The sequence below is a fragment of the Mesoplodon mirus genome (genome assembly GCF_964341445.2).
Source record: "Mesoplodon mirus genome assembly, chromosome: X".
Classification (NCBI taxonomy): Eukaryota; Metazoa; Chordata; class Mammalia; order Artiodactyla; family Ziphiidae; genus Mesoplodon; species Mesoplodon mirus.
In genome coordinates, this window is record NC_138981.1 from 98427870 (window position 1) to 98572048 (window position 144179).

General features: G+C 36.9%; 1 pseudogene across 1 annotated transcript; it reads right to left on the reverse strand.

Moving 5' to 3' along the window:
• Nucleotides 1–78685: 78685 nt before the first annotated feature.
• LOC309796978 (small ribosomal subunit protein uS5-like) lies at nt 78686–79214 on the reverse strand (annotated as a pseudogene). Its single transcript has one exon. The product of its transcript is annotated as a small ribosomal subunit protein uS5-like (transcript).
• Nucleotides 79215–144179: the final 64965 nt, after the last annotated feature.

Sequence of the window (144179 nt, forward strand, 5' to 3'; positions counted from 1 at the left end):
TCAGAAGGGAAAAATCAAGGCTGGAAGAACAACTGAAAATTTGCAGGGGCCAAAGTACTTTTGAGAAAGAAAAATGGAGCTGGAGGTATCAGGCTGACTTCAGGCTATACTACAAAGCTACAGTCATCAAAACAGTGTGGTACTGAAAGAAAAAAGTATATAGATAGATGGAACAGGATAGAAAGCCCACAAATAAACCCTATGGTCAATGCACCTATGGTCAATTAATCTACAATAAAGGAGAAAAGACTATACAATGGAAAAAAGACAGTCTCTTCAATAAGTGGTGCTGGGAAAACTGGACAGCTACATGTAAAAGAATGAAAATAGAACATTCTCTAATACCATACACAAAATAAACTCAAAATGGATTAAAGACCTAAATGTAACACCAGATACTATAAAACTCTTAGAGGAAAACAGAAGCAGAACACTCTGACATAAATTGCAACAATATCTTTTTGGATCCATCTCCTAGAGTAATGGAAATAAAAAGAAAAATTTAAAAATGGGACCTAATTAAACTTAAAAGCCTTTTCACAGCAAAGCAAACTATAAACAAAACAAAAAGACAACCTGTAGAACAGGAGAAAATATTTGCAAACAATGTAACCAACAAGGGATTAATCTCCAAAATATACAAACCTCTCATATAGCTCAATATCAAAGAACCCCAAACAACCTAATCAAAAAATGGGCAGAAGATCTAAATAGACACTTCTCCAAAGAAGACATATATATGGCCGAAAACACATGAAAATATGCTCAACATCGCTATTTATTAGAGAAATGCAATTCAAAACTACACTGAGGTACCACCTCACACCAATCAGGATGGCCATCATCAAAAATTCTACAAATATTAAATGCTGGAGAGGGTATGGAGAAAAAGGAACCCTCCTACACTGTTCATGGGACTGTAAGTTGGTGCAGCCACTATGGAGAACAGAATGGAGTTCCTTAAAAAACTGAAAGTAGAGCCACAATATGATCCAGCAATCCCACTCCTGGGCATATATCCACAATACTTAAAAACTCTAATTTGAAAAGGTACATGCACTCCAATATTCATAGCAGCACTATTTACAATAGCCAAGATATGCAAGCAGCTTAAGTGTCCATTGACAGATGAATGGATAAGGAGATGTGGTATGTGTGTGTGTATGTGTACGTGTTTATATATATATATAAACACGTATACACACACACACACACAATGGAATATTGCTCAGACATTAAAAAAATGAAATAATGCCATTTGAAGCAACATGGGTAGACCTAGAAATTATCATACTAAGTGCAGTAAGCCAGACAGAGAAAGACAAATATCATATGACATCGCTTATGTGTGGTATCTAAAAAAATGATACAAATGAACTTATATGCAAAACAGAAATATATCCACAGACATAGAAAACAAACTTATGGTTACCATAGGGAAAGGTGGGGGAGGTTTAAATTAGGAGTTTGGGGTTAACATATACACATTACTATATGTATAATAGATAACCAGTAAGAACCTACTGTATAGCACATGGAACTATAATCAATCTTTTATAATAACCTATAAAGGAAAAGTATCTGAAAAAAGTAGATATATATGTATATGTATATGTGTATATATAACTGAATCACTGTGCTCTACCTGGAACTAACATAGTATTGTAAATCCACTGCACTTCAATTTTTAACAAAATATATATATTTCAGGAAAATAAATTTGATGAATTGTTGATACAAAAATTCTCCTCCAGGGCTTTCCTGGTGGCGTGTTGGTTGAGAGTCCGCCTGCCGATGCAGGGGACACGGGTTCGTGCCCCAGTCCGGGAAGATCCCACATGCCACAGAGCGGCTGGGCCCATGAGCCATGGCCGCTGAGCCTGCGCATCCAGAGCCTGTGCTCCGCAACAGGAGAGACCACAACAGTGAGAGGCCTGTGTACCGCAAAAAAAAAAAAAAAATTCTCCTCCAATATCAAGTCTTTTGGATGGATTTAAAGGCATGTCTCCAGAGCTCATTTTGGTCTGTTTCTATTATGTTATTTCTGCTGACTTTCATTCAAGTAGCCTTTTCTTTTTTTGCATCCAATTACTTTTTCTTTCATTAGCCATTGTTCTTGGACACCTGTTTAAAGAAACAATCTTCCACCAGGAAGGATTTACTTTTGCTTCTGCTGGATGCCTACTGGCACTAGCAATTTGAGGTCACCTCAATCCAATTTTAAAAAAATAAGATGGCTTGCCTACATGTCTGTGGGAGCTAGACTCAAAACCTTATCTCTCTTCCCCTGAAAGTTATTCAAAAGTGGTACTTAGAAAAAGTTAGGGGGAGACCTTAAAGATGGTGGAGGAGTAAGACGTGGAGATCACCTTCCTCCCCACAAATACCTCAAAAATACATGTACATGGAACAACTACAGAACACCTACTGAATGCTGGCAAAAGACCACAGACTTCCAAAAAGGCAAGAAAATTCCCACGTACCTGAGTAGAGCAAAAGAAAAAAGAAAAAACAAAGACAAAAGAATAGGAATGGGACCTGTGCCTCTGAGAGGGAGCTGTGAAGGAGGAAAAGTTTCCACACACTAGGAAGCCCCCTCACTGGTGGGTACAGTGGGGAGAGCTTCAGGAGTCACAGAGGAGAGCGCAGCAACAGGGGTGCAGAGAGCAAAGTGGAGAGATTCCTGCACAGAGGATTGGTGCTGGTCTCACCAGCCTGAGATAATTGTCTACTCACCTGCCCGGGTGGGTGGGTGCTGGGAGCTGAGGCTCAGGCTTTAGAGGTCAGACCACAGGGAGAGGACTGGGGTTGGCTGTGTGAAGACAGCTTGAAGGGGGCTGGTGCATCACAGCTAGCTGGGAGGGAGTATGGGAAAAAGTCTGGACCTTCCAGAGAGGCAAGAGACCACTGTCTCGGGGTGCACGAGGAGAGGGGCTTCCTGTTCCGTGTGCCCACAGATGACAGAGAACTGTGTAAGTGAGCTCCAGAGATGAGCATGCACTACAGCTATCATCTTGGACCCCACAGGCCGGCACGGACCGCTACTGCTGCTACTGCCACCAAGGATCCTGTGTGCAAGTGCAGTTCACTACCCACACCCTCCTGGGAGCCTGTGCAGCATGCCACTGCCAGGGTCCCATGATCCAGGGCCAACTTCCCCGGGAGAACACACGGCATGCCACAGGCTGTTGCAATGTCACGCTGGGCTCTGCCACTGCAGGTATTCCCTGCATTCCAACTGTGACTACCGTACCCTTTCTCCCTGGTCTGAGTGAGCAAGAGAGCCCTAATCAGCCACTGCTTTATCCCCCTCCTGTCTGGGTGGGGAACAGATGCCTGAAGGTGGCCTATATGCAGAGGCGGGGCTAAAACCAAAAGTGAACCCCAGGAACCATGGAAACAAAGAAGAGAAAGGGAAATTTCTCCGTGTAGTCTCAGAAGCAGCAGACTAAATCCCTGCAATCAGCTTGGTAAACCCAGAATTAGTGGAATACTGGAATAGACAATGAGTGCTGCCAAAATTGAGGCAGTGGACTTTGGTGGCAACTGTGGACTTGGGGTTTGCTTTCTGCATTTTATTTGTTTTTGGTTTTATGTTTATCTTAGTTTAGTTTTTAGTGATTGTTTTTATTTGTGGGTTTGTTTATTGGTTTGGTTGCTCCCTTCATTTTTCTTCCTCTTTTTGTGAGTATGTGTGTGTATGTTTCTTTGTGTGATTTTGTCTGCTTAGTTTTGCTTTTACCATTTGTCTTGGGGTACTGTCCTTTTTTTTCTTTCTTTCTTTTTGTGAATGTGTGTGTATGTTTCTTTGTGTGATTTTCTCTGTTTAGTTCTGCTTTTACCATTTGTTTTGGGGTTCTGTCAGTATATTTTTATTTCTCCTTTTTCTTCTGAGGCATGTGGCTGGCAGGGCCTTGGGGCTCCAGCCTGGTGTTGGGCCCTGAGCTTCTGAGGAGGGAGAGCCGAGTCCAGTACATTGGACCAACAGAGACCTCCCAGCCTCATGTAATATTAATTGGTGACAACTCTGTTGAGATCTCGTCTCAACACTAAGACCCAGTTCCACCCAATGGCCAGCAACCTCCAGTGCTGGACTCCCCATGCCAAACAACTAGCAAGACAGGAACACAACCCACCCATTAGCAGAGAGGCTGCCTAAAGTCATACCAAGTTCACAGAAACCCCAAAACAAACCACTGGACGCAGCTCTGCCCACCACAGGGACAAGATCCTGCCCCACCCACCAGAACACAGGCATCAGTTTCCCCACCAGGAAGCCTACACAACCCACTGAACCAACCACACCCACTGGGGGCAGACACCAGAAATAAGAGGAACTACAAACCTGCAGCTGGCAAAAAGGAGACCCCAAACACAATAAGTTAAACAAAATGAGAAGACAGAGAAATATGCATAAGATGAACAAACAAGGTAAAAACCCACCAGACCAAACAAGGTAATTGATAATTACCTTAAATGTAAATGGAGTAATTGCTCCAACCAAAAAACACAGGCTAAATGGATACAAAAATAAGGCCCATATATATGCTATCCACAAGAGACCCACTTCAGACCTAGGGATGCATACAGACTGAAAGAGAGGGTATGGAAAAAGATATTCCATGCAAATGGAAATCAAAAGAAAGCTGGAGTAGCAATACTCATATCAGACAAAAAAGAATTTAAAATAAAGACTAATATAAGAGACAAAGAAGGACACTACATAATGATCAAGGGATCAATCCAAGAAGATATAAACATTTTTAATATTTATGCACCCAACATAGGAGCACCTCAATGTATAAGGCAAAAGCTAACAGCTATAAAAGGGGAAATTGACAGTAACACAATAATAGTAAGGGGCTTTAACACCCTACTTTCACCAATGGACAGATCATCCAAAATCAAAATAAATAAAACACAAGCTTTAAATGACATATTATAAAATATCAACTTAATTGATATTTATAGGATATTCCATCCAAAAACAATACAATACACTTGCTTCTCAAGTGCACATTGAACATTCTCCAATAGATCATATCTTGAACCAACCACCCTTGGTAAATTTAAGAAAACTGAAATAATATCAAGTACCTTTTCTGTCCACAACACAATGAGACCAGATACCAATTACAGGAAAAAATACTGCAAAAAATACAAACACAAGGAGGCTAAACAATACGCTACTAAATAACCAAGGGATCCTTTAAGAAACCAAAGAGGAAATCATAAAATACCTAGAAACAAATGAGAATGAAAACACAATGATGCAAAACTTATGGGATTCAGAAAAAGCAGTTCTAAGAGGGAAGTTTATAGCAATACAATCCTATCGCAAGAAACAAGAAAAGTATCAAATTAACAACCTAAACTTACACCTAAAGCAATTAGAGAAAGACGAACAAAAAAAACTCAAAGTTAGCAGAAGGAAAGAAATCATAAAGATCAGATCAGAAATAAATGAAAAAGAAATGAAGGAAATGATAGCAAAGATCAATAAAACTAAAAAGCTCATTCTTTGAGAAAATAAACAAAATTGATAACCATTAGCCAGGCTCATCAGGAAGAAAAGGGAGAAGACTCAGATCAACAGAATTAGAAATGAAAAAGGAGAAGTAAAAACTGATACTTCAGAAATACAAAGGATCATGAGAGATTACTACAAGCAACTATATGCCAATAAAATGGACAAAACCTAGAAAAAATGGACAAATTCTTAGGGAAGTACAACCCTCCAAGAATGAACCAGGAAGAAATAGAAAATATGAACAGACCAAACACCAGCACTGAAATTGAAACTGTCATTTAAAATCTTCCAACAAACAAAAGTCTAAGACCAGATGGCTTCACAGGTGAATTCTATCAAACATTTAGAGAAGAGCTAACACCTATCTTCCTCAAACTCTTCCAAAACACAGCAGAGGGAGGAACACTCCCAAACTCATTCTACGAGGTAATCATCACCCTGATACCAAAACCAAACAAAGAAATCACACAAAAAAGAAAATTACAGGCCAATATCACTGATGAACATAGATGCAAAACTCCTCAACAAAATACTAACAAACAAATCCAACAGAACAGTAAAAGGATCATACACCATGATCAAGTGTGGTTTATACCAGGAATGCAAGGATTCTTCAATATATGCAAATAAATCAGTGTGATACACCAGATTAACTAATTGAAGGATTAAAAACCATATGATAATCCAATAGATGCAAAAAAGCTTTTCACAAAATCCATACCAATTTATGATACGACTCCCCAGAAGGTGGTCATAGAGGAACATACCTCAACATCATAAAAGCCATATATGACAAACCCACAGCCAACATCATTCTCAGTGATGAAAAACTGAAACCATTTCCTCTAAGATCAGGAACAAGACAAGGCTGCCCACTCTCACCACTATTATTCAACATATTTTGGAAGTTTTAGCCATGGCAATCAGAGAAGTAATGGAAATAAAAGGAATCCAAATTGGAAAAGAAGAAGTAAAACTGTCACTGTTTGCAGATGACATGATACTGTACACCAAAAATCCTAAAGATGCCACCAGTAAACTACTAGAGTTAATCAATGAATTCGGCAAAGTAGCAAGATACAAACTTAAGGCACATAAATCTCTTTCATTCCTGTACACTATCAACAAAATATCTGAAAGTGAAATTAAGGAAACACTCCCATTTACCATTGCAACGAAAAGAATAAAATACCTAGGAGTAAACCTACCTAAGGAGACAAAAGACCTGTATGCAGAAAACTGTAAGACATTGATGAAAGAAATCAAAGATGATTCAAACAGATGGAGAGATATATCATGTCTTTGGATTGGAAGAATCAACATTGTGAAAATGACTATACTACCCAAAGCAATCTACAGATTCAATGCAATCCCAACCAAACTACCAAGGGCATTTTTCACAGAACTACAACAAAAATTTTTTAAATTTGTATGGAAACACAAAAGACCCTGAATAGCCAAAACAATCTTGAGAAACAAAAACAGAGCTGGAGGAATCAGGCTCCCCATCTTCAGACTATACTACGAAGCTACAGTAATCTAGACAGTATGGTACTGGCACAAAAACAGAAAGAGAGATCAATGGAACAGGATAGAAAATGATAAACCCACACATGCACTGTCACCTTTTCTTTGACAAAGGAGGCAAAAATATACAATGGAGAAAAGAGAGCATCTTAAATAAGTGATGCTGGGAAAACTGGACAGCTACATGGAAAAAAAAATGAAATTAGAACACTTCCTAACACCATACACAAAAATAAGCTCAAAATGGATTTAAGACCTAAATGTAAGGCCAGACACTATAAAACTCTTAGAGGAAAACATAGGCAGAACACTCTATGACATAAATCACAGCAAGATCCTTTTTGACCCACTTCCTAGAGAAATGAAAATAAAAACAAAAATAAAGAAATGGAGCCTATTGAAACTTAAAAACTTTTGCATAGCAAAGGAAACCATAAACAAGATGAAATGACATCCCTCAGAATGCAAGGAAATATTTGCAAATGAAGCACCTTAAAAAGAATTAATCTCCAAAATTTACAAGCAGCTCATGCAGCTCAATATCAAAAACGCAAACAACCCAATCCAAAAATGGGCAGAAGACCTAAATAGACATTTTTCCAAAGAAGATATACACATTGCCAACAAACACATGAAAGAATGCTCAACATCATTAATCATTAGAGAAATGCAAATCAAAACCACAATGAAGTATCACCTCACACCAGTCAGAATGGCCATCATCAAAAAATCTACAAACATGGAGAAAAGGGAACACTCTTGCACTGCTGGTAGGAATGTAAATTGATACAGCCACTAGGGAGAACAGCATGGAGGTTCCTTAAAAAACTACAAATAGAACTACCATATGACCCAGCAATCCCACTACTGGGCATATACCCTGAGAAAACCATAATTCAAAAAGAGTCATGTACCAAAATGTTCATTGCAGCTCTATTTACAATAGCCAGGAGATGGAAACAACCTAAGTGTCCATCAACAGATGAATGGATAAAGAAGATGTGGCACATATATACAATGGAATATTACTCAGCAATAAAAAGAAATGAAATTGAGTTATTTGTAGTGAGGTGGGTGGACCTAGAGTCTGTCATACAGAGTGAAGTAAGTCATAAAGAGAAAAACAAATACCGTATGCTAACACATATATATATATGGAATCTAAGAAACAAAAAGGTCATGAAGTACCTAGGGGTAAGATGGGAATAAAGACACAGTCCTACTAGAGCATGGACTTGAGGATATGGGGAGGGGTAAGTGTAAGCTGTGATAAAGTGAGAGAGTCGCACAGACATATATACACTACCAAATGTAAAATGGATAGCTAGGGGCTTCCCTGGTGGCACAGTGGTTGGGAGTCCGCCTGCTAATGCAGGGGACATGGGTTCGAGCCCTGGTCCGGGAGGATCCCACATGCCGCGAGGCAACTAAGCCCATGAGCCACAACTACTGATTCTGTGTGTCTGGAGCCTGTGCTCCACAACAAGAGAGGCCGCGAGAGTGAGAGGCCCGCGTACCGCGATGATGAGTGGCCCCCGCTCGCCGCAACTAGAGAAAGCCCTCGCACAGAAACGAAGACCCAACACAGCCAAAAATCAATAAAAAAACAAACAAAAAAAAGTGCACGGATTGGACTTTACCTTTAAAAAACAAAATGGATAGCTAGTGGGAAGCAGCCACATAGCACAGGGAGATCAGCTGGGCGGTTTGTGACCACCTAGAGGGGTGGGATGGGGAGGGTGGGAGGGAGGGAGGGAGATGCAAGAGGGAAGAGATATGGGAACATATGTGTATTTATAGCTGATTCACTTTGTTATAAAGCAGAAACTAACACACCATTGTAAAGCAGTTATACTCCAATAAAGATGTTAAAAAAAATCTACAAACAATAAATGCCAGAGAGGGTGTGGAGAAAAGGGAACCCTCGTGCACTCTTGGTGGGAATGTAAATTGATAAAGCAACTATGGAGAACAATATGGAGATTCTTTAAAAAATTAAAAATAGAGCTACCATACGACCCAGCAATCCCACTACTGGGCATATGCCCTGATAAAACCATAATTCAAAAAGGGTCATGTACCACAATGTTCATTGCAGCTCTATTTACAATAGCCAGGACATGGAAGCAACCTAAGTGTCCATCGACAGATGAATGGATAAAGAAGATGTGGCACATACATACAATTGAATATTAGCCATAAAAGAAACAAAATTGAGTTATTTGTAGTGAGGTGGATGGACCTAGAATCTGTCATACAGAGTGAAGTAAGTCAGAAAGAGAAAAAAAATACCATATGCTAACATATATATATATATATATATATGGAATCTAAAAAAGATGTTTTTGATGAAGCTAGGATCAGGACAGGAATAAAGACGCAGACGTAGAGAATGAATTTGCAGACACAGGGAGGGCGAAGAGGAAGCTGGGACAAAGTGAGAGAGTAGCACTGACATATATACACTACCAAATGTAAAACAGATACCTAATGGAAAGCAGCAGTATAGCACATGGAGATCAGCTCAGTATTTTGTGACCACCTAGAGGGGGTGGGATGGGGAGTGGGAGGGAGACTCAAGAGGGAGAGGATTTGGGATGTATGTATACATATAGCTGACTCACTTTGTTATACAGCAGAAACTAACACATCATTGTAAAGCAATTTTACTCCAATAAATATGTAAAAAAATTAAGTTCTAGTTAGCCTCTCAGGCTCTCAGCTGCTTCTTCTGGAATCACCCAATACCCTAATGATCAATTAGTAAGTATTTGAAGCTTTGCAGGGATAAGTTCTCTGTCGTGCCTACTTAATTCTACTTAATTCTGCTGTTGTACCTACTTAATTCAGCAGAATTAAGTAACCATAGACAGTACATAAATAAATGTATGTCTAAGTAACCATAGACAATACATAAATAAATGTATACGTTCCAATAAAGCCTTATGTACATAACAGAAGGTGGGCTGCATACAGAGTATAGGTCATAGTTTGCCAATCCTGCCATTTAAAAAAATGACTCCATATGTTCATCCACCTCCAAAGCTTCCATGCTATTGTAAATTCTAGCACACTAATACTCTGTTATCCTGTTAACTAACAAGCACCTCAAAGCAAAGAATTTTTACACTTTAGTTACCCTTATTGTCCTCAGTGAGAGAATTAGTCCAAAGTACCTCTCTGCATTTTTCTCTTAATACTGCTTGAACCTAAAATTGGTCTAAAAAGTAAGTCTTTTAGAAAATAAAAAAATAAATACAAATTTAAAATTCTTTGAATAAAATAACCTCTAAGAGGATATTTTCCCCCTGGGTTACTTATCAAAGGACTGGAGGGAGATTTGAGAAGATGGCGGAAGAGTAAGACACGGAGATAACCTTCCTCCCCACAGATACATCAGAAATACATCTACACATGGAAATGCTCCTATAGAACACCCACTGAACGCTGGCAGAAGACCTCAGACCTCCCAAAAGGCAAGAAACTCCCCACGTACCTCGGTACGGCAAAGGAAAAAAGAAAAAACAGAGAAAAAAGAATAGGGACGGGACCTGCACCAGTGTGAGGGAACTGTGAAGGAGGAGAGGTTTCCACACACTAGGAAGCCCCTTCGTGGGCGGAGATGAGGGTGGCGGAGGGGGGAAGCTTCAGAGCCACGGAGGAGAGCTCAGCAACAGGGGTGCAGAGGGCAAAGCAGAGAGATTCCCGCACAGAGGATCGGTGCCGACCGGCACTCACCAGCCCGAGAGGCTTGTCTGCTCACCGGCCGGGGCGGGCGGGGGCTGGGAGCTGAGGCTCGGGCTTCACTCGGATCCCAGGGAGAGGACTGGGGTTGGCGGCGTGAACACAGCCTGAAGGGGTTAGTGTGCCACGGTTAGCCGGGAGGAAGACCGGGGAAAAGTCTGGACCTGCCGAAGAGGCAAGAGACTTTTTCTTCCCTCTTTGTTTCCTGGTGCGCGAGGAGAGGGGATTAAGAGCGCTGCTTAAAGGAGCTCCAGAGACAGGCACGAGCCGCGGCTAACAGCACGGACCCCAGAGACGGGCCTGGCACGCTAAGGCTGCTGCTGCAGCCATCAAGAAGCCTGTTTGCAAGCACAGGTCACTATTCACACCTGCCCTCCCGGGAGCCTGTGCAGCCTGCCACTGCCAGGGTCCTGTGATCCAGGGACAACTTCCCCGGGAGAACGCACAGTGTGCCTCAGGCTGGTGCAACGTCACACCGGCCTCTGCCACCACAGGCTCACCCCACATCCGAACCCCTCCTGCTGCCCGGCCTGAGTGAGCCAGAGCCCCCAAATCAGCTGCTCCTTTAACCCCGTCCTGTCTGAGTGAAGAACAGATGCCCTCAGGCGACCTAAATGCAGAGGCGGGGCCAAATCCAAAGCTGAACCCGGGGAGCTGTGCGAACAAAGAAGAGAAAGGGAACTTTCTCCCAGCAGCCTGAGAAGCAGCGGATTAAATCTCCACAATCACCTTGATGTACCCTGCATCTGTGGAATACCTGAATAGACAACGAATCATCCTAAATTGAGGAGGTTGACGTCGGAAGCAAGATAGATTATTTTTTCCCCTTTTCCTCTTTTTGTGAGTGTGTATGTGTATGCTTTTGTGTAAGATTTTGTCTGTATACCTTTGCTTTCACCATTTGTCCCAGGTTTCTATCCGTCCTTTTTGGGTTTTTTTGTTTTTACTTTTTAAAATTTTTTTCTTAATAATTTCTGATTTTAATTATTTTATTTTTTCTATCTTTTCTTTCTTTCTTCCTTCCTTCTTTCTCTTTCTTTCTTTCTCTCTCTCTCTTTCTCTCTTTCTCTTTCTCTCTTTCTCTCTTCCTCTCTTACTTTCTCTTTTTTCTCCATTTTATCCTGAGCCATGTGGATGAAAGGCTCTTGGTGCTCCAGCCAGGAGTCAGTGCTGTGCCTCTGAGGTGGGAGAGCCAACTTCAGGACACTGGTCCACAAGAGACCTCCCAGCTCCACTTAATATCAAACAGCGAACATCTCACAGAGATCTCCATCTCAACACCAACACCCAGCTTCACTCAACAACCAGCAAGCTACAGTGCTGGACACCCTATGCCAAACAACTAGCAAAACAGGAACACAGCCCACTCCATTAGCAAAGAGGCTGCCTAGAATCATAATAAGGCCATAGACACCCCATAACACACCACAAAATGTGGACCCACCCACCAGAAAGACAAGATCCAGCCTCATCCACCACAACACAGGCACTAGTCCCATCCACCAGGAAACCTATACAACCCACTGAACCAACCTTACACGCTGGGGACAGACACCAAAAACAATGGGAACTACAAACTGGCAGCCTGCGAAAAGGAGACCACAAACACAGTAAGATAAGCAAAGTGGAAAGACAGAAAAACACACAGCAAATGAAGGAGCAAGGTAAAAACCCACCAGACTAAAAAATGAAGAGGAAATAGGCAGTCTACCTGAAAAAGAATTCAGAATAATGATAGTAAAGATGACCCAAAATCTTGGAAATAGAATAGAGAAAATGCAAGAAATATTTAACAAGGACCTAGAAGAACTAAAGAGGAAACAAGCAATGATGAACAACACAATAATTGAAATTAAAAATACTCTAGAAGGGATCAATAGCAGAATAACTGAGGCAGAAGAACGGATAAGTGACCTGGAAGATAAAATAGTGGAAATAACTACTGCAGAGCAGAAAAAAGAATGAAAAGAACTAAGGACAGTCTCAGAGACTTCTGGGACAACATTAAACGCACCAACATTTGAATTATAGGGGTTTCAGAAGAAGAAGAGAAAAAGAAAGGGACTGAGAAAATATTTGAAGAGATTATAGTTGAAAACTTCCCTAATATGGGAAAGGAAAGAGTTAATCAGGTCCAGGAGGCACAGAGAGTCCCATACAGGATAAATCCAAGGAGAAACACGTCAAGACACATATTAATCAAACTATCAAAAATTAAATACAAAGAACACATATTAAAAGCAGCAAGGGAAAAACAACAAATAACACACAACGGAATCCCCATAAGGTGAACAGCTGATGTTTCAGCAGAAACTCTGCAAGCCAGAAGGGAGTGGCAGGACATATTTAAAGTGATGAAGGAGAAAAACCTACAACCAAGATTACTCTACCCAGCAAGAATCTCATTCAGATTTGATGGAGAAATTAAAACCTTTACAGACAAGCAAAAGCTGAGAGAGATCAGCACAACCAAAGCAGCTTTACAACAAATGCTAAAGGAACTTCTCTAGGCAAGAAACACAACAGAAGGAAAAGACCTACAATAACAAACCCAAAACAATTAAGAAAATGGGAATAGGAACATACATATCGATAATTACCTTAAATGTAAATGGATTAAATGCTCCCACCAAAAGACACAGACTGGCTGAATGGATACAAAAACAAGACCCGTATATATGCTGTCTACAAGAGGCCCACTTCAGACCTAAAAGTGAGGGGACTGAAAGTGAGGGAATGGAAAAAGATATTCCATGCAAATGGAAATTAGAAGAAAGCTGGAGTAGCAATTCTCATATCAGAGAAAATAGACTTTAAAATAAAGACTATTACAAGAGACAAGGAAGGACACTACAAAATGATCAAGGGATCGATCCAAGAAAAAGGTATAACAATTGTAAATATTTATGCACCCAACATAGGAGCACCTCAATACATAAGGCAAATACTAACAGTGATAAAAGGGGAAATCAACAGTAACACATAGTACGGGACTTTAACACCCCACTTTCACCAATGGACAGATCATCCAAGATGAAAATAAATAAGGAAACACAAGCTTTAAATGATACATTAAACAAGATGGACTTAATTGATATTCATAGGACATTCCATCCAAATACAACAGAATACACATTTTTCTCAAGTGCTCATGGAACATTCTCCAGGATAGATCATATCTTGGGTCACAAATCTACCCTTGGTAAATTTAAGAAAATTGAAATTGTATCAAGTGTCTTTTCTGACCACAACGCTATGAGACTAGATATCAATTACAGAAAAAGATCTGTTAAAAATACAAACACATGGAGGCTAAACAATACACTACTTAATAATGAAGTGATAGCTGAAGAAATAATAGGGGAAATAAAAAAATACCTAGAAACAAATGACAATGGAGACTCGATGACCCAAAACCTATGGGATGCAGCAAAGCAATTCTAAGAGGGAAGTTTATAGCAATACAATCCGACCTTAAGAAACAGGAAACATCTCGAATAAACAACCTAAACTTGCACCTAAAGCAATTAGAGAAAGAAGAACAAAAAAAAAAACCCCAGTGTTAGCAGAAGGAAAGAAATCATAAAGATCAGATCAGAAATAAATGAAAAAGAAATGAAGGAAATGATAGCAAAGAACAATAAAACTAAAAGCTCGTTCTTTGAGAAGATAAACAAAATTGATAAACTATTAGCAAGACTCATCAAGAAAAAAAGGGAGAAGACTCAAATCAATTGAATTAGAAATGAAAAAGGAGAAGTAACAACTGACACTTCAGAAATACAAAGGATCATGAGAAATTACTACAAGCAACGCTATGCCAATAAAATGCACAACCTGGAAGAAATGGACAAATTCTTAGAAATGCACAACCTGCCGAGACTGAACCAAGAAGAAATAGAAAATATGAACAGACCAACCACAAGCACTGAAATTGAAAATGTGATTAAAAATCTTCCAACAAACAAAAGCCCAGGACCACATAGCTTCACAGGCAAATTCTATCAAACATTCAGAGGAGAGCTAACACCTATCCTTCTCAAACTCTTCCAAAATATGGCAGAGGGAGGAACACTCCCAAACTCATTCTACGAGGCCACCATCACTCTGATACCAAAACCATACAAAGATGTCACAAAGAAAGAAAATTACAGGCCAATGTCACAGATGAACATAGATGCAAATATCCTCAACAAAATACTAGCAAACAGAATCCAACAGCACATTAAAAGGATCATACACCATGATCAAGTGGGGTTTATTCCAGGAATGCAAGGATTCTTCAATATATGCAAAGCAATCAACATGATACCCCATATTAACAAATTGAAGGAAAAAAACCATATGATCATCTCAATAGATGCAGAGAAAGCTTTCGACAAAATTCAACACCGATTTATGATAAAAACCAGCCAGAAAGTAGGCATAGAGGGAACTTCCCTCAACATAATAAAGGCCATATATGACAAACCCACAGCCAACATCATCCTCAATGGTGAAAAACTGAAACCATCTCCACTAAGATCAGGAACAAGACAAGGTTGCCCACTCTCACCACTCTTATTCAACATAGTTTTGGAAGCTTTAGCCACAGCAATCAGAGAAGAAAAAGAAATAAAAGAGTCCAAATCGGAAAAGAAGAAGTAAAGCTGTCACTGTTTGCAGATGACATGATACTGTACTTAGAGAATCCTAAAGGTGCTACCAGAAAACTACTAGAGCTAATCAATGAATTTGGTAAAGTAGCAGGATACAAAATTAATGTACAGAAATCTCTGGCATTCCTATACACTAATGATGAAAAATCTAAAAGTGAAATTAAGAAAAAACTCCCATTTACCACTGCAACAAAAAGAATAAAATATCTAGGAATAAACCTACCTAAGGAGACAAAAGACCTGTATGCAGAAAATTATAAGACACTCATGAAAGTAATTAAAGATGATACAAATAGATGGAGAGATATACCATGTTCTTGGATTGGAAGAACCAACATTGTGTAAATGACTCTACTACCCAAAGCAATCTACAGATTCAATGCAATCCTTATCAAACTACCATGGGCATTTTCCACAGAACTAGAACAAAAATTTTCACAATTTGTATGGAAACACAAAAGACCCCGAATAGCCAAAGCAATCTTGAGGACAAAAAATGAAGCTGGAGGAATCAGGCTCCCTGACTTCAGGCTATACTACAAAGCTACAGTAATCAAGACAGTATGGTACTGGCACAAAAACAGAAATATAGATCAATGGAACAGGATAGAAAGCCCAGAGGTAAACCCACGCACATATGTTCATCTTATCTTTGATAAAGGAGGCAAGAATATACAGTGGAGAAAAGATAGCCTCTTCAGTAAGTGGTGCTGGGCACACTGGACAGGTACATGTAAAAGTATGAAATTAGAACACTCCCTAACACCATACACAAAAATAAACTCAAAATGGTTTAAAGCCCTAAATGTAAGGAGACACACTGTCAAACTCTTAGAGGAAAACATAGGCAGAACACTCTATGACATAAATCACAGCAAGATCCTTTTTGACCCACCTCCTACAGAAATGGAAATAAAAACAAAAATAAACAAATGGGACCTAATGACAGTTAAAAGCTTTTGCACAGCAAAGGAAACCATAAACAACACCAAAAAACAGCCCTCAGAATGGGCGAAAATATTTGCAAATGAAGCAACTGAGAAAGGACGAATCTACAAAATTTATAAGCAGCTCATGCAGCTCAATAACAAAAAAACAAACAACCCAATCCAAAAATAGGCAGAAAACCTAAATAGACATTTCTCCGAAGAATATATACAGATTTCCAACAAACACATGAAAGAATGCTCAACATCATTAATCATTAGAGAAATGCAAATCAAAACTACAATGAGATATCATCTCACACCAGTCAGAATGGCCATCATCAAAAAATCTAGAAACAATAAATGCTGGAGAGGGTGTGGAGAAAAGGGAACCCTCTTGCACTGTTGGTGGGAATGTAAATTGATACAACCACTATGGAGAACAGTATGGAGGTTCCTTAAGAAACTACAAACAGAACTACCATACGACCCAACAGTCCCACTACTGGGCATATACCCTGAGAAAACCATAACTCAAAAAGAGTCATGTACCAAAATGTTCATTGCAGCTCTATTTACAATAGCCAGGACATTTAAGCAACCTAAGTGCCCAATGACAGATGAATGGCTAAAGAAGATGTGGCACATATATACAATGGAATATTACGCATCCATCACAGAAACAAAATCGAGTTATTTGTAGTGAGGTGGATGGTCCTAGAGTCTGTCATACAGAGTGAAGTCAGAAAGTGAAAAATAAATACCGTATGCTAACACATATATATGGAATCTAAGTAAAAAAAAAAAAAGGTCATGAATAACCTAGGGTTAAGATGGGAATAAAGACACAGACATACTAGAGCATGGACTTGAGGATATGGGGAGGGGGAAGGGTAAGCTGTGACAAAGTGAGAGAGTGGCATGGACATATATGCACTACCAAACGTAAAATAGCTAGTGGGAAGTAGCCACATAGCACAGGGAAATCAGCTTTGCGGTTTGTGACCACCTAGAGGGGTGGGTTAGGGAGGGTGGGAGGGAGGGAGATGCAAGAGGGAAGAGATATGAGAACATATGTGTATGTATAACTGATTCACTTTGTTATAAAGCAGAAACTAACATACCATTGTAAAGCAGTTATACTCCAATAGTGTTAAAAAAATTAATAAATAAATAAAAATCACCAGAGATGCATGGAAAACTGGATGCCCAATGATGCACATGAAAATGCTTTAAAAAAAAAGATTGGAAATTGTCTCCTATATCCATGCACATGAAATATTAAATATTTATTGAGAAATGTTATATATTTTCTATTTGATTACTCCCAAAGCTACATACTTGAATTATCCTCATTTCATTAACCAAAGCAAGACATAACAGTGATGATCCTGCTCTCTAGGAAAGGCCTCCCAATGCATTTTTCTTTACTGTCACTGGTTACACTCTACAGAATTTGCCACATATGAATTGAGTAGCATGATATATACACTGCTTCAGGACAGAGCAGATTTTTCAACCAACTTATTCTCTATGCTGGGAATTCAAGGTTCCTTTTAAATCTTAATAGTCATAGCAGCATTCTTCAACTGGCAACACAACTGTCTCAAAAACTTAAGTCTCCTTATCTATTTCATTACAGTCGATTTCTTATGTCAAAAACCTTAACAACAATTATGTCCAAGATGTAGTTTCCAGAAATATTGTATTTATTGGTTTTTAACGCTTCCATTTTTATATCACAATTTAATGGCCAGTTACCTGAGCCCATGGGGCTTTATAATAAGTGTCACTCTCTTAGACTCTTTTCCCTGAGCCATTACTTCTAATGTAAAGATTCACTGTGCATAACACTCTTAATTTGACCTTTGTTTTGAACTATATCTATTTGGAGAGTTTAACAATAGGTGTGGAGGTTTGTCATTAATTGGTCTCTGCTTCAAGGATCACTTTTACCTGGACTTAGTCTTTCAAAGTCTCTCAATTTTGTCCCTTATTATTTATCTTCTAAGAAGCAGTAACATTTTCCAGACTTGTAATGTCCCCACCTCTAATTCTCTTCTTTTTCTTTTTTTTTCTGAGCTCATTTTTTTCTTGTCAAGCATTGCCAAAAGCAACTAGCTCCTGCTACTAACATTCTGCTTTCCAATCTCTTCTTTTCTGAAGACATAAGTTCATTAGGTATATGAACTACCTTCCAACATATAACAGAAGACCTGCTTGACAAATGTTTTGTTAATACATCCACATCATTCTAGCCTCACTCAAGTAGTAGTTGTCTCTTCTAAGCATTACTGGGCTTTAAAGCTAATACTGTTTATCATAGGGGATTTTTATTGTTGTTATGGCAGTACTCTACTTCTAGTACCATTTGTATCAGTCAGGAAAAGCTGGGTTATGGTATGAAGAGCAAAGAGCCACCAACTCTCAGTGGCTTAAAAAGAAAAAGTTTCATTTCTTGCTCCCACTACTTGTCCATTTTGTATTCACAATGGTCTTTTCTTCATGTCATTTCTACTCAAGGGTCCAGGGTGATGGAGACTCCACCATCTTTAATGTTACTGATAGTCACAAGGAGGGGGAGGGAAAACACAGAGAAGCGACCACAAGCTCAACCCTGAAGTGGGTTAAATGTTCCAACCCAGAAGTGACACATATCACTTCTACCCATATTTCATTGGCCAACGCAAATGACTAACTTTAAGAAAGTAAGGAAGTGCTCTTGTGAACCCCGAAAGCAGGAGACTCAGACATATAGTGAGCATCACTAGTACCTGCCACAGGGGAAAGGTCCTTAGAGATCATCTAGTTGAATTTCATCATTTGACACTCAAAATAACTGAGACACATATAAGAAGAAATGCCTTTTCACAGGCTATACTTGTTAGATCCTGCACTATAGACAACCTCCTGAATCCTATTCCCATGTTTCTACTATGTGTTTTTGTTTCATCTGGTTGTTACCAGTCTCTCATATGATGCTATAACTTAGGACCTTGATACTTCAGTTTTCATGTGCAACTATCATATGAAAATGAGTTAAAACTAATGAATAGCACAGAAAGTTAAAAAATTTATACATCACTGACAAAATTGAATTATATGACTCTATATTAATGACATTAAATTAGTCATACAACATAATAGTGGTTGAAAGTTCATTTTTTATCAATAGCCAATGATATACCCATAATAAAATCTTTATAAGAGCAGCTTATCATATTAAAGACTTTGTTATTTAGAAAAAATAATGCTGAACCAAATTAATGTTTCAAATTTATGAAGAGCTAAAATGTCTATATATTACCTATATGCAAAATATCATAAACGATTTTTTATTTAAAGACTTCTGTTCATATATCTCCAACTACTTTTTCTTTTTAATATATTTAACACCTTTATTGGAATATAATTTCTTTACAATGTTGTGTTAGTTTCTGCTGTATAACAAAGTGAATCAGTTATATGTATACATATATTCCCATATCCCCTCCCTCTTGTGTCTCCCTCCCACCCTCCCTATCCCACCCCTCTAGGTAGTCACAAAGCACCAAGCTGATCTCCCTGTGCTATGCGGCTGCTTCCCACTAGCTATCTATTTTACATTTGGTAGTGTATGTATGTCCATGCCACTATCTCATTTTGTCCCAGCTTACCCTTCCCCCTCCCTGTTTCCTCAATTCCATTCTCTATGTCTGCGTCTTTATTCCTGTCCTGCCCCTAGGTTCTTCAGACCATTTTTAATTTTTTAGATTCTATATATATGTGTTAGCATACAGTATATGTTTTTTTCTTTCTGACTTACTTCACTCTGTATGACAGACTCTAGGTCCATTCACCTCACTACAAATAACTCAATTTGGTTTCTTTTTATGGCCATTGTATATATGTGCCACATCTTCTTTTTCCATTCATCTGTCGATGGACACTTAGGTTGCTTCCATGTCCTGGCTATTGTAAATAGTGCTGCAGGGAATACTGTGGTACATGACTCTTTTTGAATTATGGTTTTCTCAGGGTATATGGCCAGTAGTGGGATTGCTGGGTCATATAGTAGTTCTATTTTTAGTTTTTTAAGGAATCTCCATACTGTTCTCCGTAGTGGTTGCATCAATTTACATTCTCACCTACAGTGCAAGAGGTCTCCAACTACTTTCAATGGTATATTTCTACAGCACAGTAGTACAGACCAATAGAGTATATTAGATTAGAGGGAAAAGGAAAAATTCATAACCTTCACTTGATCTAAAATAAATTGACATATACTGGAGGTTCCAAGATGGCAGAGAATAAGGGGGTGAGCTACCTCTTCTTACATAAACACCAAAATCACAAATAACTGCTGAACAACCATTGACAAAAAAAATCTGGAACCTACCCAAAAAGATACCCTATATTGAAAGACAAAGAAGCCACAACAAGATGGTAGGAGGGGAGCAATCGTGATAAAACCAAATCCCATAGCCACAGAGTGGGCAATCCACAAAGTAGAAAATAATTATACCAAATAAGTTCTCCCACAGGAGTGAAAGTCTTGAGCCCCATGACAGGCTTCCCAGCCTGGGGTCTGCCAATGGGAGGAGGAGCTCCTAGAGAAACTGGCTTCGAAGGCAAGTGTGGTTTGATTGCAGCAATTCCACAGGACTGGGAGAAACAGAAACTCCACTCTTGGAGGGCACACACAAAGTCTCATGCACATCAGGACTCTGGGAATAAAAGCAATGACCTCATAAGAGCCTGGGCCAGACCTACCTGCTGGTATTGGAGGGTCTCCTGTGGAGGCACAGGGCAGCTGTGGCTCACTGTGGGGAGAAACACACTGGCAGTGACAGTTTTGGTGAGTACTCATTGACATGAGACCTCCTGAAGGTCACCATTTCCTCCCCAAGACCTGGCCCCACCAAACAGCCTGTGGGCTCCAGTGCTGGTACACCTCGGGGCAAGCAACCAACAGGGCAGGAACACAGCCCCACCCATCAGCAGACAGGCGGCTTAAAGTCTTCCTGAGCAGGGCCCTGACTACCAGAGGGACAAGACCAAGCTCCACCAACCAGTGGGCAGGAACCACTCACTCCCACCAGGAAGCCTGCACAAGCCTCTTAGACAGCCTCATCCACCAGAGGGCAGAGAGCAGAAGCAAGAACAACTACAATCCTGCAGCCTGCAGAACAGAAACCACAATCACACAAAGTTAGAAAACATGAGATGGCAGAGGACTATGTCCTTGATGAAAGAACAAGATAAAACCCCAGAAGAACAACTAAGTGAAGTGGAGATAGGAAATCTAACCAAAAATGAATTCAGAGTAATGATAGTAAAGATGATCCAAGATCTCAGAAAAAGAATGGAGGTACAGATCGAGAAGATATAAAAAAAGTTTAACAAAAACTTAGAATATCTAAAGCACAAACACACAGAGATGAGCAATATAATAACTGAAATGAGAAGTACACCAGAAGGAATCAATAACAGAATAACTGAGGCAGAAGAACGGATAAGTGAGCTGGAAGACAGAATGGTGGAAATCACTGCTGTGGAACAGAACAAAGAAAAAAGAATGAAAAAGAATGAGGACAGTCTAAGAGACTTCTGGGACAACATTAAATGCACCAACGTTCACAATATAGGGGTCCCAGAAGGAGAAGAGAGAAAGGACCTTAGAAAATATTTGAAGTGATAGTAGCTGAAAAATTCCCTGACATGGGAAAGAAAACAGTCACCGAAATCCAGGAAGCTCAGAGAGGCTCAGGCAGGATAAACACAAGGAGGAACATGCCAAAACACATAGTAATCATACTGACAAAAATTAAAGCCACAGAAAAAAATATTAAAAGCAACAAGAGAAAAGCAACAAATTACATACAAGGGAATTCCCATAAGGTTATCACTTGATTTTTCAGCAGAAACTCTGCAGGCCAGAAGGAAGTGGCATGATATGTTTAAAGTGATGAAAGGGAAGAACTTACAACCAAGAATACTATACCCAGCAAGACTTTCATTAAGATTCAACAGAGAAATGAAAAGCTTTACAAACAGGCAAAAGTTAAGAGAATTCAGCACCACCAGACCAGACTTGAAACAAATGCTAAAGGAATTTCTCTAAGCAGAAAAGATAAGGGCAGTACTAGAACCAAGAAAATTATGAATGGAAAAGCTCACCGGTAAAGTCAAACATACAGTAAAGGTAGGAAATCATCCACACACAAATATGATATCAAAACCAGCAATTCTGAGAAGAACAGAGTACAAATGCTGGATATTGGAAATGCATTTGAAATTAAAAGACCAGTAACTTAAAACAATCTAATTTATATATAGTGTGGTATACCAGAACCTCATGGTAACTGCAAACCAAAAATCTACAATAGATACACACACAAAAAAGAAAAAGGAGTCCAAACACAAAACTAAAGTTAGTCATCAAATCACAAGAGAACAAAAGAGGAAGGTAAGAAAAAAGACCTACAAAGACAAATCTAAAACAATTAAGAAAGTGGCAATAGGAATATACAAATAGATAATTACCTTACAATTAAATTGATTAAATGCACCAACCAAAAGACATAGACTGGCTGAATGGATACAAAAACAAGACCCATATATATGTTGTCTACAAGAGACCCACTTCAGATCCAGGGACCCATAGAGACTGAAAGTGAGGGGATGGAAATTGGTATTCCATGCAAATGGAAATCAAAAGAAAGCTGGAGTAGCAGTACTCATATCAGAAAAAAAGACTTTAAAATAAAGACTGTTATAAGAGACAACGAAGGACACTACATAATGATCAAGGGATCAATCCAAGAATATATAAAAATTATAAATATATATCCACCTAACACAGAAGCACCCCAATATATAAGGCAAATACTAACAGCCATAAAAGGAGAAATGGACAGTAAGACAATAATAGTGGAGGATGTTAACACTCCACTTTCATCAATGGACAGATCATCCAGACAGGAGATCAATAAGGAAACACTAGCCTTAAATGGCACATTGGACCAGATGGACTTAACTGACATATATAGAGCATTCCATCCAAAAGCAGCAGAATACACATTTTTCTCAAGTGCACATGGAACATTCTCCAGGACTGATCACGTGCTGGCCACAAAGCGAGACTCAGTAAATTTAAGAACACTGAAATCATATCAAGCATCTTTTCTGACCACAATGCTAAGAGATTAGAAAGCAATTACAAGAAGAAAAAATGTAAAAAACACAAACAAGTGGAGCCTAAACAATATGCAACTAAACAACTGATGGATCACTGAAGAAATCAAAGGGGAAATCAAAAAATCCCTAGAGACAAATGAAAATTAAAGCATGATGATCCAAAGCCTATGGGATGTGGCAAAAACAGTTCTAAGATGGAAGATTATAGCAATACAATCTTATCTCAGGAAAAAAGAAAAGTCACAAATAAACAACCTAACCTTACACCTAAAGCAACTAGAGAAAGAACAAAATGCAAAGCAAGTAGAAGGAAAGAAGTCATAAATTTCAGAACAGAAATAAATGAAATAGAAATGAAGAAAACAATAGAAATGATCAATGAAACTAAAAGCTGGTTCTTTTAGTTATGAACAAAATTCATAATCCTTTAGCCAGACTCATCAAGAAAAAAAGGGAGAGGGCTCAAATCAATAAAATTAGAAATGTAAAATGATAAGGTACAATGGACACCACAGAAATACTAAGGATAATAAGAGACTACTACAAGCAACTATATGCCAATAAAATGGACAACCTGGAAGAAATGGACAAATTCTTTGAAAGGTACAATCTCCCAAGACTGAACCAGGAAGAAATAGAAAATATGAACAGAACAATCACAAGTACTGAAATTGAAACTGTGATTTTATAACTCCCAACAACAACAACAACAAAAAGTCCAGGACCAGATGGTTTCACAGGTGAATCCTATCAAACATTTAGAGAAGACAACACCTATCCTTCTGAAACTGTTCAAAAAATTGCAGAGGAAGGAATACTCCTAAATTCATTCTATGAGGCTACCATCACCCTGATACCAAAACCAGACAAAGATAACACACAAAAAAGAAAATTACAGGCCAATATCAATGATGAACATAGACACAAAAATCCTCAACAAAATACAAGCAAACTGAATCCAATAATACATTAAAAGGATCATTCATCATAATCAAGTGGGACTTATCCCAGGGATGTAAGGACTCCTCAATACCCACGAATCATGAACAAACTGAATAAAAGCCATATTATTATCTCAATAGATGCAGAAAAGGCTTTTGACAAAATTCAACACCCCTTTATTATAAAAACCCTCCAGAAAGTTGGCAGAGAGGGAACTTACTTCAAAATAATAAAGGCCATATAGACAAACCTACAGCTAACACCATACTCAACGTTGGAAAGCTGAAAGGATTTCCTTTAAGATCAGGAACAAAACAAAGATGCCCACTCTCACCACTTGTATTCAACATAGTTTTGGAAGTCCTAGCTACAGCAATCAGAGAAGAAAAAGAAATGAAAGGAACCCAAAGTGGTGAAGAAGAAGTTAAACTGTCACTGTTTGCAGAGAGCATGATACTATACATAAAAAATCCTAAAGATGCTACCAGAAAACTACTAGAGCTGATCAATGAATTTGGTAAAGTTACGGGTTAAAAATTAATACACAGAAATCTGTTACATTTCCTTTTTTAAATTTATTTGTTTTATTTATTTATTTTGGCTGCATTGGATCTTCATTGCTGCATGTGGGCTTTCTCTAGATGTGGTGAGCAGGGCTACTCTTCGTTGTGGTGTGTGGGCTTCTCATTGTTGTGGTTTGTCTTGTTGTAGAGCATGGGCTCTAGGTGCATGGGCTTCAGTAGTTGTGGCACACTGGCTCAGTAGTTGTGGCTTGCAGGCTATAGAGCACAGGCTCAGTAGCTGTGGTGCACAGGCTTAGTTTCTCTGTGGCATGTGGAATCTTCCCTGACCAGGGATCGAAGCCGTGTCCCCTGAGTTGGCAGGCAGATTCTTAACCACTGTGCCACCAAGGAAGCCCAAATCTGTTGCATTTCTATATACTAACAATGAAGGATCAGAAAGAGAAAATCAAGAAACAATCCCATTTACCACTGCATCAAAAAGAATAAAATACCTAGGAATAAACCTACCTAAGGAGACAGAAAACCTATACTCTGAAATCTATAAGATGCTGATGAAAGAAATCAAAGACGACACAAAAAGATGAAGAGATATACCATGTTCTCCATTTGGAAGAATCAATATTATCAAAATGAGTATACTACCCAAGGTAATCTACAGATTCAGTGCACTCCCTATCAAATTACCAATGGCATTTTTCATAGAACACTAGAACAAAAAATCTTAAAATTTGTATGGAGACACAAAAGACCCCAAATAGCCAAAGCAATCTTGAGAAAGAAAAACAGAGCTGGAGGAATCAGGATTCTTGACTTCAGACTATACTACAAAGCTATAATCATGAAAACAGTATGGTACTGGCAAAAAATTAGAAATATAGATCAATGGAAGAGTATAGAAAGCCCAGAAATAAACCCACGCACCTATGGTCAATTAATCTACAACAAAGGAGCCAAGACTATACAATTGAGGAAAGATAGTCTCTTCAATAAATGGTGCTGGGAAAACTGGACAGCCACATGTAAAAAAATGAAATTAGGACAGTCTTTAACACCATACACAAAAATAAATGCAGAATGGATTAAAGACCTAAATGTGAGACCAGACACTCTAAAAATCTTCGAGGAAAACATAGGCAGAACACTCTCTGATATAAATTGCAGCAATATCTTTTTCAATTAGTCTCCCAGAATAATGGAAATAAAACCAAAAATAAACAAATGGGACCAAATTAAACTCAAAAGCTTCCACACAGCAAAGGAAACCATAAATGAAACGAAAAGACAACCCACAGAATGGGAGAAAATATTTGCAAATGATGTGACCAGCCAGGGATTAGTCTCAAAAATTTACAAACATCTCATGAGGCTCAATATTATCAAAATAAACAACCCAATCAAAAAATGGGCAGAAGACCTAAATAGACATTTCTCCAAAGAAGACATACAGATGCCCAAGAGGCATATGAAAAGATGTTCAACATCACTAATCATTAGAGAAATGCAAATCAAAACTACAATGAGATATCACTTCACACCAGTCAAAATGTCCATCATCAAAAAATCCACAAACAGTAAATGCTGGAGAGGGTGTGGAGAGAAGGAAAACCTCCTACACTATTGGTGGGCATGTAAATTAGTACAACCACTATGGAAAACACTATGAAGTTTCCTTAAGAATCTATAAATAAAGCTACCATATGATCCTGCAATACCACTCCTGGGCATATACCCAGAGAAAAACATGGTCCAAAAGGATACATGCACCCCAATATTCATTGCAGCACTGTTTACGATAGCCAAGACATGGAAGCAACATAAATGTCCGCTGACAGAATGGATAAAGAAGATGTAGTACATATATACAATGGAATATTACTCAGCCACTAAAAAGAATGAAATAATGCCATTTGCACCAACATGAATGGACCTAGAGACTGTCATACTGAGTGAAGTCAGACAGAGAAATATCGTATGATATTGCTTATATGCAGAACCTAAAACAAATGATACAAATGAACTTATTTACAGAATAGAAACAAATTCACAGACTTAAGAGAATGAATCTATGGTTACCAGTGGGGAATAGTGGTGGGGGGAGGGATAGTTAGGGAGTTTGGGATTGACATGTACACTGCTATATATCAATATAAAATGGATAACCAACAAGGATCTACTGTATAGCACAGGGAACTCTGCTCAATATTATGTAACAACCTAATCGGGAAAAGAATTTGAAAAAGAATAGACACATGTATATGTATAACTGAATCACTTTGTTGTACACCTGAAACTAACACAACATTGTTAATCAGCTATACTCCAATATAAAATAAAATGCTTAAAAAAAGAAAATACATATTAAGCATTTTATATATGTGTAAATTCATGATCACTTAATTATTAACTGTTATTTTTGACATAATAGTTTTTGGCACAGAGAAGAGGTTAAACATATGGATTATCTAATAAAAATTGTATTTGTATGATGATACATACAGGTATATTATATATGATATTATATATTTTATTATAAACAATGCTGTGCCAGTTTTGTCTTTAGCTTGGAGATGAGGAACATTTTAAAAGATCTTTCAAAGAGACAGGAGAAACAGCTCCCACACTGGCCAAAATAGGGGATGGTGTCCAGGTATGAATGCTCTAAGATTTCTTAATAAGTATAATTTTTTACAGTTATTACAAAGTCACAATTGTTGAGAATTAAGTAACCCCTTTAATTCATACAAATATGTACACATGACATTTTACTCCAAGAAGATAATCTTAGAAGGTATGAGACATGATACAGCTAATTTAATCATCTATATTAAAGAGCTGGTTTAGGGTAGGGGGTAGAAAAGTAGATTAAATCAAGTAGCTAGTGCATGCCCAGTTACTAACCATTTGTTCTTCAATAACGAGTAGCTTGACTGAAGTCTATGGCTCTATTCTGTTTTCAAACTGACTTGGATTTACATAAACATGGTTCAGTTCAGCCCAGTATTCCATATGAAAAACTCAAAACAATTTGATACATTAATTTATCAATGTAGAGAATAACCAAACTAACTCCTTAGAAGAAGATAAGAAATGAAGACATTTCTCCCTCAGCATAGAGAGAGAATATTACTCAGCCATAAAAAAGCATGAAATAATGCCATTTGCAGCAACATGGCTGGACCTAGAGATTACCATACTAAGTGAAGTAAGTCAGAGAAGGACAACTATCATATGATATCGCTTATATGTGGAATCTAAAAAAAAATGATACAAATGAACTTATTTACAAAACAGAAACAGACTCACAGACTTAGAAAACAAATTAATGGTTACCAAAGGGGAAAGATGGGGGGGGTGAGGGATAAATTAGGGGTTTGGGATTAACATATACACACTACTATATATAAAATAGATAACCAACAAGGACCTACTGTATAGCACAGGGAACTCTACTCAATACTCTGTAATGACCTATATGGGAAAATAATCTAAAAAAGAGTGGATATATGTATAACTGATTCACTTTGCTGCACAGCAGAAACTAACACAACACTGTAAATCAAATATAATCCAAAAAAACTTAAAAAAATAAACGTGAGCACAGCCACTTACTATTTTAAAAAACTGTAGTAAGCATAAGCAGTGTAATGGAATCAGGCACTCAAGAAAAGAAGTTCAAGAGTATGATAAGAGGATGCTGGCTACAAACTCCAGCACCTAAATTTGGGCTCCATTTTAAGTGCTAAAAACAGATCCTGGGGACCTAGTTCATCTCGTCAAAATGCTTCCAGACATGATTAACTTAAAATATAGTTCATTCAAGAAAATAATAATGAGTACTTGATATTTCTCTTTATTGCTCTGTTTTCAAAGATGGTACAGATGGAGTAAACACACCACAGATCATGCTTTTGTAAACTAGGCTTTAACAGCCTCAAAGAATTTTATAATCTTACTTAATAGGGCTTTGTTTTGGTTTTACTTTTTGCACTTTTAAGTAACCTCCAGCAGTAGGAAATTATCATAATGAATGTCTGAAACCATATGGTTATATATTTGTGTATGTACATGTATTAAAATGTTATTGTATTAATTGCCTTGCTTTTATTTTCACAATTTAAAGAGCTTTCTATGCAAGCATATAGAACCCTGCTTTGCTCTTTTTAATGGTGGCATACTATTCTATTGCACTGATGAATTTTATTTTACCTTTAATTAGTTTAACAAAACCATCATTGATGAATAATTTACAGTCTCTCGCTATTTCAAACAATGTCCAGTGAAAATACTGACAACCATATCTTGTCATACTTTTGTGAGTATCATCAAGGAGTAAATTCTAAGCAATAGATTTGTTGAATCAAAAGATATATGTTTTTTGTTTTCATTTTGAAGTATACTTAGTAGTTCCTTGCCGAATGAATAAACGTATGGATGAATGATTTTGAAATACATATAACAAAAGATTTTGTGGTGAGGATATGAGGACTTCTGCATTTGCCCACTTTAGGTATGTGTTTTTTTCATAGTTTGTAATTTTATGTAAATGGCATGTGTAACTGGCTACACCCATAAATGGTTCACGCTCAGTATCGCTTGATAAATCTGTTATTGAAATATTTCACTACCTCTAACTTAACCCACATTTTAACACATTACTGACTGGGGTATTTTTGCAGAAACTAACGCCTGTGGCAGTCATACTTCTCCGGTCAAAAATGTGTTAATACTTTCTTCATCCTTCCTGAGTCCTGCATGTCTGAAGACAAAAGAAAATTCCAGACATATTTGAATATCAGTTGAGCTCTTAGCATTTTTCACAATTTATCTTTGAAAGAATGCCCCTCTACCCACCCACTTCAACCCTTTATTTATTTTACTTCACCTACCTCCTTACCTTTATTTACTTTATTAATCCTCCCAAATCTAAGCATTTCACTGTATTGAATATATATTTAGAGAGATTCTCATATAATTTGCATGGCCCACGTTCTCAGAATTATGTCATCCTACTAGGCTGGGATAATTTGAAAAAAGTTAAAGAGCAGAGAGAAAGTTACCAGATACATCTAATTCTAAGGAACAGTAAGTCCAGAAAAACGTTCTTTTTTTAGCCACATGTTCTACTTGACTAGAAATTAACTAAGACTACAAAGAGGGAGAAAGGAAGAAACTTTTTAAGAGGGTAAATAAAAGATGTGGGCTCATCTTAAAACAATCAGCTAGTAAATACTCGGTAGCCAAAGCAAAGTAAGTGAGGTACCCTTCCTTCCACCCATACATAACACCATAATACCCTTGATGATTTGTTTTACACTTCAAAGCCACCTTTAATAACCCTTTGAACCTGATTTCACTGAAAAGAGTGTGAGCTTGGGGATAGGGATGATGAGATAGCGTTTGCTGGGGAAAAGCTCTATATGATATTCTCTGAGCCTTACTTCCTTTTAGGGTAGGCTCTTCTCCTAACTGAATATAGGTAAACCCTATAAAGCAATCATACCCATCCCTATTGAGTATTATTGATTGACAGCTTGTGCTTTTTACCACTATGGATTTCTTGTGGAAAAACAGGCTCAAATTATCTTCTTCCTCCAACTGAAGAGGGTGTAAGTCTGCAATTTCCCACTTTAGCCACTAGATGGCAAATGTGTAACAGTAAGCCAAAATGCCACTGTTTTCAGAACCCCCCAGGGGGAATTCAAACAGATTGAGAATTCGTACTAGTCTCTTATGATCCTTTGTATTTCAAAAGTGAAATACAGCTGTTTTAAGACATAATGTAATAACTGTATCAGTGAAATAAGCAGTAAATTGAAACTACTAAATGCAAACTTGATAAAGACATCTCTCTGGCAATTTGCTAGCACATTCTTAAAGACAAGCGTTCAGATTCTTCCATTGCTTAACAAAAACTACCACAATTTCAAAGTCAAAGGGTATAATTAGTAGTTCAGAAGAATGCCATATACTGTAAGTGGATAATGGAGTTCCTCTTGGATATGTTTCCAGGTTCATGTTATGAAATACTTGTTGGGATTTAAAATGACCTCATAGGACTAGATATCTATCAGATTCCCTAGCTTCATGGAAAGATTTATCTTCATTCCATTTGACCCAGTAATTTCACACCTGGGAGACTAAGCAAACAATGCCAAGAATAGAAAAAATATTTACAAAATGTTCTTTAAAGCATTATAATATATGAACAACAGAAACAACTAAAATGTCTAATAGGGAGAAATTAAGAATTTTTTGATATTTCCATGTGATAATATATTATGTTTTTGTTTAAAATTATGTTTATTAAAACTTTGTAAAAATACACAACATATTTATAGTATAAGGGTTAGAAGACAAGTTTGTTTTTTTTTTTTTTTTTTGCGGTATGCGGGCCTCTCACTGTTGTGGCCTCTCCCATTGTGGAGCACAGGCTCCAGACGCGCAGGCTCAGCGGCCATGGCCCATGGGCCTAGCCGCTCCTCAGCATGTGGGATCTTCCCGGACTGGGGCACGAACCCGTGTCCCCTTCATCGGCAGGCGGACTCTCAACCACTGAACCACCAGGGAAGCCCCCAGAAGACACGATTTTAAATGTCTATATGGTATATTTAAAACTACTGTGCTTAGAAGAATGACTAGAGGAAAATATACCAAAATATTATGAATTGTTGAGGAGTGAAACTGGATTATTTTTCCTTCTTCCTATTTTTCCTTATTTTCCAAATGGTCTATAATTTTTCTGAATAATCTGTCATGAACACGTATTGTTTTATAATCTGAAAAATAAAGCAAGTATTTAAAAAGGGAAAAAGTATATTAGTAGACTAAGGCAGTTCAACAAATTGAGGACAGAACCAAAATATGACAGAAGTTGATGTTTTAGTTTTTCTCTAATGATCTACTTTTAGGAGTGATGAGTGGGGAGAAAGGACATAAGATAAGGGCATCTTGAGATAAATAACTTCCACCTGTTCAAGCAAAGCTAACTTCTTCCTCTTTGCAAGGGAAGTATGTAGTCACCCTCTCTAGATAAATGAGCATATTTCTAGAAAAATCTGAATTGGGATAGAGTGAGAAATAAATTAATAATACCCTTTGTATTATCGTTTTCAACCTGTACTTTTATGCAGATAAAGATGAACAATTAATATTTCTTTCCCTGTATTGTCTTCTCCTTATGATATCTTTTCATTCATGAATATGAATGAAATAATTGTCAAGCACTTACAGCCAGTCAGACATTGTTCTAGGTACTGGAGATAGAGTACCTAGAATTAAATAACTCTTAAGGGACAACAATAATAAACAAATACCCAAACAAATACCCAAATAAATATATAATTTGGGATGAAAGGAAAGTTATTATGTATCTTTACAAAAACTCATGTTAAATGTGTCCCAAATAAGAAAAAATATTTTATGCAATTTCAGACTTCTAAGCAAACACTGAACATAATTCCATATTCATATTGATTAGGTAGGGTTGTGAAGTTTAAGGAAGTTATTTAAAATTGTCAGCCTGGTATATATAATTTGCCTTTATAATTTTTTAAACATCTTTATTGGAGTATAATTGCTTTACAATGGTGTGTTAATTTCTGCTTTATAACAAAGTGACTCAGTTATACATATACATGTAACCCACATCTCTTCCCTCTTGTGTCTCCCTCCCTCCCACCCTCCATTTCCCATCCCTCTAGGTGGTCACAAAGCACCAAGCTGATCTCCCTGTGCTATGCGGCTGCTTCCCACGAGCTATCGGTTTTACACTTGGTACTGTATATTTGTCCATGCCACTCTCTCACTTTGTCCCAGCTTACCCTTCTCCCGCCACGTATCCTCAAGTTTATTCTCTACTAGGTCTACATCTTTACTTCCATCTTGCCCCTAGGTTCCTCATGACCATTTTTTTGTTTTGTTTTTTAGATTCCATATATATGTGTTAGCATACGGTATTTGTCTTTCTCTTTCTGACTTACTTCACTCTGTATGAGTCTCTAGGTCCATCCACCTCACTACAAATGACTCAATTTCGTTTCTTTTTATGGCTGAGTAATATTCCATTGTATATATGTGCCAAATCTTCTTTATCCATTCATCTGTCGATGGACACTTAGGTTGCTTCCATGTCCTGGCTATTGTAAATGGAGCTGCAATGAACATTGGGGTGCATGTGTCTTTTTGAAATATGGTTTTCTCAGGGTATATGTCCAGTAGTGGGACTGCTGGGTCATATGGAAGTTCTACTTCTACTTTTTAAAGGAATGACCATACTGCTCTCCGTAGTGGCTGTATCAATTAACATTCACACCAACAGTCTACACCCACTCCAGCATTTACTGTTTGTAGATTTTTTGATGATAGCCATTATGACTGGTGGGAGGTGATACCTCATTGTAGTTTTAATTTGCATTTCTCTAATGATAAGTGATGTTGAGCATCCTTTAATGTGTTTGATGGAAATCTGTATATCTTCTTTGGAGAAATGTCTATTTAGGTCTTCTGCACATTTTTGGATTGGGTTGTTTGTTTTCTTGCTATTGAGCTGCATGAGCTGCTCGTAAATTTTGGAGATTAATCCTTTGTCAGTTGCTTCATTTGCAAATATTTTCTCCCATTCTGAGGGTTGTCTTTTGGTCTTGTTTATGGTTTCCTTTGCTGTGCAAAAGCTTTTAAGTTTCACTAGGTCCCATTTGTTTTTGTTTTTATTTCCATTTCTCTAGGAGGTGGGTCAAAAAGGATCTTGCTGTGATTTATGTCATACAGTGTTCTGCCTATGTTTTCCTCTAAGAGTTTGATAGTATCTGGCCTTACATTTAGGTCTTTAATCCATTTTGAGTTTATTTTTGTGTATGGTGTTAGGAAGTATTCTAATTTCAGTCTTTTACATGTAGCTGTCCAGTTTTCCCAGCACCACTTATTTAAGAGGCTGTCTTTTCTCCATTGTATACTCTTGCCTCCTTTATCAAAGATAAGGTGACCATATGTGCATGGGTTTATCTCTGGGCTTTCTATCCTGTTCCATTGATCTATATTTCTGTTTTTGTTCCAGTACCATACTGTCTTGATTACTGTAGCTTTATAGTATAGTCTGAAGTCAGGAAGCCCGATTCCTCCAGCTCCATTTTTCTTTCTCAAGATTGCTTTGGCTATTTGGGGTCTTTTGTGTTTCCATACAAATTGTGATATTTTTTGTTCTAGTTCTGTGGAGAATGCCAGTGGTAGTTTGATAGGGATTGCATTGAATTTGTAGATTGCTTTAGGTAGTATAGTCATTTTCACAATGTTGATTCTTCCAATCCAAGAACATGGTATATCTCTCCATCTACTGGTATCATCTTTAATTTCTTTCAGCATTGTCTTATAATTTTCTGCATTCAGATCTTTTGTCTCCTTAGGTAGGTTTATTCCTAGATATTTTATTCTTTTTTTTGCAATGGTAAATGGGAGTATTTTCTTAATTTCACTTTCAGAGTTTTCATCATTAGTGTATAGGAATGCAAGAGATTTTTGTGCATTAATTTTGTATCCTGCTACTTTACCTAATTCATTGATTAGCTCTAGTAGTTTTCTGGTAGCATCTTTAGGATTCGCTATGTATAGTATCATGTCATCTGCAAACAGTGACAGTTTTACGAGTTCCTTTCTGATTTGGATTCCTTAAATTTCTTTTTCTTCTCTGATTTCTGTGGCTAAAACTTCCAAAACTATGTTGAATAAGAGTGGTGAGAGTGGGCAACCTTGTCTTGTTCCTGATCTTAGTGGAAATGGTTTCAGTTTTTCTCCACTGAGAACGATGTTGGCTGTGTGTTTGTCATATATGGCCTTAATTATGTTGAGGTAAGTTCCCTCTATACCTACTTTCTGGAGGGTTTTTATCATAAATGGATGTTGAATTTTGTCAAAAGCTTTCTCTGCATCTATTGAGATGATCATATGGGTTTTCTCCTTCAATTTGTTAATATGGGGTATCACATTGATTGATTTGCATATATTGAAGAATCCTTGCATTCCTGGAATAAACCCCACTTGATCATGGTGTATGATCCTTTTAATGTGCTGTTGGATTCTGTTTGCTAGTATTTTGTTGAGGATTTTTGCATCTATGTTCATCAGTGATACTGGCCTGTAGTTTTCTTTCTTTGTGACATCTTTGTCTGGTTTTGATATCAGGGTGATGGTGGCCTCATAGAATGAGTTTGGGAGTGTTCTTCCCTCTGCTATATTTTGGAAGAGTTTGAGAAGGACAGGTGTTAGCTCTTCTCTAAATGTTTCATAGAATTCGCCCATGAAGCCTTCTGGTCCTGGGCTTTTGTTTGTTGGGAGATTTTTGATTACTGATTCAATTTCATTACTAGTAATTAGTCTGATCAGATATTCTATTTTTTCCTGATTCAGTCCTGAAAGATTATATATTTCTAGGAATTATAAATAATTTGCCTTTATAATTTTTTTTCTTTTTGCAGTACGTGGGTTTCTCATTGTTGTGGCCTCTCCCGTTGTGGAGCACAGGCTCCGGACGTGCAGGCTCAGCAGCCATGGCTCACAGGCCCAGCCGCTCCGCGGCACGTGGGATCTTCCCAGACTGGGGCACAAACCCATGTCCCCTGCATCGGCAGGCAGACTCTCAACCACTGCACCACCAGGGAAGCCCCTATAATTTTTTAAAATGTAGGAAGCCCCTACATTTTACCTGAATTTTTAATGGTTCTCTAAAGGTTTATTTAACAATACACAACTTTCTCAAACAATACACAGAAATGACTGGTTCAATGAATTGCAGGTCTGCAATCTGTTATCCATAATTCCAAAATTTAAAAAAGCTCTGAAAACTGAAAATTTTACTCATAAATCATTTGGTGGCAAAGCCTGATATTACATAAACTCATCTGAACACAAAACCTGACCTGAGCTGATGTGAGTGTGTCTAACTATGCTTTTTATGTACACCATCTAGTATAAATATTCATAAGTTTTGTTTCATAAATATTTATGTATTTGATTATGAGGTGCTGTCTCATAGTCAGTGGGTGATGCTATATAAGATACATTATATGCACCTATTACCTTTCTAAAATTCCCAAAATTCTAAACTATGAGAAGCATTTGTCCCCAAGAGAGATAAGCAACTGAGGACTTAAATTAAGGTTATCTTAATAAGTCCACTTGAACTCTCTACCTCTTATTTGAGTTAGAAGACACAGGTCACTATGTGCTAGGATCTGTAAATTAACTCACTGTGTGTCGGCCTAACTAAATTAGGCGATTCATAATGCTTTTGATATTTTATTGCATTGGAAAATAAAGGGAAGGTGAGATGTGAGATAAAGGGCCAGTCTCACAACATAAAATTGAGGAAACCACCAAAAACACAATTAAAAGACGGAATGGACAAAGGGCATGAACAGACAGTTCATAAAAAAGATGTACCAATTAGCCTTAAACATACAAAAACATGGTGAACTCCACTCATAATAAGAGAAGTGCAAATCAAAGCTCTAGTGAATAACAATTCTCACTTCTTAGTTTGGCAAAAATTCAAAACGTTGACAGGGTTATAGGGAAATATTCACTCTCATATATTGCCACGGGGAATGCAAAATTGTATTAATCCTATGGTGGAAAATTCAGCAATATCTAACAAAACTGAATATGTATTTGCCCTTTGAATCAACAACCCTACTCCTAGGCATTTCTCCACTGATTAGGGGGAAAAGACATATGCACAAGTTTATTCACTGTGGCATTATTTATTATCACAACATATTGGAAACAACTTAAATGTCCACATTTGGGAGATTATTTGAATAAAATCTGGTACATCTAAGCTATAAAATACAGAAACTATCAATTAACTAATACTGAGTACTTTCCAGAATGTCATTAAGTGAATAAAACAAGTTGCAAAAGACCATATAGTGTGTATTACATTTTGTGTAAGAAAGAAGGGATAATATGAAGTGTGTGTCTGCCTGTCCTTATTTTTATAAAAAGAGACACAGGAAAGATAAACCAGAAATTAATTAAATTGGCACCTACAGCCTGTGGGTCGTGATCATGTAAGAGCAATAGAGAAGAGAATGAGACTTCTTCAAGTATCCTATTAATATGTAGTATTGGTTTCCAAGCTATGTGAATATTTTACATATTCAAAAAATAAAATTTAATTAGCAAGAGTAGAAAAAAAGTTAAAATTGAATACTAAGATAAATACACGGATGTAATTATTAATTAAATTAATTACAGGGCCTCCCTGGTGGCGCAGTGGTTGAGAGTCCGCCTGCCGATGCAGGGGATACGGGTTCGTGCCCCGGTCTGGGAGGATCCCATATGCCGCGGAGCGGCTGGGCCCGTGAGCCATGGCCGCTGGGCCTGCGCATCCGGAGCCTGTGCTCCGCAACGGGAGAGGCCACAACAGTGAGAGGCCCGCATACCGCAAAAAGAAAAAAATAAAAATAAAAATAAATTAATTACAAAACCACACATAGAATTAAAACCAAGTAACATTTGAATATATTACTCTGACTATATATCCTCATTGGGATATATTCTAAAGACACAAAGAACTGAAAAGACATCATGAGCTTTACTTAGTAGGTTTTTTGTTGGCAGTTGTATGCAGTAATAATTATAAAACTATTTTGTCCAAACTATAGAATTGAGCAAATGAGTGAATATATTGATATTTAGGTGGAAACAGTGTCCTAAAGGTGGAAAAGGAAAATGCAAATATGGAATACTTTATGAAGAAGAAAGATCCTCTGGTATGGGATTGGAATTAGAGTATGAACTCATGAATTAAAAGCCTTGCCTAATGAAAAGTCCTAGAAGCAATGATATCCCAGGAACAATAAGAACACCTATTACCCAGATCTTGGTTTCTAAATGTTACTGTCCACTAAAAAGAACCATGACTTCTTAGAGAAATAGCTGATTTAAGGGCTGGGGAGGGAATGTATGAGGTGAGCTAGTAGTATCTTTTTAAGCTACAAAAGGAGAGATATCAAAAGGATATGAGGACCAATTTGAAGAGGAATCCACCAGATCATTTTTGAAACAATTTTTCCATTAAAAATAATAATAATAGCAATGGGTTGAAACACATTGAATAAAAACAACTCATGAATATATAGTGACATTAAAAAGGGTGAGTTGGGAGAAACTTTCTTCTTTATAGAAAATTCTAATATAAAAAGATAGAATTCGAAAACCAACATTTTACAAACACCATAGAAATAATTGCTTCAGTCAAGAATATCACATCATCAGTGGACAAATGCTTGAGGAACAAGACATTCACACAGTCTAAAAGTATTGCCTGAGAGATCACTTAATAATTACAAAGGAAAAAGCTACCTCTACAAGAGAAATCTGTTGGACATCATGTTAACCAAGTGATCAAACTTGACATTTCCAATAATGGGACAAAATTACTTCCTCATGTGATGTAATAAGTAGGATGAAACATCGTCTATGTGGTATTTCTGTCAAAAATGTTCATACTAAATCCACTCATGAAGAAACAATCAGACTAGTCCAAATTGATAGACAATATGCAAAACAACTGGCTTGGACTCCTCAAAAACGTCAGTCTCATAAAAAACAAATAATAAAAGAAAATGGCTAGGTTTAACTATTCTAGATTGAAGAAGCTAAAGAGGCATGTCAAAACTTCTTTGATTAGATTCTGAATCCAGAAATAAATATCTATAAAGGACAACTGAGGAGACATAGGTGTGGATTGTATATTAGACAATAGTATTAGATTAAAGTTTTTGAGCACTATTATTATACTCTGGTTATGTATGTCCTTGTTTTTAGAAGATAAATGGTGAAGAATTTAGGAGTGAATTGTTATGAAACAGACACCATACTCTCAAAGTAAGCACCAAATACATATGGGTTTGGGGAGACACACACATATAAAGAAAGAAGGAAAAAGAGAGAAATTGCACAAATGTGAAATCATTTTATGTTAATAACTGGTAAGTCTATGTGAGGGGTATGCAGTAGTTCAGTATATTATTCTTGCAACTTTTGTGTAGGTTCAATATTTTTCAAGATAAAAATTTGTGGGGAAAATGTAGGTAGGAGTTATATGTATTCTGCTGATGATCTCACTATCAAGTGGTATATTACAATGAAAGCAAGTATCAGGCTGAATTCTGCAACACATTAATAATCAGACAAAAAAGAGTCATACAATCTGTTCTTCTGTGCTCTTTGAAGTCCTCATCGTTTATGTCCTTAAAAACTTAGACAATACTTTGCACGAAAGATGTAAGTTTTCCTTTAGAAATAGGTGCACCAATGTTCTGATGGCAGGATCAGCAAGTCTTCTAATTGCATCAGACAAAAGATCCCCATATTAAGTATGGAGCCTGGAGGCGGAGGATTGGTGTCGGTCCAGCGTCTTGGATCTAGTGAGTTTCATTGAAGTTGTTAGCTGGCTGAGCTGGCCAGATCCTTGTTCACAAGGGTTGGAGCTTCCTGTACAACTTTCTAGTCAACGAAAATTTAGAACTATTCTAATATCATCAATGAAAGATTATTTCTTGTGCTAATTAAAAAACCCTATGTTGTACATTTAGATAGAAATATTTGCAAAACTTGGAGCATATCCTTCAAATGAAAACTGTCTACCACAGGAATGTGGATCCCTGAAAAAGAGTACTCCGAATGTTAACTAACTCCATCTGGGTTATACGTTAATGTTGACCCACACCCATATTTTTATTACATAATTTACATCAAAGTGTTTTAAATTATGGGCAAAATAATGTAAGCCCAATGCTTTACTTTGGGCAAATAATTATATTCTCTTTGTTAAGTATGATACTTGTTATCCTTAGTTGTTCATTTATTCATGAATTGATTTGTTGATTTATTTATGAACTTATGAATTCATGAATTCAATATTTAACACAAAAAATTGATGTTTTTTTGTATTTGGTTTTTATGTATTAGATACTGTGCTATGTGTTAGATATTAGATATACATATGGTTTTTATGCATTAGATATTGTGCTATGTGTTAAAGACACAAATAAAGATTAGACATAGTACTTGTCATCAAGCTGATGGTAGAAACTGAGATGTATAATGAGCTAAGTTCTATAAAGAAAGAGTTAGGGAATGTTTCACAGAGAAGTTGACCTTTGTTCTGGTTTTTCAAGGACAGGAAGACAGGCAACAGGTGGATAAGGTGAGGAAAAGCATTGGGAATAGGAAATTGGATATGCAAAGGTATATCAACCAAAAAGTGCTGTGGAAAATTCACAGAATTGTGAATAGTAGGATGTGATTGGAACAAATGCTGCATAAAAGAAAGTATGTTAGAAAAATAAATCGAGGTCAAATTGTGATGTCCCATTTTAAATCATTTAGATTTGATTTCTAACTCAATCAGTATTTTGCACACTTGCTTGTTTGTAAAAATCACCTGGCACTTGCATACAACACGGATTCCTATGCCTTGACCATGGAAATTATGCCTGAGTAAGACTGGAGTGAGTCTTTGATAAGTGTTACTTTTAACAGGCTCTCCACACACGGGGAGATTCATAATATGGCAAGTTTGGTAAATAATATGTTGAACCAATTTTATCCCATTTTTTTTCTGTTTGATACATTGAGCTTCCACAAGATATCTGCCTTGATAAACAAACGGGAGTCTGCTGATTTATATTTTATTTCTGAAAATCACTGCTTTAGGCAGCAGAAGGGGAATACAATATTTGAATTCATGTTTTAGAAATATAATTGGCAATGGTGTGAAGGATATTATGAATCTGGAAGGACTGAGGCAGAAAGCCAACTTAAGAGCCCTCTACAATAGATCAGGTAGAACGTAATGAGGGCTTCAGTCAGGTCTCAGCAGTGGGGATGAATATGAACGGAATATATTTAGGCTGTACTTAGAAGGTACAATGCACAGAGCTAGTTTTGATTGTAAGTGACATGTGAGCAAGGAGATTCTGAGATGACTCCTAGGTTTTAGTTTTGGTGACTAAGTGGATGGTGAATACATTAACTGAGAAAAGAAAAACGGGGTAAAGTGGCAAGTTTGGTATGACAGTTCAATTTGAGGTGACACTAGTATACATAAACAGAATAGGCAGAGTTTTCCCATAGATAATTGAAAATAAAAGTCTGGGGCTCAAGAGAGAGGGGCTGAAAATACGAATTTACTCATCATTCATTTCTAGGGCAAGGGTTTTTAATCGAGGCTTTAGCAGTATATGAAACCTCTGAAATTGTATGTAAATAATATATATATACATATCTATACACATTTTTCTGGGGAGATGGACCTAGGTTTCATCTGACTTTTAAAAAGGTCCCTGACCCCCAAACAGATAAAAACTGATCTAGGTAGTAGTTCAAAGTGAGCTTGCATAAAGTCAGTGTCTTTGAGCATTGTTTGCATTTGGGTTATTTTGTCTTCATTTAGGGGGTGTGAGAGCTGCCTTTAATTTTCTCCAAGAATGTAATTCCTATTTATAATACACAAATGAGAAATTTAGGTTTTGAATAATGATCTTGTGTATAAAGCTCACATTATTAGTATTACAGCTACCACTAGAATTTCACTAAGGATTTCTCCATATGTGCCTTGAATGTCTGAGCTTACTTGGGAGAAGATTTAATGATAAGCCTTATTTGACCCATTCCTCAAGTCACAACAAACTCACTGTTCTAACGTAGTAATTATTCTGAACTTCTAAGAAGAGGCCTGTTGTGGGTAAGCTAACTCATAACTTCAAAGAGAGAATAGAAGAACTTATTTCATTCCATATTTTAACATGAATCAAAATTTGTCCCTGAAAATAAGTTTTCAATCCTCCTTTATGGAAATGGTTTTCTTTATGGGAGATTTTAATTTTTTTAATCAGCTTTTTTTAAATCAAGGATGTTATTTATACCATTATCGTATTATAAGTTCATCGCAATTTTTTATATGATAGGCTTGAACTTAAAGAATATTTATATCCAATAATAGAAATGGGAATATAATATGATTTCCAATGTTTCAATAAATAATGGAGTGTCAGTTTCTGTTAAGATGTCAGTTCCTGTTAAGTTCCACACTCCACTCTGGCTCCGCCTACTGAAAGCAACTAAAATTCCTGTACAGATTGGATGGAGCAGCTAGCTATCTGGGGCATCTGAAAAGTAAATGTTAGCAAGAAGGAGCTGGGGGGAAAAATCAGAACTAGAAGAATGAACAATCTGGCTCTGAGTTGCCAATTTTCTTTTCACTTCTGTCGGTCCTGACTTAGACTCAAATATGGCCTTTTCCTGGAATTGCAACAAGTACAGGTAGAAGTTCAAGAGAAGCCTTCTCTTTCTGGTCTGAGTCAGGGGAAGGAGGATGCTTAATGGGCAGAAACAGGGGCAAATAGCCTCTGTATTTTTCCCCTCTGGCCTGGCCTGGCCTGCAAACAAGTCCCATTCCTGGTGGTACAACCTTGTGATCGTGGTGCAGCAACAGGCAAATAGGCACCTAAAACTCTGAGGACATAAAATCCTTTTCTATTATTGGAAGAACTGTGGTCCAAAGATTTTGTGGGGAAAGTCTGTTGCTTATTCTCTCTCTCTCCCCTCCTGCCACTTGACCCTAGAAACACAGCCAGATACAGAAGTTTGTGACTAAGCAGAAAGAAAAAACACCCTGGCTTTCTAGTGAGATAACCAAGAGACAGGACCTTTGTGAGACGGACAATATGAGGGAGATCAGGGAGAAGAAGGAACTCGAAAATGGGATTCCATAAAGTTGCCAATGAATTCTGGACTCATATCCAAATTGTTTATGCATCAAATATGACCCTATAGAGCATACCAAAGGGCTCAGACTAGCCCCTGGGTGGTGCACAAAGTGGGCAGATCCAAATAATACTGCTAAAGATTTGGAAACTTAACTTACATTAGAACCACAGCCAAATGAAGGCAAGTTGAAACATGTGGCCTAAATCTAATTGGCTCAATTGACAATTTAAAAAAATCTCAGTAGGATTTTTTAACGACCCAGGATCTTATAATATTAAAAATGTCCAAAAGGGGCCTCCCTGGTGGCGCAGTGGTTGAGAGTCCGCCTGCCGATGCAGGGGATACGGGTTCGTGCCCCGGTCTGGGAGGATCCCATATGCCGCGGAGCGGCTGGGCCCGTGAGCCATGGCCGCTGGGCCTGCGCATCCGGAGCCTGTGCTCCGCAACGGGAGAGGCCACAACAGTGAGAGGCCCGCATACCGCAAAAAGAAAAAAAAAAAAAATGTCCAAAAGACAATTAAAATATGTTCAATATACAAAGACCAGGAAATTCTGACAAATTCTCAAGGGCAAACACAATCAACAGACATTAACCCTGAGATGACCCAAATGTTGTAATTATCCAAGGGAAAAAAGAAACACCTTATAGTAGTTATTATAACCCTGCCTTGTGAAGTAAGGGGAAGTAGTGTTGAAATGGAAAGAAAGATAGAAAGTCTTAGAAGAGAAATATAAGAAAAATATTTACAAATCAAATGTGACTTTTAGAACTGAAAATTATAAGAGAAATTGAAATTTCACCAAACAGAATCACCAAAAATAACTACCCATGGCCCCCCAGAATGGAGAAATAGAGACTTCTGAGAAACTGCTCCTCCATAAAAGCAATGAAGATACTGGCAAAAATTGTCAAAAATCAACATTTTCAGAACCCTGAAAACTAGTTTTCCATCAATCCAAGGTGTGTTTATACATGAAAAATGGCTGGATCTTGACTAAAAACAGTGAATTTTGTGGTATTTTTAAATGCCCTTTTTCAACCTTCCCTGTTCTGTGGTAGCTTTGAAAACCAAAAGCTTGAAATCATGGTATTTGTGAAAATTAGCAACCTAGAAGTCACCAGAGGGAGAATATCAGGTTTGGAGCTCCCCAATAGGCCCCATTCCTAGAGAACTGTCACTATTTGACCTATGTGTCAGCTTGCTGAGACTCCCATTCACAGGAGTCATATTTATCTTACCTGACTCAAAGATTTCTCAGTGCAAACAGCCCTTTCCCTAAGTGCATGTGTTAAAAAATATCACAGACAATTGTTTAACATCACAGCTGCCTGAAATGGTGACAAAATTACGTCAAATAAGAGCAGGTAAAAAAGAATTAAAAGAAAACATGGGGGAGTGAGATGACCATTGGGGGCTTTGAAAAAGTCCTAAATATTTTGGGACTAGAAGACCATGCACATATGCGGGGCTGTGCACATGCCCAAGGAAAACCTCAAAAGGCCCTAATCTCACAACTCTGGCTCTGTTGAAGTTCTTCACAAGCAATTAAGTGATGGCTAAGAGAGAGGAGTAAAATGCATGCCTGGGAATTGAAAACATGCCCCAACACAGCACACAGAGAGCCACATAGCAAATGGTGAGATAGTTGTTGTTTCAAACCTTTCAAGGACATGTCTGTCCAATTATTAGATAACCATGAAGCTAAGCAGAGATTTCAGTAGCCACACATGACAAAAATACTAATTTACAGAATTAGTCTAGGAAAGTCACCCAAACTATATATAAGTAAACAAACAAACACAAACTGCAACAACACTGTATAAGTTTAAGGTATATAATGTGTTGATTTGATACATTATATATCATATATATAATTACCACTGTAGCATAAGCTAACATTTCCATCACATCATATAATTATCATTTCTTATTTTGTGGTGGGAAAAATTAAGATCTAACCTCTTAGAAACTTTGAAGTTTAGAATACAGTATTGTTGACTCTAACCACTATGTTGTGCATTGGCTTTCCAGAAATTTGTCTTTTAGTTCTAAGTTTGTTCCCTTAAACAACATATTCCCAATTCCTCTACCACACCACACCCCAGCCTCTGGTAACCACCATTCTACTCTGTTTTCAGGAGTTCAGCTTATTTAGATACCACACATGGGTGAGATCATACAGTATTTGTCTTTCTCTGTCTGACTTATCTCACTTAGCTAATGTCCTCAAGGTCCATTCATGTTGTCACAGATGATACAATTTCCTTCTTACTTGTGACTGAATAATATTCCATTGTATATATACCACAACTTCTTTATCCATTCATCCGTTGGGAGACGCAGGCTGTTTTCATAGCTTGGCTATTGTGAATAAACATGGGGATGCATATATCTCTTTAATATCCTGTCTTCACTTACTTTGGATATACACCCAGAATAGAATTACTGGATCATATGATAGCTCTATTTTTAGTTTCTTAAGGAACCTCCATACTGTTCTCCTCCTGTCTTTTTTGATAATAGCCATTTCTAACAGGTATGAAATGATGTCACATTGTAGTTTAGATTTGCATTTCCCTGCTGATTAGTGATGTTGAGCACCCTTTCATGTACATGATCACCATTTGAATACATACTTTGGAAAAATGTCTATTCAGTTATTTTGCCAATTTTTAAATCAGTTTGTTTTTTTGTTGTTGTTGTTATTTAGTTGTATGAGTTTTTTTATATTTTGGATATCAATCCCTTATCTGACACATGGTTTGCAGACATGTTCTCCTATTCCATAGGTTGACTTTCATTTTGTTGGTTGTTCTTTTGCTGCACATAAACTTTTTAGTCTGATGTAGTCCCACTTGTTGATTTTTGCTTTTGTACTTTTGGTATCAAGTCTAAAAGATCATTGTCCAATCCCATGTCAAGGAGTTTACTCCCTATATTTACTTCAAGCAGTTTGCCAATATCAGGTCTTATATTTATGTCTTTAATCCATTTTGAGTTAATTTTTGTGAGTAATGTAAGATAGGGGTCCAGTTTCATTTCTCTGCATGTAGTTATCCCATATTCCCAACAACATTTGTTGAAGAGACTATCATTTCTCCATTGGCTGTTCTTGGTTCCCTCGCCAAATGGCAGTTGGGCTTATTTCTGGGCTCTATTCTGTTCCCTCGGTCTGTGTGTCTATTTTTATGCCAGTACAGTGTTGTTTTAATTACTATTGCTTTGCAGTATAGTTTAAAATCAGGAAGCGTGATGCCTCCAGTTTTCTTCTTCTTTCTTATGATTCTTTGGCTATTTAGGGCCTTTGAAGATCCATACAAATATTAGGGTTGTTTTATCTATTTCTGTGGGCAAAATGCTTTTAGAATTTTGAAAGGGATTGCATTCATTGGATCTATAGATGGCTTTAGGTGGTATGAGCATCTTAACAATATTAATATGTCCAATCCATAAATCCTGGATATCTTTCCATTTGTTGTGTCTTCTTCAGTTTCTTTCATCAAGGACTTTTAGATTTCTCTTTTTCTTTTCTTTTTTTAATTGAAGTATAGTTGATTTACAATACTGTGTTAGTTTCAGGTGTACATCTAAGTGATTCAGTTATTTGTCTTCAGATTATATTCTAAGTTATTACAAGATAATGAATATAACTCCCTGTGCTGTACACTCCCTGTGCTGATACTGAATATAACTCCCTGTGCTTTCTTTTTTTAACTGAGGTATAGTTGGTTTACAATACTGTGTTAGTTTCAAGTGTACATCAAAGTGATTCAGTTATTTGTCTTCAGGTTATATTCTTTTTTTTTTTTTTAATTTATTTTATTATTTTATTTTTTTAAAAATTTTTTGCCTTATAACAAATTTAATCAGTTATACATATACATATGTTTCCATATCCCCTCCCTTTTGCGTCTCCCTCCCACCCTCCCTATCCCACCCCTCCAGGCGGTCACAAAGCACCGAGCTGATCTCCCTGTGCTATGCAGCTGCTTCCCACTAGCTATCTACCTTACGTTTGGTAGTGTATATATGTCCATGCCGCTCTTTCACTTTGTCACAGCTTACCCTTCCCCCTCCCCATATCCTCAAGTCCATTCTCTAGTAGGTCTGTGTCTTTATTCCTGTCTTACCCCTAGGTTCTTCATGACATTTTTTTTTCTTAAATTCCATATATATGTGTTAGCATACAGTATTTGTCTTTCTCTTTCTGACTTACTTCACTCTGTATGACAGACTCTAGGTCTATCCACCTCATTACAAATAGCTCAATTTCATTTCTTTTTATGGCTGAGTAATATTCCATTGTATATATGTGCCACATCTTCTTTATCCATTCATCCGATGATGGACACTTAGGTTGTTTCCATCTCCGGGCTATTGTAAATAGGGTTGCTATGAACATTTTGGTACATGTCTCTTTTTGAATTATGGTTTTCTCGGGGTATATGCCCAGTAGTGGGATTGCTGGGTCATATGGTAGTTCTATTTGTAGTTTTTTAAGGAACCTCCATACCGTTCTCCATAGCGGCTGTACCAATTCACATTCCCACCAGCAGTGCAAGAGTGTTCCCTTTCTTCCACACCCTCTCCAGCATTTATTGTTTCTAGATTTTTTGATGATGGCCATTCTGACTGGTGTGAGATGATATCTCATTGTAGTTTTGATTTGCATTTCTCTAATGAGTAAAGATGTTGAGCATCCTTTCATGTGTTTGTTGGCAGTCTGTATATCTTCTGTGGAGAAATGTCTATTTAGGTCTTCTGCCCATTTTTGGATTGGGTTGTTTGTTTTTTTGTTATTGAGCTGCATGAGCTGCTTATAAATTTTGGAGATTAATCCTTTGTCAGTTGCTTCATTTGCAAATATTTTCTCCCATTCTGAGGGTTGTCTTTTGGTCTTGTTTATGGTTTCCTTTGCTGTGCAGAAGCTTTTAAGTTTCATTAGGTCCCATGTGTTTATTTTTGTCTTTATTTCCATTTCTCTAGGAGGTGGGTCCAAAAGGATCTTGCTGTGATTTATGTCATAGAGTGTTCTCCCTATGTTTTCCTCTAAGAGTTTGATAGTGTCTGGCCTTACATTTAGGTCTTTAATCCATTTTGAGCTTATTTTTGTGTATGGTGTTAGGGAGTGATCTAATCTCATACTTTTACATGTCCCTATCCAGTTTTCCCAGCACCACTTATTGAAGAGACTGTCCTTTCTCCACTGTACATTCCTGCCTCCTTTATCAAAGATAAGTTGACCATATGTCCGTGGGTTTAACTCTGGGCTTTCTATCCTGTTCCATTGATCTATCTTTCTGTTTTTGTGCCAGTACCATACTGTCTTGATTACTGTAGCTTTGTAGTATAGTCTGAAGTCAGGGAGCCTGATTCCTCCAGCTCCATTTTTCGTTCTCAAGATTGCTTTGGCTATTCGGGGTCTTCTGTGTTTCCATACAAATTGTGAAATTTTTTGTTCTAGTTCTGTGAAAAATGCCAGTGGTAGTTTGATAGGGATTGCATTGAATCTGTAGATTGCTTTGGGTAGTAGAGTCATTTTCACAATGTTGATTCTTCCAATCCAAGAACATGGTACATCTCTCCATCTATTTGTATCATCTTTAATTTCTTTCATCAGTGTCTTATAATTTTCTGCATACAGGTCTTTTGTCTCCTTAGGTAGATTTATTCCTAGATATTTTATTCTTTTTGTTGCAATGGTAAATGGGAGTGTTTCCTTGATTTCACTTTCAGATTTTTCATCATTAGTATATAGGAATGCCAGAGATTTCTGTGCATTAATTTTGTATCCTGCAACTTGACCAAATTCATTGATTAACTCTAGTAGTTTTCTGGTAGCATCTTTAGGATTCTCTATGTATAGTATCATGTCATCTGCAAACAGTGACAGCTTTACTTCTTCTTTTCCGATTTGGATTCCTTTTATTTCCTTTTCTTCTCTGATTGCTGTGGCTAAAACTTCCAAAACTAGGTTGAATAAGAGTGGTGAGAGTGGGCAGCCTTGTCTTGTTCCTGATCTTAGTGGAAATGGTTTCAGTTTTTCACCATTGAGGACGATGTTGGCTGTTGATTTGTCATATATGGCCTTTATTATGTTGAGGCAAGTTCCCTCTATGCCTACTTTCTGCAGGGTTTTTATCATAAATGGGTGTTGAATTTTGTCGAAAGCTTTCTCTGCATCGATTGAGATGATCATATGGTTTTTCTCCTTCAATTTGTTAATATGGTGTATCACGTTGATTGATTTGCGTATATTGAAGAATCCTTGCATTCCTGGAATAAACCCCACTTGATCATGGTGTATGATCCTTTTAATGTGCTGTTGGATTCTGTTTGCTAGTATTTTGTTGAGGATTTTTGCATCTATGTTCATCAGTGATATTGGCCTGTAGTTTTCTTTCTTTGTGACATCCTTGTCTGGTTTTGGTATCAAGGTGATGGTGGCCACGTAGAATGAGTTTGGGAGTGTTCCTCCCTCTGCTATATTTTGGAAGAGTTTGAGAAGGATAGGTGTTAGCTCTTCTCTAAATGCTTGATAGAATTCACCTGTGAAGCCATCTGGTCCTGGGCTTTTGTTTGTTGGAAGATTTTTTATCACAGTTTCAATTTCAGTGCTTGTGATTGGTCTGTTCATATTTTCTATTTCTTCCTGGTTCAGTGTTGGAAGGTTGTGCATTTCTAAGAATTTGTCCATTTCTTCCAGGTTATCCATTTTATTGGCATAGAGTTGCTTATAGTAATCTCTCATGATCTTTTTTATTTCTGCAGTGTCAGTTGTTACTTCTCCTTTTTCATTTCTAATTCTATTGATTTGAGTCTTCTCCCTTTTTTTCTTGATGAGTCTGGCTAATGGTTTATCAATTTTGTTTATCTTCTCAAAGAACCAGCTTTTAGTTTTATTGATCTTTGCTATCGTTTCCTTCATTTCTTTTTCATTTATTTCTGATCTGATTTTTATGATTTCTTTCCTTCTGCTAACTTTGGGATGTTTTTGTTCTTCTTTCTCTAATTGCTTTAGGTGCAAGGTTAGGTTGTGTATTCGAGATGTTTCCTGTTTCTTAAGGTGGGATTGTATTGCAATAAACTTCCCTCTTAGAACTGCTTTTGCGGCATCCCATAGGTTTTGGGTCGTCGTGTCTCCATTGTCATTTGTTTCTAGGTATTTTTTAATTTCCTCTTTGATTTCTTCAGTGATCACTTCGTTATTAAGTAGTGTATTGTTTAGCCTCCATGTGATTGTATTTTTTACAGATCTTTTCCTGTAATTGATATCTAGTCTCATAGCATTGTGGTCGGAAAAGATACTTGATACAATTTCAATTTTCTCAAATTTACCAAGGCTTGATTTGTGACCCAAGATATGATCTATCCTGGAGAATGTTCCATGAGCACTTGAGAAAAATGTGTATTCTGTTGTTTGTGGATGGAATGTCCTATAAATATCAACTAAGTCCATCTTGTTTAATGTATCATTTAAAGCTTGTGTTTCCTTATTTATTTTCATTTTGGATGATCTGTCCATTGGTGAAAGTGGGGTGTTAAAGTCCCCTACTATGATTGTGTTACTGTCAATTTCTCCTTTTATGGCTGTTAGTATTTGCCTTATGTATTGAGGTGCTCCTATGTTTGGTGCATAAATATTTACAATTGTTATATCTTCTTCTTGGATCGATCCCTTGATCATTATGTAGTGTCCTTCTTTGTCTCTTCTAGTAGTCTTTATTTTAAAGCCTATTTTGTCTGATATGAGAATTGCTACTCCAGCTTTCTTTGGGTTTCCATTTGCATGGAATATCTTTTTCCATCCCCTTACTTTCAGTCTGTATGTGTCTCTAGGTCTGAAGTGGGTCTCTAGTAGACAGCATATATATGGGTCTTGTTTTTGTATCCATTCAGCCACTCTGTGTCTTTTGGTGGGAGCATTTAGTCCATTTACATTTAAGGTAATTATTGATATGTATGTTCCTGTTCCCATTTTCTTAATTGTTTTGGGTTCGTTATTGTAGGTCTTTTACTTCTGTTGTGTTTCTTGCCTAAAGAAGTTCCTTTAGCATTTGTTGTAAAGCTGGCTTGGTGGTGCTGAACTCTCTCAGCTTTTGCTTGTCTGTAAACGTTTTAATTTCTCCATCAAATCTGAATGAGATCCTTGCTGGGTAGAGTAATCTTGGTTGCAGGTTTTTCTCCTTCATCACTTTAATTATGTCCTGCCACTCCCTTCTGGCTTGTAGAGTTTCTGCTGAGAGATCAGCTGTTATCCTGATGGGGATTCCCTTGTGTGTTATTTGTTGTTTTTGCCTTGCTGCTTTTAATATGATTTCTTTGTGTTTAATTTTTGACAGTTTGATTAATATGTGTCTTGGCGTATTTCTCCTTGGATTTATTCTGTATGGGACTCTCTGTGCCTCCTGGACTTGATTAACTATCTCCTTTCCCATATTAGGGAAGTTTTCAACTATAATCTCTTCAAATATTTTCTCAGTCCCTTTCTTTTTCTCTTCTTCTTCTGGAACCCCTATAATTCGAATGTTGGTGCGTTTAATGTTGTCCCAGAGGTCTCTGAGACTGTCCTCTGTTCTTTTCATTCTTTTTTCTTTATTTTGCTCTGCAGCAGTTATTTCCACTATTTTATCTTCCACCTCACTTATCCGTTCTTCTGCCTCAGTTATTCTGCTATTGATCCCATCTAGAGTATTTTTTATTTCATGTATTGTGTTTTTAATCGATGCTTGATTCATCTTTAGTTCTTCTAGGTCCTTGTTAACTGTTTCTTGCATTTTGTCTATTCTATTTCCAAGATTTTGGATCAGGGAAATAGAATCTTGGATCATCTTTACCATCATTATTCTGAATTCTTTTTCAGGTAGACTGCCTATTACCTCTTCATTTGTTAGATCTGGTGGGTTTTTATCTTGCTCCTTCTCCTGCTGTGTGTTTTTCTGTCTTCTCATTTTGCTTATGTTACTGTGTTTGGGGTCTCCTTTTTGCAGGCTGCAGGTTCGTAGTTCCCGTTGTTTTTGGTGTCTGTCCCCAGTGGCTAAGGTTGGTTTAGTGGCTTGTGTAGGCTTCCTGGTGGAGGGGACTAGTGCCTGTGTTCTGGTGGATGAGTCTGGATCTTGTCTTTCTGGTGGGCAGGTCCACGTCTGGTGGTGTGTTTTGGGGTGTCTGCAGACTTTTTATGAGTTTAGGCCACCTCTCTGCTAATGGGTGGTGATGTGTTCCTGTCTTGCTAGTTGTTTGGCTTAGGGTGTCCAGCACTGTAGCTTGCTGGTCGTTGAGTGAAGCTGGGTGCTGGTGTTGAGATGGAGATCTCTGGAAGATTTTTGCCGTTTGATATTATGTGGAGCTGGGAGGTCTCTTGTGGACCAGTGTCCTGAAGTTGGCTCTCCCACCTCAGAGGCACAGCACTGACTCCTGGCTCCTCAATTTGGGATGATGTGTTGTCTATTCATGTATTCCACAGATGCAGGGTACATCAAGTTGATTGTGGAGCTTTAATCCGCTGCTTCTGAGGCTGTTGGGAGAGGTTTCCCTTTCTCTTCTTTGTTCTCACAGCTCCTGGGTCTCAGCTTTGGATTTGGCCCCGCCTCTGCGTGTAGGTCGCCGGAGGGCGTCTGTTCTTCGCTCAGGCAGGACAGGGTTAAAGGAGCAGCCTCTTCGGGGACTCTGGCTCACTCAGGCCGGGCGGGAGGGAGGGGCACGGAGTGCGGGGCGAGCCTGCAGCGGCAAAGGTCGGCGTGACGTTGCACCAGCCCGAGGCACGCCGTGCGTTCTCCCAGGGAAGCCGCCCCTGGATCCCGGGACCCCGGCAGTGGCGGGCTGCACAGGCTCCCGGAAGGGCGGTGTGGGCAGTGACCTGCGCTCGCACACAGGCTTCTTGGCGGCGGCAGCAGCAGCCCCAGCGTCCCACGCCCGTCTCTGGGCTCCGCGCTTTCAGTCGCGACTCGCGCCCGTCTGTGGAGCCCCTTCAAGCAGCGCTCTTAATCCCCTCTCCTCGCGCACCAGGAAACCAAGAGGGAAGAAAAAGTCTCTTGCCTCTTCGGCAGCTCCAGTGTTTTCCCGGACTCCCTCCCGGCTAGCTGTGGCACATTAGCCCCCTTCAGGCTGAGTTCTCGCCGCCAGCCCCAGTCCTCTCCCTGCGCTCTGACCGAAGCCCGAGCCTCAGCTTCCAGCGCTGCGCGCCCCGGCGGGCGAGCAGACAAGCCTCTCGGGCTGGTGAGTACCGCTCGGCACTGATCCTCTGTGTGGGGATCTCTCCGCTTTGCCCTACCCAGGTATGTGGGGTGTTTCTTGCCTTTTGGGAGGTCTGGGGTCTTCTGCCAGCGTTCAGTAGGTGTTCTGTAGGAGTTGTTCCACGTGTAGCTGTGTTTCTGGTGTATCCGTGGGGAGGAAGGTGATCTCCGCGTCTTACTCTTCCGCCATCTTACCCGGAAGACCCAGGTTATATTCTATTATAGGTTATTACAAGATACTGAATATAACCCCCTGTGCTGTACAGTAAATCCTTGTTGCTTATCTATTTTATATACAGTATTTTGTGTCTGTTAATCCAATACTCCTAATTTGTCCCTCCTTCCCTCTCTCTCCCCTTCGGAGACCATAGGTTTTTCCTCTATATCTGTGAGTCTGTTTCTTTTTTGTTACATTCACTATTTCATTGTAGTTTTTAGATTCCACATATAGTGATATCATACAGCATTTGTCTTTCTCTGTCTGACTTATTTCACTTAGCATAATACCTTCCAAATCCATTTATGCTGTTGAAAATGACAAAATTTCATTCATTTTTATGGATGAGTAGTATTCCATTGTGTGTGTGTGTGTGTATTACATATATACCATTTACATTCCCAACAACAGTGCACTAGGGTTCCCTTTTTTCCACACCCTTTCTAGCATTTACTGTTTATAGACTTTCTGATGATAGCCATTCTGACCAGTGTGATGTGATACCTCCTTGTGGTTTTGATTTGCATTCCTCTAACAATTAGCAATGTTGAACATCTTTTCATGTGTCTCTTAGCCATCTGTATGTCTTCTTTGGGAAAAAATGTGTATTTAGGTCTTCTGCCCATTTTTTGACTGGGTTTTTTTTTATATTGAGTTGTATGAGCTATTTGTATATTTTGGATATTAACCCCTTGTTGGTCGCATTAATGGCAGATATTTTCTCCCATTACATAAGTTGTCTTTTCATTTTGTTGATGGTTTCCTTTGCTATGCAAAAGCTTTTAATTTTGATTAGGTCCCATTTTTTCATTTTTGCTTTTATTTCTTTTGCCTTGGGAGAATGATTTAAGAAAATATTGCCATGATTTATGTCAGAGAATGTTTTGTCTATGTTCTCTTCTAGGAGTTTTATGGTGTCATGTTCATATTTAGGCCTTTAATCCATTTTGAGTTTATTTTTGTATATGGTGTGAGGAAGTGTTCTAATTTCATTGATTTACATGTAGCTGTCCAGCTTTCCCAACACAACTTGTTGAAGAGACTGTCTTTTCTCCACTGTATATACTTGCCTCCTTTGTCAAGAGACTGACTGTAGGTGTGTGGGTTTATTTTTGGGCTCTCTATTCTGTTCCTTTGATCTCTATGTCTGTTTTTGTCTCAGTAACACACTGTTTTGATTATTGTACCTTTGTAGTATAGTCTAAAGTCTGGAAGGGTCATGCTTCCAGCTCTGCTCTTTTTCCTCAGGTGCTTTGCCAATTCTGGGCCTTTTGTGGCTCCATGTAAATTTTAGGTTTATTTGTTCTAGTTCTGTGAAAAACGTCATGGGTATTTTGATAGGGATTGCATTAAATCTGCAGATTGCTTTGGGTAGTATGGCCATTTTAAAAATATTAATTCTTCCAATCCAAGAGCATGGGATATCTCTCCATTTCTGTGCATCATCTTCAATTTCCTTTATCAATGTTTTATAGTTTTCAGTGACTAGGTCTTTCACCTCCTTGGTTAATTTTATTCCCAGTTATTTTTTGATGTGATTTTTTTTTACCTTCTCTTTCTGATATTTCATTAAAAGTGTAAAGAAATGCAACAGATTTCTGTATATTAATCTTGTATCCTGCTACCATGCTGAATTCATTTATTAGTTCTAATAGTTTTTGTATGGAGACTTTAGAGTACTCTATGTAGAGTATCATGTCATCTGCAAATAGTTTTACCACTTCCCTTCCAACTTGGATACATTTTATTTCTTTTTCTTGTCTGATTGCTGTGGCTAGGACTTCCAAGGACTTGTAGATTTCATTGTACAGAGTTTCCACTTCCTTGGTTAAATTTATTTCTAAGTATTTTATTGTTTTTGATTCTGTTTATGGCATTGTTTGCTTTCTATTTTAGATGTTTTGTTGTTGTTGTATAGAAACAACTGATTCCTGTATGTCAGTTTTATATTCTGCAACTTTACTGAATTTGTTGATTTTTTTCCAACAGTTTTTTGGCTGAGTCTAGGATTTTCTATATGTAAGACTGCATCATTGGGAAATAATGACAATTTTACTTCTTCTTTTCTGATTTCAATGCTTTTTATTTCTTTGTCTTGCCTAATTGCTCTAGCTGGAACTTCCAGTTTTATGTTGAATAGGAGTGTTGAGAGTGAACACCATTGTTGTGTACCTAATCTTGGTGGAAAAGCTTTCAATTTTTCTCCACTCAGTATAATGTTAGCTATAGGTTTGTCTTATATTGCCTTTATTATATTGAGGTGTGTTCTTTCTATATCCAATTTGTTGATGGTTTTAATCATGAAAGGATGTTGTATCAAATGATTTTCTGCTTCTATTGAGATGATCATGTGATTTTTATCTTTCATTCTATTAATATGATGTTTCACATTTATTGATTTGTGTGAACATACACAAATCTTGCATCCTAGGGATAAATCTCACTTAGACATGATGTATAATCATTTTAACATGTTGAATTTAGTTTTCTAGTATTTTGTTGAGGATTTTTGCATTGATATTCATCAGGGATATTCACCTATAGTTTTCTTTTCTTGTAGTATCCTTATCTGGCTTTGGTATCAGGGTAATGCTGGCCCTCATAAAATAGGTTTGAAAATGTTCCCTCCTTTCAATTTTTTGGAAGGGTTTGAGAAGGATTGACATTAATTGTTCTTTGAATGTTTGGTATAATTCACCAGTGAAACCATCTGGTCCTGGACTTTTCTGCATTGGGAAGTTTCTGATTACTGATCTGACTTCCTTACTCATTATTGGTCTTGCAGATTTTCTATTTCTTCCTAATTCAGTCTTGGTAGGTTGTATGTTTCTAGGAATTTATTCATTTCTTCTAGGTTATCCAATTTGTTGGCATATAATTATTCATGGTAGTCTCTTATGATCCTATGTATTTCTGTAGTATCAGTTGTAATGTCTCCTTCATTTCTGATTTTATTTGAGACTTCTCTCTTTTTCTTAGTCTAGCTTAAAGTTTGTCAATTTTATTTGTATTTTGGAAAAACCAGATCTTTGAAAAACCAATTTCATTGATTTGTTCAATTGTTTATCTGGTCTCTATTTCATTTACTCTGAGCTTTGTTATTTCCTTTCTTCTTCTAACTTTGGCCTTAGTTCTTCTTTTTCTAGTTTCTTGAGTATAAAGTTTGGTTGTTTATTTGAAATCTTGTTTTTTTAAAATATATGCATTAATATCCTCTAACTAGGCTCTTTCAAAATTTCTGTCCTCTAACTCACTTATTCTATCTTCCATTTGTTCTACTCTACTGTAGATGCTCTCTATTGCATATTTTATTTTATTCACTGACATGTTCAGCTCCAGAATTTCTGTCTGGTTCTTTTTTATGATTTCTATTTCTTTGTTAAAATCTCATTTTGATCATTTTTTTGAGATTTCATTGAATTATTTTTTTGAGTTTCCTTGTAGGTCACTGAGTGTCTTCAAAACAGCTATTTTAAATTCTTTATCAGCTGAATTGCAAAATTCCATGCCTTTAAATTCAATTATTGGAGAATAATTATTTCTTCTTGTGATGGTATGTTCCCTCGATTTGTTCATGTCCCTTTTAGATTTGCCTTACTGCCTTCACATTTGAAGTAGCAGACACCTCCTTAAGTCTTTCCTATTGCCTTCAGATGAGTTATTCTGTTCAATAGTGTTGTTACTATCCGGGGGTTTCTCCAAATTTGTATGGATACACTTGCTCCATTTTTCTTGCTCCCTTTTGTGGCAGAATTCTTAAGCTTTTATGTCCTCTCTGATTCTTACAATTCACCAGGCTGGCTACTGAAAACTTCTCTTTTTCCATAAGCTTGCCCAATAGCTAAAGTTTGTGGTTTCTCCCTCGCCCACAGACCATGCCTGATTTAAGAGTATGCTACCTGTTCTGGAGCTGGAGTTCTCTTTCACCATGGCACACAGAGTATGTACAAGGAGCCATCCACAAAGTTGGGGGAGGTGTGCGTTTAGCACTCAGAGCTTCAGAGGAGCCCTAGTAGGGAAATCCCTGGATGTGGTACTCCCAGAGGCTCCTGAGTGGACATCTTGCTGAATGAAATCCCTTTAATGCCCTTTGAAATTCTTATCTGTTTTTTTCTCAACTCCTCTCTCTCTCCAGTCATGGAGGTCCCACCTCAGTACTCTGGGTACTGTTGGAGAGAAAGGGTTTCTCCAGCCATGACCTAAACAACTAGAGTAGCCAGGCACTTACTCACTGTTATCATTTTCCCTGTGGGAGAGGTCATTGCTTCTGGATAGATTGGCCCCATGCAGTTTCCTTGGGGACAGATGCTGGGAAAGTTTCTGTTATTGTTGTCTCCACTGTGACCATATTCATATATATATATTTGTTCCAGTCACATGCTGGAACCTCTCGTTGGGAAGGCAGGACTTCTGCAACTTATTTCTCCTGTGTGGGTATCTGCTCCATGACCTGGAGCACTCTCCAGATTTTTTCCCATCCATGATGAGCAGTGTCTGGGTAGATTAATTAGCTCTGCTACCTATACTGAGGTCTGCCTATTCCTGAATGCACAGATGAGCAAGACTCCTGCAGGATCCCTTGGCATATGGTGCTAGATCCTACAACACCAACAAAGGTGCTTTTCTTCATGGATGGTTGTCTATTTAGTTGTTTAGAAAGGGGGATTAAAAAAGGAACATCTTACGTCACAATGATGCTGACATCACCTCATTCACTTTTTAATATGAATGTGAATGTTTCTTAAACTAATTTAGCAACCTTCATATAATGTACTGCAAGAGAATCAAGGTGGTGAGGGGTGTGTGTGGTGACCATAAAATGCAATCCCAGGCCCTATCCCCATAGATTCTGATTTTGCAGTTCTGAGATGGGGCCCAAGATGAGGATCTAGGAAACTAGTTGTCTAAAAAAGAATCCTCACTGATTCTAATGCAAATGGTCAGCAAACCACACTTTAATAGATACATATGTAGAGTGTGGTTGCTCATTTTTATAATTGTTATTTACAGTATTTTATGAGATTTATTTAAAGAACAAACCTCCTTCTAAAGTTTCCAAATAAATTGTATTTATTGCCCCTACATATAAATGCTTGTCCTCCCCAATAAAAGATCAATTTCAGTACAATTCTTCAAGGTATATGAGTATTGTTTTGTGTCCACTGAAGTTCTTAACAAGATATAAACTTCTCTACTCATTATAAATTTTTTTTTGTTATAATTACCCCTCCTGGTCATTTTAAGTTGTGTTGTAGCATTCTTCCCTCCATGTCAATTCTGTCATTGTTGTTTTCTAATTATAAATATTTCCTTATTATAATAAACCAATTTGATTAGTAATGTTGTTTGATAAAAACAATAAATTGAGAGCACACAAGTTTGATCTTGACACTTGTCCAGCTGTGTGACATCAGGTAAGTCACATATAAGTTCTGGTCCTGCTTCCATATGTTTATGAATTGGGATAGATAATTTCTGAAATCTTTTCCATGTCTAAAATGCTGATTCTTTGATTTGTTTTGGAAAAAGTTAAATTGTCCCTTAAAACCTTTTATTTATAGTATTGCTGCAAAACTTTTTTAAAAGTATATTATTTAGGAAACTATTATTTTGGAATTCTCTGAAATGATAATCTACATTCTGAAATAGCCAAAGTAAAATGAGGATTCAAATCTTATAATATCTTATAAATTTGTATATACAAATATTTATAAAATTTCCATTTCCCTCATCTTGTACAACTGACTTCTTGCCCTTAATAAATCTTTTTAAGAACTGACCAAGTGAGAAATAATACTGTATTGGTATAAGCCCACCCCAAGGCTGAACCATTTATTAATTATCATTAAAATAAATAACAAAAAATCCTTCCGTTGTCAGAAAAACTCTTATTCAAGCACAGGATTTGAGATGTGGGTTTAGAGCTATCAATTATTCCTCCAGGAAATTATTATGATCTTGATGTTCTGATATACTGTTCCCTGAAGATATTACTCCAAAATGTTGATATGGTTACCTTGACAAAAAAAGTATTTCATATTATCAGGAAATTCTATAGAAACTAAACATATTTTTCCTTTGAGTATATCAACTCATCAAGGATATTGTTTAAAATTCTGCTCATCACACCTAACAATCTCAGCTAGGGAAGATCCAGAGAAGAACCTCTAAAATGATAGAGGGTATGGAGAGACAATCCATTATAGATAGACTAAAACAAATATGACTCTTCCAAGATGATAACTGAGAGCAGAAGAAAAAATCGAAATGGATAAAATGATGACTTATCTTAGAGGTGGGGAATAAATCTTGAAGCATGAAAGAAGTAAAAATTGTAGCTAACATTTATTGAGTACCTTCTGTGTGCTTGGCACGTTCTAACAACTTTATATGTATTTTCTCATAGAGTCTTCATGAAAATCTTAGTGGATAGATCCTATTATTATAACTTTAAAGATTAGTGACCTAACACACAGAGAAATTTAAGTAAATTTTTTGAGGCCAAATAAGTAGCAAAGCCAGAGTTTAATTGAGAGAATGTTTTCAGAGCCCATGTTTTTAAATGCTATATTATATATTATTAATAGATATAAATAGATACTGTTATTCATTATTTATATATTCAATCAAGAAGAATTTTTGAGCTGACACTATGTACTAGGAACTGTGCTTGGCACTGGGGATAGAGAGGTGAACAATTTACATCCAGAGGAGGAAACAAATAAATAAATGGAAATTTTCATAATGACTTGATACATGCTATGGAGGAAAGAAACAGTATAACTTATTCCTAAAACTGAAAATTGTTAGTTCTGTAAAACTGGAACAAAATGTGCCAATGGGGAGAAGGAGGAATGGTAAAATAAATGGAAAGATAAAGATTAATCCTATCATGAAGATGATATGTAGTTATGAGAATTTAGTAAATGTGGACTTTTATCTTGATGCTTATAGGGGACCAGTGAGGTGGATTTTAAGCAGGGAAGTTACATGATCATATTTGTACTTTATAAGGATTACTATTGCTGTTGCTTGGAGAAAATTTTGGAGAGGGACCAAAAAGAACTAGGGAAATCAGTGAAAAAGATGTGTTATCCAACAAGAGGGAAGTGGATATGAAAAGATAGAATTGAAGGACTTGGTGATTAAATCATTGTGGTTGAAATAATGCTGTGGTGGTTGGTTGGCATTAGACTTCAAAAGAAGGAGCACAGATCAAGGGGGAAGGAGTGTGTATGTCTGTGTGTTCGTGTGTGTGTGTGTGTGTGTGTGTGTGTGTTGTGAGTCAGGTGGAGAGATAAAGAGATCCCTTTGTGACCCTGTGTCTCAGTTATATGAGATAACTAGGGGTAAATATAGGTCTGGCTCTCAGAAGAGATTTTTGCTACAGATACAGCTTTTGCAGCCATTAGCATGCAAATGGGTGTTCACAACCTTTACTGAGCCTCAGAATCACCCTGGGAAATGGAAAATTCATATTCCCAGGCCCTCACCTAGAGATTCTGACTTAGCCCACCTGAGACAATGCAGAAGTCTTCATTTTAACTGTTACCTTATGTGACTCTAATGCAAGTGAATCACAAAACAATTTGAGAAACACTAAATAAAAGGCTAAACTTGTCAAAGAAAAAAGGAATTATTAGGAGCAGTGAGTGAGAAATACTTTGCTTATTTATATTCATATTGCTCTATGTCCATTCTTTGGAAAAACAATGGAAATGCTATTATTAATGACTTCCATTTAGTATTCTAGCTAACCCTTAAAAAGAAAAGGTAATTGATATTGATGTTGCAGACTTAATTCCTATGATCATTCTTTGATACAAGGTAATTACATTCAGAAGTAATCTCTGTCATGACAAATAAGCTGTAGATGAGTCTGTTTGAATTTAAATTATTCTTTTTTTACACTACAAATGTTAACAACAGCAACAAAACAATCTTCCACTCTACTGATAAAAATACCATATAAATCTGCTTCTAGGTAGCTCTGAATTTTTTCAAACTAAAGTCAAATTCAAACAAGGCCAACTTACAAGAATGTTTTTCAACTCTGATGCACATTGCCATTAACCAAACAAACATTATGTTACTGCTACTTTATTAACAAAATCAACTACAATATAAGAAGGTATCAAAAATATTACTGATTCAATTTAGTTTACTATCTCTTGACAGTCTTGGAAAACACGAGAAACAAGGAACATTAATTGTTATCTACACAGTAATTTATTATTGGTGTTGTACTTGAAGTTCTAAATGCATACCATAGAAAAACAGCAAGAACAAAAAAAAGTCCTAAAATTTATTTTAAGTCTAAATAATTACCTGATTGGATTATGGTATTATAGCATACACTGCAGGTAGAATTAAAAGCTCATGAAAGATATATTTTTAATGCATTTTTCCTTTTTTTCCTTTATGAAGTTTTTTTTCTTTTGCTTTACAAATGTGAAATTGATCTAAATTAACACTTTTGTGCTTACTTCTAAATTATATTTTGTGACTAATAATTTATAATTGGAACTCTTAAAAAGAACAGAAAGCACTACACTACTTTGAATTAAGAATATGCATAGATATTTATAGATATCACATTGAAACTTCTTTTTGAATGATTTGCCATACTAATAATCACTTACTGGGCTAGGTGGGGTACATAAAACATCATTAAAGTGGACATTTAGGAAAAACATCTAGGGTAAGAAACAGCACCACGTGTGTTGTAATATGCTACAAGTCATGATGCTTAGGCATTTTCCTTATAAAATTAAACAAATTATAAGCAAACCTACTTAAGAACACTTAAGAAATTCACTGAAATCATGGTGTTTGAACAAGACTTAGAAAGCTAACTGAATCATTTAATTACTTTATCTCAATTAACTTATTACAAAAGAATAAATGAGCTAATGACTGGGGATCTGACTAACAGATCAGAGTGAGAGAGAGTTGAAAAGGAATTGAGTCAATGGTAAATGACAGTCTTATGTTCCCACAGAAACAACCATTGTATTCAGTACAGTAGCTTCTATTGGTTTTTAGATTCTCTTATTTTCTAAGACTAAGAAAAAGAAGTACAAACAGCCATTCAACAAGATAAATAGAAACATGTACTTAGGAAACCCTAAAAAGTTTCACTGGGGCTAGGAATCAGTTGGACAGCAATGTTGATAGGCTGGAGGAGGAGAGAACATTTATGTTCTAAGACAAAAAATACTGTATACATAGTATGCACATAGATAGGCACAGACAAAAATGCATACAAATTCCTAAGACCACTTATACAATGACATCTAAATGAGTTAAGTACTTTAACAGAGCACTTCTTTAGAGGTAAAGAAGTGAAGACAAGTAGGCGTAGAAATGGCAATATATTCCAGCTTTCCTCTTGTCTTTTACAGATCAACCTCACCCAGCAAATATCCTGATTATGCATTTCCATAAAATATAAATGCAATCATATTTGCATATCTGTTGTTCCACAATATGTTTTTAAGTCAAGGTTATCCCTTTGAATCCTTTAAAATGTATGACTAACTTAAAAGACAGGAAAAAAACTCTTTAAGACTCCTTAGAAAATAATAGCATGAATGGAAAAACATTAGAAGCTGGATTTACTATGATTAATTACATTAGCATATCACAGAAGAAAAACCATATGATGATATTGAAAGATACTAAAAACCTATCTGATAAATTCCAAATGCATTCTTAGTTGAAAAAAATTAAATTTTTGACAAATTAGGAATGGAAGGAATAATTCTTGGCATTACAAAAATATATATTCTAAACATAAAATGAACAATATCTTGTTTATAAAATACTACAGTCACTCCCATTAAGTCAAAGAAAAAAAGATAATGAGATATAATAGCACCTTGATTATTATATGAAAGTATATGTTGGAGATTTTTATCAATGAAGTTAAATAAATACATAAATAAAAGGTATAACTATCAGTTAACATTAATTGCAGATAATATGACTACCTAAAAGAAAAAATTCAAATAAAAGAACTTTTAAAATTAATTCAAGTACTTTATATGAATATGAAAAATAAAAAACTTTTCTTTACATCAGAAATAATTATAAAGTAACACAATAAAACAAACTACAAACAAGACGAAAAGACAACCCTCAGAATGGGAGAAAATATTTGCAAACAAATCAATGGAGAAAGGATTAATCTCCAAAATATATAAACAGTTCATGCAGCTCAATATTAAAGAAACAAACAGCCCAATCCAAAAATGGGCAGAAGACCTAAATAGACATTTCTCCAAAGAAGACACACAGATGGCCAAGAAGCACATGAAAAGCTGCTCAACATCACTAATTATAAGATAAATGCAAATCAAAACTACAACGAGGTATCACCTCACAGCAGTTAGAATGGGCATCATCAGAAAATCTACAAACAACAAATGCTGGAGAGGGTGTGGATAAAAGGGAACCCTCTCGCACTGTTGGTGGGAATGTAAATTGATACAGCCACTGTGGAGAACAGTATGGAGGTTCCTTAAAAAACTAAAAATAGAATTAGCATATGATCCAGCAATCCTACTACTGGGCATATACCCAGAGAAATCCATAATTCAAAAAGACACATGCACCCCAATGTTCATTGCAGAACTATTTACAATAGCCAGGTCATGGAAGCAACCTAAATGCCCATCGACAGATGAATGTATAAAGAAGATGTGGTACATATATACAGTGGAATATTACTCAGCCATAAAAAGGAACGAAATTGAGTCATTTGTTGAGACATGGATGGATCTAGAGTGTCATACAGAGTGAAGTAAGTCAGAAAGAGAAAAACAAATATCGTATATTAACGCATGTATGTGGAACCTAGAAAAATGGTACAGATGAACCGGTTTGCAGGGCAGAAGTTGAGACACAGATGTAGAGAACAAATGAATGAACACCAAGGGGGGAAAACCACGGTGGGGTGGGGATGGTGGTGTGCTGAATTGGGCGACTGGGATTGACATGTATACACTGATGTGTATAAAATTGATGACTAATAAGAACCTGCAGTGTAAAAAACCAAACGAACAAACAAAACAACTAATACTAAACTTTCTTTGGGTTATTTGTATGGAAATATGTTAACATAAATGTTTCAGACATTACATGAAATTTCTAAAAATCTTATATGCTCTGGTATGATGTTATAAGTCATAATTCTAGTTATTACTTTAAAATTTATATCTCAGAAATAACTAAATTTCCTTGTCAATTGCATTATTATGAACTTTCATCAAATCTTTAACTGTGGTCATTTTTAAGTCTTTTGTCATTTACAGACAGTTCTGGGTGTACTCTGATGCTTTTGCAAATGTGTTCCTATAAAAGGGTTTCATCTTCAAGGAATTCATGGAAAAGACTCTGACAAGTACAGGTTTCTGGTAACTGACTATACTGCTGAACTGAATGAATAAGCATTTTCAGAACTCTAATTGAAAACTGATGAATTCATAAAAGTGCTAACAAAAGATCAAGATTAAAAAAAATTAATTACATGGAACTGAATGAACTGATGAGGATGATTATAATTTTTGTGACTTTGTTTGAATAAAAAAAATCCCACAAGGACTCAGAGGCAAAAAATATACAAATCAATTATCACTGCAAATAAAGGAGCTGTTACAGTGGAGGATTACTGGACTGAATGTCAATATTATGACATAGTATGAGTGTGTTTCGTGTTTGGTAATTGCAATCATTGTCACTTTTGTTGTGGTCATCCATTTACAATGCTTGGTGTCAGTTTATTTATCTCTTGTAAAAATAAAATACAGTGTTTGTGCGTGGGGAAAAAAAAGTAAAAAGAAATCTCCTTTACTTTAAACATACACAAACAAAGGAAAGTACCTAGATAATAAACTAAATAAACAATGTATAAGACTCATGATAAAGATCTAACAATTTTACTAAAGGTCATAAATATTTTGAATGATTAAGTTTATTTGAAATGGAAAGTGACAAGTGTGTGGAAATATTTTTAAGAATAACAAAAATCAGTGACAGACTTCCAAAACATATTTTAAAAGAAAAAAAATTAAAACAAAATCTCATTGATGCAAGAACAAAATTCTAGAATAGCATAGAAAGTCCAGGAACAGATGCAATTACATGCAAGTTTTTAGTATATGCTAAAGGTAGCTTAATATCAGTGGGGAAAACATGAATCATTTAGTAGGTGGAAAAACTAGTTAATAATTTGATAAAAACTTAAATCCCTTTTTCATATAGTGTATACAAATAAATTCCAGATATAATAAAAAGATCAAGGTCTAAAATGAAAAAAACTTAAAGAACCAGAAAATATTGGTGAATATTTAAATATAAAGAAGAGGACAATTGCCATTCTAAGTATGGCATTAAAGGCAGAGACCATTAAGAAAAAGACTGATAGATTCACCACATTAACAAAGAAAAGAATAAAAATCTTATGATCACCTCAATAGATACAGAAAAAGCTTTTACAAAAATTCAACATCTATTTATGATAAAAACTCTCAACAAAGTGGATATAGAGGGAACATACCTCAATATAATAAAGGCTGTAAAAAAACAGCTCACAGCTAACATCATACTCAATAGTGAAAAGCTGAAAGTATTTCCTCTAAGATCAGGATTAAGACAAGGATGCCTATTCTCACCACTTTTATTCAACATAGTACTGAGAGTCCTAGCCATAGCAATCAGACAAGAAAAAGAAATAGAAGGAATCCAAATTGGAAAGGAAAAAGTAAAACTGCCACTGTTTGCAGATGATATGATACTATATATAGAAAATCCTAAAGATGCCACCAAGAACCCATAGAACTAATAAATGAATTCAGAAAAGTTGAAGGACACAAAATTAATATACAGAAGTCTATTGCATTTCTATACTCTAACAACAAGCTATCAAAAAAGAAATTAAGGAAACAATTCCAATTACAATTGCATCAAAAAGAATAAAATACCTAGGAATAAATATAACTAAGGAAGTAACAGAAGACTCTGATGAAAGAATTTGAAGATGACACAGACAAATGGAAAGATATACCCTGTTTATGGATTTGGATGAATTAATATTGTTAAAATGACCATACTAACCAAGGAAATCTACTAATTCAATGCAATTCCTATCAAAAAACCAATAGCATTTTTCATAGAACTAGAACAAATGATTCTAAAACATGTGTGAAAACACAAAAGATCCCAAATAGCCAAATCAATCTTGAGAAAGAACAACAAATCTGGAGGAATTATGCTCCCTGATTTCTACTATACTACAAAGCTACAGTAATCAAAACAGTATAGTACTGGCACAAAAACAGACATGTAGATATCAGTGGAACAGAATAACAAGCCCAGAAAAAAAACCCATATTTATATGGTCAACTAATCTACAACAAAGGAGGTAAGAATATACAGTGGGGAAAAGACAGCCTCTTCAATAAATGATGGTGAGAAAACTTGATAGCTACAGGCAAAAGAATCAAACTGGATTACTTTCTTATACTATATACAAAAACAAAGTGAAAATGGATTAAAGACTTAAATGTAAGACCTGAAATCATAAAATTCCTAGAAGAAAACATAGGTAGTACCTTCCTTGGCATCGATCTTAGCAATATTTTTTTTTGATCTATCTCTTCAGGCAAGGGCAGCAAAAGCAAAAATAAACAAATGGCACTATATCAAACTAAAAGGATTTTGCACAGAAAAGGAAACTATCAACAAAACAAAAAGGCCACCTACTGAATGGGAGAAGATATTTGCAAACAATATATTCGATAAAGGTTAACATCCAACATATACAAATAAGTCCTAGAACACAATATCAAAAAAAATCTGACTAAAAATAAGCAGAGGACCTGAATAGACATTTTTCCAAAGAAGACTGACAAATGACCAACAGACACATGAAAACATGCTCAACATCACTAATTATCAGGGAAATGCAAATCTAAACCACAGTGAGTTACTACCTCACACTTGTCAGAATGGCTATTACCAAAAAGACAACCAATAACAAGTGTTGGTAAGGATGTGGAGAAAAGGGAACACTTGTGCACTGCTCATGAGAATGTAAACTGGTGCAGCCACTATGAAAAACACTATGGAGATTCCTCAAAAAATTAAAACTAGAACTACCATATGACCCAGCAATTCTATTCCTGGGTATTTATCCAAAGAAAACAAAAACACTAATTCAAAGATATACACATGCCGATGTTCACTGCAGCATTATTCACAATTGCCAAGATATGGAAGCAACCTAAGTGCCCATCAATAGATGAATGGATAAAGAAGATGTGGTATATACATACAATGGAATACTACTCAGCTATAAAAAAGAACAAAATTTTGCCATTTGCAGCAACATGAATGGGCTTCTAGGGAATTATGATAAGTGAAATAAGTCAGAGAAAGAAAAATAATGTATGATTTCACTTATATGTGGAATCTTAAAAACAAAACAAGTGAACAAACATAACAAAATGAAAACAGAGTCCTAGATATGGAGAACAAACAGGTGGTTGCCAAAGGAGTGGGGGGAGTGGAGATGGGTGAAGTAGGTGAGGAAGATTAAGAGGTCCAAACTTTCAGCTACAAAATAAATGAGTCACAGGGATGAAATTTACAGAATGGGGAAGATAGTCAATAATAATGTAGTATCTTTGCATGGTGACAGATGGTAACTAGCCTTATCATGGTGATCATTTTGTAATGTATAGAAATGTCAAATTTCTAGGTTGTACCCCAGGAACTAACATAGTGTTGTAGGTCAATTATACTTCAAAAACAAACAGACTCATAGAGAAAGTGATCAGATTTGTGGTTACCAGAGGTAGGGGGTGGGAAATGGGGAACTGGATGAAGGTGGTCAAAAGTTACAAACTTTCAGTTATAAGATAAATAAGTACTAGGGATGTAATGTACAACATGATTAGTATAATTAACACTGCTGTATATTTTATATGAAAGTTGTCAAGAGAGTAAATCCTAAGAATTATCATCACAAGGGAAAAACATTTTCTTTTTCTTTTACTTTGTATCTATATGATATGATGGATATTCACTAAACTTGTGGTGAACCGTTCATTATGTAAATAAGTCAAATAATTATGCTGTACAATTTAAACTTATACAGTCCTCTATGTCAATTATATCTCAATAAAACTGGAAGAAAAAATTTAAAAGAAGACTGCATTATATGAACATAAGCAGCTATATGCTGTGTGCCCAAAGATGAAAATAAGCAGAATTTAAAAGCAAATTACTACCTGGAAAATATCTGCATATGACAAGACTATTCCATATTATGTATGCAAAAATCTGCTACAATATTATAAATCCAAGAGAGAAAAATACTTAGTAGGAAAATGTACAAAGGGCATGTACAGACAATTGTAAAGTAATAATAATAATAATAAAAAGGAAAAAAATACAAAAAAAAATTTAACATCTTTATTGGAGTATAATTGCTTTACAATGGTGTGTTAGTTTCTGCTGTATAACAAAGTGAATCAGCTATACATATACATATATCCCCATACCTCTTCCCTCTTGCATCTCCCTCCCTCCCACCCTCCCTATCCCACCCCTCTAGGTGGTCACAAAGCACCGAGCTGATTTCCCTGTGCTACGCGGCTGCTTCCCACTAGCTATCTATTAAAAAGCTATAAACTTATTTGATTTCATTACTAATCAATAAGGATTAATCAAGAATGTGATCATCTTTCACCCAGTATATTGGTAAAAGGATGAGGAAGTAGACAATGCCATTCGGTATTGATTAGAGTATAAATTGATTTGATGTTGCTGTAAAATATTTTGGCAATATGTATAAAAATTATATAGATTCATTGGCTGAGCAACTCTACTAGAAATTTACCATAAATAGATAATTCCATTGAAAGGACAATTTCAAAAGTATGCAAAGAAGCACGTATAAGGATATTCAAATACAGTATTGCTTATAATACAAAAATATGTAATCACTCTAAGGAATCATCTATGTAGTTCCAATAAGTAAAGCATATACAGTACAAACCCTATGTTGCTAAACATCATTTATACACATACACATACACACACACACACACACACACACACGGAGATAACGTGTTTCTTTTTTCGGTGGGGTGGGAAGATACATATACATTTATTATTGCTGAGTTTGCAAAATTAAATAAATGGGTCTTTTTGTTTTTTTCTTCCAGTTTTATTGAGATATAATTGATATATAACAGTGTGTAAGTTTAAGGTATAAGATGTAATGATTTGATAAATGTATTTCAACATGGTTAATACAATAAGGTTAGTTAATACATTCATCACCTCACATAGTTACAAATTTCTGGGGTGGTAAGAACTTTTAAAATTTACTCTCTTAGCATTATGTTTTTTTATTGATAATTAGTAAGAGGCTTTTATATATTTACTAGAACCTTATCACATATATAATAAAATTATTTTAAAAATAGAAACCCTAGAGTTTTAAGTACAAAAACTGAAATAAAATATAATTTACTAGAGGGACTCAACTTCAGATTTGAGCTGGCAGAATAAATAAGCAGTCAACTTGAATATAGGTTAATAAAGATTATCTAGCCTGTGGAACAGAAAAAGAAACGTTGAAAAATAAACAGAGCCTCAGAAACCTGTGGCAAATCATCAAGCCACCAACATACATATAGTTAGATTCCCAGAAGAAGAAAGAAAGAGGCAAAAAGAGTATTTGAAGAAATGATGACCAAAAAAATCCCCATTTTGGTGAATAACATTTATACATACATCCAAGAAGCTCAACAAACTCTAAATAAGATAAAGTGACCCACAAATAGACACATCATAATCAAACTGTTGAAAGACAAAGAGAGAATCTTGAAAGCAGCGAGAGCAAAGTGACTTATCACAAGGCAGCTTCAATAAAATTAACAACCAATTATTCATCTGAAATTCAAAACCCTTTCATGATCCAAAAAAAAAAGTACTCAAAAACTATGAGTAGAAGGGAACTTTCTAAACCTGATAAAGGCATCTACAGAAAACCTATAACTAGCATCATACTAATTATGAAAGACTGAAAATTTGCCATAATATCAGGAATAAAACAGGGATGTCTGTTCTTCCCACTTCTGTTCAACAATGGATTGAAGTTCTAGCCAAAGCTAAAAACAGTTTCAGCAAGGTTGAAGGATACATAACCAATATACAAAATTAGTTGTATTTCTATATACTAGCTATAAAATATCAAAAATTAAATTAAAAAAATAATTCATTCAAAAAGCATCAAAAATAAAAATAGGAATAAGTTTAACAAAGGAAATACAAGACTTATACACTGAAAACTATAAAAAAATGTTGAAAGTAGTTTAGGAAAATCTAAATAAATAGAAAGACATCATGTGTTCATAGATTGCAAGAATTAATTTTGTTAAGATGGCAATACTCCCCAAACTGATCTACAGATTCAATGAGATACCTGTCAGAATCCCAGTTGGCTTCTCTGTAGAAATTGACAAGATGATCCTAAAACTGATAGGGAAACTCAAAGGACCCAAAATTGCCAAAACATTCTTGAAAAGAATACAGTTTATGATCTCTGATTTCAAAACCTTCTACAAAGCCACAGTGATCAAGTCAGTTTAGCACTGCCATAGAAATAGACAAGAAGATGAAAGGAGGGTAATGGAGAGCCCAGAAGTAAACCCTTATATTCTGGTCAATGAATATTTGACAAGGGTGCTGAGAAAATTCAATGGCAAAGAATAGACTTTGAAAAACGGTGCTGGGACAATTGTACATCCACATGCAAAAAGATGAATTTAGATGACTACCTCATACCATATATAAATATTAACTCAAAATACATCATAGACCTAACTGTATTAGGTGAAAGTATAAAACTCTGTGGAAAAAAAAAAGAATAAATTTTCATGACTTTGGACTAGGCAGTAGTTTTTTAGCCCCAAGAAATAAAAGCTTATGTTCACATAAAAACCTATACATGAATGTTCACTGCAGCTTTATTTGTTATAGCCCCAAACTGTAAATAGCCTGGATGTCTTCCAATCGGAGAATGGGTAAACTGTGGTTCATTCTTACTAAGGAATATATTACTCATAACTCAAAGGAATGAACTATTGATACACACAACTTGAATGAACTTGAAGGATATTATTCTGAGTGAAAAAAACCATCTCAAAAGATTACATACTACATGATTCAATTTATATAACATTCTTGAAATACTAAAATTATAGAGAGGGAAAACAGATCAGTGGTTGCCAGGGATTAGGGATGGGTGGCCATAGGGAAGTTGGCATGTTATAAAAGGACAACACAGGGGTCTCTTTGATGACAGAACTGTACTGTATCTTGACTGTGGTGGTGAATACACAAACCTACACATGTGATAAAATCGTATAGAGCTAAACACACATGCGGACAATACAGATGAGTACAAGTAAAACAGGAGTTATATGAATAAGAAAAATAACATATTTAAAGGGACATAGGCTACTTCCTCACAGGTCTATTTAACAATTTTAACTGTAGGAAATGGAATGTTCTAGGGTGTCACTGATTTTACTTAAATGTAGAATTGGGCCTCTGACTTAAATATCTATATAAAAAATTCTGAGGTAGATTTATGATCTTCAAGATCTAAAGGAAATCATACAATACTTCCTGATTGATGTAAAGAATGTTGAATTAAATAAAACTGTATGTAACTGGATGATTCTAAAATCTGAGATTTTTTTATAACAATGTTATATACACTAGCATGTTGTGAAATTGATAAACCAATTTAGTTAAATTTTTATCACAAACTTGTAGTGAACAGAATATGAATCAATAGGTTAATATAAAGGAAAAATTTGCTTGATATTTCCCTTTTCAGGATATTTTGAAAAAGATGCCCAGGTAACAATTACATACATATAAGACCAGAGATTCTATGTTTTATTTTAATGTTTGTTTTATGCTAATGTCCATTTTTAAAAGTAATTGAATGAATTACCTTTACTTTCACATTTTAAAAATTACTATTAATAGTACTTGAAAGTTGATGTTAAGTAGGAAAAAAAACCCACAAGATACATCATAGTTTCTCAAAACCAAAGACAAAAATGACTTAAAACTTTCCATAGATCATATCCGGAATGCTTAAAGAACTTCTACTAATCAGTAAGAAAAGGAAAGACAATACTCATAAAAGAGAGTATCCAAATGTCCAATAAATATATATTACAAATATATATAAATATATAAAGATGCTTAATCTAATTAGTCCTTAGGCAGATGCAAGTTAAAATTTCAGTAAGATAGGGCTCCCCTTGTGACGCAGTGGTTGAGAGTCGACCTGCCGATGCAGGGGACACAGGTTCGCGCCCAGGTCTGGGAAGATCCCACATGCTGTGGAGTGGCTGGGCCCATGAGCCATGGCCACTGAGCCCGCACGTCCGGAGCCTGTGCTCCGCAACCGGAGAGGCCAGAACAGTGAGAGGCCCGCGTACCACAAAAAAAAAAAAAAAAAAAATTACAATAAGATAATGGTACATAACATCCACAATGGCTGCAATTTTCAATACTGATATTACCAAGTGTTATAATACAGAGAGCAATAAGAATCCTATATATCGTTGGAGAGTAAGGAAATTGGTACAGCTACTCTTGGCAGTACCTACTAAAGCTGAACATATATCCTGTGACTAGCAAATTGATTCCTAGGTATATACCCAATGGAAACACTTATACATGTGCACCAAAAGAAATGGAATATTCATAGCCATATTCTTGGTAATAGAGTAAAACTTGAAATAATCACAATATCTCATCAATAGTAAAATAGATAAATTTTGGATATTCATATCTGCGAACACTATATCACAGTGGAAAAGAATGAATTTGAAACAATGTGGATAAATTTCACAATCACTATGTGAATTAAGGAAGTATTACATATGAAAAAGTTGCACAGAACTAAACACAAATATATACACACAAATGAGTGCAAGTAAAACTAAGGAAAGCTGAATAAGATAGGTGGATTACATGAATGTCAATGTCTTGGTTGTGATATTATACTATAGTTTTCTGACATGTTACAATTGGGGAAACTGGATAAAGGTACATGGAATCTATATTATTTTTTACAATTTCATACAAATCCACAATGAAGTCAAAATAAAAGGTTTATTTAAAAAACAGGCCATACAATATGAAGCCATTGCCTTTAAAGGTAATTATGAGTCTAGAGATATATTCAATGGAGTCACTATTATGTATTTGACTTCACTGTCCACAATTGGTAGTATCACTGGTAGATTCCCTGTCTTTGGTAAAACATTACTTTAGAAATCAACAAGGAATGACTGAGGATTTCTATTCTCGATCTAACTAGCATTCATTGTGCTTTTGGATTGCATGCTATTCTCAAAATGAATATTGATTTGAGGTCATTTAATTGGTTCCTAGTTCAGCCATTTCTGGATATATGCTACTTATAGTTTCGTTCCCAAAACAGAATTACTGTGGGGCCACAGTGCATACATAAGGAGTCTATTTTTTTCGTCAAGAGTTCTTTAAATGTGAAATCATCTACAGTAAAAGAGATTACAAAGGAGTTGTCTGAGATTAAAAATGGTAAAACATTATCCTTGCCCTAAAACATGTGTATTCATTGCTAAAAGACAGTTTGAAATTATCTAAGCACTTTGCTTAGAAAACCCACAATATTTATTTTTGAGTCCTTAAATCCTGTTTCTAACATGTCAGAAAAAAACAAACAAGAATTATACTTTTTAAAATCTTAGAATTTATTTATCTGGCTATCTCATTCATAACCACATACAAAGCAGGTGGTTTTCAGTTACTGAATGAGTGAATAATTGAATGAATTTGGATTGGCTATAGAAGACTAGCCAGTATTATGAGCAAAAGGAAAATATTCTAGGCATATGATAAATTTTATATATATACATATTTTTAAATTTCAGGGGTCAATAGGAGCTTGGTTTAATTGAAGAAGAGGTTTCATGTACAGGGAAAGTGGAAGGTAAAGCTAAAGAAGTAGGGGTCCCTGATTGTGTGTGGGCATTGAACATCACGTTGAAAAGTTTCAACTTTATCTGATAGCCACTGGAGAGGTCCTATTAATTAAGTAAGAGTGAAATAATTTCCCACTAGGTAAAATAAACTCTTGAGATGTGAATCCAATAGGCATATGGATGAATCAGTTAATTTCCTCACATACTGCTTCTCCATTTGTACCATTCACTTTCAATAACATTTTGTAAATATGGGACACATTCAGGGAGAATTTTAGTTCCTGAAAATAGTGACAGTTTGGTAGAGAGGCTTCCATCTGTCTTACACTGTATATAGCTCAACCTCACCAAAAGCCAGTTATAGATATTTACTGTAGTGATCAAAAATTCTGATCTTGGGGCTTCCCGGGTGGCGCAGTGGCTGAGAATCTGCCTGCTAATGCAGGGCACACGGGTTCGAGCCCTGGTCTGGGAGGATCCCACATGCCGTGGAGCAACTAGGCCCGTGAGCCACAACTACTGAGCCTGCGCGTCTGGAGCTTGTGCTCCGCAACAAGAGAGGCCGCGACAGTGAGAGGCCCGCACACCGCGATGAAGAGTGGCCCCCGCTCACCGCAACTAGAGAAAGCCCTCACACAGAAACGAAGACCCAACACAGCCAAAAATTAATTAATTAATTAATTAATTTAAAAAAAAAAGAATACCTGATAAATCCTGAGGATATATCTTGAAATACATATAAAAAATTCTGATCTTTGGAGAAAGTTATAATCAAATTTTAAAACAATAGTGATTTTTCAAGTGAACTAAAGCATTTCTCAGCATTCATACCCATCTATATACATACATACATGTATGTAAGCTTTTGGAAAATCAGGGAGCATAAAATAACCACATATTACGAGGATACATGATACTGAGAACCAGATTTTTTGCTAATTGAAATATAGTTAACATAAAATATTATGTTAGTTTCAGGTATACAACATAGTGACTCTACATATAAATACATAACAAAATGATCATTATGATAATACATTATGAAATGATCACCATGTGTCCCCATAGAAAGTTATTACAGTACTATTGACCATGTTCCTTATGCTGTACATTACATCCCTTTGACTATTTATAACTGTAAGTTCATACCTCTTAAATTCCTTCACCTATTTCACCCATCCCCCCATCAACAAAACAAAAAGAGAGAGAGATTTTGAATGAGCGGAAGATCAAAGGAGAAACTAAAGCTGGTAAACTCTGGTACTAAACAGTACAAAAAGTATAATTCTATTATTATTTTGCATAATATTGTTTTATAAAAGGATGCTGAGAAATCAAGTGACAGACCAGAGCTCTGCTATATACTAACTGGTAATCACTACTAATATGTGATTCTATAGAGAGACCCAGGAGTGTAGAGAACACATGACATCTCCACATGCATATGGTGACCTTTCGCATTCAATTTCTAGAATCAATTTGGAAAGGATCATGCTTTCCTCTACCCCACCTATTGATCACTGACTTTTGCTATGGAAATTACATGGTAAATTTGGTGAGCTTTTTGCCACAAAATATAAAATTCTATTTGACATTGGTAGTAGTCAAAAGGAGAGTAGATAGATAAATCCATGATGCATACTAGTTGCCAAGGATTCAATGTGAAACTTAACAATCAGGATGAGGCAGTTGATGTTCTTCGGGTGTTAAGCCTTACGATCCTTATGATTCAAAATTATTGATGACATTGGAGGTGAGGAAGTGTTCTTGTTTCTTTTTTATATTTAATATTCTTAGTGTAAAAAAATGAAATTTTGATAAATTAAATATTCCACATTAGGTTTCATACAGCAGAAATTGGGGGAACTAAATTAGTAAAAAAAAAAAAAAAAGCCTACTTCACAGTTACCACATAAAGAATGCCTAACTGAGTTCACTTATAACTGCAAGCAAACCAAGGATATCATGATGATCTGCAAGACGACCATGCATCAAATGTTACTTTGCACTCTCTCTTCCTTCTCCAGATCTAGTACATTACCAAAACGCATTCATTTTACCTACACATTGAAAAAAATATTTTTAAAAGATATATATATATATATATATATTTTTTTTTTTTTTTTTGTGGTACGCAGGCCTCTCACTGTTGTGGCCTCTCCCGTTGCGGAGCACAGGCTCCGGACCCACAGGCTCAGTGGCCATAGCTCACCGGCCTAGCCGCTCCGTGGCATACGGGATCCTCCCAGACCGGGTCACGAACCCGTGTCCCCTGCATCGGCAGGTGGACTCTCAACCACTGCACCACCAGGGAAGCCCAAAAGATATATTTTTAATCCATTTATTTTTTCTTACTCTACCAGGGGCCAAGGCACTGTAATTTCTCACTTAGACTATTGTAATAGCCTCCTAATATTTTCCCTACTTCCCCTTTTGCTCACTTTCAAGCAGTTCTTCCCAATTCAACCAGAATTATTTTTAAAACCTGTAAATCTCAACATATAAGCCTCCTGTTAAAAACCCTCCTATTGCTTCCTATCATACTTACTGAGAGATAAAGAACTCTGGTCCTAGGACCAGACCAACTGAGTTTGAATCCTGTCTGTACTACTTACTAGTGACTGTGAGCAAGTCACTTAACCTCTGTGTTCCTCACTTTTGTTATCTTTAAAATGGGAGTACTGATAGTACCTATCTAATAGAGTCTTCATGAGGATTCAAAGTGATGATACAAGTAAAATACCTACAACAATTTCTGATACTCTTATGATCTTATTACTCTAGGCAGTAAAACACTTACCATGATATATACGATCTTATATGACTTGATGGTTGTCCATCTCTCACACCTCAGGTTGTACCACATTTCCCCCTCACTATACTGCAGTCACACTGGCTTTTCTATTGTTTCTGTTCAAATTCATGTAGCATATGCCCACTTAAGAAAGTTTGCACGTGCTACTCCATCTACCTATTTTTCCCCTTATATTTCACTTGGTTGGTGCCTTATTCATATTTCTGGGGCTTTTCCTGATCATCCAACCTAAAGTACGTCACAAAATTGCTCTCCCATATTACACCTAGCTTTTTTTTTCCTTCCTAGAATATGTTTACATTTTTATTTTCATGTTTTTCATGTCTCTCTCCCTCACTAGACTCTACTTTCTATTATGGAAAAAATACTTTCTTTTCAATATATCTCCAGAAGTTTCAAAATTACCTTGTACAAAGTAGGTTCTCAATAAATGTTTACTGAAGTAGAAAAAAATACTTAAATGAGTATGTAAACCATAAGGAAATAAGACAGATTAGCATGGAAGGCGGGAATCCTAGAGGGAAAGCATCTTACAGTGAGAACAAAATATAAACAAAAGCATAGATAGGAAAATAGGACATATTCTAAAATATACAGTTTTTGACCAGTGTGGCTGGAACAAGGGGAATAGTAAGAACAGATATAGTAATGTTTAAGAATGGAGAGTCAGCTTGAGGCCAAATTAAGTCTTTGTTCCTATATGTATCGTACATATATGTATCATATGAAATATGCATAATCTTCAAACATAATAGGATATATTGATACTACACATCGTGCTGAAATAGAATGACTGTTAACCCTTTAGACATCAACTGTTCAATCACAAATTTTATTATCATTACATCTAATGTTTATTCCACTTGCCCATTTACCTATTTATAAGCTTTTATTTTTAAGTTTTTAAATACTTATAGTGATTTATCCACTTTTGAAAATTTTACAGTGGAATGTTTTCATCATCAAAAGCTATGTAAGACAGAAAACATGACAATTTAACGCTTTGTAAATTCCCTTGGTTAAAATGAATGGTGAGTTTTTTTCACAGCAGATTTACATGAAATTATTTTTTGGTTCCTATTGATTTCTAGGGTTGATTTTTTAGATGATGGAAGTCTGAATGATCCTTTGGAGAGTTCTATTTTGAAAGCAAGCATGGGCAGTCCTAGCAGTTGTACATGAGGAATGTTATCTTTCACTAATATAGAAAAATATTGAAGGTGCTTTTTGCTGACAGTTCCAGGTGCACAATGTTTATTCTGTATCCCAGGAGCAAAATAAAGAGTCCTGCTGTTAAAAAGGAACTGGGGAGTTCAAATAGTCTAGCCACTAGCTCCCAGGTAAGATAGCACCTAACTAGATTTATCTATTCTATTATTAAACACTACAGGGCAAGGGGATACTTGCAATATACTATTTCTGAACTCTAGAAATAATGATGCAGATTATTCTTACTGTTCTGCAAAAGGAGGATATGGTTCTCTTTTTAGGTATTTGTTTTATTTATTTATGTTTGTTTGTTTGTTTGTTTATTTTAAATGGCTTAATTCACTTTATTTTTCTCATATAAAACTATGTGGTGGCTACAGCTGGATCTTGTGTCCTCTGCACGGAAACTCTGATGTGGGTCTTTAAATGATGGTAGTGAATTCCTGATATGGAGACTTGATGAACATCCATCTCTCCAGAGATCAGAAGTGAGATAACTGTAGGTCTTGGAAATGGCATCAAAAGTTGCCCAGGGTGGCGGTGCAGCCCCTGGCAGAGGTGTAGCAGTCGTCAATTCTGGCCATCATCAGTAGCTTCTTGGGCACAGGGGCTGAGACCATTCCAGTGTCCCTGGGGGCAGGGATGATACGCACCAGCACAGACGCACAGTGGCCAGTTACCTTGCAAGGGATGGTATGGGGCTTGCTGATCTTGATACCCAAGTAGCCTCGCTGCACAGGGACGGTGGGGAGCTTGGCCAAAATGATGACCCCAGAGATGGCAGTGGCTACCTCCTTTGAGCACTTGACACCCAAACCAACATGTCCATTGTAATCCCCAGTGGCGACAAATGCACCAGCGTCATCCACCATTTGGTGTTTTCACGGAGAAGATCTAGGTATCTGTTTTAAATGAGATTATTCCACTCAGAAATTTGGGAATCACATCTCTTTTCAGGATTCTCTATACCCTATCCTACTTGTTTCCTCTATAGATAACCAACCCAGTACAACAGCAACCTTCTAGCTCAGTTTCAGATTTTATGATCCCAAACTTTTTCCCCTTTGGTATTTTCCCATCTATCATCCCTTTCTCCTAGAGATCTGTTGTCTGTCAACATTAAGATGGATGATAATGAGGTGACCAGACAAATGAATCCCAGCTCACGTGATGGTTAGCTGACATATTGCTTTTAATGTTTTCATTCTCTTAATGTGCAATTAAAGTCCTTAAAGAGTGACAAATGCTGACAATAATATAAAAACTGTGTTGTAAAATTCTGTGCAATAAGACCTCTGATTTCTTTTCAAATTATTCCACATACATTAGACTGAAAAACTTAGAAGTGATTTCATAAAGGGAATATTTGCATAGTAAAGTATATAATAAACAAAGGCCAATACTGTTACCAGAGAAATTTTCTATTAAATATATCATAAGGGACTTCTGTAGAAATACCCAGTCAGTAGCATTCATGTAAAGAATGTTATATTTTCCTTGGTTTGAAACAATATCAAATCCAGTTTTTTAAAAAAATTGATAATTTCAAAAGATTTTAAAAACCTGGTTATTTCCATGCCCTCATAATTTTATTGAAATGATGGCATAAGTTGACGTTCAGTAATAACAGTACAGTATTATCTATGTTTTAGGTTTTTATCAGTTGGGTTTTTTTTTTTTTTAGTTTCTGCTTTATAACAAAGTGAATCAGTCATACATATACATCTGTTCCCACATCCCTTCCCTCATGCATCTCCCTCCCTCCCACCCTCCCCATCCCACCCCTCCAGGCGGTCACAAAGCACCGAGCTGATCTCCCTGTGCTCTGCGGCTGCTTCCCACTATCTATCTACCTTACGTTTGGTAGTGTATATATGTCCATGCCTCTCTTTCGCTTTGTCACAGCTTACCCTTCCCCCTCCCCATATCCTCAAGTCCATTCTCAAGTAGGTCTGTGTCTTTATTCCCGTTTTACCCCTAGGTTCTTCATGACATTTTTTTTTTAATTCCGTATATATGTGTTAGCATATGGTATTTGTCTTTCTCTTTCTGACTTACTTCACTCTGTATGACAGACTCTAGGTCTATCCACCTCATTACAAATAGCTCAGTTTCGTTTCTTTTTATGGCTGAGTAATATTCCATTGTAAATATGTGCCACAACTTCTTTATCCATTCATCCGATGATGGACACTTAGGTTGTTTCCAGCTCTGGGCTACTGTGAATACAGCTGCAATGAACATTTTGGTACATGTCTCTTTTTGAATTATGGTTTTCTCAGTATCAGTTGGGTTTTAATGACTTCATAAACGTATTTGTTTAGTATGATTTAAATCGATTTTTTTAAATGACGGCTAGTTCGGAAATATTTACCACTGCTGGCACCGTTAGTTACAATTTACCTTGGAAACATTTTATAGCAGATATATGTTTGAAATATAACCTTAAATAATACTTGATATATTGGCTTTTTAAATATATATATATTATTATTGCCACTGGAAGAGACTTGGAGTATCTAGTTCAGATAATTTTTATTCATTTTTTTATTATTGAAGTATAGTTGACTTCCAATATTTTTAGTTTAAGCTGCACAACATAGTGATGGGACAACCAAGTATATTATAAAATAATCACCATGACAAGTCCAGTAACTGTCTTTCACTATACAAAATTATTACAGTATTATTTATTGTATTCCATATGTTATATGTTATATCCTGTGCCTTATATATTTTATATTTTATAACTGGAAGTTTGTATCTCTTAATTCCCTTCACGTATTTCGCCCAACCCTTCACTCCCCTCCCCTCTGGAAACCACCAGTTTGCTCTCTGTATTTATAAGTCTATTTCTGTTCGTTTTCTTTTTAGATTCCATATATAAGTGAGATAATATTGTATTCTCTAACTTATTTCACTTAGCATAATACCCTCTAGGTCTATCCATATTGTTTCAGATGGCCAGATTTCATTCTTTTTTATGGCTGAGTAATATTCCCATGTCTATGTTTGTGTGTGCGTGTAATCTTCTTTATCCATTCAAATATCAATGGCTACGTAGATTGCTTCCTTGTTTCCAGCTATTGTAAATCATGCTGCAATGAACATAGGGAGGCATGTATCTTTTCAAACTAGTGGTTTTGTTTTCTTCAGGTAAATACCCAGAAGTGGAATTGCTGGATCATATGGTTGTTCCATTTTTAATTTTTTGAGGAACCTCCACAGTATAGAGGTTCCTCAAAAAATTTTCCGTAATGGCTGCACCAATTTACATTCCCAGCAACAGTGTACAAGGGGTCTCTTTTCTTCACTCACCAACACTTGTTATTTTTTGTCTTTTTGATGACAGCCATTCTGATAGGTGTGAGGTGATATCTCATTTTGGTTTTTACTTGCATTTCTCTGATAGTGATGTTGAACATCTTTTAATGTGTCTGTGAACCATCTGTATGTCATCTTTTGAGAAATGTCTATACAAGTCCTCTGCCTATTTTATAATCAGATTGTTTGTTCTGTTGATATTGAGTGGTGTGAATCCTTTATATAATTTGTGTATTAACCCATTATCAGATACATCATTTGCAAATATTTTCTATCATTCAGTAGGTTGCCTTTAGTTACATTGATGGTTTCCTTCACCATGCAAAATCTTTTCACTTTGGTGTAGTCCTATTTGTTTATTTTTGGTTTTGTTGCCCTGGCCTGAGAAGACAGATCCAGAAAAATATTGCTAAGATCGACATCAAGGAGTATATTGCCTATTTTTTCTTCTGGGAATTTTACGGTTTTAAGTTTAACATTTAAGTCTTTAGTCTATTTTGAGTTTATTATTCTATATGGTGTAAGAAAAAGGTTGAGTTTCATTCTTTTGCATGTAGCTGTCCAATTATCTCAACATAATTTACTAAAGATTTCTGGGCTCTCTATTCTATTCCATTGATCTATGTGTCTGTTTCTGTGTAGTAAGAGCTATACTGTTTTGATTAGTATAGCTTTGTAGTATAGTTGGAAATCAGGGCACATGATATCTCCAGCTTTGTTCTTCTTTCTCAAGATTGCTTTGGCTATTTGGGATCTTTTATGATTCCATTCAAATTTTAGGATTACCTGTTCTAGTTGTTAAAAATTGTATTTTGATGAGAATTGCACTAAATCTATAGATCACTTTAGGTACTGTGGTCATTTTAACAATATTAATTCTTCCAAGCCATGAGCATGGCATGACTTTCCATTGATTTGTGTCATCTTCAGCTTCTTTCATCAGTGTCTTATAGTTTTCAGGGTACAGTCTTTTACCTCCTTGTTTAAATTTATTCCTATTTATTCTTTTTGACACAATTGTAAGTAGCATTGTTTCTTAATTTCTCTTTTTGATAGATGATTATTAGGGTATAGAAAGGCTACAGATTTCTGTATATTAATTTTGTACCCTGCGACTTTTCTGAATTCATTTATTAGTTCTAATTTTTTTTTTTTTTTGCTGGTCTATAGGATTTTCTATATATAGTATCCCATCATCTGCAAACAGTGACAGTTTTACTTCTTCTTTTCCAACTTGGATGGTTTTTATTTCTTTTTATCATCTGACTGCTGTGGCTAGGATTTCCAATACTATGTCAAATAAAAGTGGCAAGAGTGGGCATCCTTGTCTTGATCCTGATCTTAGAGGAAATACTTTTCAAATTTGCATCTTTGAGCATAATGTTAGCTGAAGATTTGTGATATATGGCCTTTATTATGTTGAGGTATGTTCCCTCTGTGCCCACTTTGCTGAGAGTTATCATAAATGGATGTTGAATGTTGTCAAAAGCTTTTTCTGCATCTGTTGAAATAATCATGATTTTTATCCTTTGTTTTGTTAATGTGATTTATCACATTGATTTGCAAATATGGAAACATCCTTATATCCCTGGAATAAATCCTACATGATCATGGTATATGATCCTTTTAATATTGTTGACTTCAGTTTGCCAATATTTCACTGAGGATTTTTTTCATCTATGTTCATCAGGGGTATTGGCCTGTAATTTTCTTTTTTTTTTTTTTTTGTAGTGTCTTTGGTTTTGTAATCAGGTAACACGACCCTTGTAGAATGAGTTTGAAAGTGCTCCTTCCTCTTCAATTGTTTGGAATAGTTTGAGAAGGATAGGTATTAAGTCTTCTTTAAATGTTTGGTAGAACTTACCCATGAAGCCATCTGGTCCTGGACTTTTGTTTGTTGGGAATTTTTTGATTACTGATTCAATTTCATTACTAGTAATTAGTCTGATCAGATTTTCTATTTTTTCCTGATTCAGTCTTGAAAGATTGTATATTTCTAGGAATTTATCCATTTTGTTTAGGCTGTCCAATTTGATGGTGTATAATTTTTTGTAATAATCTCTTATGATGACTTTCTTTAGTATCATGTTTATACTCCTGTCTCTTTATGTTATGTGTATCTATTATTGTTTTTTGTTTTGTGGTTACCATGAGGTTCTTATATAACAACATGTGTATATAGCAGTCTATTTTAGGTTGATGCTTACATGGTTATTTATGTTTGAGTGCATTCTAAAAGCACTACATTTTTACTCCCAACACATTTTATGCTTTTGATGTCATTTTTTATATCTTTTTATTTTGTGTATCCCTTAATTATTATAGATGTATATACATTTACTAATTTTGCCTGTTAATGTTCATACGAGCACTATAGTTGGTTGATCCACTACCTATATTTTTGCTTTTACTGGTGAGACTTTTTTTCATAATTTTTTAACATTTCTACTTACAGTCTTTTCTGCTTGAAGATGTCCTTTTAACATTTCTTGTGAGGGCAGTTTAATAGTGATAAGCTCCTTTAGCTTTTGCTTATCTGGGAAACTTTTTTAAATTTATTTATTTATTTTATTGTTTATTTTTGGCTGCGTTGGGTCTTCATTGCTGTGTGCAGACTTTCTCTAGTTGCAGCGAGCAGGGGCTGCTTTCTGTTGCGGTGCATGGGCTTCTCATTGCGGTGGCTTCTCTTGTTGCGGAGCATGGGCTCTAGGCATGCAGGCTACAGCAGTTGTGGCACACCGGCTTACTTGCTCCATGGCATGTGGGATCTTCCCAGACCAGGGCTTGAACCCGTGTCCCCTGCATTGACAGGTGGACACTTAACCACTGCGCCACCAGGGAAGTCCCTGGGAAACTCTTTATCTCCTTCGATTATGAAGGATAACCTTGCCAGATAGAATATTCTTGGTTGTAAGTTTTTGGTATTTTTTTCCTTTCAGTACTTTGAATATGCCATGCCACTCCCATCTGGCCTGTAAAGTCTGTGCTGAAAAGTCAGCTGATGGTCTTATAGGGGCTCCTCTATATGTAACTAGTTCCTTTTTTTCTTGCTGCTTTTAAGATTCTCTGTTTATCTTTAATTTTTGACATGTTAATTATAATGTGTCTACATGTTGGTCTCTTTAGGTTCATCTTGTTTGGGACTCTCTGTGCTTTCTGGACATAGATTAGGTTAGGAAAGTTTTCAGGCATTATTTCCTCAAATAGGTTTTCTGTCCCTTTCTCTCTTTTCTTTCTGGGACTGCTGTAATATGAATATTAGTACTCTTGATATTGTCCAAGAGGTCCCTTAAACTATCCTCATTTTTTTACTTTCTGCTGTTCCAATGCATGATTTCACTAGCCTGTCTTCCTACTGCTGATCCTTTCTCCTGCATCATCTAATCTGCTGTTGGTTCCCTCTAGTGTATTTTTCACTTCAGTTATTGTATTCTTCAGCTCTGATAGGCTATTATTATTATTATTATTTTTACAGAAGATGTTGGGGGTAGGAGTTTATTAATTAATTTATTTATTTTTGCTGTGTTGCATCTTCGTTTCTGTGTGAGGGCTTTCTCTAGTTGTGGCAAGCGGGGGCCACTCTTCATCATGGTGAGCAGGACTCTCACTATCGTGGCCTCTCTTGTTGTGGAGCACAGGCTCCAGATGTGCAGGCTCAGTAGTTGTGGCTCACGGGCCTAGTTGCTCCACGGCATGTGGGATCCTCCCAGACCAGGGCTCGGACCCGTGTCCCCTGCATTAGCAGGCAGATTCTCAACCACTGCATCACCAGGGAAGCCCTGATAGGTTATTTTTATATTTTCTATCTCTTTGTTGAAATTCTCTTTCTCCACTCTTTTCCTGAGTTTGGTGAATATCTTTATGACCTTTACTTTCAACTCCTTATCTAGAAGGTTGGTTTTCTCCATTTTATTTAGTTCTTTTCCTGAGGTTTTATCTTGTTCATTCATTTGGAATATATTCCCTTGTCTTCTTATTTTGCCTAACTCTCTGTGTTCGTTCCTACATATTAGTAGATCAGCTATGTCTCCCAGTCTTGAAAGAGTTGTTTGTGCAGCAGGTGTCATGTGGGGCCCAGTAGCATGGTCTCATCTAGTCATGAGAGCCAGGTGCTCCAGGATTTCCCCTATGTGGGCTGCATGTGTCCTCCTGTTGTGGTTGAGCTGCCTTGTTGCTGGTGCACTAGCATGCAGGTCTGGCCCTCGCTCTGGGTCTGGTCACAACTATCTCTGATGCTCTTGTGTACAGGGTCAGCTCCCAGGTTGGGAGCCACTTTGTGGGGACGCTGGTGGGGCCAAGGGTGTATACCAGGTCTAGCAGGGTGAGTGGCTGTTTTAGAAGGGCTCCACTGCTAGCAAAGGGTGACCACTGTGACTGGTGGGGCACAGGGATGCTTTGGAGGGCTCCACTGCTGGCAGAATATGGCTACTCAGTCTGGCAGGGTAAGTGGGCCACTTTGGAGGAGCACTAGCTGTGTCAGATCTGCAGTTGAGTTCAGGGCAGGTCAAGCAGTGCTATAGGTTAGATGGTAAGAGTCAGCAATGATGCCTGCCAGTACTGGGCCAGCTAGGTAGAGGGTGAGCCACAAACAAACAACACAAAAAACCTGCTGCCCCCCACCTCTTTACCCATAGAAAGTTCTAACAGATCCCTGCCCCTCATGCACACACTCTAAAATTAGTCAGTGAATCACCACATATGATCCAGATGCTTTACAAAAGCTTCTTCTATGCTGGGACTTGGAGAAAATGAGTTTTTGCATGCACTCATTAAGAGTGGAATCTCAGCTTCCTACAGCCCTCCAGCTCTCCCAGACATAAGCCCCACTGGTTTTCAAAGCTAAATGTTATGGGGGCTCATCTTCCCAGTGCATGTTCCCTGGGCTGGGGAGCTCAATGTGAGGTTGGAGCCCTAGGCTTTCATGGGGAACCTCCAAGGCTATGATATATCTTCCACCTATGGGTCACAGTGGTGGGTGATGGTGTAGGTCCTGGCCAGACCACATTTCATGGCTTTTCCTTTTTATCTTTAGTTGTGGAAAATCTTTTCTTCTAGTCTTCAGGTCATTCTCAGAGTTAGTTTCTCTGCATGTAGTTGTAATTTTGGCATGTCCTTGGGAGGAGACAAGTCCAGGATCTTTCTACTCAGCCATTTTGTGCCTTAGTTCAGATATTATTAACCATAATTCATGATGAGATCCAATCACCACCCCCATTATGGGCTCTATGACTTCTACCCCCAAAATTATATATATCTTTGTGCTTATATATGAGTTATTTATTTTTCTAAAGAGAGGAGCCATAGCCCTTCAAATGCCTGAATCAAAAATGTTAAATCTGTGCTCTAATGGTTTTTTCTTTCAAGAACACATAGAGAGTTGCTGGAAGAGCCTACACTACAACCCAAGAAACCAGTCATTCCAGTGTTCTTTCATTAATACCTGATGCCTCTAATTAATGTGCTTTGTATGTTGTTACTCTATTTTAAATCCATGGCTATAATTTTACTTTCAATATAAAGGTGACACTTTCATGCACTGCTGGTGGGAGTATAAATTGTTACAAACATTGGAAAACAGAGAATGCTCTACAACTACACAAAGAAACATAGATGTATCTCACAAACCTAATGTTAAGGCAATAAAAAGTCAAACAGAGAAGAGTATGTACTGATTTATAAAAAATAACTTTGAGGATTAATGAATAGAAGGGTGCATGGAGATGTCTTCTGGGGTTCCATTTATTAACCTAGGTACTGATTACCCAGGTTTGTTCACCTTGTTAAAATTCAGTAAGCTCTACACTTATGATTTATGCTTTTTATGTTATAATCTTAATAATACATATTTTCAGCAAATGGGATGATACTATCATAAACTATCATTTTTGTAGAGAATATTATCAAGGAAATGAAGATAAACTAATATTTACTGAATCCTAATGTGCATTGTGTAGTTAGCACTTCTTCACTTGTGACATCTCAAATAATACTGATAAATAACCTTGTGAGAGAGGTATTATCCTGATTCTTAAAGAGAATATGTTCCCAAGGCTACACAGTTAATAACTCCATTTATGAAAGACCCTAGTGATAAGAGTACATTGTCCTTAAGAAAAAATAATGTAAGTCCTTTGAAAAGTTCAATAGACAGAGCAACATGAGCCTTGAGTTCTAACCCTAGCCATATCATTTATTCACCCATTCATTTATCTGACAATATTTAAGTAGCCACTATGAGCCTATGTGCTGAAGAGATATGTTATCTCTTGTGGGACTTTGTCTCCTTATCTGTAAAATACATGTATTTTTCTAAAAGATTTCAGAGGTCTCTTTCAACTATAATATCAAGTCTATCATTTCCTCACAACAGCTTTTCCCAAACTGGCTTACGTGTGACTCTAGTTTGAAGCATTTCTCAAACTTACTTAATTATGTAACCCTTGCCATTTTTTGGAATATACTTCCTAAGGAAAAGTTCTTAGGAAAAGGAACTAAATGCAAATTTAATCCATAGGAAACTTACCTGGAAGTTAAGATATTTCACAGTAATCATTTTTTGTAAGATGACCGCAAATGTATGCTATTATCCCCTTTTACAAATCAGTTTAATTATAGTTCTCTGCACATTCATATAACTGATATATATAATATATATCAGTTATATATATATCAGTTATATATATATATCAGTTTTATAAAATATGTATTTTTATATATATAAAATACTATTACATTCTGTTCTTCTGACTACCCATGAAATATTTTGAGTTTTTTACTTCTTCACTATTTCAGAAGCTACTATTAGGACCACCACCCTATAAATCCCAAGAGAAATCTAAAAAAATATCAAAGTGAGGCAACTCCATTTGTTTATCTAGAAGATATTATTAATAATTCTAGGGATATAATTTAATAATTTATATTTTAAGGCAGTTCATAATAATTAAAATACAGTTTTAAATTTATAATTGGTTAATAGTTGAGTGGGAGAGGTAGTACAGTGTTTTTCATCAGGAAATCATGAGTAATAGGGAAGGTGTATAGATTTCAATTAAAATATTCATGTTTTGACATTTTAGTTTTTGAATGAAATATTAAAACATACATTAAAGCCTGAAGCTCTTTATACTAAAATAATTGAATTACCATTCATTTATCTTTTAATAGTTCATACTCAGATAAAGATTATGATTAAGAATAAATTTTATTTCAGATAGTAGAATAAAATAAGGATCATATTATGAAGATAAAAACAAGTAAGAGCTACTTCACCTCTTGATCATCATGTAAATTCCCCTGGTCAAAGTGACCAGAAATAATTATAATAGGCTTTGTGATTATAAAATTAAAGCCCAAATGTAGATTTCAATGGACTGAAAGTGTCTCCCCAAAATTCATATGTTGAAACGTTAATCTCAAAGTGATAGTACTTGGATAGCTTCAGGGAGTAATTAACTCATGAGAGTGGAGCCCTGATAAATGGGATTAGTGCCCCTGTAAGAAGATGCCAGAGATCCAGTCAGCTTTATTTTCACCATGTGAGGATACAAGAAGTCAGTCTGCAACCCAGAAGAGTGTTCTCACCAGAACCCAACCAAGCTGGTCTCCCGATCCCAGTCTCCAGAACTGTGAGAAACACATTTCTGTTGTTTATGAGCCACCTATTCTGTTGTACTTTATTATAGCATCCTGAACTGACTAAGCCATGGACTGTGACTCACCATATTAGAAGGCCAAATTACACCATCTTCAAATTGTTAAATCATTTCTTCCTTCTCATTGGCCACTCCAAGGAAGAGTTTGCTTAGTCTATCAACCTGAATTTGCAGAGAGCTTTCCCTTACAGTTATATACCAATTCAATGATTCAGAGGTCAGATTATTAAGATAAAATTTTTTGTTTACTGTGAATTTTTCCTGATTTAATTTGGTATGCCATCTTTTAGAGAAACTTTATTACCATATTACTGATTACTATGCAAAGATTTAGTCCAAATATTTCTAATTTTTATTTATCTTTTTATCTCCAAGGCTTTTGCACAGCTAGAAAAAAAGGCTTAAGTAATCCTGCAGAGTTATGTATTAGCTTATCATGTGGTACTTACTAAATCCTTTTGCTAGAAATTATTAAAAATCCATTTTATTCCTCACTTCCAATTTCATCACTAACTTTACAACATTTAATTATCTCATCCAAATATTCCCTGGTTGGAACAATTGAAATTCTTTCTTCCGGTGATGAGGATAATAAATGTTGTTTAGATGCCTTGAAGTTTCATAGATAGTCTGATCTGATTATAAAATGCAGAGTGTTTTTATTTCCTTTATGATCATAATGGAAACATTTTGAAAATTGGAAAAGATATAATTAAAATTTATCACTTAAGATATAATTGGATTCAAAGAACACTAGGAAAGCCCACTTATTGTTAATATAACATCAAGAAATTCCACCAACTGCTAAGGAAACATTTTGTATCCTTGGAGCTAAAGTGATTTGCTGCATAATTGGAAAGCAGTACTTTGTTTTGTTTTTGTTTCAACCAATATTCTGTTACCCAAATCCACATTCATCCTATTAGATGAGTCATATAACAATCTACTTACGTCAACCAGAAGAACATAGAATTAATACCCTATCTGAAGGTCACTGACTTAAGAGAATATGTATCCCTTGCTTTTGGGGATCTGGAGCAAAAATCTCAACAATTAATTAAAAAGGACTCCCTATAGAAATGAAGAATTTTTTTAGAAGCCAAGAAAATGAAGAAATCTGAAATTACTATGGGTTTCAAAAAATTAATTTTTAATCAGTTGCTTAGGAATGCTTTTAGGTTTATTCTTCATTTCTTTCTTTCTCCTATGTCTAAGGTAGTTAGATAACTGCCTATTAAGACATTGCACTGAGACAATATAAGTTGAGGATGGAAATAGTTGGAGATAACTTGAAAACTCTAGATGGTATTTAAATCAGCAGGTCCTAATGATCAGTGACAAAGAATTCTAAAGGCAATGGTACATGTATTGCAAAGCTCTTTGCTGCTATTTTGAGTAAGTTGCTCAGAAGTGCCAGAAGACTGAAATAGAGTTCAATGCCCAATTTTACTAAAAGGATGATCTTGGAAAATTGTAGACCTGTTAGCTTAAATTCAGTACCTGGGATGATAGTAGGAAAAGTCATTACGTTATCAGTTTGAAAATGCCTGCAGGGGCACAAAATGCTGAATAATGAGCAACATGGGTTCACAAAGAACAAATAACATCAGGCACATTTTATTTCCCTCTATACCAAATTGATATTATTTATAGAAAGGGGAAAAGGGATCATTATATGGCTGCAAACACCATTTTAAAGTTTCCATATTACCGAGTCTTAATCTTTCCCATATTTTTATCTCTGGCTAGTCATTAGAGTAGGTAGTTATGGTATTATTTCAGAGATTCTGGGAAGATTTTGCTGCCCTCCAAAACAAGCTACCAATATTTAGTACTTTATTTCTTTGGCTTAAGGCTCTTTGACACTACTAAAAAGCTGTGTGACTTTGAGAAAGTTAATAAACTTTCTGAATTTGTTTCCCTATCTGTAAAAGTTGAAGCTCTCTTCCAGCCCTCTGGATCTATTACTGAAATGAGGTACAGATTCGAGATAACATTTCAAACTGATTCATTAAACACAAGAAATTTCTTAAAGTGTAAGGTCATACAAACACTGTGACACAAACACAAATAAATGGAAGTAAAAATTACATTAGAAAATGGCTTGAGAGGAAGATGATGAGATGGATAATAATGGCTAACGTGATACAGTAGTCACTAGACGTTAATCAGAATTTTTCCATATTAGAATTAAAAAGAGACAAAAAAATATTAAAAAGAAAATGACTCAAGAGTATGGAATGTAGGGGGAGATCAGCCAAGATGGTGGAGTACAAAGACCATAAGCTTGGCCCCTCTCACAAACAAACCAAAATAACAACTATCTGCAAAACAACCATCCATCGGAAAGACAAGAATCTACCAGAAAAGATCTTCTACAACTAAAGACATAAAGAAGGAACCAAAGTGAGATGAGTAGGAAGGACAGACTTGCAATATAGTCAAGTCCCATATCCCCAGGTGGGCAACAAACTGGAGAATAATTACATTGCAGAGGTTCTCCCATAGGAGAAATATAGGAGTGAGAGATCTGAGCCCTACATCAGGCTCCCCAGCACAGGGGTCCTGTATCAGGAAGATGAGCCCCCAGAACATTTGGATTTGAAGGCCAGCAGGGCTTACTTTCGAGGGTCCCAGGGGGCTGGGGGAAATAGAGACTTCACTCTTAAAGGGCACACTCAATATCTCATATACTCTGGGACCCAGGGCAGAAGCAGTAATTTGATAGGAACCTGGGTCAAACCTACCTGTTAATCTTGGAGAGTTGCCCAGACAGGCAGGAGGCAACTGCAACTCACTGTGGGGATACAGATACAGGTGGCAGCCATTCTTGGAATCTCCTTCCACCACATGGACACTGGCACTGGCAAGTACTATTGTGGAATCCTCCCTCTAGCTTATTAGCCTGAGGACCCAGCCCTGCCCTGGCCCAAAAACCTGTAGGCAGCAGTGCTGGGATGGCTCAGGCCAAGCAACTAGCTGGGCAGGGACACAGCACCACCCATCAGCAGACAGACTGCCTTAAGACCCTCTGAGCCCCCAGCTGCCACCTCTGGACATGGCCCTTCCCACCAGAGGGCCCAGGATCCAGCTGCATACACCAGCCCCAGAATCACCTGGGCCCTGGCCCTTCCCTCCAGGAAGCCTTCTGTAGCCTCTGGAGCAGCTCCAACCACCAGGGAGTAGATACCAGATGCAAGAAAGCCATAATCCCACAGCCTGTGGACCCAGCCTGCCCACCACTAGGCCAGACCCTGCTCTGGGACCAACTGGACCCTGGACCTGCCTACTAGCAGGTCAACACAAGCTTTAGAACACCCTAGGCCCAAATGTGTTAGAAACCACGCCCCCATCAGCAATCTGACACCAGCTCTGGGAAGCCTGAATGCTGAAACCAGATTCTGGGACCCAGCTCTGTCTGCCAGTAGGCTGGCACTAACGCAGGGCCTGGCATCACCCACCAGTGGGTGGGCAACAGCCCCCAGAGACTTCTGGACCCTGATTCCACCCACCAGTGAGCCAGCACTAGCCCTGGGGCCCCCTGGGGTTCTGTATTCAGTTGCCTGTGACCCGACCACACCACCCAGCAGCTGGCAGCCTCCACACAAAGCAGGGCTGGGAGACCAACCAGAATGGGGGCCAACCAAGTCTACCAGAATGCCCACATGGTCAGACCACAATAACAGAAGGACCCATGTAGTCCTTATAGGGGGAAACCCTAGAGCACATAGATTAAGTAATGAGGGGGGAGTGCATTGCTGAGATATATATGATATCTCCACTTTTCCAAGGCTGGGAAGTGTAACTAACACACCAGATACATACAAACAGCGATGTAGGCAAAATGAGATAACAGAGGAACATGTTCCGGATGAAGGAACAAGATAAAACCTGAAGTGGAGATAGGCAGTCTACCTGAGAAAGGGTTCAGGGTAGTGATCATAAAGATGATCAAAGAAATCAGGAAAAGAATGGATGCACAGAGCAAGAAGTTAGAAGTTTTTAACAGAGTTAGATAATATAAACAACACCCAAACAGAGATAAATACAGTAAATGAAATGAAAAATACACTAGAAGGAATCAACAGTACATGAAATGATACAGAGAAATGAATGAACAGGTTGGAAGAGTAGTGGAAATCACTGATGTTGAACAGAAAAAAGAAAAAAGAATGAAAAGAAATGAAGACAGTTTAAGAGACCACTGGGACAATATCAAGAACAATAATATTCACATTATAGCACTCCCAGAAGGAGAAGAGAGGGAAAGTGGCAGAGAACATACTTAAAGACATAATACCTGAAAACTTCCCTAACCTGGGAAAGGAAACAGACATCCAAGTCCAGGAAGCACAGAGAGTCCCATAAAGGATTGACTTAAAGAGGAAAATGCCAAGACATACTGTAACTAAAATGGCAAAAATTAAAGATAAAGAGAGAACATTAAAAGCAGAAAGGGAAAAGCAACAAATAACATACAAGGAAACTCCCATAAGGCTATCAGCTGACTTTTCAACAAAAACTCAGCAGGCCAGAAGGGAGTGGCACAATATATTTAAAATGATGAAAGGGAAAAACCTATAACCAAGAATACTCTACCCAGAATGGCTCTCATTCAGATTTGACAGAAAGATCAAAAGCTTCACAGACAAGCAAAAGCTAAAAGAATGCAGCACCAGCAAACCAGCTTTACAAGAAAGGTTAAAGGAACTTCTCTAAGTGAAAAAGAAAAGGCCAAAGCTAGAAACATAAATTACGAAAGGAAAAAGCTCATTGGTAAAGGCAAACATACTGTAAAGGTACGAAATCATCTCACACACAAGCTACAAGGAGGGTTAAAAGACAAAAGTAGTAAAATCATCTGTATCCACAATAAGCAGTTAAGGGATATACAAAACAATTAGATGTAAAATATGATATGAAAAACAGTAGTTGTGAGGGGAGGAGAGTACAAATACAGGGTTGTTAAAATGCATTTGACTTATATGTGGAATCTAAAAAATGGTATAAATGAACTTATTTACAAAACAGAAATAGAGTCACAGATGTAGAAAACAAACCTATGGTTACTGGGAGGAAGTGGGGGGAGGGATAAATTGGGAGATTGGGATTGACATATACACACTATTATATATAAGGTAGATAACTAATAAGGAAGGACCTAATGTATAGCACAGGGAACTCCACTCAATACTCTGTAATGACCTATATGGAAAAAGAATCTAAAAAACAGTGGATATATGTATAACTGATTCATTTTTCTGTACACCTGAAACTAACACAGCATTGTTTTTCTTTGTTCTTTTTTTAACAACTTTATTGGAGCATAATTGCTTTACAATGTTGTGTTAGTTTCTGCTGTATAACAAAGTGAATCAGCTATATGTATACATATATCCCCATATCCCCTCCCTCTTGTGTCTCCCTCCCACCCTCTCTATCCCACCCTTCTAGGTGGTCACAAAGCACCGAGCTGATCTCCCTGTGCTATGTAGCTGCTTCCCACTAGCTATCTGTTTTACATTTGGTAGTGTATATATATATGTCAATGTTACTCTCTCACTTTGTCCCAGCTTACCCTTCCCCATCCCCGTGTCCTCAAGTCCATTCTCTACATCTGCATCTTTATTCCTGTCCTGCCCCTAGTTTCATCAGAACCATTTTTTAAAATTCCATATATATGTAAGATAACATTTTAAATCAACTACACTCCAATAAAAATTTTTAAAAAACGATTTGAAATTGAGAGATCAGCAACTTAAAACAATCATATATATATACATATGTATGTATGTGTGTGTATATATATATATATATATATATACACACACACACACACACACACACAAAAGGAATCCAAACATAACACTAAAGATAATCACCAAATCACAAGAAAAGAGAACAGAGGAAGAAAAAAGGAACAAAAAACATCTACATAGACAACCGCCAAACAATTAACAAAAGTGGCAATAAGAACATATACATCAATAATTACGTTAAATGTAGATGGATTAAATGCTCCAATCAAAAGACACTGAGAGGCTAAATGGATACTAAAACAAGACCTGTATATATGCTGCAAACAAGAGACTTAAACATCAGATTTAAAGACACACACAGACTGAAAGTTAGAGGATGTAAAAAGGTATTCCATGCAAATGGAAATCAAAAGAAAGCCACGGTAGCAATACTTATATCAGAAAAAAAGAAACTTTAAAATAAAGACTGTTACAAGAGACAAATAAGGATACTACATAATGATCAAAGGATCAATCCAAGAAGAAGGTATAACAATTGTATATGCACACAGCATAGGAGCACCTAAAGACATAAAGCACATATTAATGAACATAAAGGGAGAAATAGACAGTAACACAATAATAGTAGGGGATTTTAACACTCCACTTACACTAATGGACAGATAATTCAGACAGAAATTCAACAAGGAGACACTGGCCTTAAAGGACACATTAGATGAGATGAACTTAATAGATATCTATATATCTGTATCGATAGCTATATGTGTGTGTGTGTGTGTGTGTGTGTGTGCGTGCCTGTGTGTGTGTATATATGTATACATTACATTCCAGCCCAAGGCAAAATATACATTCTCTTCAACTGCACATGGAACATCCTCTACTATAGGTCACATGCTAGGCCACAAAACAAGTCTCAGTAAATTTAAGAAAATTGAAATCATATCACACATCTTTACCACCACAATGCTATGAGACTAGAAATCAACTACAAGAAAAAAAATGCAAAAAACACAAACACATGAAGGCTAAACAATATGCTACTAAACAACCAATGGGTCACTGAAGAAATTAAAAGGAAATCAATAAATACTTGGAGACAAATGAAAACAAAAACAAAATGATGAAAAACTATGGGACACAGCAAAAGCAGTTCTAGGAGTTAAGTTTACAGTGATAAAAGTTTACCTCAGGAAACAAGAAAAATCGCAAAAAAATAAATGACCTAACTTTACACCTAAAGGAACTAGAAAAAGAAGAAGAAAACCCAATGTTAGAAGAAGGAAAGAAATAATAAATATCAGAGGAGAAATAAATGAAATAGAGCTTAGGAAACATTAATGAAAATAAAAGCTGGCTCTTTGTAAAGGTAAACCTTTAGCAAGATTATTCAAGAAAAAAAGAGAGAGGTCCCGAATCAATGAAATCAGAAATGAAAAAGGAGAACTTACAACCAACACCACAGAAATACAAAGGACCATAAGAGACTACTATGAGCAACTGTACACCAATAAAATGGACAACCTAGAAGAAATGGAAAAATTCTTAGAAACGTACAAACTCCCAAAGCTGAAACAGGAATAAATAGAAAATAAGAACAGACCAAATACAAGCAATAAAAGTTAATCAGTTTAAAAAAACAAAAACTCTGAACAAACAAAAGTCCTGGACCATATAGCTTTACAGGTGAATTCTACCAAGCCTTTAGAGAAGGGTTAATACCTACCTTCTCAAACTATTCCAAAAAATTGCAGAAGAAGGAATGCTTCCAATCTCATTCTACAAGGCCAGGATCTCCTAGATGCCCAAACCAGACAAAGATATCACAAAAAGCGAAAATTACAGGCCAATATCACTGGTGAACATACATGCAAAAATCCTCAACAAAATACTAGCAAACCAAATCCAACAACATATTAAAAGGATCATATGCCATGATCAAGTGGGATTTACCCATGGATGCAACAATTTTTCAATATCTGCAATCGATATGATACACCACATTAACAAATTGAAGAATAAAAATCATATGAGCATCTCAATAGATGCAGAAAAAACTTTTGACAAAATTCAACATTGATTTATATTGAAAACTCTCAGCAAAGTGGGCACAGAGGGAACATACCTCAACATAATAGAGGCCATGTATGACAAACCCACAGCTAACATCATACTCAATGATGAAAAGCTGAAAGCATTTCCTCTAATGTCAGGAAAAAGACAAGGATGTCCACTCTTGCCACTTTTATTCAACTTAGTTTTGGAAGTCCTAGCCATAGCAATCAGACAGGAAAAAGAAATAAAAGGAATCCAAATTGGAAAGGAAGTAAAACTGTTACTGTTTGCAGATGATATGATACTATACATAGAAAATCCTAAAGACACCAGCAGAAAACTACTAGATCTCATCAATGAATTCAGTAAAGTTGTATAATACAAAATTATTATACAGAAATCTGTTGCATTTCTGTACACTAACAAGGAACTATCAGAAAGAGAAATCAAGGAAACAATCCCATTTACCACTGCATCAAAAAGAATAAAATACTTGGGGGTAAACTTACCTAAGGAGGCAAAGACCTATACTTGGAAAGACACTGATGAAAGAAATTGAAGATGACACAAATAGATAGCAAGATAGACTGTGTTCGTGTACTGGATAATTAATACTGTTAAAATGACCACAGTACCCAAGGCAATCTACAGATTCAATGTAATCTTTATCAAAATACCCATGGCATTTTTCACAGAACTATAACAAAAATTTTTTTTTAATTTGTATGGAAACACAAAAGACCCCAAATAACCAAAACATCCTTGAGAAAGAAATACAGAGTTGGAGGAATCACGCTCCCTGACTTCAGACTGTACTACAAAGCTACAGTAATCGAAACAGTATGGTACTGGCAAAAAATAGACACGTAGATCAATGGAACAGAATAGAAAGCCCAGAAATAAATCCACAAACTTATGGCCAATTAATACAAGACAAAGTAGGCAAGAATATACAATGGAGAAAAGACAGTCTCTTCAATAAGTGGTGCTGAGAAAACTGGACAGCTGCCTGTAAAAGAATGACATCAGAACATTCTCTAACACCACACACAAAAGTAAACTCAAAATGGATTGAGGACCTAAATGTAAGACCAGAAACAATAAAACTCCTAGAGGAAAACATAGGCAGAACACTCTGACATAAATCGTAGCAATACTTTTTTGGATCTGTCTCCAAAGCAAAGAAAATAAAAGGTAAAATAAACAAATGGGACCTAATTAAACTTAAATGCTTTCACACAGCAAAGGAGACCACTGACAAATCAAAAAACAACCTACTGAATGTGAAAAAATATTTGCAAATAATATGACTGATAAGGGGTTAATATCCAAAATATATAAACAGCTCAACATCAAAAAACAAACAACCCAATTAAGAAATGGGCATAAGACCTGAGTAGAAATTTTTCCAAAGAGGACATTCAAATGGCCAACGGGCACATGAAAAGATGCTCAACATCATTAATCATCAGAGAAATGCAAATTAAAACCACATGAGATATCGCCTCACACCTGTCAGAATGACTATCATCAAAAAGAACACAAATAACAAATGTTGGTAAGGATGTGGAGAAAAGGGAACCCTCATACACTGTTGGTGGGAATGTAAATTGATGCAGCCACTGTGGAAAACAGTATGGATGTTTCTCTAAAAGCTAAAAAATAGAACTAGCATATGACCCAGCAATTTCACTTCTGGGTATATACCTGAAAAAAATAAAAACACTAATTCAAAATGATACATGCACCCCAATGTTCACAGCAGCATTATTTACAATTGCTGTGATATGGAAGCAACCTAAGTGTCCATTAACAGATTAAGGGATAAAGAAGACGTGGTGTCCACACACACACACACACACACAGGAATAATACTCATTCATGAAAAAGAATGAAATTTTGCCATTTGCAACAACACAGATGGACTTGGAGGATATTATGCTAAGTGAAATAAGTTAGAGAAAGACAAATACTGTATGATAGCACTTATATGCTACCATATAAAAAATAAAACTAGTGAATATAAAAAACAGACAGATACAGAGAACAAACTAGTGGTTACGAGTCGGGGAGGGAAAGGGGTAGGGACAAGATAGAGGTATGGGATTAAGAGATATAAACCACCTTGTATAAAATAAATAAGCTACAAGGATATATTGTACAATATAGGAAATATAGCCATTTTTATAATAACTATAAATGGAGTATAAGCTTTTAAAATTGTGAATTGCTATGTTGTACACCTATAACTTATGTAATATTGTACATCAACTATACTTCAATAGATTCCCCAAAAAAGAGTATGGAATGTACAACTTACAGAATTTAAGAATATAAAAATGGTAAATAATGATAGAAACAAGCAATATGTAAAACCCAGTAAGTAATATTCTGTTTGTACTTGGCCTTGATTAAAACCTTACTATGGAACATGGAACAACATTTAGTTTAGGATTCTGTATTTGGAAAAGAATGTAGGTGTTATACAGTTGTTTTAGAAGAGTGCAAATAAAAAAGCTTAAAGAAATATAAAAGACTGAAAAGTTTAAAGCACCTTTTTTCTTTGGTGTGTGTGAGTGAGTGAGAGAGAGGGAGAGAAAGGGAGGAAAAAGGAGGAGAGAGAGAGAGAGTGGGCAAGGGGGAGGGAGAGGGGAATTGTGTACTTGCTTTAGAAAATAACCTATGGCTGACTAAAGAGGGAGAATATTGACCAACTAATTCAGTAAATTAATGGAGTAATTTTTTTTCCCTATCCAATGCTGCTTGCTATCATAATCGGGAAAACTGCAGGACATTATCTCTGATTACAAGATATTTATACTTTCACTAGAGAGACAAAATTAATATAGTCATCCTAAGCAAAATAAGGCTATATAAAATAAATTATGATTCAATCCCAAAATGAGTAGCTCAGACAATAAACAAGATCAGTATCTAGAGAAGAGAGAGATGAAGATGGCCCAGCCTACACATATTTTTCTCAGAGCCTGGATTTCCCTTACTTTCCCTGCTCTCTTCACCTGGCTTATGTCAGGTCTCTGCATTGTCAGAATCTCTGTAAAGCTGTTTCTGAACTATTTCTCTCCAGCCTCTACAATAATGCACTTATACAACTGAGTTCTGTACCCATTCTGTGCTTCCTCAGCTCCTGGAACTTGCCTGTGCCTCAGTTCTTCTCACTCTTTATTATAATTGCCTGTTTGCTTGTCTGTGCACCCCAGTAAAATGTGAGTTCCTTGAAAGCAGGGACCAGGCCTTATTTATTGCTGTATCTCTTAGCTATTATGTGGCTTAGCATATACTAGGAATTTTATTATTATTTGAGGAAAAGAGAAAAAGATGAATACTGTGTCAGTGCAAAGGGCATATCTTCCATCTCAACAACTTGATAGCAATAAGTTGCTTATAGTTTTCTCTCAAAATGCTCCAACTGACAAGTAAGACTAATGGGTTAAGGATCCTGTCATGACAAGTTTATGAGATCATTTATGGTCAGTTATGTACCTTCCAATCTCTTCAAGTTTATTTCTTACCTCTCTTTTCTTCCCACTATATGCCACAGTCACAAAGAACTACTTGTAGTTTTTTCTTTAGCAGTTCTTTTTAACAAATTTTTTCTTAACAGTTCACTTTCTGACTATTCCTCTGAGTTGACTTTGGTGCCCATACTCCATGGTCCAGAGGATCCTGTGCTTATCTCTTAATCAATTCTTTTAAAAAAAGAAAAAAGAAAAAAAAAGAACAAAACACACATATACAATAAGGGGAATATGTCAAAGTGACACAGAGCCTACTGAAACAAATTGGGTAAAGCTAGAACAATTTGAGAAACAAAACAAATGATGTTAGCGTATTATAACTCAATGTATAAAATAAATACCCATGAGTCTACAGTAATATATGTAAATTTTTGAATAAATATATAGTGGGAAGGAGACAAATTTCCCATGTAGAAGAAAACCAAATAATTTATGTAGATATTCTGCCCTCAAGATGATGAAGCATATTTTACCAGTCCTTAAATGTGGGGTAAGCAATAGTGACTTCTTTCCAAATAGTCCCATGTGAACAGGATGAAGAAAAAGTGGATATACAGTGGAGAGACCTGAAAAACACAGCCTCGGCCAGACGATCAAGGTTTATATCAACAGTGATAAATCATGCTGATAACCCTTGATATGATGTATAGTTGTCCCTTGGTATCCACAAGGGATTGGTTCCAGGAACCCCCGAGGATACCACAATCTGAGGATGCTCAAGTCCCTTAATAAAATAGTGTAGGATTTACATATAACCTATGCACATGCTCCAGTATACTTTAAATCATCTCTAGATTACTTCTAATACCTAAAGCAATGTAAATGCTATGTAAATAGTTGTAAATACAATGTAAATGCTATGTAACTAGTTGCTACTTTGTGTCACATTCAAGCTTTTTGGAATTTTCTGGAATTTTTTTTCCAAATATTTTCAATCTGTGGTTGGTTGAATCCACATATGCAGAACCTGCGGATACAGAGGGCCAATTATAATGAAAATGGCCCTTTATGTCTTTGGTTGTCTTTCTAAAAACACATAACCTCTTTTTAATCATCAGAAAAACCTCAAATAAATCTCAATTGAGGGACACTTTAAAGAATACCCTTTGGTTGTAATCTACTATTTTTATACTGGGATCCTGTTGGTGTGGTGGTGAAATGTGAGAGAGGGGAAGCATTCTATACAATTATGATTAAATCTCAGTCTTTTGATGGGCCTGTTTCTTGACTGTGACCTTCACAGGTGATTCTCCAGTGGTACAGCTTTTTAAAATTTTACACTTTAGGTGAAACAATAAGGTTAAAGAGGCTAGGGTGTCTGGAATTTTCTTGCCCCTCCATGTGGAAAAGGCTTTGTTAAAATCTTTTCCCTGGGACTGTAGGACTTTTTATGGAGAGTGCTCTGGGAGTATTTCACAAAGATTAATACTTACCTCCCCTGCCATAGCCATGAGGAGTTCTTTCTCAGATTTTCACTGTGATAGCCTGGTGGGGTATTTGGAGGTAAAACCAATGAAAGCTGAGAAATTCCATAAGACTGAGGTCCCCAGGATTTTCTTACTCTCATACTCTTCCATACTTAACTTCCAGTAATTCATCAAAATTGCCATTTACTGTTCCTATCAGTTATGGCTCTAGAGACTTCTGCTTCAGGTAAACTGATCTCAGTTGTGATTCTTTGTATTTACCTGTCTCTTCATATTTCAGAGTGATTTGCTATTGCAAGCTCAGTTCTTTGATGAATACAAGTAATGTTGATGTTCAGTTTCCTCATCTTTTTCTTCTTGAAGGATGGGTATGACAACTTCCAAGTTGTTTACATATCAGTAACCAAACTGGTAAAACCAAAGTTCTATCATTTTCTTATAATCTGAAAAACTTCCTTTAAATTATTGTAATTGAACATCTACCTTTGATGAATTCTCTAAACATTTGTTTTTTTTCTGAAACCATCTTTATTTCACTTCAATTTTGAAAGGTATTTTTGCAGGATATAGCATTTTACTTTTACCTTAATATTTGTTCTTTTGTACTTTAATGGTGTTCCACTTTCATGTCTCTTTAATTTCTGGATTTTTTCTATTTATATCTCTTTATGCTGGCTTCCTTTCAGAATTTTCTTTCTCACTGGTGTTCAGCAATTGGATTTCGATATGCAGTTTTCTTTTTTTGTTATCCTGCTTGGGTTTTGGGGGTTTTGCTGATGTTCTTGGATGTGTAGGTCTACAATTTTCCTCAAATATGGAAAATTTGTGAGAATTTTTCAAAAATTGTTTTCTGTCCACATTTCTCTCCTTTTCTTACTCCAATTACATGTATGTTAAGTGGCTTAATATTGTCCCACAGGCCATTAAGATTGCTGTTCTTTTTTCTCAGTATTTTTTTCTGTGTGCTTCCATATATCGACAGTTTCTATTGCTATATCTTCATGGTTACTTACCTTTTATTCTGTAATATGTAACCTACTCTTAAGTCACCTGGTAGTTTTTTATTTTATTTGAGATGTTATATTTTTTCAGTCTAAAACTTCCAAAACTTCCTTTTATATATTTTCTAAGTTATTTTTTCCTTTAAAATTTTGAGGTATAATAGCTGCTTTAAAGTCCTTGCCTACTAATTCTATCATCTCTGACATTGTTCAGTTTGTTTCTAATGGTTGATTTTCTCCTGGTTTTGGTTAATGAAGTCTTATATGAGTTCCTTGAGGTAAGAGACAGTGCCTTATTCACTGCTTTACAGGCAATGTTTAGTGAAGGGTTTGGCACAAAATAAGCTCATATAAATATTGAGAGATGGAATAAATGAATGGGCTTGGAAGGTTTCATAGAGGAGTTAAATGTAGCTTAAAAATATTGATGTCTTACTATATACCAGACCCTATCCTATGAACTTATATATTAACTCAAGAGATCATCTCAAAGACATTATATGCTACTATTATTATCTCAATTTTGAAAATAAAGAAATGGAGGCACAGAAATCTAAGTAAGTTGTCCAAGGTTATACATATCTGGCAAGTTACAGAAAATTGTTATTAAGTACTATACCATATTATCTCTGTACTTGGGATCTACGCTGGTTCTGTGAAAAAGAATCAAGGCAAAAAGGTATTCTCACATAGTCCTTACTATGACGTATGACATGAGCTGAAGAACATAATATAATGTACAAAAGCAGGACAATTAAGAGAATGATGTATTTGATATTGTTTGGAAGGTTTTGACTGGGAAGTAGTGGCAGACAGACTTGGCTAGGTAAATTATAAGATTATAGATAGAACTGAATGCCAAAGTGTAGAGTTTAGACTAAACAAGAAGGATATGAACACAGTAGATTTTTGAGTAAGCGAGTAACATGATAAAATAACGTTTGGGAAGACTGATGTAAGGGAAAGTGCACAATCAACAAGAGTGCAGAGTACTGCCAACCTGCTGGGGTTTTTAGGCCAATATTACTTTAGTAATTTCACTAACATCCAAGATTCACCGCTTGTACCTAAATGTTTAGAAAATCTCTGGGCCCCAAAGTTTATAAGATTCTTGTGTGACTGATTCAAACAAAATAATCAGCAAATATTTTTTAGCACCTCCTCTCTATCAGGCATTGTATTAGACATTGGAGAATGGTGGCAAAGTAAAGACATGGTTGTTATCTCCATGGAGTACAGTAGGTTAGAAATAACCTGAATAAAGTGCTGTGTCTTACAAAAGTGAAGGAAGTGGTGGAGAAAATAATAGAAATTGGGGTCCCTTACTGGTCTAAAAGGCCAAGGGAAAATTCCTGGATAAGGTTACAAATAAGCAGAGGACTAAAAGATGACTAGAATGAAGGGTGAAAAGAGAAGGGCTCCAAGTAGAAAAAAAGTAACATGCCAAAAGGGCTTGAAATGGGAGAGCTAGTACCATGTTCAAAGAATGGAAAGACCTTTATTACTGGAACAGAGAGGGAAAATGACACGAGATGATATCAGAGAGAAAAGCTAAAGCTAGATCTCACAAGATCCTAAAACACATTAAAATATTTTTATTCTAAATGTTATCAGAAATTATTGGAGGATTTTAATAGTTCAGTGATCAGTTCATGTGATTTGATTTACTATTTTTTAAAACTCTTCTCAGACATACTCTTCCAATAGACTGGTGGACTGTATAAGTTTACTTGCTCATCATACCAATTAAAAATGCTGAATTGGGCCTCCCTGGTGGCGCAGTGGTTGAGGGTCCGCCTGCCGATGCAGGGGACGCGGGTTTGTGCCCCGGTCTGGAAAGATCCCACATGCCGCGGAGCAAGCTGCTGGGCCCGTGAGCCATGGCCGCTGGGCCTGCGCGTCCGGAGCCTGTGCTCTGCAGCGAGAGAGGCCACAACAGTGAGAGGCCTGCGTACCACAAAAAAAAAAAAACTATATTCAAGTACATAAATAAAAATATGCTATTAATGTATAAAATACAAGCAATCTTAACCAAGAATAGAAACTGTTAAAAGGAATCAAATGGAAAATCTAAAACCTGAAAATCCAATACCTGAAATAAAATTTCACTACAAAGGCTTAACAACAGGTCAAAGATAATTGAGGAGTCAGTAAATTTGATAGATCACTAAAAATAATCTAGTCTAGAGGAGAGAGAGAGAGAAGATTGAAAAAATAAACTTGTTTACTCAGTGATCTTCAAGGAGAAGTACACTGTAGAAGGAGGAAATTACTTCTCTTAGAATTTATAACCATGAGCTGGCCATGTGTAGAATTTTATCCAGAATTTGCATTACTTGGGTGGTCCCAAAACAATTCATTCCTAGAATTAAAGTTCTCTACAACTGGTAGTGCTCACCAGAACATGACCCCATCAGAAGTATCCATAAAAATGAACTGGTGGAATCCATGTTCATTCATGCCCCAAGAAATGACAATGGATACATTTCTAAGGAAAAATCACTAATACCACAAAACATGCAAAATAAAGCAACACAAAAATCTAAAAATGAGAACAAGACACTATGACTCGGGGGACATTCAAGATGGCAGAGGAATAAGACGTAGAGATCACCTTCCTCCCCACCAATACATCAAAAATACATCTACATGCAGAACAACTCTTACAGAACACCTACTGAACGCTGGCAGAAGACCTCAGACCTCCCAAAAGGCAAGAAACTCCCCACGTACCTGAATAGGGTAAAAGAAAAAAGAAGAAACAGAGACAAAAGAATAGGGACAGGGCCTGCACCTCTAGGAGGGAACTATGAAGGAGAAAAAGTTTCCACACACTAGGAAGCCCCTTCACTGGCAGAGATAGTGGGTGGCAGGGGGAAGCTTCGGAGACACATAGGAGAGCACAGCAACAGGGGTGCAGAGGGCAAAGTGGAGAGATTCCCACACAGAGGATAGGTGCCGAACAGCAATCACCAGCCTGAGAGGCTTGTCTGCTCACCCGCCAGGGCAGGTGGGGGCTGGGAGCGAAGGCTTGGGATTCGGAGATCAGATCCCAGGGACAGGACTGGGGTTGGCTTCATGAACACAGCCTGAAGGGGGCTAGTGTGCCACAGCTAGCTGGGAGTCTGGGGAAAAGTCTGGACCTGCCTAAGAGGCAAGAGATCATTGTTTCGGGGTGCACAAGGAGAGGGGATGGCAGATGGCAGAGAACTGCCTAAATGAGCTCAAGAGATGGGCATGAAACACTAACGCTTTTGCTGCAGCCACCAAGAATCCTGTGTGCAAGCACAGGTCACTATCCACACACCCCACAGGAGTCTGTGAAACAGGCCACTGCCAGGTCCCTGTGATCCAGGGACAAGTTCCCCGGGAGAACACATGGTGCCCCTCAGACTGTTGCAATGTCACGCTGGCCTCTGCTGCCACAGGCAATCCCTGCATTCCAATTATAACTACCTTACCCCTCCCTCTCCCCAGCATGAGTGAACCAGAGCCCCCTAATCAACCACTCCTTTAACCCGGTCCTGCCACGGTGGGAACAGATGCCTGAGGGAGACCTACATGCAGAGGTGAGGCCAAAACCAAAGCTGAACCCCAGGAGATGTGCAAAAAAAAGAAGAGAAAGGGAAATTACTCCCAGCAGCCTTAGGAGCAGATTAAATTCCCACAATCAACTTCATGTACCCTGCATCTGTGGAATACCTGAATAATGAATCATCCCAAAATTGAGGTGGTGGAACTTGGGAGCAACTGTAGACTTTTAGGGTTTGCTGTCTGTGACTGATTTGCTTCCTATTTTTATGTTTACTATAGTATAGTGTTTACAGCTGGTTATCATTGGTGGATTTGGTTATTGGTTTGGTTGCTCTCTTCTTTTTTATTATTACTTCTTTTCATTTTAATAATATATTTTTTTTCTTTCTTTTTTTCTCCCTTTTCTTCTGAGCCGTGTGGCTGACAGGGTCTTGGTGCTCCGGTCTGGTGTCAGGCCTGAGCCTCTGAGGAGGAAGAGCCAAGTTCAGGACATTGGACCACCAGAGAACTCCCAGCCCCATGTAATATCAATTGGTGAGAGCTCTCCCAGTGATTTCTGTCTCAACGCGAAGACCCAGCTCCACCCAACGGCCAGCAAGCTCCAGTGCTGGATGCCCCATGCCAGTCAACTAGCAAGACAGGAACACAACCCCACCATTAGCAGAGAGGATGCCTAAGATTATACTGAGTTCATAGATACCCCAAAACATACCAGCAGACATGGCCCTGACCACCAGAAAGACAAGATCCAGCCCCAACCACCAGAACACAGGTACCAGTCCCCTCCACCAGGAAGCCTAGACAAGCCACTGAAAGAAACTCACCCACTGGGGGCAGAGACCAAAACCAATGGGAAATACGAACCTGCAGCCTGAGTAAAGGAGACCCAAACACAGTAAGTTAAACAAAATGATAAGACAGACAACTATGCAGCAGATGAAGGAGCAAGGTAAAAAGCAACCAGACTAAACAACTGAAGAGGAAATAGGCAATCTACCTGAAAAAGAATTCAGAGTAAAGACAGTAATGATGATCCAAAATCTTGGAAATAGAATGCAGAAAATAAAAGAAACGTTTAACAAGGACCTAGAAGAACTAAAGAGCAAACAAACAATGATGAACAACACAATAAATGAAACTAAAAATTTTCTAGAAGGAATCAATGGCAGAATAACTGAAGAAGAAGCATGGGTAAGTGACCTGGAAGGTAAAATAGTGGAAATAACTACTGTAGAGCAGAAGAAAGAAAAAAGAATGAAAAGAATTGAGGACAGTCTCAGTGACCTCTGGGACAATATTAAATGCACCAACATTTGAATTATATGGGTCCCAGAAGAAGAAGAGAAAAAGAAAGGGTCTGACAAAATATTTGAAGAGATTATAGTTGAAAACTTCCTTAATGTGGGAAAGGAAGTAGTCAATCAAGTCCAGGAAGCGCAGAGAGTCCCATACGGCATAAATCCAAGGAGAAACATGCCAAGACATAATAATCAAAATATCAAAAATTAAATACAAAGAAAAAATATTAAAAGCAGCAAGGGAAAAGCAACAAATAACATACAAGGGAATCCCCATAAGGTTAACAGCTGATCTTTCAGCAGAAACTCCGTAAGGCACAAGGGAGTGGCAGGACATATTTAAAGTGATGAAAGGGAAAAACCTACAACCAAGATTACTCCCAGGAAAGGATCTCATTCAGATTTGACAGAGAAATTAAAACCTTTACAGACAAACAAAAGGTAAGAGAATTCAGCACCACCAAACCAGCTTTACAACAAATGCTAAAGGAACTTCTCTAGGCAGGAACACAAGAGAAGGAAAAGACCTACAATAACAAACCCAAAACAATTAAGAAAATGGTAATAGGAACATACATATCAAAACTACCTTAAGTGTAAATGGGTTAAATCCTCCAACCAAAAGACATAGACTGGTGAATGGATACAAAACAAGACCCATATATATGCTGTCTACAAGAGACCCACTTCACACCTAGGGACACATACAGACTGAAAGTGAGGGGATGGAAAAAGATATTCCATGCAAATGGAAATCAAAGGAAAGTTGGAGTAGCAATTCTCATATCAGACAAAATAGATTTTAAAATAAAGACTATTACAAGAGACAAAGAAGGACACTACATAATGATCAAGGGATCCATCCAAGAAGAAGATATAAAAATGGTAAATATCTATGCACCCAACATAGGAGCACCACAATACATAAGGCAAATGCTAACAGCCATAAAAGGGGAAATCGACAGTAACACAATAATAGCAGGGGACTTTAACACCCCACTTTCACCAATGGACAGATCATCTAAAATGAAAATAAATAAGGAAACACAAGCTTTAAATGAAGCATTAAACAAGATGGACTTAATTGATATTTATAGGACATTCCATCCAAAAACAACAGAATATACTTTATTCTCAAGTGCTCATGGAATATTCTACAGGATAAATCCTATCTTGGGTTACAAATCAAGTCTTGGTAAATTTAGGAAATTGAAACCACATCAAGTATCTTTTCTGATACTATGAGACTAGATATCAATTACAGGAAAAAGTCTGTAAAAAATTCAAACACATGGAGGCTAAACAATACACTACTAAATAACCAAGAGATTACTGAAGAAATCAAAGATGAAATCAAAAATACCTATAAACAAATGACAATGAAGACATGATGACCAAAAACCTATGGATGCAGCAAAAGCAGTTCTATGATTTCCTAAGAGGGAAATTTATAGCAATACAATCCTATCTCAAGAAACAATAAAAATCTGAAACAACCTAACCTTACACCTAAAGCAATTAGAGAAAGAAGAACAAGAAAACCCAAAGTTAGCAGAAGGAAAGAAGTAATAAAGATCAGATAAGAAATAAATAAAAATGAAATGAAGGAAACAGTAGCAAAGACCAATAAAACTAAAAGCTGATTCCTTGAGAAAATAAACAAAATTGATAAACCATTAGCCAGGCTCATCGGGAAAAAAAGGTACAAGACTCAAATCAACTGAATTAGAAATGAAAAAGGATAAGCGATAACTGACACTGCAAAAATACAAAGGATCAGGAGATAATACTACAAGCAGTTATATGCCAAAAAAATGGACAACCTGGAAGAAATGGACAAATTCTTACAAAAGCACAACCTTCCGAGACTGAACCAGGAAGAAATAGAAAATATAAACAGACCAAACACCGGCACTGAAATTGAAACTGTGATTAAAATTCTTCCAACAAATAAAAGCCCAGGACCAGATGGCTACACAGGCGAATTCTATCAAAAATTCAGAGAAGAGCTAACACCTATCTTTCTCAAACTCTTCCAAAATATAACAGAGGGAGGAACACTCCCAAACTCATTCTATAAGGCCACCATCCCCCGATACCAAAACCAGACAAAGGTGTCATAAAAAAAGAAAATTACAGGCCAATACCACTGATGAACATACATGCAAAAATCCTCAGCAAACTACTAGCAAACAGAATCCAACAGCACATTAACAGGATCATACGCCATGATCAAGTAGGGTTTATACCAGGAATGTAAAGATTCTTCAATATATGCAAATCAATCAATGTGGTACACCATATTAACAAATTGAAGGATAAAAGCCATATGATAATCTCAATAGATGCAGCAAAATCTTTCAACAAAATTCACACCCATTTCTGAAAAATACTTTCCAGAAAGTAGGCATAGAGGGAACTTACCTCAACATAATAAAGGCCATATATGACAAACACACAGCCAACATCATTCTCAATGGCAAAAATCTGAAACCATTTCCTCTAAGATCAGGAAAAACACAAGGGTTCCCACTGTCTCTGCTATTATTCAACATAGTTTTGGAACTTTTAGCCACAGCAATCAGAGAAGATAAAGAAATAAAAGGAATCCAAATTGGAAAAGAAGTCGAAAAGACAACTCTCAGAATAAGAGAAAATATTTTTAAACAAAGCAACTGACAAAGGATTCATCTCCAAAATATACAAGCAGCTCATGCAGCTCAATAACAAAAAGCAAGCAACCCAATCCAAAAATGGGCAGAAGACCTAAATAGACATTTCTCCAAAGAAGATATACAGATTGCCAACAAACACATGAAAGAATGCTCAACATCATTAATCATTAAAGAAATGCAAATCAAAACTACAATGAGATATCATCTCACACCAGTCAGAATGGCCATCATCAAAAAATCTAGAAACAATAAATGCTGGAGAGGGTGTGGAGAAAAGGGAACACTCTTGCACTGCTGGTGGGAATGTGAATTGGTACAGCCACTATGGAGAACAGTATGGAGGTTCCTTAAAAAACTAAAAATAGAACTACCATAGGACCCAGCAATCCCACTACTAGGCATATACCCTGAGAAAACCATAATTCAAAAAGAGTCATATACCCAAATGTTCATTGCAGCTCTATTTACAATAGCCCAGAGATGGAAACAACCTAAGTGTCCATCATCCGATGAATGGATAAAGAAGTTGTGGCACATATATACAATGGAATATTACTCAGCCATAAAAAGAAACGAAATTGAGCTATTTGTAATGAGGTGGGTGGACCTAGAGTCTGTCATACAGAGTGAAGTAAGTCAGAAACAGAAAGACAAATACTGTATGCTAACACATATATATGAAATTTAAGAAAAAAAACATGTCATGAAGAACCTAGGGGTAAGACAGGAATAAAGACACAGACCTACTTGAGAATGGACTTGAGGATATGGGGGGGGGAAGGGTAAGCAGTGACAAAGCGAGAGAGAGGCATGGACATATATACACTACCAAACGTAAGGTAGATAGCTAGTGGGAAGCAGCCACATAGCACAGGGAGATCAGCTCAGTGCTTTGTGACCGACTGGAGGGGTGGGATAGGGAGGGTGGGAGGGAGGGAGATGCAAGAGGGAAGGGATATGGGAACAGATGTATATGTATAACTGATTCACTTTGTTATAAAGCAGAAACTAATACACCATTGTGAAGCAATTATACTCCAATAAAGTTTTTTTTAAAAAAAAGGGACATGTACCACAATATTCATTGCAGCACTATTTACAATAGCCAGGACTGGGAAACAACCTAAGTGTCCATCAACAGATGAATGGATAAAGAAGTTGTGGCACATATATACAATGGAATATTACTCAGTCATAAAAAGAAATGTAATTGAACTATTTGTACTGAGGTGGAGGGACCTAGAGTCTGTCATACAGAGTGAAGTAAGTCAGAAAGAGATAATGAAATACTGTATGCTAACACATATATATGGAACCTGAAAAAAAAAAAAAAGGTTCTGTTGAGCCTAGGGTCAGGAAAGGAATAAAGATGCAGACGTAGAGAATGGACTTTAGGACATGGGGGGTGGGAAGGGTAAGCTGGGCCGAAGTGAGAGAGTAGCATTGACATATATACACTACCAAATTTAAAACAGAAAGCTAGTGGACAGCAGCTCCATAGCACAGGGAGATCAGCTCGGTGCTTTGTGACCACCTAGAGGGTTGGGATAGGGAGGGATGGAGGGAGACACAAGAGGGAGGGGTTATGGGAATATATGTATACATATAGCTGATTCACTTTGTTTTACAGCAGAAACTAACTCAACATTGTGAAGCAATTATATTCCAATATAGATGTTAAAAAACAACTAAAAAAAAAAAAAGAAACTATGACCAAGAGTCAGCAGAAACAACAGACAGCAAATCAAACCTGCAATGTCTTCCGATATTAGAATTCTCAGGTTCAAAATATGTTTTGTATATTTGGTATTTTAAAGAATTTTTTAAAGTTTTAAAAATGTGGTTATTGAGTAAAAACTATAAAAATTAATCAAGGAGGTTGGAAAATATCTGTATAGTTAACTATAATAATATAAAATAATAACTCATGGACGGGATATCAGATTTGACTCAGCTGAGGAGAGAATCCATAAAGTAGAAGACACATCCCAAGAGAATTTCCAGATTTGGAGCACCAAAAGACAATAGGGAATAAGAGATATGTCAGAAGCTATAATTTTTACTTCTCAAGAGTGGAAAGGAAGATAGATTACATTGGAGTAGTAAATCCAATGTGCTAAAAGAAAACACATGGTAACTTAGGATTCTATAAGTGGTAAAGATATATTTTGATAAAGAAAAGTGAAATAATGATATTTTCAAAAATTCAAAACTGAGAAATCTGAGTAAACCTAACTAAAGAAAATTCTGCCAAATATACTTCAGTAAAAGGATGACAGATGAGAATAGTAAAGTGGTAGAATACCAGAGAAATTATTGAATAAAAAGATGTTCATGTTATAAATTATACGTAAAAATCCCAACATGGAGACAGAAAGTATCACTACCACTTTATTACACTCTTGGATTCTGTGGGACAAGAATTCAGACAAGGCAGAGTAGGGATGGCTTCGCTTTCCTCTGAGATAGCTGGAGCCTCAACTGGAAAGACTTGAATGGCTAGGATATCTTGAACAATTGGGGACTGAAACCATCTGGAGTCTTTTTCATTCATATATCTATTGTCAGAACTGGTTCAACTCAAAGGCTTCTTTCAAGGAGAATGCATATAACTTCTCCACGTGTCATGAACTTTTCACAGCACAGCAGTTGGATGCTGAGAGAAAGTGTCCCAAGAGGGAACAGCAAGAAAAGAAATATGTCAAGAGGCCAAAAAAAAAGAGAAAAGCTCAAGACGTTTTCAAATCTAAGCTGATCTGTCACAGAATGTTACTGCTACCACATGATGGTTAAGCAAGTCACTAACACTAGCCCATAATCTAAGGGAGGGTAAATAAACTCTACTTCTTGATGGTAGAGTAGCAAGATGACAATCTTTAATAAACAATAAAAATTATGTCTTATGAGGTTAAAAAGTAAGATAGAACTATAACAAAATCATATATGTCAGGTATAACTGGCAGAAAACTATTCTAAAATTTCTTTTTTCAGAAGAGGACTAAATACATCAATTAAACCTAGAGCTTGATAAGTTATGTATATATGTTAAAATTTGTAGTGTGACCACTAAAGGAAAAGAAACAGAGTGATGGTCTCAGCTGGGACTACTTGTCTCTGCTCCATGAGGTCTCTCATTCTTCAGCAGACTAGCTTGCACTTGTTCTCATGGCAGAGGCTGAGAAAAGTCAACTGCTTCTTTTATATCACATTACAATTATTGCAGATCACTGGGTAAAAAGAGAAATATCTTTTATAGTCATCATTACTTCAAAATCAGGGAGGTAATTGGACCTACCCCTAGATCTTGTTATTTAATGCATTAATAAAGATATCCAACACCACAGCTGACCCTTGAACAATGCAGGGGTGGGGATGTTAATCATTTAATTTATAGCTGGCCCTCCATATCTGCAGTTCCTCACCATCTGCAGATTCAACCAATCACAGACCATGTAGTATTGTAGTATTTACTATTGAAAAATGTCCTCGTATAAGTGCACCACTGCAGTTCACCTTCTGTATTACAAATGTATTAGCATTCTTATAACTGCGTGTCAATTGGTTTCTTTTGTAGTCCTATAATTTTGTGCACTTAAAAATTTATTCTGAGAAAGAGTCCAGTAGGCTTAACCAGACTTCTAAAAAGATTCATGGCACAGTTTAAAAACTCTGCTCTTAAAAAAAAAAATCTTATACATACATGGAAGAATGCACAAAGCAGGGCTATCTAAGATAGAAAAAAAAATGTTGAGAAACGAAATATTCACCAATGTTAAGATGAATAAATATATTATGGTATATTCACAACATGAATTAATATTTTGCTGCAGTGAAATGAAGGATTTATACACAAACACATAGGTAAATCTTAGGTGAGCAAAAAATGGAAGTTGTTAGAAGAATGTATAATGTATGGATTCTTTGTGTAGACAGTGAAAAAACATGTAAACTAAACAATGTATTGTTTAAGGATACAAACATGTAGTGAAGCTATAAATAAATGAGAGGAAATGACAAACTCAAAAATCAAGGTAGCAAGTTACCTCAGAGTTAGGAGGAAAAGGTATGAAATCAGAAAAGAAACTAGAGAGACATTGTTTTCTTTTTTCTTAACTTAGGTAGTAGATACCTAGGTGATAATCATGCATGATTCTTTATAAGTTACACATATTTCTTATTCTTTTATCTGCTCAGTATTTACTAAAAGCAATTTTAAAATATATATAATTCTGCCAGCTTTGTGAAGAACAGAACAAATGGGATCCATAGTAGAAATAGGCAGGCTTCTAAAGGAAGATGTTACAATACTCAAGGTGAAAGATGTTGTGGCTTGGGCTAGAGTTTTGATAATGTGTAGGTGTAAAGAGAAGGGGTAATATTCAGGATTCCTTTTAGTAGAAACGAGATTCAGTTGAAGGAAAGAAGAAAAGAAAGAAGTCCTAAGACTTTGCCTGAACAACTAGATGAAGGTAGAGCGATTTAAGGGATGGGGATACAGTGAAAGGAGCGTGTTTAAAAGGGAAATGGAAACTTTCAAAAATAAGCTATAAAGAGAGGTATCATATGCTGGCGGTGGGGGCTGGGGGGAAGTGGGATAAATCATACCTCAGTAAATCTCCACTTTCAGAATCGAAGCTTATGGTTTACAACACTCTTTAAGCCCTCTGTGCAGCAAGCCTGCATCTTCTAATCCATATTCAGGCAGTGATTTTGGATGTTATGTAGCTTGAAAACTTGAACTAAATTTTCTGGGTTGTCTATAAGCTATCTGTATGGGTATTAATGAACAGTGAACTTGCACTGAAGAAAAAAAAGGAAATGAAGAATTCTGTTTCAGACCTTACATTCTGAGGAGTCTACGAGACAGTCAGTAGAAATGTCACTAGGCAGTTGCTATGTATGTATTTTCTACATAAACAGAAACATAGGAACAATAACATCATTGATCCAGAAAAGAATTCTTAATCCTTTCCTCACTTTAAACCTGGGGGAAAAAAATCAAATGGTTTCTTAGCGCCCATGCCTCTCCAATAACTATTGGTGGGTTTGGGAGTTGCCAGCAGTAATCTGTTCTTTCAGGCAAGTCTCTGCTTTTTCCACTAAACTGCCAAAGCAAGGGTTTCTTCCATTGAGATTTTCTCACCTGAGTGAATTTATTTCCTGCTTTTATTCAGAATGCCTCTTCTCTCCTTCTCTGACTTCAGTACTGCTTCACATTCTAGTCAGGTGCAGTGATTATAATACCTTATATTAGGATTGCACTTTAGAGATCACAATGTGCTTTCACATACAGTATTTCATTTACCCCTTCTGAGACTTCTTTGAGGTAGTTTGGAAGGGGGCAATTATCCCCAATTTTTGAGATGAGGCAATCAAGATCCCTACTGGTAATGTGAATTGCCCAAGGTCATAATAATTATTAAGTGGTAGAGCATAATCTCAACTCAAAGTCTGCTGGTCCTTGAGACCTTGTGTTTATTCTATATCTTATAGCAGTTTGCATGTTGAGGAAAAGTACTAGTTCTTGTCTACTGGGTAACTGTACTCTAAGGACACTTGCTGTAACTTTTTAGATTTGCATAACGCGATTAGCAATTAGAATGTTTGCTCCAGGTAACTAACATCACCAATATTGCAATTAAAACAAAAAAAAATGACTTATGGCTGTTCGTTTTTTTTCCTTAAAATCATTTCAAAATATTTTATCTTGAACTCATTTGCTACTTCTAGCGCTCTTATAAATTGGCCATGGCAGATAATTTTATCATTTAGAAAATGAAGAAATGGAGCCAGAGAAAGGTGAAGGTAGTTGCAAAACAACCACAAATAGAGCCCCATGATTCTCAAGATGACATTTTGCTAATTCTTCCTTTCATTATAATTGAAATTTCCCTTAGAAAATCACTACATTATGTTAAAAATCATACTACAATGAAAGTGTATTCTAGGCATTGTCTTATGCAAAATTTTAATGCTTAGAGAGAATGCTATGGGAAACAATTTCTCAATATTGATATATTCAGAACACAAGGAGCATTTCCAAAGGTAGAAATTCCTCAAATAACAAAATGTATTTTAATGTACTAGCTAAATAACACATTTTGATTTTGATTTCTTCAAGAAGCTTTTGTTTCTCCATGCTACAGCTGTTTCAAAGATAGTCTCGCCAAGAAAGTTATAATTAAAAAAAATTCCCTGCCTAAGCTCTGTCTTCTTACCTCTGTTGTCCAAAGTTTGAAATACTATTTTAAGAGGTTATTTGGGGTGAAAATTACAGATCACTTGCATTTTTTGCCTTATATATTACTCCACTGTTTTAAGTTAAATTTTCATAATCAGCATATATCACTTTTGTAATCAGAAAAAGCAGACAGAAAAGATCATTTAAAATGTTTTAAACTGCGATGTCTTCTCTAGAATTTTTCAGAAAATATTTCATTTTGGTATAATAGCTGAATGTAAGATAATGCACTGGAAGTTACTAGATTTCCAGCAACATTTCTATAACTCTATATAAGTATTATGATTCATTGAATGTTTGCTGTGTTTTTATGCTAATCTAATCAGATTGTCTTAGAAAAATTCAGGACCAGGAATCCTAATGATGCATTTTGAAACAAATGTAGTTTTTGAAATACACAAAAATAGATGTCATAAAGATCTTATGGGAAACATTTCTGCCAGCAATTTGTTATGACCCAGTTTATTCTTAAAGTTAATAATCCTGAGGAGAATATCCATGCTTACAATATACCCTGGCACATATATGCTAGAAGATGCAATTAAACTTATTCTTAGTTCTATGAAGTTGAATTGAGATTTCAATTCTGAAACTCTGATTCAACCTCTTTACGTTAAAATCCCCTGAATCAGTGTTTGATTCAAGCTATTTCAAACCTGGCAGAAATTTAGAGGCTAAAGGATAGTCTTCAATTCCATTAAAGAGAACAGTGATTTGGGGAATCCTTTCAGTGTTTGTAGAAAAGTCTGGAACAGAGAATGAACAATTTATTATAGAAACAAAAAGCCTTAGATAGGTAGTATTTTCTTTGGTTGGGAAAAAAATTTTAGATCCCTTGTTACATGTGTGTTCTTTTTTTTTTTTCCTTTTTTATTCCAAATGTCCACAAAATCTCATTGCTTTTCTATTGTTCTTGTGTTAAGGACAAAATTATTCATGATACTTGCTAAAGACAGTAAAGAATACTTTATTCAAAGGGGGACTATCTTGAGGTGTAGGGATCTTACAGCGGGGGAGAGAGATTGGTTTCAACCCCGAATACAAGGGAAAATGGGAAATTACAGTCCAGGAACAACGTGTGGTCAGTGGATGAACAATTACTGAGAGAAAACATCATGGGTAAGGGCAGAGTGTGTCTAAACCGACTTAATAGGATTTTTGCTGAAGGCAAGCGAGGGTGATTAGACATCACTTAGGAGAGGGTAGAAGATAAACCCAACTAGATATCAAGAGTGATCAAATATGGAGGAAGAGGATTCTGATTAAACTGACTTAGGATTCTTGCTAAAATTTGACAATGCACACATGAACACAGAACTCCAAAAGTTGAGGTCTAGTTGAATAAGTACTCAGAGGAGCCTGTGTAGAGTTTGTCATTGCACTTAGTTTTAAATGTGATTGGGAGCTATGGTACCCCTATGGGGAAAATAAGAAGAGACCTTTATACTTTATGGTCAATAAAAATCATTGTTGCCACTCTCTCTTAGATACCATTGGTGATCAATTATAAAGCAAAATAAAACTTTAAATTATAAGTTTTTTAAGCCCTATGACATCTAAGTTATCCAATCATACAATTGTCCAAAGCTCATATCTTTTCACTATTGATGGTATTTTGCTTCCCTTTACCTAGAAAAGGCTGCTCTCAGAGGTCCCATCTAATTGAGCAGTTAAAAGTTAAAAGGTAATTTTTGTACAAAGTGAAGTACCACAGCTTCATATGTAGTAAGAAATGTATAATTTGAGCAGCAACACCCAGGTAAAGCCTAAGTAGGGAATATTATTCTAGTAATCATCCATTAGCATTGAAAATGTAAGATGGAGATGAGCAGAAGAGCATTAAATGGAAACCAGTCTCTGACAAATCTTCCATCCAACCAAAAAAAAAATCCAAACACAGAGCAGTGGCCTATAAAAAATTATATCTTTGTCAAGGAAGACTTAACTTAGAATCAAGAGAAGGTGTTGGGAACAATTAGCTTTTAAAACTCAAAGTTAGTAAATGAAAGCATCAAAAAGATGATACTTTAACCCAAATTGGGGTTTTTTTGAATTTTTGAATTTTATTTTATTTATTTTTTTATACATCAGGTTCTTATTAGTTATCCATTTTATACATATTAGTGTATATATGTCAATCCCAATCTCCCAATTCATCCCACCACCACTCCCCCCACCCCACCGCTTTCCCCCCTTGGTGTCCATACGTTTGTTCTCTACATCTGTGTCTCAATTTCTGTCCTGCAAACCGGTTCATCTGTACCATTTTTCTAGGTTCCACATATATTGTTTTAAGACCACTGTTACTTTGAATTTCTGTTTGATAGAGTTAATTCGTACATCAGAACCCACAAAATGGAGGCTGCCCCAGTGGTCGCAAACCTAAACCTAAGTCAGCCTGCATTTATGGGAAGGCCCTGTCAAGAAAATTTAACGTATTCCAATCACAATCCTCCAACTCTCAGCTTTAGCTAGCTCACCTTACCCTATAAAACAGGACTCACTATGCTTACCAGGAAATCCCTGACCTCCTAGCCAATCATGCCCTGTTTCCACATTGCTGCTTCTAATGGTCTGTAAAACTCGCTTTTGCCCAAAATTCCTCAAGAAGGGTGCTCTACTGCTTGTGAGACACTGTACTCTCCCAGTCCATGGATTGTTTTCCTTAAATAAAGGGTATCAAACTTGTTACTAAATTGTATTATTTTTGTCATTTGACATTATTGTCACTTTCCCTCATATTGGAATGACTCCAGATAATTTTAGGATCCAGCTCAGGAGAGGTAACACATAAAGTGACACACTTATTTTGGTTTTAGTGGGATATGTTCGTGTTTGCCAATCATTGTGGTAGACAGTTAAGTTATTGCTAGCTGTCCCAGTGTAGGAAGGCTTCTATGAATTCTCCTGCTCATCCTGCCACCCAACCATCATGACATAAGAGTGTAGGGACAGAGATGATTTCACCCAGCTGCATAAGTATATAGATGGTGGAGGCACAACAAAAGCAGTATGCAGAAAATTAACCTTTATCTTAAAACTCATATAGGAAAGAAACTATACAGGTTTTCCAAATTTGACAAGAATTTAAAATATAATATAAAACATTAAATAACAACTTTGGAAGCTTAAAGAAAAATTTCTAATTATCAAAAACAAATTTTGAATAACTGTCCTAAAGGAGAGAAAAGCCAAAAGGATGAACAGAAAATATAAATAAATATATTGGACAACACTAAAGAAAATTTTTTCTTCATTTTACTTTTTACATTATATGAGACTATGAAAAGTTGCATATGTGATTGTAGGCTCTATAAAAACATTTTTATTGTCTTAAATAATTCCCTTAATGAGCTGAAATAAAAACAAAATGTTAGTAGTGAGTTTTCAAATACACACCCCAAAGAAAAAGCAAGAAAATACTCTAGCAATAATATTATCCCTAAAGACAATTATCATTTTATCTTTTTTACATAAAATATGTTTTTGGTGGTGAGGGGCTACAAAGAATTATAGATAGACTTATTTAGAGTTAGGGTCTGGAATTCCAGGTAAAAAAGATATTAATGTTTAATGTATTTATGTATCAAGAAATATCAGCTGTACTCTGATGCTCTGAGATTACATTAGAACAATTTTGTTATTCTGAACTGACAAATTCAAGAAAGGGAATATACTTGGAAATCTTGGAATTTCCAACTGTATCTTGGAAATCTTCTAAAGATTACTTTTAGAGAGTTAAACTTTATAGTGAATGATATTTTTTCCTAGGGCCAGGCCAGTTTTCACTTCCTAGCTTTTGTGACACTTGTATACCTTAGAACTAACTGGTACTTTTAATAATGGAACTGAAAAAAGATTTTTTTCAATGTGATACTTTTTGTTGCTTCACGTTTTTGATGGGATGCAAACTGCAAGCTATTTAACATAGTCAAAGTGCTGTTAGAAAAAGCTATCATTAGCATTTTGAATGCCTTTAAAAATCCTATCAGCATGATGGCATATGTATGGGATGATAATGAAGTAAGAGGAATGATTTAACGAATGAATAATGTTTTTCTATTCATAGGTAACATATCTACAATGACAACTAGAGCTGAGTAAATGGTCATGGAATAGTTTTATTCAAGCAGGCAGAAAATTTTGGTGTGGGGTTTGAGGAACAAATTATAACTTGAATTCCTCCAATGTTGTGCCAGTTATGAAAAGTGACACTGTAGAGTAAGACAGCCTTGCTGGGAAATTCCTATTTTTATTGGAGTGTGCAAAATTAATTTTCCTTATTGGTTATAAAAGCAATTTGAGATATCAAACTGTTTAAAAACAGAGAATTGGGAAAGAGTGAAAACGTGTAACTTTAAAGGTAAATTCAAAGTGTCAATACTCAAGAAGTTGAGACAAGATGGTAGAGTATGAAGATCCTGGGCTCGCCTCCTCCTATGAACACACCAAAATTACGATTACATATAGACAGACTATTTCTGAGAATGACCTGAAGACTAGCAGAAAAGATTTTCCACAATTAAAAGATAAAATGTAAAAGCCACATTGAGATTGGTAGGAGGGACAGAGATGCAGTCTGGCCAGGCCCCACATTCCTGGCACGGAAACTCATAAGGCAGAAGGGATGCCACAGCTTCAGAGGTTCCCCTGAACTGAGGGCTACGAGCCTCACATTGGGGTCCCCAGCCCAGGTGAACTGCACCAGGGAAACAAGCCTCCATAATATCTGGCTTTGTAAACCCACAGGGCTTACATCCAAGAGAGCTGAAGGGCTGCAGGAAACCAAGACTCTGCTCTTAAAGAGCAGGTACAAAACTTCAGTTAACCATGTCCTAGTTCAGAGGCAGCAGTCTGAAAAGCATCTGAGTCATATGTGGAGATTCATTGACTAATTTTAGAATGTGTGCCCGAGGGGCAGGGAGCTGTTGGAACTTTCTCTGGGTACAGAAGAGCTGATGGGTGCCATTTTGTTTGTTTGTTTATTTATGGCTCACCTACCTAGCTGGCCCAGCACTGTCAGGAATACTTCTGACTCTCCCCATCTAACAAATTAGTACCACTCAGTCTGATCTGTATTCACCTGTGGACCTGACAGCAGGGGCTCCTCCAAAGTGGCACCACATACTCCACCAGGACCAGTGGCTGCTCTTGACCAAAAGCAGAGCCCCTCCAAAGCAATCCCCCATCCCTCCAGTCCTAGCTGGCACCCTAGGCCAGCAATGGAGCCCCTTCAATGTAGCTCCATGCTGAAACAATCCTGGCAAGCACCTCTAAAGGGGCCCCCTGCCCTATCAGAACCAACAGATGCCTTAGGCAGCAACAGTGTCCCCCGAAGAGCCAGCCTTACACACCAGAGAACCGGCAAGAGTTGCAAACAGTCCTTACAGCCAGCTGCTCCAGGGACTGCCCCACACAATAATGGCCCTGCAACAAGTGTAGACCAGCCACAGCAGGAGCACAAACACAGTCCACACAGGGGACACTTCTAGAGCACCTGGCTCTGGTGACTGGGGGGAAAAATTACTGGATCCCCCGTGACACATTCTATACAAAATCACTCCTTCAAGACTAGGAGATGTAGCTGATCTACATAATACATAGAGTTAGGCAAAACGAAGAGGCAAAGGAATATGTTCCAAGTGAAAGAACAATAAAAAAAAAAAAACCTCAGCAAAAGAACTACATGAAACAGAGGTAAACAACTTTACAGGTAAGAAGTTCAAAATAATGGTCATAAATATATTCACTGAACTTAAGAATGGAGGTACACATTGAGAACTTCAACAAAGAGAAAATATAAAAATGAACCAATCAGAGCTGAAGAACACAGTAACAGAAAAGAAAACTATACTAGAGAGAATGAATAAATTAGATGATACAGAAGAAAGGATCAGCAATCTGGAAGACAGGCTACTAGATTCCCCCAATTTGAACAGCAAGAAGAAAAAAGAAGCCAAAAAAATGAGGATAGTTTAAAGGGACCTCTTGGACAACATCAAGTGTACTAACATTCATATTATAGGGGTCCCAGAAGGAAAAGAGAGAAAGAGAGGGACAGAAAACCTATTTGAAGACATAATGGCTGAAAACTTTCCTAAGCTAGTGAAAGAAACAGACATCTAAGTCAAGGAAGCATAGAGCATCCCAAACGAGATGAACCCAAAGAGAAACACATTAAGAAAAAATATAATTAAAATGTCAAAAGTTAAAGAGAGAATCTTAAAAGGAGCAAGACAAAAACTACTACTTATATATAGGGGAGCCCCAATAACACTATCAGCTGACTTTTCAGCAGAAACTTTACAGGTCAGAAGAGATTAGCACAACATGTTCAAAGTACTGAAAAGAAAAAAAGACTTACAACCAAGAATATTCTATCTGGCAAAGTTATCATTCAAAATTGAAGGAGAGATAAAGAGTTTCTGAGACAAGCAAAAGCTAAAGGAGTTCATCACTGCTAAACTGACCTCACAGAAAACATTAAAGAGACTTCTTTAAACAGAAGAAGACGTCTTTAAACATAACTAGAAATACAAAAATTATGAAAGAAAAAAAATCTCACTGGTAAAGGCAAAAATATACTAAAAATAGTAGATCAACTATATAACTGGTATGAAGGTTAAAAGACAAAAATACTAAAATTATATATATCCACAATAATTAGTAAGATATACACAAAATAAAAGATATAAAAGATTATGTCAAAAACATAGAACATGGGGGATGGGGCCAGCAAATACACAGTAGTGTTTTTAAAACACACTCTTGGGCCTCCCTGGTGGCGCAGTGGTTGAGAGTCCGCCTGCCGATGCAGGGGATACGGGTTCGTGCCCCGGTCTGGGAGGATCCCATATGCCACGGAGCGGCTGGGCCCGTGAGCCATGGCCGCTGAGCCTGCGCGTCTGGAGCCTGCGCGTCCAGAGCCTGTGCTCCGCAACGGGAGAGGCCACAGCAGTGAGAGGCCTGCATACCGCAAAAAGAAAAAAAAAATAAATAAATAAAAAAATAAAACACACTCTATGAGGCCAGCCTCAGTGTGAGAACAAAACCAAAGACACCACACACACAAAATTACAGGCCAATATCCCTTGTGAATATAGATGCAAAAATCCTCAACAAGATGCTAGCAAATGGAATCCAACAATACATGAAAAGGATCATACACCATGATCAAGTGGGATTTATCCCAGGGATGCAAGGGTTTTTCAATATCTGCAAATCAATCAACATGATACACCACATTAACAAAATGAAGGATAGGGGCTTCCCTGGTGGCGCAGTGGTTGAGAGTCCGCCTGCCGATGCAGGGGACACGGGTTCGTGCCCCGGTCCGGGAAGATCCCACATGCCGCGGAGCGGCTGGGCCCGTGAGCCATGGCCACTGAGTCTGCACGTCCGGAGCCTGTGCTCCGCAACGGGAGAGAGCACAACAGTGAGAGGCCCGCGTACCGCAAAAAAAAAAAAAAAAAAAAAAAAAATGAAGGATAAAAATCATATGATCATCTCAATAGATACAGGAAAAGCTTTTGACAAAATTCAACATACACTTATGATAAAAACTCTCAACTAAGCAGGCATAGAGAGAATATTCCTCAACATAATAAAGGCCATACATGACAAACCCACAGCTAACATCATACTCAATGGTGAAAAGCTGAAAGCCTTTCCTCTAAGATCAGGAAACAAGGATGCCCACCCTTGCCACATTTTTTCAACAGAGTATTGGAAGTCCTAGCCACAGCAATTAGACAAGAAAAAGAAAAGGCATTGAAATTGGAAAGGAAGAAGTAAAAATGTCACTGTTTGCAGATGACTTGATACTATACATAGAAAACACTATAGACTCTACCAAAAAGAACCTATTAGAATAAATGAATTCAGAAAATCTGCAGGATACAAAATTAATATACAGAAATCTGTAAAATTTCTATACAAAAATCATGATCTATCAGAAAGAGAAATAAAGAAAACAATCCTATTTACAATGGCATCAAAAAGAATAAAATACTTAAGAATAAATTTAACCAAGAAGGTGAAAGACCTGTACTTTAAGAATTGTAATTAATGAAAGAAATTGAAGATGACAAAGATCAATGGAAAGATGTACTATGCTCATGGACTGGAAGAATTAATGTTTAAATGACCATACTAGCCAAAGTAATACACAGATTCAATGCAATCCCTAACAAAGTATCAATAGCATTTTTCAGAGAACTGGAAAAAATAATCATAAAATTTCTATGGAAACACAAAAGACCCAGAATAGCCAAGGCAATCTTGAGAAAGAACAAAGTTGGATGTATCACACTCCTTGATTTTAAACTATAATACAAAGCTATACTAATCAAAGCAGTATAGTACTAGCATTAAAAAACAGACACATAGGGCTTCCCTGGTGGCGCAGTGGTTGAGAGTCTGCCTGCCAATGCAGGGGACACGGGTTCAAGCCCTGGTCTGGGAGGATCCCATATGCCGCGGAGCAGCTAGCCCCGTGAGCCACAACTGCTGAGCCTGCGTGTCTGGAGCCTGTGCTCTGCAAAAATAGAGGCCGCGATAGTGAGAGGCCCATGCACTGCAATGAGGAGTGGCCCCCACTTGCTGCAACTAGACAAAGCCCTCGCACAGAAACGAAGACCCAACACAGCCAGAAATAAATAAATAAATACATTAAAAAAAAAAAAAACAGACACATACATCAATGGAACAGAATAGAAAGCCCAGAAATAAAAGTACACTTGTATGGTCAATTAGTTTTTGACAAAGGAGGCAAGAATATAAAATGGGGGGAAAAGAGCTTCTTTAATAAATGGTAGTGGGAAAGCTGGACAGCTACATGTAAAAGAATGAAACTGGACCATTTCCTTACACCATATACAAAAATAAATGCAATCAAATAAAGACTTAAATGTAAGACCTGAAACCATAAAACTCCTAGAAAAAAAAATAGGCAGTACACTCTTTGACATCAGTCTTAGCAATACTTTTGGATCTGTCTCCTCAGGCAAGGGCAACAATAAACAAAGAGAACTACATCAAACTAAAAAGCTTTTGAACAGCAAAGGAAACCATCAACACAATGAGAAGGCAACCTGTTGAATGGGAGAAAATATTTGTAAATGATATATCTGATTGGGGATTAGTATCCAAATTACATAAAGAAATCACAAAATTAATATTTTAAAAAATCCATTTAGGGCTTCCCTGGTGGCGCAGTGGTTGAGAGTCTGCCTGCCAATGCAGGGGACAAGGGTTCGTGCCCCGGTCTGGGAGGATCCCACATGCCGCGGAGCAGCTGGGCCCGTGAGCCATGGCTGCTGAGCCTGCGCATCCAGAGCCTGTGCTCCACAGCGGGGAAAGCCACAACAGCGAGAAGCCCGCATACCGCAAAAAAAAAAAAAAAAAAAAATCCATTTAAATAATGGTCAGAGGACCTCAATATACATTTCTACAAAGAAGACATACAGATGACCACTAGACACATGAAAAGATGCTCAATATCACAAGTTATGTAAATAAACTAATGTAAATAAAAGCCACAGTGAAATATCACCTCACACCTGTCAGAAGGGCTACCATCAAAAACACAATAAATAGGGCTTCCCTGGTGGCGCAGTGGTTGAGAGTCTGCCTGCCGATGCAGGGGACACGGGTTCGTGCCCCGGTCCGGGAAGATCCCACATGCTGCAGAGCGGCTGGGCCCGTGAGCCATGGCCGCTGAGCCTGTATGTCCAGAGCCTGTGCTCCACAATGGGAGAGGCCACAACAGTGAGAGGCCCGTGAACCGCAAAAAAAAAAAAAAAAAAGCACACACAATAAATAACACATGTTGGTAAGGATGTGGAGAAAAATGCAACCCTCATGCACTGTTGGTGGGAATGTAAATTGTTTCCCCCAGTATGCAAAACAGTATGGAGGTTCCTCAAAAAAAATTGAAAATAGAACTACTGCACCATCCAGCAATTCTACTTCTGGGTATTTACCTGAAGAAATCAAAAACACTAATTTGAAAAGACATACACCCTTCTATGTTCACTGCAGCATTATTTAAGAAAACCAAGATATGGAAGCAAGCTAAATGTCCATTGATAGATGAATGCATAAAGAAGATTACACACACACACACACACACACACACTCACTCAAAAAAGAATATTACTCAGTCACAAAAAAATAATGAAATATTGTCATTTGAGAAAACATGGATGGACCTATAGAGTATTATGTTAAGTGAAATAAGTCAGACAGAGAAAGACAAATACCATATGATCTCATTTACATGTGGAATCTAAAAAGCAAAACAAACAAAACAATGCAGAAACAGACTTATAGACACAGAGAGCAAATTGGTGGTTACCAGAGGGGAAGAGGGGTGAGGGGTTGGGTATAATAGGTGAAGAGAATTAAGAGATTCAAACTTCCAGTTACAAAATAAATGTCATGGGGATATAATATACAGCATAAAGAATATAGTCAATAACATTCTTATAATTTTCTATGGTGACAGATGGTTATTGAACTAGTAGTGGGGATCATTTCATAATGAATTTGATTGTTCAATCACTATGTTGTGCACCTGAAACTAACATAATATTGTATGTCAACTATACTTCAATTTTTTTAAAAGAAGGACTGATTTGAAACCACATCTTGCAACCTTAAAGGAAAAAAAAAACTCACAGAGAAACAGACCGGATTTGTGGTTACCAGAGGCAGGGGGTGGGGGTGGCACAGGGGAGAGTGAATGGTTGAAAGGTACAAATTTCTAGTTCTAAAATAGATAAGTACTGGGAATATAAACTTATTGCAGCAATTATTTCACAATATATGTATGTCAAGTCATCATGTCGTACATCTTAAACTTATACAGAGCTATATGTCAATTATAATTCAATAAAATTGAAAAAAAGTTAAAATTAAAATTAAAAGGCAAAAAAAGTGTCAAACTAAAACAAATAAGTGTAAATAGGAGGGAAGAGATTTCAGTATTATCTTGCTACTCAATTAGTGTAGGTTTCTTACCAGTCTAAAAAACAATAAATTCAAAATGAAGTGGTAGAATTTAATCAATTAGGAAACAGGAAAATTCCTTGAGGGGATCAGATTTTACCATCTCAAAATGTGCCTCTTTGGTATATCAATTATTTTAAGCTGGTTATTAAAAGAAAAACAGCAGACATGAGAGAATCTGTGGAAACTGAGCACAAGTTACCTTTTATAAGAAACATTTACATTTATAAGGGAAATCTCCATCTGTCAGTGTCTCCCCTTGTGTACTAGGAAGAGAAGGATGACCCTGAATCTCTAGAAACTCTTATCAATGGAGAAGGCACAACTTAAATCTTCATAACAACCTTACCCTTGTTTACTGTGATTTACATGGTCACCTCCCATATCTGACTTCCCACCCCCAACATCTTTTGTCTTTACCTGAGGATGGCACTTAAGGTGATGGGTTCAGCTATTTCAGGGAGTTACTCAGCTTTCCTGGGTCTCTCCCATGTATACAAGAGGTATACATCTTATTAAACTCCTGTTTGATTCTTCTTCTGTTAACCTGACAAATCAGTTTAATTATTAGACCAGCCAAAACAACCTAGAAGGGAGAAGGAAAATTTTTTCCACTTCTACATTCCCTTCCTGTGAGCATGGAGTATATGCATACAAATGTACGCTGTTGGCAAAATCTAAAGAGCTCGAGGCAAAATCTAAATATTTTGAAGCAAGGAAGTACTATCTAGGGGTACTTACCTTAAGGAGTCATATGAGTAATGTCATCTTTTTAAACAAAGGGACTATTTCCTAAGCTACCATGGATTATTTTTAAATGAGAGAATGAAATTTTTAAAATGATTGCAACCATTTGAGTCATATGGGAATTGCTGCTCTTTTCCTGTCTCCTCCAATTTACTGGTAGTTTTAATTAAAGGCTACAATCTATTATCAAGTCCCATTCTACTGACAGACACTGCAGGGTATATAAGTGGATATCATGATCAATTACTTATAGGATTTCTTGCTTTGATGGCATACTTAGTTTTGATTATACAAATTATAAAGGCTATACTTTTGCATAATACAGTTGGAAAAGACATGGTCTCATATTTATATGTTGTGATACCATTTCACCCCTCAATTTCACAAATACTGAGTAAATGGCAGTGATTTTCCTTTTCAGTTTGGATTTCTTTCCTGTTTTATAACTAGAACTGTCTGCTCTTGCCAGATAGGTAAAATGTAACAGTAAGGAGTTATTTGTATTGCTGTCAGGCTTTCTTCCCTCAGTCAGGCACTTAACTTTTTTAATTATAAAAGTAGTTTGACTCAAAAAATGGTACCTCAAGATGCATATTAAATACCAACTTACTAGCTTCTGGTATAAAAGATATCACCCTATTACGTTGAACAAAAACATTTGCTAGTTAACCTGTATTTTCTAAGACTATTTTACTATATGTCATTTTTTTTTAACAACCTTATTGGAGTATAATTGCTTTACAATGGTGTGTTAGTTTCTGTTTTATAACAAAGTGAATCAGTTATACATATACATATGTTCCCATATCTCTTCCCTCTTGCATCTCCCTCCCTCCCACCCTCCCTATCCCACCCCTCTAGGTGGTCACAAAGCACCGAGCTGATCTTCCTGTGCTATGCGGCTGCTTCCCACTAGCTATCTATTCTACGTTTTATGTCCATGCCACTATCTCACTTTGTCCCAGCTTACCCTTCCCCCTCCCCATATCCTCAAGTCCATTCTCCAGTAGTTCTGCATCTTTATTCCCGTTTTGCCCCTAGGTTCTTCTGATCATTTTTTTTCATTTTTTCTTTTTTATAGATTCCATATATATGTGTTAGCATACGGTATTTATTTTTCTCTTTCTGACTTACTTCACTCTGTATGACAGTCTCTAGGTCCATCTACCTCATTACAAATAACTCAGTTTTGTTTCTTTTCATGGCTGAGTAATATTCCATTGTATATATGTGCCACATCTTCTTCATCCATTCATCTGTTGATGGAAACTTAGGTTGCTTCCATGTCCTGGCTATTGTAAACAGAGCTGCAATGAACATTTTGATACATGACTCTTTTTGAATTATGGTTTTCTCAGGGTATATGCCCAGCAGTGGGACTGTGGGGTCATATGGTAGTTCTATTTGTAGTTTTTTAAGGAACCTCCACACTGTTCTCCATAGTGGCTGTATCAATGTACATTCTCACCAACAGTGCAAGAGTGTTGCCTTTTCTCCACACCCTCTCCAGCATTTACTGTTTATAGATTTTTTGGTGATGGCCATTCTGACCGGTGTGAGGTGATATCTCATTGTACTTTTGATTTGCATTTCTCTAATGATTAATGATGTTGAGCATTCTTTCATGTGTTTGTTGGCAATATGTACATCTTCTTTGGAGAAATGTCTGTTTAGGTCTTCTGCCCATTTTTGGATTGGATTGTTTGTTTTTTTGATATTGAGCTGCAAGAGTTGTTTGTATGTTTTGGAGATTAATCCTTTGTCAGTTGCTTCATTTGCAAATATTTTCTCCCATTCTGAGGGTTCTCTTTTCGTCTTGTTCATGGTTTCCTTTGCTGTGCAAAAGCTTGTACGTTTCATTAGGTCCCATTTGTTTATTTTTGTTTTTATTTCCATTCCTCTAGGAGGTGGGTCAAAAAGGATCTTGCTGTGATTTATGTCATAGAGCGTTCTGCCTATGTTTTCCTCTAAGAGTTTGATGGTGTCTGGCCTTACATTTAGGTCTTTAATCCATTTTGAGCTTATTTTTGTGTATGGTGTTAGGGAGTGTTCTAATCTCATACTTTTACATTTACCTGTCCAGTTTTCACAGCACCATGTATTGAAGAGGCTACCTTTTCTCCACTGTATATTCTTGCCTCCTTTATCAAAGATAAGGTGACCATATGTGCATGGGTTTATCTCTGGGCTTTCTATCCTGTTCCATTGATCCATATTTCTGTTTTTGTGCCAGTACTATATTGTCTTGATTACTGTAGCTTTGTAGTGTAGTCTGAAGTCAGGGAGCCTGATTCCTCCAGCTCCGTTTTTCTTTCTCAAGATTGCTTTGGCTATTCGGGGTCTTTTGTGTTTCCATACAAATTGTGAAATTTTTTGTTTTAGCTCTGTGAAAAATGCCAGCGATAGTTTGATAGGGATTGTAATGAATCTGTAGATTGCTTTCGGTAGTAGAGTCATTTTCACAATGTTGATTCTTCCAATCCACGAACATGGCATATCGCTCCATCTATTGGTATCATCTTTAATTTCTTTCATTAGTGTCTTATTATTTTCTGCATACAGGTCTTTTGTCTCCTTAGGTAGGTTTATTCCTAGGTATTTTATTCTTTTTGTTGCAATGGTAAATGGGAGTGTTTTCTTAATTTCACTTTCAGATTTTTCATCATTAGCGTATAGGAATGCAAGAGATTTTTGTGCATTAATTTTGTATCCTCCTACTTTACCACATTCATTGATTAGCTCTAGTAGTTTCCTAGTAGCATCTTTAGGATTATCTTATTACATGTTTTTAAGGCAATAGCATTTTTTTCTTTTCTTTTTCAGCAATATAAACAAAGATGGTGTCCCACTAATGCTGGCATGAAAACAATCTGAGAACATTCATAATATATCAGCATTTTCAGGCATCTCTTACGTTTTTCTTATCATTGTGAGTTTCATTTTATGAAAATATAAAATATATTTACCTTTGCATTTGATTGCTTATGTTTTCATTAAAATTGAAACATTCAACTCCTACAGAATCTGTTTTGTAATATCACTCATGGGAACTTAGATTTGATCATTCTACTCTCTCTAAACATAACACCTATTAAATAGAAAATTTGGTATTATATCATTCACCTCTGAGGAAAACGTAATTCACTTTTCTTGACATCAGCATGGCAAAGAGCAATTTTTCTCTGATCTGTTTCTGTGCTATACATCTATTTACTTGCAGCTCATACAGGGCAGGAAAGAAATGAAATTTCACTCCTTCTTCAGACATGAATATACAAATTTGACAGTGGCCACATTCTAGAGCAAGTAAAGCTTTTTAACAAAATAATTTTACATCGCAGCTCTTTGAAACAATGTAGTTTTTTTCTCATTATTTTTTAACAAAGTAGAACTTTCTAAAAGTTAAAAATATAATTCATACAAATATAAAGTTAACACATCAAATATTTATTCAAATTAGTCATTGATGTGGGAACCAGTAAGTTAGCAAACTGGTTCCAAAAGAATCTGGAGAGCTAGATATCTATAAGCAAGTGGATGTGGTTCAGAACTCACAACTCCCAAAATATGTCCTCTTGACATATTGAATATTTTAAGCTGAAAGAGTGTGAGAAGACAGCAGAAGCAGGAAGTCCACTCTGACCTTCCCCTGACCCCACCTCAACCCTGCCCATCTCCTCAGAAACAAGTCCTTAAGTTTTCATGTGAGAGGTGCTCTCCCTCTACCTGGGGGAAAGGAGCATCCTTACCTCCAAAGACAATGAGACACTAAGAAGAATTCTAACAAAAAGACCTTGCTAAGTTTCCCCCAGTTTATTACACTCACCCCATACTCCTATCATATTTCTCCACAACTGTCCACTCTTCAAGCCTAGCATGAAAATACTCAAATCTGTTTCTTTGGGTCATCATTTCCTTATGAAGGCTCCCATGTCATGTAAAACTTATATTACATAACTTTGTATGCTTTTGTCCTATTAATTAGTCTTCATCAGTTTAATTTTCAGACCCAGCCAATGACCCTAAGAAGGACCACGGAAAACTTTTTCCTCCCCTATAATGTTAATAAAAGAAGCCTATCCCTGGTGGCACAGTGGTTGAGAGTCCGCCTGCCGATGCGGGGGACACGGGTTCGTGCCCCGGTCCGGGAAATCCCACATGCCGTGGAGCGGCTGGGCCCCTGAGCCATGGCCGCTGAGCTTGAGCGTCTGGAGCCTGTGCTCCGCGGCGGGGGGGGGGGGGCACAGCAGTGAGAGGCCCGTGTAACACACACACACAAAAAAAAAGAAGCCTAGGATACAATTGTTAAGTTAAAACCAAAAGTTGTCAATGTCCTTCAAAATTAATAAACTCTGGGGGTTTATTTTTGATTGAAGGTAAATTATTTACATCTCCATCAGAAAAAAATTTGCACATTAACATGTATTTTCACTAACTCTGGTTCCTTGTACCAACAGTAAGCAGTGAGTCAAAGTACATTAACTTGAATAATTCTTGGGTGAGACTGAAAAATATTGCCTCCATGATACTGAAAGAACATTCTTCTTTCCTTTTGCCTTATTTCTAAGTATTAGATAAAGTTTCTTAACAATTCTCTTCATATGCAAAGCTTGAACAAAGATATCAGAAGACAAAGTCGTCACATTTAAAATCCAGTTGTTTTTCTAAACTTCTGAAAGTCTGTCATTCTAACCATGGCTTTCTAAACAATCCATTTGATCCAATAAGTGAAACAGATACAGCCTCCTTGAAAGAAACATAAATGAAAAGGGCAGCTGAATATGGTACCTAATAATCTGAGCAAAATGATCAAGTTAATAAAATTGTGCCCCCCCCCTTAAATTTCAGTATAATCTGTGGGTTTTATTTTTGTATGACACTTGCGGTTGACCACAGAAAAGTAAATCTATAAAGTCAGAGTTCAGGCATTCTTTCAACATAAAATAAACTTTGGTAAGGTTTATTTAAAATTGAGTAGTATGAACTTTCACTAGAAAGTCACTAGAAAAGTTAAATCTTTCCTTACAGATTTCAGGAAAGCATGCCCATAGCCTTAAATTCTTCACAGGCTTCTTGAGTCACTTACATTCCTCTCCTATTATTTATATTTTCTATTTTTTTAAAAAAAACATAGGAATTCATGAAGGCAATAATTGTATCTTCATTTATGTGTTCCTAGGACCTATTGCAATGTTTTATCCATAATAGGTACTGAGAAAACTTATATGAGTAGATGGTACATGAATGAATAAATATGATTCACAGTCATTGGTGCCTCTGTCCCATGCTGAAGGCAGGCTTCCCTTCTGAGATTTTATAGCAGTGAGAGCCCTGTCCCCTTTCTTGCCATATATAACTATATTAAATAGAAGGAGACAGGAGAAGATGGCGAAGAGTAAGACGCGGAGATCACCTTCCTCCCCACAGATACACCAGAAATACATCTACACATGGAACAACTCCTACAGAACACCTACTGAACGCTGGCAGAAGACCTCAGACCTCCCAAAGGGCAAGAAACTACCCACGTATCTGGGTAGGGAAAAAGAAAAGAGACAAAACAGAGACAAAAGAATAGGGACAGGACCTGCACCAGTGGGAGGGAGCCGTGAAGGAGGAAAGGTTTCCACGCACTAGAAGCCCCTTTGTGGGCAGAGACTGCAGGTGGCGGAGGGGGGAAGCTTCTGAGCCACGAAGGAGAGCACAGCAACAGGGGTGCAGAGGGCAAAGTGGAGAGATTCCCGCACAGAGGATCCATGCTGACCTGCACTAACCAGCCCGAGAGGCTTGTCTGCTCACCTGCCGGGACGGACGGAGGCTGAGAGCTGAGGCTCAGACTTCGGGGCTTAGATCCCAGGGAGAGGACTGAGGTTGGTGGCGTGAACACAGCCTGAAGGGGTTAGTGCACCACGGCTAGCCAGAAGGGAGTCCAGGAAAAGTCTGGAGCTGCTGAAGAGGCAAGAGACATTTTCTTCCCTCTTTGTTTCCTGGTGCGCGAGGAGAGGGGATTAAGAGCGCTGCTTAAGGGAGCTCCAGAGACGGGCGCAAGCTGCGCCTATCAGCATGGACCCCAGAGATGGGCATGAGACACTAAGGCCACTGCTACCGCCACCAAGAAGCCTGTGTGCAAGCACAGGTCACTATCCCCACCTCCCGTCCCTGGAGCCGGTGCAGCACGCCACTGCCAAGGTCCCAGGATCCAGGGACAACTTCCCCGGGAGAACGCACAGTGCTCCTCAGGCTGGTGCAACGTCCTACCGGCCTCTGCCGCTGCAGGCTCACCCCGCATTTCGTGCCCCTTCCTACTCCCGGACTGAGTGAGCCAGAGCCCCCGAATCAGCTGGTCCTTTAACCCCATCCTGTCTGAGCGAACAACAGATGCCCTCAGGCGACCTACATGCAGAGGCGGGGCCAAATCCAAAGCTGAAACCCAGGAGATATGCGAACAAAGGAGAGAAAGGGAAATCTCTCCCAGCAGCCTCAGGAGCAGTGGATTAAATCTCCACAATCAACTTGATGTACCCTGCATTGGTGGAATACCTGAATAGACAATGAATCATCCCAAATTGAGGAGATGGATTATTATTTTTTCCCCTTTTGCTCTTTTTGTGAGCGTGTATGTGTATGCTTCTGTGTGAGATTTTGTCCGTATAGCTTTGCGTTCACCATTAGTCCTAGGGTTCTGTCCATCCATTTTTTGTTTGCTTGTTTTTTACTTAAAAATTTTTTTCTTAATAATTATTTCTTATTTTTAATAACTTTATTTTATTTTATTTTGTCCTCCTTCTTTCTTTCTTTCCTTCTACTTTTTCTCCCTTTTATTCTGAGCCGTGTGGATGAAAGGTTCTTGGTGCTGCAGCAAGGAGTCAGTGCTGTGCCTCTGACTTCAGGACACTGGTCCATAAGAGACCTCTCAGCTCCATGTAACAGCAAATGGTGAAAATCTCCCAGAGATCTCCAGGTCAACACCAGCACCCAGTTTCACTCAACAACCAGCAAGCTACAGGGCTGGACATCCTATGCCAAACAATTAGCAAGACAGGAACACAACGCCACCTGTTAGCAGAGAGGCTGCCTAAAATCATAATAAGGCCACAGACACCACAAAATACACCACCGGACGTGGACCTGCACACCATAAAGACAAGATCCAGCCTAATCCACCAGAACACAGGCACTAGTCCCCTCTACCAGGAAGCCTACACAACCCACTGAACCAAATTTAGCCACTTGGGACAGACACCAAAAACAAAGGGGACCACAAACCTGCAGCATGCGAAAAGGAGAACCAAAACAAAGTAAGTTAAGCAAAATGAGAAGACACAAAAACACACAGCACATGAAGGAGCAAGGTAAAAAACCACCAGAACTAACAAATGAAGAGGAAATAGGCAGTCTACCTGAAAAAGAATTCAGAATAATGATAGCAAAGATGATCCAAAATATTGGAAATAGCACAGAGAAAATGCAAGAAACATTTAACAAGGACCTAGAAGAACTAAAGAGGAAACAAGCAATGATGAACAACAAAATAAATGAAATTAAAAATACTCTAGGAGGGATCAATAGCAGAATAACTGAGGCAGAGGAATGGATAAGTGATGTGGAAGATAAAATAGTGGAAATAACTACTGCAGAGCATAATAAAGAAAAAAGAATGAAAGGAACTGAGGACAGTCTCAGAGACCTCTGGGACAACACTGAACAGACCAACATTCGAATTATAGGGGTCCCAGAAGAAGAAAAGAAAAAGAAAGGGACTGAGAAAATATTTGAAGAGATTATACTTGAAAACTTCCCTACTATGGGAAAGGAAATAGGTAATCAAGTCCAGGAAGCACAGAGAGTCCCATACAGGATAAATCCAAGGAGAAATACGTCAAGACACATATTAATAAAACTGTCAAAAATTAAATACAAAGAAACCATATTAAAAGCAGCAAGGGAAAAACAACAAATAACACACAAGGGAATCCCCATAAAGTTAACAGCTAATCTTTCAGCAGAAACTCTGCAATCCAGAAGGGAGTGGCAGGACATATTTAAAGTGATGAAGGAGAAAAACCTGCAACCAAGATTACTCTACCCAGCAAGGATCTCATTTAGATTTGATGGAGAAATTAAAACCTTTACAGACAAGCAAAAGCTGAGAGAGTTCTGCACCACCAAACCAGCTTTACAACAAATGCTAAAGGAACTTCTCTAGGCAAGAAACACAACAGAAGGAAAAGACCTACAATAACGAACCCAAAACAATTAAGAAAATGGGAATAGGAACATACATATCAATAATTACCTTAAATGTAAATGGACTAAGTGCTCCCACCAAAAGACACAGACTAGCTGAATAGATACAAAAACAAGACCCACATATATGCTGTATACAAGAACCCACTTCAGACCTAGAGACACAAACAGACTGAAAGTGAGGGGATGGAAAAATATATTCCATGCAAATGGAAATCAAAAGAAAGCTGGAGTAGCCATTCTCATATCAGACAATATACACTTTAAAATAAAGACTATTAGAAGAGACCAAGAAGGACACTAAATAATGATCAAGGGATTGATCCAAAAAGAAGATATAACAATTGTAAATATTTATGCACCCAACATAGGAGCACCGCAATACATAAGGCAAATAAAAACAGCCATAAAAGGGGAAATCGACAGTAACACATGCATAGTAGGGGACTTTAACACCCCACTTTCACCAATGGACAGATCATCCAAAATGAAAATAAATAAGGAAACAAAAGCTTTAAATGATACATTAAGCAAGATGGACTTAATTGATATTTATACAGCATTCCATCCAAAAAAAACAGAATACACACTTTTCTCAAGTGGTCATGGAACATCCTTCAGGACAGAACATGTCTTGGGTCACAAATCAAGCCTTGGTAAATTTAAGAAAATTGAAATAGTATCAAGTATCTTTTCCAACTACAATGCTATGAGACTAGATATCAATTACAGGAAGAGATCTGTAAAAAATACAAACACATGGAGGCTAAACAATGCACTACTTAATAACGAAGTGATCACTGAAGACATCAAAGAGGAAATCAAAAAATACCGAGAAACAAATGACAGTGGAGACATGACGACCCAAATCCTATGGGATGCAGGAAAAGCAGTTCTAAGAGGGAAGTCTATAGCAATACAATCCTACCTTAAGAAACAGAAAACATCTCAAATAAACAACCTACCCTTGCACCTAAAGCAATTTAGAGAAGGAAGAACAAAAAAACCCCAAAGTTAGCACAAGGAAAGAAATCATAAAGATCAGATCAGAAATAAATGAAAAAGAAATAAAGGCAAAGATAGCAAATATCAATAAAACTAAAAGCTGCTTCTTTGAGAAGATAAACAAAATTGATAAACCATTAGAAAGACTCATCAAGAAAAAAAGGGAGAAGACTCAAATCAATAGAATTAGAAATGAAAAAGGAGAAGTAACAACTGACACTGCAGAAATACAAGAGATCATGAGAGATTGCTACAAGCAACTCTATGCCAATGAAATGGACAACCTGGAAGAAATGGAAAAATTCTAAGAAATGCACAACCTGCCAAGACTGAACCAGGCAGAAATAGAAAATATGAACAAACCAATCACAAGCACTGAAATTGAGACTGTGATTAAAAACCTTCCAACAAACAAAAGCCCAGGACCAGATGGCTTCAAAGGCAAATTCTATCAAACATTTAGAGAAGAGCTAACACCTATCCTTCTCAAACTCTTCCAAAATATAGCAGAGGGAGGAACACTCCCAAACTCATTATACGAGGCCACCATCACCCTGATTCCAAAACCAAACATGTCACAAAGAAAGAAAACTACAGGCCAATGTCACTGATGAACATAGATGCAAAAATCCTGAACAAAATACTAGCAAACAGAATCCAACAGCATATTAAAAGGATCATACACCATGATCAAGTGGGGTTTATTCCAGGAATGCAAGGATTCTTCAATATACGCAAATTAATCAACATGATACACCATATTAACAAATTTAAGGAGAAAAACCATATGATCATCTCAATAGATGCAGAGAAAGCTTTCTACAAAATTCAACACCCATTTATGATAAAAACCCTGCAGAAAGTAGGCAGAGAGGGAAATTTCCTCAACATAATAAAGGCCATATATGACAAACCCACAGCCAACATCGTCCTCAATGGTGAAAAACTGAAACCATTCCCACTAAGATCAGAAACAAGACAAGGTTGCGCACTCTCACCTCTCTTATTCAACATAGTTTTGGAAGCTTTAGCCACAGGAATCAGAGAAGGAAAATAAATGAAAGGAATCCAAATCAGAAAAGAAGAGTAAAGCTGTCACTGTTTGCAGATGACATGATACTATACACAGAGAATCCCAAAGATGCTACCAGAAAACTACTAGAGCTAATCAATGAATTTGGTACAGTAGCAGGATACAAAATTAACGCACAGAAATCTCTGGCATTCCTATACACTAATGATGAAAAATCTGAAAGTGAAATTAAGAAAACACTCCCATTTACCACTGCAACAAAAAGAATAAAATATCTAGGAATAAACCTACCTAAGGAGACAAAAGACCTGTATGCAGAAAATTATAAGACACTGATGAAAGAAATTAAACATGATACAAATAGATGGAGAGATATACCATGTTCTTGGATTGGAAGAATCAACACTGTGAAAATGATTCTACTACCCAAAGCAATCTACAGATTCAAGGCAATCCTTATCAAACTACCGCTGGCATACTTCACAGAACTAGAACAAAAAATTTCACAATTTGTATGGAAACACAAAAGACCCCGAATAGCCAAAGCAATCTTGAGAAAGAAAAACCGAGCTGGAGGAATCAGGCTCCCTGACTTCAGACTATACTACAAAGCTACAGTAATCAAGACAGTGTGGTACTGGCACAAAAACAGAAATATAGATCAATGGAACAGGATAGAAAGCCCAAAGATAAACCCACGCACATATGGTCACCTTATCTTTGATAAAGGCGGCAAGAATATACAGTGAAGAAAAGACAGCCTCTTCAATAAGTGGTGCTGGGAAAACCGGACAGGAAAATGTAAAAGTATGAGATTAGAACACTCCCTAACACCATACACAAAAATAAGCTCAAAATGGATAAAAGATCAAAATGTAAGGCCACAACCTATCAATCTCTTAAAGGAAAACATAGGCAGAACACTCTATGACATAAATCACAGCAAGATCCTTTTTGACCCACCCCCTAGAGAAATGGAAATAAAAACAAAATAAACAAATGTAACCTGATGAAACTTAAAACTGCTGCACAGCAAAGGAAACCATAAACAAGACCGAAAGAGAACCCTCAGAATGGGAGAAAATATTTGCAAATGAAGCAACTGACAAAGGATTAAACTCCAAAATTTACAAGCAGCTCATGCAGCTCAATAACAAAAAAACAAACAACCCAATCCAAAAATGGGCAGAAGACCTATATAGACATTTCTCCAAAGAAGATATACAGATTGCCAACAACCACATGAAAGAATGCTCAACATCATTAATCATTAGAGAAATGCAAGTCAAAACTACAGTGAAATATCATCTCACACCAGTCAGAATGGCCATCATCAAAAAATCTAGAAACAATAAATGCTGGAGAGGGTGTGGAGAAAAGGGAACACTCTTGCACTGTTGGCGGGAATATAAATTCATACAGCCACTATGGAGAACAGTATGGAGGTTCCTTAGAAAACTACAAGTAGAACTACCATACGACCCAGCAATCCCACTACTGGGCATATACCCTGAGAAATCAATAATTCAAAAAGAGTCATGTACCAAAATGTTCACTGCAGCTCTATTTACAATAACTAGGACATGGAAGCACCCTAAGTGTCTATCAACCGATGAATGGCTAAAGAAGATGTGGCACATATATACAATGGAATAGTACTCAGCCATAAAAAGAAACAAAACTGAGTTATTTGTAGTGAGGTGGATGGACCTAGAGTCTTTCATACAGAGTGAAGTAAGTCAGAAAAAGAAAGACAAATACCGTATGCTAACACATATATATGGAATCTAAGGGAAAAAAAAAACACGGGCATGAAGAACCTAGGGGTAAGACGGGAATAAAGACTCAGACCTACTCGAAAATGGACTGGAGGATATGGGGAGGGGGAAGGGTAAGCTCTGACAAAGTGAGAGAGTGGCATGGACATATATACACTACCAAACATAAAACAGATAGCTAATGGGAAGCAGCCGCATAGCACAGGGAGATCAGCTTGGTGGTTTGTGACCACCTAGAGGGGTGGGATAGGGAGGGTGTGAGGGAGAGAGATGCAAGAGGGAAGAGATATGGGAACATATGTATATGTATAACTGATTCACTTCGTTATAAAGCAGAAACTAACACACCACTGTAAAGCAATTATATTCCAATAAAGATGTTAAAGAAAAAGAAAACAAAACACACAAACAAAAAAACTACCATGAGATATCATCTCACACCAGTCAGAATGGCCATCATCAAAAAATCTATAAACAATAAATGCTGGAGAGGGTGTGGAGAAAAGGCAACACTCTTGCACTGTTGGTGGGAATGTAAATTGATACAGCCACTATGCAGAACAGTATGGAGCTTCCTTAAAAAAATACAAATAGAACTACCATACGACCCAGCAATCCCACTACTGGGCATATACCCTGAGAAAAGCATAATTCAAAAAGAGTCATGTATCAAAATGTTCATTGCAGCTCTATTTACAATAGCCCAGAGATGGAAACAACCTAAGTGTCCATCATCGGATGAATGGATAAATAAGATGTGGCACATATGTACAATGGAATATTACTCAGCCATAAAAAGAAACGAAATAGAGCTATTTGTAATGAGGTGGATAGACCTAGAGTCTGTCATATAGAGTGAAGTAAGTTAGAAACAGAAAGACAAATACTGTATGCTAACACATATATATGGAATTTAAGAAAAAAAAATGTCATGAAGAACCTAGGGGTAAGACAGGAATAAAGACACAGACCTACTAGAGAATGGACTTGTGGATATGGGGAGGGGGAAGGGTAAGCTGTGACAAAGCGAGAGAGAGGCATGGACATATATTCACTACCAAACGTAAAATAGATAGCTAGTGGAAAGCAGCCACATAGCGCAGGGAGATCAGCTCTGTGCTTTGTGACCACCTAGAGGGGTGGGATAGGGAGGGTGGGAGGGAGGGAGACGCAAGAGGGAGGGGATATGGGAACATATGTATATGTATAACTGATTCAGTTTGTTATAAAGCAGAAACTAACATACCATTGTAAAGCAATTATACTCCAATAAGGATATTTAAATAAATAAATAAATAAATAAATAAATAAATAAGCATGTTGTCTAATCCCCACATATTCATGATTATATTCCTTACCTTCTCTTTTTTCCTTTCTTCTCTCCTCCCTACTTCCGTTGCTCCCTCCTCCCCTCCTTCCCTCCCTCCCTCCCTATCATTAGGTCTTTATTTGCAATGGTAGGTCTTCATTTCTAAGAAATAATCAATCTGACCCAAAATAATTTCTCATAATACCAGGATACCTGAAGTTACAGTTTAACAGTTTTGTAGGATTTAATGGGGAAGCAAAAAGAGGATGAAACAAAGAATGAGGATACCAGAAGTCTAAAATTCAAGAATCATTCCTCTAGTTTTGCTGAGGACTGTGCAGAAAATATAGGTAGGGAGCTCTGATAAGCCACCTGTACATAATTTAAAGGTTGACTTTTTCTACAACAAACTGACTTTTACAAGAAAAATCATTTCAAGTTTTTATTGGTAGTGCATGGATTCAGAACATGTAGCCAAATAATTTGAGAAATTTCAAACTTTCTGAATTTGTAATCCATTCTTAAGGATTCTGATGGTTGGGACTTCAAATACAGCAAATAAAAGAACTAAAAGAAAAATATTCTTACCAGGTTTAGGCTTTTTCCTTGATTGGGCTTTCACTTGGTTGCTATAGCTGTTTGACTGATTGCTAGAGCTACTATAAAGTTATTTTAGTCCATTTCTTTTTGCTTAGTTAGTGTTTCTGTGGTGAAGCAAGGGCCTAGAGCCTCATCTGCCATCCTGCTGACATCTCAATCTATTTATAGTGCCTTTTGTAATTACATAATTTCCCTTAACAGTTTTCTTTTTATCATGTGAATTTGAATTAGTGCCTGGGAATACTTGCTTTCAGCCTGAAGAACTTCCTTCAGTATTTTTTATAAAGCAGGTCAGCTAGCAATGAATTCTCTCAGTTTTTGTTTATCTGAGAATGCCTTTATTTCATCTTCAGTTTTGAAGTATAGCTTTGCTTGATACAGGATTCTTGGTTGACAGTTTTTTACTTTGACTACATTGAATATGTTGTCCCACTGCCTTCTGGATTCCACTGTTTCTAATGAGAAGTCAACTGTTAATGATGTCCCCTTGTTTGTGATGATTTTTTCTAAAATTTTTCAAATGTCCATTTTATTCTGACTTATAAGCATTGTCAGCTATACATTTGAAGTGCCTTTTTTTAAAGGACTTGACATTTTAATGAAATCTAAGTAAATTCTCTTGCTGCATTCAAGATTTTAATTACCTTTTTTATTTGTCATTTTTATTATGAGGCATCTGTTTTTTAATTTCTTTGTATTTATTCTACAGGAAGTTCACTGGGCTTTTTGCATGTGTGGATTAAAGTTTTACTTTCAGTTTGGAAAAAGTTAGCCATTGACATGAATATTTTTCTTTCTCTTTTTCCTCTTCTTCTGACACACCCATCACACATATCTTGCTACACTTATGGTTCCACATTTCTCTAAAATTTTGTTCATTTTTCTTTTTCACTTTTCTCTTTTTCAGAATGAATAATCTAAATTAATCTACAATTACCTTGATTCAAATCCAATTCAAATCTACTGTTGAGCCCATCTAGTGAATTCTCATTTTGGTTACTGTACCTTTAAGCTCCAGAATTTTTATTTGGTTCCTTTTTATAATTTCTCTCATGATGGTATTCTCTATTTGATGAGACTTTAATACCTTCTTTTACTCTTTTTTTTTTTTTTTTTTTTTTGCGGTATGCGGGCCTCTCACTGTTGTGGCCTCTCCCGTTGCGGAGCACAGGCTCCGGATGCGCAGGCCCAGTGGCCATGGCTCACGGGCCCAGCCGCTCCGCGGCATATGGGATCCTCCCACACCGGGGCACGGACCCGTATCCCCTGCATCGGCAGGCGGACTCTCAACCACTGCGCCACCAGGGAGGCCCTCTTTTACTCTTTTAAATATGGTTTCCTTTCATTCTTTGATAGTTATACTGGTTACTTTAATGGGTTTTTTTTTGTTAAATCCAAACCTGTTCACTTTCAGACAGTTTATGTCGTCTTTTTTTCCCCTGGGTATAGGCCAGACCTTGTTTTTTTGCATGTCTCATGTTTTGAGGGGTTTTTTGGTGAGAGACGGGACACTTCATAGCAACTCTGAGTACTGGTCTTCCTACTTCTAGGACTTCTTGTTGTCATTTGCTTATTTATCTGTGTATTGTCTGGCAGGATTATT